Source organism: Xiphophorus maculatus, chromosome 16 (genome assembly GCF_002775205.1).
Source record: "Xiphophorus maculatus strain JP 163 A chromosome 16, X_maculatus-5.0-male, whole genome shotgun sequence".
In the NCBI taxonomy this organism is placed as follows: domain Eukaryota; kingdom Metazoa; phylum Chordata; class Actinopteri; order Cyprinodontiformes; family Poeciliidae; genus Xiphophorus; species Xiphophorus maculatus.
The window spans coordinates 17631351-17769797 of NC_036458.1; the positions used below are offsets into that span (position 1 = coordinate 17631351).

Sequence of the window (138447 nt, forward strand, 5' to 3'; positions counted from 1 at the left end):
AGAAACTAGTTGAGTTAGGAAAACGTCTTTGTTTGGTCACTATTACTTTCGATTTAATGCATAAGTGCACCTGGGATTCTGGGATTGTCTACATTGTCTCATTGAGACTTCTTTTTTTCAAATAGGACTGTAGGAAATTCCACTCAATGGTGTTATGGTCGCAATTATTACTGTAGCTGTAGGAGAATCTGACTGTGTGAAACAGAAATAAGCATTCTATTATTTGAGGGTGCCTTTCTAAAACTTAAGGTCACCTCACAAAAAAGTGCAAATAAAGGAATACAGGATCAAACAATTATTTATAATAATTATGAAATATAGAAACTTGTCATCAGCATTGGGTAATGGTAAGAGATGTTGTTACACTACTAAGTTTACAGATACAGAATAAAATAAGTCCAAGAACAGAGCCTTAAGGAACCCCACATGTGATCATTGTTTATTCAGATTGCTTATTGCCTAATGAAAAATTGTAATCCTGCCTCCATTTTCCCATTTTTGCTTGTAGTTTTAATGTAGGTCAGGTGTTCAAACCAAAGTCAGGAAAGCAGAGAACAACAAACATATCAATACGTAATATGAATTAATATTAACATTTATTAAAATTTATATTCAAAAGATGAAAGGGCAAATATCTGTATCCTTAAAAACAATGTTGCAGTTCCCAAACTGTCCACTGGGTGTCAGTAGAGTTTTATGTGATACATAAAAACACAACATGATGTCCAATAGAGAGATGTTGCAACTGAGGTCAAAAACAACCACATGACAAACAAACCGGAATAAAAACAGCAAACAGTGCTCTGCAGCACTACACATGTACAGGAAACAGAAAAAGAAAACTCTATACACCGACAATTGTGTTTAACATAAGCTCTTAAAAAGTTAAATATAACAATATGAAATGCAACGCAAGTTAATACTTCAAAAAGCTTTTTCTGGTGAACGAAATTGTGTGTTTTTATGGTGGTTCTAATGAGAGACAATTCATGGCAAAGGCAGGTCAAATTTGGTACCAGTAAGACATCTGATTAATTAAGGTTTATGATTTTTAGTTGAAAAATAAAAATAAAAATTTTGTTCAGTGTTGAGATTTGCTGTAATTTTAACAAATGTGTAGAAATGAAACAAAATGAATTCACATTCTTGCCCTACAACATATTGTTCCATCCATTTTCAAGTATCAGCTAGAGACAGCAGAGCATAATCATTTGCATGTCCATTCTCCCAGTCCTCTTTATTCTAGTCTTCCCTAGACTATGTGGTCTAAACTCCATCCAGTTTTTCTATTACAAATTAGCACAATAAATCACTGACGGCCAATTTGAACATTTTCAAGAAATTTCCAATTGCTTGCTTTGAATGTTCAAACATAAACATCAAGCCCAAGCTTGATACATTTATCGGTTAATAAGCATAAATGAAATATATTGTTCTGAAAGGGAAATAGCTTGACCAGAAGGGAAGAACCGACAAACGTTTCTTACTTCAAACATCTTCAGTATCTAAAAATACATGACAAACAGTGGTTTAGAACAACAAATAGCTTTTCAGAGAAGCTATGACAAAAGTCAGTAACAAAGAAAATCTTCATTCATATTTCAAGTTTGTCTGTTTCGTTCAATTATAATCCCAAATAACACATTACATCACTGGTCCATCTTTCTTTAAGAAATCACAAATTAGCATAAAAAGAATACAAACCAAGCGTCAAAATCCTACATGTGACACTTTCGCTATGACTTCACTACACTTCTTTTATGCTTTGAGTAATATATATTATTTATTTCTACTGCTAAAACCTAAACTGAATTAAACATACACTTCAAATATGTACACAAAAATGTTGCAATTTATTGGAAAATATGGGCCCTTTGGTAAATCCTTTCGTCACAGTCAAAGAAATTTTTACACTTTTCTTTTTGTGAAAATTGTTGGAATTGGTTGGCAAAAGAGCAAATAAAGAAAACAATGTGTTAGGAAAAGCTGCTGACATGGATTTAAGTTCCAGATGTAAATACTAAAAACCTGATGGAGAGAAAATGTGAAAATGCCCCTTTGTTGTTATGCATGAACATCCAAAAATCCTATCTATGTTGTTGCTTGCCTGTCACATCTATTTACGTTTCCTGAGCACTAGGTACATAAGGCCGCTGATGAGAGTCATGGGAAAGCTAACCCATGCCACGATGTAAGAGGAACCGTAGGAGCCAGATTTGAGACTGGCTGCATGGAAGTTCTCATGCTGAGCTGTGTAGATGGACGCAGAGGTCATCACACATAGAGCTGGAAGGAAGAGACAAAAAGTAAAAGTTACAAGTCAGCTAGCAGGGACTTCAGTGAATGTTCATGATGCATTTATGAGTGTACAGATTTACTGCAGGAAAATCAAGTATGTAGTTTCGAAGTGTAAAATAGTACTCAGATTGCTTTTTTAAGAATCTAATAACACATCGTGTTGCTTTTTATTTAAGATTAACAGCAAATGTCCGTTTTTTCCAGAATTATTCTATACATCTTAACATTTTGCACAACTGCATGTGCATTGATAAGGTATTCACACTGAATACTAAATAATACATTTCACACAAGTGGATTCCATTCTATAAATTTATCATGCATATTTACTGACTGTACTAGATTTCATTTAGTGGCAAGAAGTGGATCTTATCCCACTTCTGGTTTTATGTGGTAGCAATACCCAACAGTGGTAGCAAATTGCAGTCGACAACATCACATGGGTAAAGGGATAGCACGTGTGTTTTACGTACAGGCAAGCAACTGGATAATAGCTGTGAAAATGAATCTCTCTCCCTGTTTGATGCTGAACAGCTGAAGCATGAAGACAAAGAAGCTGACGCAGCACAAAATGGTTGCCAGGATGATCGCAGCCTGAACTGCCTGTAGATAAACTGAGGGGGAAAAAAAGTGAAAATGAGCTTTAAATTCAAACAGCTCAAACATGTGTTAGGAACACAGAGTTAGTATTTTATATTATCACCTTCGGTAGAGTGACTGTTCACCACGGGGTAGCAGGTGCTGTTACAGGAGTACCACAAGTCGGCATAGATTACTTCATGACTGGTAGATGGCCCCACCACCCACCATGCCTTTATCAGGGAGGGATAGGTTGACAAGATTAAAAAGCATATCTTGAAACGCTGCGTGTGGAAGACATATATAGATCATTAGACTGTGCTTACATTGTGAATTGTAGCAACAAACAGCAGGATGGCTGAAGCCAGGTGAAAGAGGATGATGAAGGCTAAGATGATCAACATGGCTCCCCTGTTAGTCTGACGCTCTAGTGCACAGTGTCCGTCTCCTTGGTTTCCAGCTGATTGTTGCAGGAGCTGGTTGGTTCTTCACTGGCTGGAAACTGTAAGATGTATGTTGATGCTTCGGGTAGGGCTACTTCTGAATGCTTGTGCTTTAGGGCACACAGGCTGGGCTGCTGGATGAGGGTGAAGACTGGATCAAAATCTGTCAGAGGTGAAAAAAACCCCTGTAAAGATACATTTCTGTAGTTATATGAACAATTACTGTGAAATATAGATTCTCACTGTAGACCACTTTCACAAAAATTCATGAGAAACTCCTGAAAGGAATTTAGATTTTTCTTACAGGCAACAGATAAGAATAAATTCAACCATTATGTCTTTTTATGTGTGCTAACTTTAAACTAAATGAGAGGTGAAGAAAGTAGCATTAATGTGCATAGCTTTCAACACATCTGGAGCCAATTCCCAACATTCAGCTTTTGCAAACTTCTGAGAAAAATGCTGTGGTACTAAAACAAAAAAAAACAAAAAAATTGTCGTCTCAAAGTCTCCCTTGAAATTACAGAGAAATGTTTGTGTTGTGTCTGCTTCTGAGCCTGTGTCTGAGATGCTAAGCTTGTTAGTATATACATCTGTAGAGTGGGAGTGTTTATTTCAAGGCTTTAATTCAGACAATGACTTGTTGACAGAAGCAAAAACTCTAGATACACAATTCTGTACTACGGTGGACAACAGTATGAAATGTATATGCAGAACAACTCTTAAACTCAGTCAAATTGAATCTACAAATTATAAATGAAGTGCAGACAACGTGTAGTTTCAAATCACAGATTATTCTTCCGTTTGTTCCTTGAAGAGTCCCCTCGGTATCTGTGTCATTATAACAAAAGTAAAAGACCACAGCATTTGGCTATAGAAATCAGCATAACACATGTGTCATCATCAGTCATTTGGATATAAATTCTCTACTTTTATTTCCTTTTAATCCATGCAAGAAGCTATAGCTGTACTGAAGCTTAAACTATCTTATTATATTCTTATAATATATTATAGTAATGTAGCATTAATACAATTTGTCACAGTGCAACCATTAAACTTCATATGTTTGTGAACCCTCCACAGGTATTACTCTTACATAAAAGTTACATAATGTCTTTTCCACATTTTCTGTGTCCCCTACATTGCTTGTGGTAAATTTTAAACAGCTCCTCCTTATAGTATAAGGAGTCCTGGGTTTTTGACCTGCCAATACCAATTTTTTTGTCTGAAATGTTGCTACTTATAGCAAGAAAATTGGCGAGTTGGCAACAGAGGCCTTAGTATTATTAGCTGCAAATGTGCAGACATGACCTGGTGGGTGGATCTGTCAGTCCACCCTCTCTGATGACGGAGCAAAAAAAACTCAGTGGATAATATTATCTTCACATGTAAGCATTGGCCAATCTCCCAAAATTAAAGAACTCGTGGCCAATTTATCAGTGCATCCCTACTTGAAAGCTATCTATCTATAACCTCTGGGAAAATGTGATACTGATCTGAACACCTTTTAGAAGTCCAGTGTTGAGCATTGACACAGGCCAAGTTGTACCAAGGATTTAAAAAGTTTCGGTTTCAAAACTGAAGAAGTGCTGTTTCTATAATTCCTATATAACACGTCACAGAAAGTGTCAGAGTGACAGGAGCCGTCTCTAGCTGTATGACTGACAGAATAAAGCTATGTTGCGAGGCAAAAAGCTGGTCAGCAATTATAAGAAGGCTTTGATTGCTGTAATGCTAATTAGATCATATTTTCCTCAGATTACTGAGTAGAGTATTAACTAAATCTGATTATGGTATGAACAATGCTGAGATTCACTGCATTTATTTAATCATGAACTGATTATGTAACCAAATAAGAGATCTGTCATTTATGTTGTTAAATTTGTGCCAGACAAGTGACCTTATAAATGAAGCTACTGAAAGGGGCTGAGCTCTGCAGAGGAGCTGTTTATGTTCATATCTGTTGGGAATAATATTTCATCCAGTCTTTCCTGTCCAGTGAGGACAGTTCCTCACTGGACAGTTCCTATTTTGGACAAGTATATTCACTAACTTTGGTCAATTTTATAGCATTCCTTTAAATCAAATCAAATCAAATCAAATTTTATCTGTATAGCACATTTCAGCAGCAAGGCATTTCAACGTGCTTTACCTCATATCAAACACAGAAACACAATGCAAGATAGAATCAACAATCAAAACATGACATTAAGTCAAGGTCCATCAATAAATTTGTAATTGATTACGTTTCAAATACAATCCTAAACAGGTGGGTTTTTAGTCGAGATTTTAAAAAAGTCAGTGTTCCAGCTGTTTTACAGTTTTCTGGAAGTTTGTTTCGAATTTGTGGTGCATAGATGCTGTAAGCTGCTTCTCCTCGTTTGGTTCTGGTTCTGGGGATGCAGAGCAGACCAGAACCGGAAGACCTGAGAGGTCTGGAAGGTTGATACAACAACAGCAGATCTTTAATGTATTGTGGTGCTAAGCCGTTCAGTGATTTATAAACTAACAACAGTATTTTAAAGTCTATTCTTTGGACTACAGGGAGCCAGTGTAGGGACTTTAAAACTGGTGTTATGTGCTCTATCTTCCTGGTTTTAGTGAGAACGCGAGCAGCAGCATTCTGGATCAGCTGCAGCTGTTTGATTGATTTGTTGGACAGACCTGTGAAGACGCTGTTGCAATAATCAATACGACTGAAGATGAATGCATGGATGAGTTTCTCTAGATCTGGCTGAGACATTAGTCCTTTAATCCTGGAAATGTTCTTCAGGTGATAGAAGGCCGACTTTGTAACTGTCTTTATGTGGCTCTGGAGGTTCAGGTCAGAGTCCATCACTACTCCCAGGTTTCGGGCTGATCACTGGTTTTTAGTTGTAATAACTGAAGCTGTTCTTTGACTCTAGATCGTTCCTCTTTAGGTCCAAAAATAATAACTTCAGTTTTGTTTCTGTTCAGCTGGAGAAAGTTTTGGCACATCCACACATTTATCTGTTCTAAGCATCTGTTCAGTGATTGGATGGGCTCTGAGTCACCTGGTGACTTCGTAATGTAGAGCTATGTGTCATCTGCATAGTTGTGGTAGCTAATATTATTTCCTGTTATAACCTGAGCTAGTGGGAGCACATAAATATTGAATAAGAGGGGTCCTAGGATTGAACCTTGGGGTACCCCACATGTGACCTTTGATCTCTTTGATGAGACGTTTCCAATTGAAACAAAGAAATCCCTGTTCTTTATGTAAGATTCAAACCAGTTTAGCACTAGACTGGAGAGTCCGACCCAACTCTCCAGTCGATTCAGCAAAATGTCCAACAGAACCAGCACTGTGGTTCTCCCACAGTCCGTATTTATATGGGTGTCATTGAACAAATTTACTAGGGCAGTTTCTGTGCTGTGGTGAGCATGAAAACCTTTCTTTCTTTCTTTATAGATGTCATAATAAACGTGAAGTTGAGTTTTACGCCATTTTCGTTCTGCCCTACGGCAGAGTTGTCTTGCAGATCTAACTGTTTGTGCATTCCTCCATGGAGATTTCTTTTTACCAGACAAAACCTTCATTTTAATTGGGGCAATGGAATCAATAATATCTGAGACTTTAGACTGAAAATCATTTACCAACTTATCTACGCCATTACAGCTTAAGGGTGAGGAAGAAGAGTAGATTTGATTAAAAGTTTCTGCTGTGTTTTCAGTGAGAGAACATTTTGTGATGGTTGCTGTTTGTCCAAGTGGGTTAAAGGATAAAGAACTTTCAAAGATAACAGCGAAGTGATCCGACAGGGCGACATCAGTTACAGAGAGATTGGAAATATTCACACCCTTACTGATAACCAGGTCCAGTGTGTGTCCTTTAGTGTGTGTTGCTTGTTTGACATGTTGTGTTAGACCAACATTCTCTAAAATATTAGAGAGCTTTCTTTGCCCCTCTGTCTTGGGAGTTGTCAACATGAATGTTGAAATTACCAACAATTATTAAACAATCATAATCAATACATATGAGAGATAGAAGCTCATTCAAGTTAGTAAAGAAATTGTCCACGTATGCTGGACTTTTGTATAAAGTTAGTGTCAAAGTTCGTTTGTGGCCTTTAACCTCAATTCCAAGGTACTCAAAAGAGGTGAAGTGACCCAAAGAAATTTTACTACTATTTATAGGATTCTTAAATATTGAAGCCACGCCTCCTCCTTTTTATGTTTTCTATTCTCACTTAAGAAATTGTAGTTAGGAGGCGCAGATTCTATTAGTACGATCGGTTCATTATTGTCATTCAACCATGTTTCTGTCAGAAACATAACATCAATATTATGCTCAGTGATGAAATCATTAATTAATAGAGCTTTAGCACAGAGAGATCTGGTATTTAAGAGAATTTGATTGATAAGACGGGTGTAAAGATAATATCTGGACCCCGGCCTCAGACCTCAGAAACGCAGAGTGATGGATCCTCTGGGAAGTCAGAGGCAGGTGGCTTAAATGAAGTGAGGTCTGCTACGTGAGCGCTAAGGAGAGATGTGCCAAGGCAAACCTGTTGATTCATTCCATCTGTAAATTTAAGAAACTCTGGTCCAGAAGACATTTCTTCATAGGTATTGTGTAAATCCTGTGAATGAGTGGGGGAGCAGAGAAGGAGGTGGGAAGGAGGAAGGGAACCAGTCGCTCCGTCTCCAGTCGATGTTGTATCAGCTTGTTTTGGAATAGCTTTAAGCGTATAGGTGGGTTAAAAACATTACATGGCTGTATATTAAGCACCTCATAAATATAACGATCACAACTACTGTCTGTCTTCTGTGTATTGTGTCTCACATCAAACTCTGTCAATTATGCCGGACAAGTTTACACAATCTGACGTCAGGAACAGCCTCCCAATAACACTTGGAAGCTGTGGAGGCAGCGACCCAAACAAAATTAAAGGCACATGTGTGAAACTCAGACACACACTCAAAAACACAGAGCCAGACAGTAGTGGAATTAGTCTCGTCTGCCAAAATAGAGCTACAATAAAAACAACCTCTCTCCGCCAACAGGAAGCCAACCGTCGTATTTGTGTGCCAGTCGTGCATGTGGCTGTGGGATGTGGCGTGGAATAGGACCTCCCACTTTGAATTGGGGGGAATCAACAGCATTGGTAATGAGCGATGGGCTATTTTATATGTGTGTTTTCATATGGGAATAATTCAAGAATAGAAGGCTACAAAGCTCTACATTTTATTAACTTAATTCTTTATCTCATTTCCTTTGTCTGGAGCCAGATGTTCCAGTTCTGTCATGAATAGCAAATGCCCCTCCTTCTGATGTCCCCAAACCAATTAAAAAAAGAGGAAAGCATTCCATTCTGGGTCAGGAAAAAGTGCATTGCACTTCAGCACAAAGCATGTAAAATCGTCGTTTTTTCCAGCAGCAGCAAGTATAAGGTGACAACTCCCAATTGGCAGCACAGGTATAAAAGCAATACAAAATGCAACTGAGAGATAAGTTATAGTTTTATCTTGAGTTTGCTTGCCCCCTGCCCTTTTCTAATGCTGCCTGGGCAACTGTCCTAATTCATAAACTACCACTCTGGGTACCACAAACTCTGGTTTGAGCCTAATTTCCTTAAAAGCCTGATGGCGTCACACGAATCTGACAAGCTAAAGAACAAACTAAATAACTACACCATTGGCCTCCAAAGCTTACCTAAGCAGCAGGTAAATTCTTTGGTGGAAAGCTTTTACACGAACACAGTTGCATCTGTAACAGCTATGTCATTGTCAGGGAACAGGGGAGGAAAAGAGAGGAGGCAGGAAGAGACGAAAACGATTTCCATTGGAGGGTAGGGAGAAGGACATTACAAGTGTAAACACACACACATTTTTGGTTTACCAAGAATCAAAATAAACGACCAAAAAAGAAGGAGTTTGGATGATTCAACAGCATAACCAACATAGAGTGGAGTGGACATCAAAGCCTGTCAATGACTTGGCATGATTATGTAAATGTTAAGAATGTAAACTTTAAATGCCAAGTCCTATTTGTATGACACAAAAACAAATGTCTGACCTCCCATTTTCAAGTGTCATGGTGATGCTGAGCAATTTTTGTATAGTTTGGTCATTAATTCAAAATTAATCACTTTGGACTGAAATGTACCATGTTAATCCTGAATTGCCACTGTCCTCCATGTTTTACATCACAGGCCAATCCCAGTGTTAATGAGCCACTGGAGTGGAACTTTAAATCAATTCCTAATCCAATGCACTTGAATCTAATGGCTGATAATGAGCCATTCATTTGATTCATGTGTGCTGATTTCTGCAGGCTAGTCTTTTCCCTGTAATAAAATTTTTTCGGGGGGCATATGGGGGGGCTTGATACCGAAGGGGGGCGTGGGTTACAAAAGTGGAATTATATCTTATTTAAAGAGCTTTTGAATTACAAAACCCACTCTACATTTAGCCAATAAAGTTGTGTAGCTGAAATAAGAAAGGGACAAACATAAATTATAAATTATAATGGAAGTCACTTTAACTTCAGCACAATTTCTGAGCTTATTTTGTACTGGATGAGACAGTGTTGCTGTATGTGATGTTTGGAAACTCTGACTTTTTGGAGCCAAATATAAAGAACCACAGAGACAGATAAACTTCAACCACCAACTGAACGCACTAACACATGCAACTACAAGCAGGCACACATGCAGCCATTCCTCCTCTCCACTCAGCCTTATAATAGGAGGCTGGGGGACTCAGTATTTGAGTACAAGTTGACGTGTGTGTGTGGGTGTGTGTGTGTGTGTGTGAGAGAGAGAGAGCATGTCGGCGGATTCTCTTGCCTGGTGGAAAATGCTGACTTTTAAAGTCCTTTTTTTTTTACTCCTTTCATAAAACACAAAGCCACAGACTTAACTGGGCTGCTGAGTCTCACTCCCCCATCTCTCTCAGTGTCCCACTCTTCCTGTCTCTGTCCTTCCTCTGTGTTCCTCTCACTCCTGCTATGTAAATGAGTGACTGGGGTATAAAAAGATCAAAAAAATATTTTTCTCTTTTAACTTTTTTTAAATTATTTTTTTTTAAAAACCCCACCACAACTGTTTTGCATATAGCCTTAAATACATTCAAGTTATTCTTTTGAATTTTTTTGCTTTATATTCAATGTTTGTGGATTTCAAACTTTTAGGTCAATTTAACATAAAGGGTTTTTTTTAAAAGGATATTTGTATTACTTTAAGGATTATTAGGTAGCAATAAATAATTTGGAAACTAAAAAATATCCAAGTTGTTTAATCCAAACTGTTGCCAAACAACGGAGTGTGAAAATTTCCATCAAGGGAAATATAAATCTAATTTAGATTTTTGTAAATTGTAGGGTAACTAAAAATTATATAACTTCATAAAATGCAGTTCAGCAGAGATACACTAGAGATTACTACTCTCCAACTAGAAAAAAACACATTTATATGTGTAGAAAAGGAAAATAACTCATAAACAGTGAACCGTTTAACGGAGTAGTTGACTACTTAACTGTGATTACGATTTAAAAACGTCAGTCTCGTTAAACACAACTAATCGGATCGCGTCTATCAACGGTAAGTTCTTTTGCTAAATGAGATTTGGCAGCATGCTTTATAGAAGGAGATGCAATTAATGTGTTATAAAAAAATACATTTAGTCTGAGCATTGCAACACATTAAAACTGAAACAATTATGTTGGAAGTAATCACTTACAGAATCAATCATTAATGGTAATATTATTATTATTATTATTATTATTATTATTATTATTATTATTATTATTATTATTATTAAAGAATAAAAGTAATGAAACAAACATGAGACTACTTGAAAGAAAATGACCATTCATTCACCGGCTCAAGAACCGGTCACTCATGTTTTTTGTTTTCTTTTTTAGTCTTTGCAGGTAAGGCATGCTCATTAGATATAAAAGTATTATTACTATTTAGCAATTTTATCGACAATAATAGCAGAATTGTTATTATGAGTAGAAACGTGACAATCTTCAGAGTTCTGAGGGCCATAACACACACAGTACCAGAGTTACAGTCAGCAACTACTACAACATCCAAAAGAGCAAGGCAGCGAGCTGTGACCGCAAGAATGTGACAGTACGCTATAATCTGTGGGCTGTGCTGAACCACACTTTCTGTTAAACACAAGTTTCTGAGATAATTAAGCTGCTTTGTTATTTACCTGCTGGGCTGACTTTGTCATCTGAACTCACTGGGACTATAACTGAGCTGTCAAGTCGTAGGTACAACTGATCAATCTCAGTTACTCCAAGTCAGCTCCAAGACTGCTCCACAGTGTTTCACCTTTATGCCACACAGAGATAATTCTAAACGTTAGAATCCACTGGCAGAGCAAAGAAGGGTGCAATGGCTATTATACAGCTAAAGTGGAAACATTATTAAAATTGAAAAATATTTCCCCAGATTAAGGTTACAATTTCAACAGTTTTTTTCTCAGACATAACCTGTGCAATTTTTCATCTTCATCAGTACATTTTTATAACATCAGCAGCCATGGTGCATTGTTAGATAAAATATAAAAGGCACTTCCCATCTCTGACAAGCTAATACAGATTAGATTGGAAGTACACACAAAAGCTCGCAAGAAAGCATACACACACACAGAGCTGCAGAGTTATAGATAAAAGCGGTTTAATGTGTGTAATTTCGAACACTTTTACATGGAATAGTCCACTATCGGAGAAGAAGAGGCATATAAGTGCTCTTATATTCCTCTTCTTCTTAGAGGAAAAGGTTTTCTGAACTGCATGACAGATGGTAAAACACGTACTTTTCTCTGGACAAAGATTTAACAGTCCGTCCAGAGGATGTGACCACAGGATAGGCCCAATTTCTAGACCAAATTTTCCGTAATATGTCAACTTGATTGTGCCATATTAAAAGAGAAGCTTAGTTAAGTGAAGAACCTTCTTTCAATTTGTTTAGGAATTGCAGATTTCACAACTCTAGGTTCTAGCACATCAGTGCTTCATATTTCTTCATATATGAAGTGTGATTGCAAAAGTTTATTGTAATGTATGAAGTCTAAATATCAAAATATTTTTCCAAATTCATTTTTATTTTTTACACATGTATCCAGACATAGAAAGTCATTATTTTCATACTTGCCTTGCCATACATATCCAGACTTCATTAGTACTATAAATGTAGAAAAAAGGAGTCTCCATGTTTAATTTTATGATTGAGATTACATATATAAATAAAATATGTGAAAACTTAGTGGTAAAAAATGCCTGTAATGCCTCTAGATGTACGATCTTTAATGGTATTTTACCACTTTTTAAGAAGTCCTAATGTGCAACAGAGCGATGGGAAAAACACTTTGGCTTTCCATTTATTTTCTTTTTCTGGATGTAGCCTCAACAGAAACCTCACTCCGCTCCTCGTTTATTTTCAGTAAGGACAACTGGTTTACTTCTTGATCTTTAATGTTTAATCTTCATACAATAAACCGTAAACAAGACCTTTAACCTTTAGGCTCCAGCTTCCAGACAGTACTGGACGAAGTATAAAAAATCGAGAAGTATAACCAATTAATACTTCAATTGATCAAGTATTAACAGAGAATTTTTAAGAACCAACCAAGCCATACAGGATTGATTATTAATCTAAAGGTTTCTCTTTGTTTTCATATTGTTAATTATTTCTTATTACAAAATTAGGGAAATTTAATCAAAGCTTATTTATTTACTAATACATTACAAAGAAATGAGCTATATGTAAATACTAACAGTCAGTGGCAATTTTTGATATAAACCATACAGGCCGTTGCTCAGGGTGGCATTTCAAAGAGGATGTAGATTTAAATGGCAATGCACCACATTTTATCCCAACCCAGAGCCTCAGATAAGTTCCTGCATTTGAATTGGTTGGAGGGCAGCAGAAGGAGTCACTGGCCTACGGCACCATGCATGCAAGAGCCAACGCCACAAACAGCTAGCATGCAGTGACTGAACAGATTAACAGCTGATTAAGAATCAACCGTGTCACTCTAAAAGACAAGTACAGCCAAAGTTCTTTTTTAATTTAGAATAGAATAGAATAGAATTCAACTTTATTGTCATTTCACTGTCACAAGTACAAGCAACGAGATGTTATGCAACAATAGCCAGCAATATGCGATGCGTCTGTATATGCACGTAAATAAAACAGTCTTTTTAAAGCGCTAAAATATTTTACATGGCGTAGATATGTAAATACTAGAGTAATGTAGCTGTTAGTCTTGATGGCTGCAAAGGTGCCTGAAAAACAATCCACACACATAAATACTCACAACTGTTTTCCTCCTCTGCTTAGACCTCCCTCTGACATAGGAATTCCTTCATGTCGATTGCCAACAAGACTTTTATGTGCCTGTGTCTTTTTCCCCTACATTCCTCATCTGACAGCCTTGAGTAATGACTTTCACATGGCATAGTGAGACAGAAAGAAGAACTCTACTTTCATCTCCATCTCCACCTGTTTATTATCCCCCCCGTTGTCTGCCTTTGTTCTTCCCCTAAATGCTCTACACTTGTTCAGAGGCTATATATCTGTCAGTCCAGGATACAACCTTCTACATACCTGGGTGTTTAATGTCCTATTTGTCACATTCACACCTTTCTCTTATCAGATGCACTCACATGCCAACACCCCCCACCACAATGGACGCCTTTGAGAGTAAGAATCTTGTTGAGAGCGATTATTCAGAGATGGAAGAAATATGCAATGTCTCGTCTTATGGGTGATGATGATAAAGGGACAGGTGATAGCTCTGTCCATAACTACAGAGGTGAAGCTTTAAATTATCTCACATAAGTTGGGATCACTAGGAGCACCAGTTACAGTACGATGAACTGGACTCATATTTTGAAGCTGTCTGGTTCAGAGGCTAAGGAGAAAGTGTTTAAGAAAAAACAAGTATGACCCACAGAATTGGGACTGAACACTTACTTAATTTAATAAGATGCAAATGCAATTAAACTGTTGGGTAAAGTGTTTTTTTCTGGATTTTGAGGTGATGTTCATTGGTTGCTTGAGTTATTCTTCCATCTAAGGAAAGCTTGAGTTGTTTATTTTAAAGGTAAACCAACACTGTTCAGTGTCAGTGTGAAACTGCACATCTGGAGTTAACAGGTCTAAATTGAGCAATCTTTTTTTCTACATAAGTTGCTGAAGTGCACACTGAAATTTCCAAAATATCTGCATGTATTTGCAACTGTACTTAAATTAAGGTACAAGTCAGGACAGTGAGCAATCAGAAGGTAAATAGTTTTGAATCAATCCAATTTTTAATCAAACCATTAGTTCACTTTAAAGTCTGTCTAATGATATACCGGAGAAGGTTTCAGAGGGACCAGAGTTTTGTCTCCCACCTGTTGCTCTGCACTGCAGGCCAACTGGCCAAAAGGCTCTTACACCTTTCAGAGTCTCACAAAAATGACAAAGTCGCCAGTTTGGAATATTTCCAGTCATAAAAAATAAAAACAACCACGGGAAGAAAACTAACGACTCATTTCTACTGGGTGGCACAACACGGATCGGCGCGGTTCAGTACACTACGATGTAGGAGAGCGTTACTTCCAGTTGAACTCTCACTGAACAGACAAGGTAAAACCCAGATGCTTAGAGATACGTCATTCTAGTGTGACGGAAAATGTAAGGCACTAGTAAGTCTCGTGTTGATCACAAGTAGCGATGTTTATCTGCCTCTAAGTCAATGTGACATCAGTACATCTTCCCTAACCATAAAGTTGATGTACAGCTCAGTGGAAAGGAGACATGAAGGACATCCCACCCATCTTTTTTACCTGCAGTTCATTGCAGGTACCCCATCAGTTACTCCTCTGCTTGTTAGATGAGTGTAGTCTGTGATTAGCAGAATAGTATAAAGGAATGACATTCTGCTACTAAATTCAGTTGTTCATTAAATTTTTCTGTTTCAAAATCCTATTAACAATAAAGAAATATTATAAATAATGTCATTATAACAGTAACAAACAATAAACTACTTTGTGTTAACAAAACAGAGGGAAAACTACTGTCTCACTGTCTCAAAAACTTGATTGGATTCGTGTAAATCATGCTCAATTTAGTCAATGTTATTGTATGAGAATTTCATCTTGGTTTATGTCAACAACATATAACAGAGCCTATCTCTCCAAATTAAATAAGTGTCCCCCCCCCCCTTTGTCTCAAATACATATTGGTAGTTTTATCCACAAGAGGGCGCCCTACGTAACGGGAGACTGCAATAGCGATGGACTGACACATACAAAGTGTAAGACTGCACTGTTATGCATTGGGGCACATTGCAAAAGCAACTCCATTATATATGGGTCTTTTATATAACTTTTTTTTGCTTGTGATAATTTCACTAGTCACTAGTCATGAGTAGGGCATTAACCGCCGGAGTTAAACTGGCATCTTACTTAACAAGCCCCTAAAATAATGAATGAAATTAATTCATATTTATTTTATTGTGCATCATCGTGTTGTTTTAAGAGTTATTGTATCCTGGTGTATTTTGCAGTTATTCTACTGTAGTTTATATTTTCTGATTGCGTTATTGATTATTTCAATTGTGGATACTTTGGGCAAAACAATGTTTTAAAAGTGTCATAAGAATAAACTTAGAAAGTTTGAAAATGAACTATTTTTGATTAAACTAAAAAAAAAAAAAAAGCGAAACGTCTGCCACTTTGAGTTGCTGTGGAACCTGCAAATTTCCTGCATCAACTTAAGAGAAAAAAAAAAGCTTTCCTTCCCAACGCACCAAACATTCATTCACTTTGAGCTACGTTTCCCTAAAAGACACACACTCACTGACAACGCCCCTTTCATCTTGAGCGCCTCAGTTACGAGCTAGGCAAAAATATCCGCGGGCGAAATGCGACAGAAAGGGACTTTTCAAGAGTCAAAACATGTCAATAAATCTTTCCAAAATAGATGGATCACTAAGTTTGGGGCGCAGGTTTCTCTCACAGAAATGGAAAAACTCAACTTTATATCTGAATAAACTGAGAATTGCACGCAAAAGTTGGCTCAACATTTCAGTGAACCAAACATAACCAATTTTAAGTTTACTCACCGAGTTTGGGACGTGCAGGAAGCAAATATGTGTGAAGTTTCCAGAAAAGAAGGAAATAGACGTGTTAGAGAAAGAAAACTACACACAGCAGGAATCTTCACTCGAAGCCCCCTCCTCAAAAACAGACCCCCCAAAAAAGTCCAATAGGCTCGCGCTCTCTGACCCCGGCTGTCGCGAGCGCGTGTGGGAGGGCTTGAGACCTAAAGCAGGGTGTGGTCTCTGGTTGGATCTGGGCTCGGGAGCTGTGCGTGAGTGCGTAACGGCGGTATACGAGGACACAATCCAATGATGGCTTAACCAAGCAGTAGTTCTGCTTTAACTGCGTGACTCTAGGAAATGAATTTGTGTGTGTGCGTGATTGTATTTGAGGTTTTGTGGGGAAAGTGTTTCCTCACATGTGGAAAGAGAAAGGGCTGGGACGGGAGGAAGAGAGACGTTCAGTTAGAGGCAGACAAGAGGAAATTAAAGAGATGAAAAGGGGATGGAAAGTCAGAAGCAGGGTAGGAAGGTTCAGAAAGAGTGCAGGATCTGGGGAAGGAGGAAATGGAATATGATAGTAATCCTGCACAGTGTGCCTTGCAGAAGGATTCATACCCTTGATGTTTTTTTCACATTTTGCCACGTTACACCCATAAAGCTATTATTTGACAGTGGATTTTATGATGTGGGTCACCACAAAGCAGTACTCTATTGTGAAGTGGATCAAAAAATATACATGGTTTTAAGTCTTTTTTTTTAAACTCTTTTTAAAACTAAATATATTGTCATCAGATTACCTGAACCACCTTTTTCTGCAGGGCAGGTCTTCCTCATGTCTTTTAAGATATTTTACAGATACAATCACAATTTTTTTACCCCAGTCTTTTTTGCAAAATACCTTGAGCTCAGTCACATCCAGCTCTGAGGTCAAAACAGAGACTCAAAGCGTTTGAGTCACCAACAGATAAGAGAAACGCAGTCATGATGGAGGATGCTTATTGAGGACAATATGGTTACTTGGGAGAGAGCACATACAGACACAGAACTTGGGAGAAATAACAGAGAACTGCCATGGCAATTGAAGGATCTGACAAGGTGTCGCTGAAGCTGAAGGCTTGAATGCCAGCGTCTGATTAAATACCAGGAAACAAGATCAGTCCATTTAACTGAATTTATCTGTTCCATGTGGGGAACAGGACTAAGTAAAGAAAGAGCAATACATTAATAATGAAAACACAGCAATTTAAAGCCTCCTATACACTTGAGCGTACTGCGCATACACCCAAGTAAATCAGTGAGCAATGCAGAATCTGCAAACACTATAATTTAATTTATGAAAAGTTAACCTCCATTGTAGTTTTAAGTCTCTTGCAGGCTCTAATAGCTTTCTTTCCTCAGTGTCAACCTAAATTTAGCTTTAGATTTTTCACATTAACCTTGGCCAGTTTTCCTTTATCTGCTAAAGAAAAAATGACAAGAAGTAAAATATAGTGGGGGAAAATTAGACATAGGTAGACTGCAACTTTTCCTTTTAGTTTATAAACATGCACCACCCTGTTTTGCTCTCTCGTCTAAGATTTTTAAAATGTTAATTGAATGTTTTGGTTTGACACTGTAATCTTAATATTTTGTAATCCTTTGCTTCTTCTGTCAATTCCTGATTCTGTGTTGGAAGCAGTTCACTTCACTGTGTTTGACTTCTTTGTTTGCATTTTTCTTTTATTCTTGTTTACCTGGGAAGGACTCCTTTCTATTGATGTGGTGTTTAAATTGCGCTCAGTGTTTCGTTTGAATAGAAACGCCGGCCCAATTCCCTGTGGGCGGGCTGCCATGGACATTTTAATAAAAGTTCTGTTGAGGCGCGTCATTTATAGGACAAAGGGTTGGCATTCTTTCAAAGTGCAATCACGATAAAGCAAAGCAACCAACATTTAAACATGGATTTGGTCTTTTTAAAATTGTTCATATCTGTTCTACGACATCAATCGCGGTCTGCTTTTTGCTGATACACATCACCAGCCAATGCACAAACATGTCTTCTGGCAGTTCCTTCGTCATTCTTGTTCATAGCAGAAATGGTTTGTTTACTAAACACAAAGCCACAATCAGCACCAGATGATCATAGCTGTGCATTCATAATAAAAGAGGGGAAAAGCTGGCAAATCTCTGTCCAGCGTTAACTATGTTGAATGATCAGAATGGGATTAGCAAGACTGAGGGATTTTAATGCTCAAAGCCAAGAGAAATTGAGCAGCTAAATGAAAGCACATAATATGCCAATCTATTGATATGTAGTGCAAACATTAAACATTGTTTGAAAAAAAAAGTTTGTTAAAGGAACAACTAACACAGAAATCACAAGAGCTGGAAAATCTCTTTGAATGTTTTATTGGCCAACAATAATTGAATATGTAATTAAACGTTCAAATTTTTTTCTTGTGGCATTGTGATGGAGTACTCCTGCCAACATATCAGCCTTCCACATAGTTGATGTTGAGACGATCAACATATGCCTAAAAATTCAGCAGCTCTCACATATATGAGGCATTTTTACCTCTGACCTGCTGCCATCAAATGACCAATTATCTGTTTGACATGGACCAAGACAGCCGTTGTGCTGAGAAAGGTATTCTATTCAGCTGGTCATAAGGAGATGGTTAGTTAGAACGGCCACAAGGCAATGAAGAGGGCATTGTCATAGCTCAATGCCCCACTCATAATTCCATGCATTTTTCCCGACCAGAGTCACAGTGAGCATGAGTGCAAATGGCTTGGCATGATGTAAACAATTTGAAATTGAAGGTTGTAGCAAAAATGAAGTGAGAACCACACAGTTGGCTGGGCAAATGTTGTTAAAAAACATTAGCTCAAGTGCTGCCCGGGCTTGCAAGTGTGAAGTCTTAACACGCAAAGAGTTTCTGCAGTAGTTATTTCTGAATTTACTGGCACTTTAAAAAACAGATGCAATATAGCTTGAACCTTTGGGTTAAGAATAAAACTGGAAAGGCCACAAGTTAAGATGCTGTCACACTGTTTCCCATTATTCTCAGGCGCCTGTGACTACAAAACAGTCATCCTCCATCCCAAAAAACAGGGAGGATTTTGTCCACATGCTCGCCCCAACGCAGACGCCTACACGGCACGCTGAACTTTGTGTAAGCAAGGGTCGCTTTCACATGCAACGCGGTGAAACGCACTCTGCAGCCATCATGTGTATCTGTGCCTAACAGGAAAGTATTTGCAGGCGTTGAGGCATGGGTGTTGAGACCACTTAGCTACAATTGCTAGACATATTGGGAACCCTCCTTCCTTTCTCTATTATTATGTAGGACCCATAGAAGAAAAAAATATATTTTCTTTCTTTTTCTTTAACTGTCTTTGCCAGTAAATGAAATGAACAGGTTTAATTTTTAGCTAGGCTACTCTTATTTTGGCATTACATTGCTATGCTAAACATGGAAGAGAAAGTTGCAGGTTGTTAGCAGGGTATAAACAAGTTCAAAGGTTTTCCTCAAAAGGTTTTCAGCTCAGGACCTATCGGACAGGAAAGTCATATGGAAGTCGCTTGCATGTCAGGTCAGTAAAAGTGGATAAAAGATCACATAAAGTACACCATTACCCAACTCAATGGAGAGGGAGGAGCCTCCCAAATAATCTCAATGGCTCAAGTTGGCATTGTGAGGTTACAATTCCTACAGTTGTGTACAAAGTTTACCAACAGAAAGAGGACACTGGTTACATGCATAACCTACATGTTCATATTTTATCATGAATATTGGTTGACATAAACAGATGTTTTGTGGATCTAAACATGAAGAAATGAAGAGGATTTTGAGAAACATGAAGTTATATTTTTCCAAGTGTTTTTATCACTTCCAATGTGAACCCGTTGCGTTTGGTGCATGTGTGTGTGTGTGTCAAGATCAAACATTGTAGAATTTTCAGCGAGAGTGCCATCTTGTTTCATACTAATTCTCATATTAACAGATCTACTGTCCATCTAGAGATGAAGATTGATGTTACGTGACTGTGCCTTGACGGTGAAATATTTTTTTCACAAAATTAAACATAAAGTGTATTAGATGCTGTGAGTCTCTTCAAGCATTAAGGATGCAGAATTTAGTGAATTTTCTCCAGCACAGATAGAGTGTATGCATCGCATAGCGTGAAAAAAAGTAATGCTATGATTGGATGAATGCTTCTGTAGTCATGGAAATTCAAAGCAGTGACTCAAATTTATCATACATCTGTATATAGTACGTCTCATATTTGTGGCATCTCAGAGTTATTTTTATTTATCTAGTACAATATTTTAACATGTCCAAGCAAATCTTCTCAATTTGAATTGTTTACGCCAAAGTATCAGAAGCCGAAGAAAGTACCGCTGGAAGATTTTTAGTGAAGCCGTCTACTGTCCTACACCAATGATGGCCAGGAGCGATAACTCAAACTAATCAGTTTTCATCCTTTATGCTAAGTGATGCGATGTTGTTGAGGCTGATGTGGAAAAATCAATAGACTCTTTATGTTTAGTAGATTATCAACAATGAATTCTCTTGTCTTCTTACTTCATTTGGATTTTTCCAAAATTGAGTTTAAAGCTTATTTTTCTTTTGTCATTATTTTTGTCTCTTTGTAAATATATTTGATCTCTGTCCCGTCTAAGCGTCCTGCTCACTTGTTGATCATTTCAACATTGCACAGACGCAACAAAAAGTCCACACATAAACAGACAAATACCTCCAAAGCTGGCACTTGTTTAGCCAACAAGGTGATCCCATTTTCTCCACTTACCCCCACAAACATATACACGTATTTGGGAGTGGTAGGAACTGGTTTAACTCTTATGCCTGGTGTAAGGTAACCTGCAGATAAAGGCGTGGCAAATATTAGACATTATACACTCGTGCAAATATATATATACGAAGGTTATATTTCTACATCACTGTGGACACATATCAGTTACCTGCTATTGTTGGAGACCTGGCCGAAACAATAAAGCAATTGTATATCCAGTAAAACTGCAGGAAAGGGGGTTTCTGAATACAGTGTCTCGTCTGGGGCAAAATGTAGATTGTTGTGTCTTTCTATATCAAAAGCCACCTTTGCAATTTCCTGACGTAAAATGCTTTGAACTGCTTTCAAGCATGAACACTGAGCTAACAGGACAACTAGCCCAGAAAATTTTAGGGCTAATTTATTCATATTTTAAAAATTGACATGAAAATATGGTCAAAACACACAGGCAGTGTGTTTTGAACACAGCTGTCTCAAGGTTTTGACATTACAGTGTATATAAGTTAAATATAGAGCTGAAAACCAAAATTGCTTACATGTTGACTTGTAGCAGATTGTTAAATCTGACATGTTTGGTACATTTCTAGTGACAAGCTTTCCTTTATGCGCTCTGTAAGTTTTGCTTGTTCCTGTTGACATGTGGCTGAGAATGTGCAGCATTCACCTGTGTTGTTTGTTAATACTGAGACTCTTTCATCATGTGGGAGCCATAAGGCTAAAGTCTCACAGCCACTGCATGTCTTCCACATGTATGCATACCAGGCCCACTCACTGAAATGCACACATAAAAATCCTACACAGAGATCAGAGATCTACAGCCAGACCGGAAGCAACCCCCACCTTCCCTGTTCCTGTTTCTCACTACATGTATGACCGCTTGTGTGCGTGTGTGTGTGTGTGTAGGGTATGCTGTGTATGCTCTTTTCGTAAGATCTTGCAACCGGCGTCAATCAGCAGGAGGCAGGCCGATCACTGCAGGAAAAACACTTCACAACGAAATGTGATAAAAACATAGCGGAGGATAGGAGAAATATTATTGGAGAGGAACGAATATGCAGAAGATTATATGGAGAGAGAGAGAGAAGCTGTGACGGAGGGATGTGATTGTGGAACAATGCTGGCAGTAAAACTGTTTTCTTCACCTCCCTCCCTTCCTCTCCTGGAGACCCGGGCTGTGTTCACACACACGCACAGGGATGCAAGACAAACATTTAGTATTTTGAAACACTGTTAAAAGCATATCCATGTGCATTCCCGTGTTTTTAAACCTGAAAAACTTAGGCCAGGTTAAGATAGGTGGACGTTTTCATCAGCACTCAAAACCTGCCATGTTTGCTGCTTTCTAAAAGTAGTTCCAATATGGTATAATTTTCAATTTAAGTGAATCCTTTAGGATTCACTTAAATGTAACAATTAACAAAGAACCCACTCTCGGAGAAAGAAGGATTCCAGTTTGTTTTTTTTAATCTGTGAATGAGTAGAAGGTCACAGAGAGAGAAAACAAGTCAAGAATTCATGCACCAAACCCCCTTTTCCCGTCCTGCCTTCACATCCACGCCCCGCCCTTGCAGACAGGATATGTGTGTAACTACCGCGGGCCACTCTGGACAAAACAAAAGATCAAGTACACACACTCACAGCCGTTGCATTTGCATCCCCAGATTTTCATTCATTTGCGTGAGCACCTGGCCAAATTCTGAACGGAAGCTCAGACACAGGAGGAATCAAAAGATGGATAAACCGAAATGAAAATGACTGGATGAGCGAAGATGGCAGGAAAGTGAAAACGATTTCAACGAGACCTCAAAACTACCTAAAGGAAGCCTAACTTTAAAAAGTGTTTGTAAAGCAGCCAATGGACACATTTAATTGACAGAACAGAAGCAGAACTTTTACAGACTGTTTGATCTCGCAGATATTCCCAAGCCATGCACACTTAAGTCTCCAGATACACAAAACTGGTAGAGACCTACCTTGCAATTGTTAGTGAATTATTTATATTTATTTCTTGTGAGATTTCAAAACTTTTAGGGGGGAGATAATGTTTGCGTAGTAAAAGATGCTTTTATTTTACGGCTTTCAGGAGCGTAGTGGGTGCTGAAATTTATGGTGAGAGAATACTGGAGAATGTTTAACTTATTCTCTAGCTATGCAAAAACAACACGTATGTATACTAGCAACTATCAATTTTTAGTCCTGTTTTCAAAGTTGATAACTGCTACATTATGTATGTTTACATCCTGAAAAAGACGCTCGCCGGCCTTATCTTCCTTCCTCTACACAAACACCAAGACACACAAGGACATATTTCACTGGCTTTCCTTCCTTGGAACAAAGATATTTTCATTATCATCAGCAGTCACCCCAAGTGCTGAATGCAGGCGCTCCACAAACAGACGGGGAGATAATGATGGTTATTTTTGGGGTTATTCTGCTCAGGCAGTCAGTCAGCATAGCTCACAGGGTGCGTGGGCACCACCCTGCTTCCCGTCGGTCAACACACAACCTCTCTGATGAGCCAAAACTATGTTCAAGGGTGTGTGCTAGTATTACTCATGTTATATTTAGTAACAGTGAAACAAAGCAGTCTGTTTGGAAAAAATTAAATATGTCACACCAGTATGTATCGTAATCACACTTAGCAGAATTTGCGTTTTGTCATATCACCATTTTGAGGTTGAACTTGTAAGGTTATTTTGCAGGTTTTGCTAGAATTCTTAATTTTATGTTTTTATCAGTGGTTCCAGTTGTAGCTTGGTGAGAACAAGGAGGAGGAAATAAAACAGAATAGTAAAGTTGATGCCGCTATATGTGGCATCGACTTGGGTTGGGTTATCCAGGAGTGCAATGATCCAAAGCGCACCGGCAAGGTCACCTCTGATTCTGGCTTAGCCTAGTCAAAGTTTGAAGTAATATTTGATTAATACCCTGTAACCTGGTTTTAAACATGCTTAAAAACCCTTACATGTGGTTGCAGCAGAGCTGCCTCTATCGAATTCACATGAACAGAGGCAGTTGGCAGCCTCAGGATTCTTGTTGCTCAGTTCATTCAAGTGATCAGACACAAAATTAGCACAAATATACAAAACGACGTGTTATTTTGACTTTGTACCTGTCTATACACTCCAAAGAGAGACATGAAGATTTAATCATGCCTGCGTTTGTACACAACGTGCTCATTGTGACAGTGTGATAGCTGTTTTGCATAGCACATATTTAATTCTTGTGAGTGGGTGGTGCTTTGCATTTTCTGCAAACAGAACTCATCGTTCCATGTGCTGAAGTGTGTGAAAAACCTGAAAACAAATTCACAATAAACAAGAGATGTAAAGGCCCCCCTTTACACTGACACATTGCAGAGATCCACAGCTCTCTGCTGTAGTGTTGATAAGTTGACTGTTGAGGTTGCACTGCACTTATTTAGCCTTTTTGAAAGAGAGTCAGAAAAAGTCCCATGTGCAGTGTGCAACAAACCAAGTATGTGGAAGAAGCTGGTTCACCTTTTAGCAAGACAGCAACTCTAAACATTCAGCAACATATAATGAAATGGTTTTGATAAAAGCATTTTCATAACTAAAGTGGCTCAATCAATGTACACATGCACTAAATTAGGAAAACCAAGTCTAGTTCTCGTTTCTCCCATAGTGAGGCACAGTAGTTATGTTGATGCCGGTTCTGTGTAATTAAATGGTTAAAATAGATTTGGAAGAGACGACTCATAATGAGCTTATCAGCTGATAATTTCTTGAGAAACAAGAACATGGGAGGTATAATTCTGCAGATTAGGACAGAGGGAGTCCAACCCCTGACAATGACTCAGAACCAAGTAGAAAAAAACTTTGATTTCAGATAAATGAATCACTCAACGCTGCTCTTTAAGGCAGGATATCTAGTGGGGATTCCAACTAATAAAGGTAGTCACCTTGAATGGACTTTTTGTTTGTGGCCGGAACTCAGTTTTAGCACAGGGCTTGTAAACTACATCTCCAAGTCACACCCCTCGGCTTCCATACAGGGCCTACTTCCTTTTTCCTCTTTATTTAGGGGATTCTCTTCACAACATGCACACACTCGTGCACGCGCGCATGCATACGCACACGCACACAGCTCATCTGCTGATCTGCTTATTCTTACAGAAAGTCAGTGGAATTAAAGCTGCTTGCTTTTGTGTTAGTGTGGAATAGATTAACTTTTTTGCTGAATAACTTGGAGCCCAGGCTCTCACCAGTCGGTCAGTTAGTGTGTGTGTGTGTGTGTGCAGGCGTGTGTGTGTGTGTTTCGTGCTGCTCTTGCTGAATAGGCAGAATGGGTTTGACTTCATGCATCAACTGAACTTGTCTTTCTAATCATCACTCTGCAGTCCTGTGCAGTAGTTCTACACAAGACGTTTTTCTGAAATCTAGTAAAGCAGATCTGAGATTCAAAGACTCATTTTGGACTTTAGCTCATTTTAAGCTCATTGTCATTCTGACCTTTTACTGGCAGCATCCTTCAGCTCGTATCCTACTCTGTGTCAAGTTTTCTACTCACAGCCCATTGAGTAGAACCCTTTTTTGGTGCTAAAATATAAGATTAGGTTCATCAAAATGCATTATGGTTGGAATTTTTACAACTATCTGGCTAAAGAAATTGGACCTGTTTGTGTACTGATTTGCCAATCTGTGCAATAGATTCAAAGCTTAAACGGTGAGGAACTATAATCTGAATAGCTTCTATAAAATCTCAAAATATATTTTTCTTCTAATTTATTAGGTTATATGCCAAGCTGGTGGATCATATCCCACCATGGGTGTAGCATGTCTAGTATGAATACATCTGGAGGGTTGGGTAAGCACAAAGAAAACATCTCATTAAACGGCTTCCACAGTGCAAACAGTAGAAGGGTTGGGGGAGGGTCAGACACATGAGAACAGAGAAAGTAGGCTTACAGGGGCATAGAGATCTACAGGCTTATTGAGATGTCAGAGATGTGCATTCATGAAACGTCTGTCTTTATTTTCAGACAAACAATTAAACCTATGATTGCATGTCTCAGAAGCAGGAAAAACAATAAATAAGTGCCTTGGTCTAGACGTTTCCGCACGTTTAAATTGGGACTTTTGTTACTGAAAGACACTCATGAAAAAGTTACTTTATGTTATTTCTTCATGTGTTGCATCAAAGCCATGTTGTCGAATTAACTGCCTTGTCCCTTTTTAGAAATTAAGATGATTGGTGTATTTATAGCTTTTATATGGATTTGTTAATTGATGCCTCTTGTCTCCTTGAGCTCAGCCTGTGCTTATCACAATTTGTATTAGTTTTAGTAAACGTTAAATTACAAATGTTTAATTATCATTGTATGAAAAGAAAAATTGAGAAGTTATTTTTTTAATTAACATTATTATTACAACAACAACAACAACAACAACAACAATAATAATAATAATAATAATAATAATAATAATAATTAACTTTTTTATTTTTTATGTATTTATTAGAACTGGTCATCTATGTAGGGCCATTCACAGTAAAAGAGTGTACAATGATACTAACTTCGCCTTCAAAATAGAACAGATGTGCAAAACATCTGCTCTGTTTTGCGCAGAGCACATGCCTTTTTTCTAGCCTGTGTGAACAATACCACCCCCTAGCGGACACAGCGTTGACTTTAAGTTTATAGCGATAAACAGGTTTTAAAGGAATGAAACGAGTTCGAACTATTGTTTTTTTTTTGTGTGTGTGTGTGTGTGTGTGTGTGTGTGTGTGTGTGTGTGTGTGTGTGTGTGTGTGTGTGTGTGTGTGTGTGTGTGTGTGTGTGTGTGTTTCTGTGTGTTTTACAAAAGGTCCAATAGGTATTAGCTTATCATCTGCTTATAAGAAACAATATAGATTTTTTTTAAGTATTATTTAATACTGTTTGAACAAACATAATATTTCATGGTTATTAGTGTCCAGTCTGTTCACGAATTAAGCACATTATTGATGCAGAAATAAAAAATAAAAAAACTCAACAAGTACATTTGCTTAATTGGTGCATTTTACAAAGATTATCTTACATGCACAGTATTATAAAACAATACTATTAGCATATTCTAACAACATATAATATGACAACATATCAGATGAACTATCATGCAAAAATACTGGACACTGTCCATTCTGTTCAACTGCACACTGTTTCTCTGAATTTAATATCTTTTAACCTACATCAGTAACAAGTAGCGACAAAGGCACCAAAAAAATTTAGTTGTCGTTTTTGGGGTGCCAAAAACGACACAATCCACATGGATTGTTTGACATTTTGAAAACGACCAAAGGAGCACAGAGAATCAACATCTGTATTTATTTTTCATTAAAATTAAAAGGAAAAAAGTTCCCGGCCGCGCGGAACCTTTGAAGGGGAAGAATGTGTCGGAAGGACACTCAGGCAAAGATGGCAGACGTACCAGAAAACGCTCCGGAACGTGAGAATTAATTTATTATATTTCATGTATTTCTTCTTTAAAATATTATGACAGGTTCTGGATGTGGTCCGGTTTAAAGTGTTGTTTTAACCTTTGTGCTTTGGAGAATATTTAGAGTAGTTTCAGCGTCGGTCTACTTCGATGTTTTCTCTGAATTACAAACGTCGCACTTGTAAATACTGCGCCAGCAGCCGTGACTCTGTCCCGTATCCTTGGAGAAAAAGTCTACTTGAAGCAGCCGGAACATTGAAATGAATGTTGTTTTTTAATAATCGAGTACATAACTCAATGAGAAGGACGTTGGTTATGAATATAATTGCTGGAAAACGTTGAAGCGATATAATAAAACATGTAGCCCCCCCTAGCGCTTCTTACAACTACTTCCATCTCGCAATAATGTTCGTTTATATTTAGCGCTAATTCACGTTTTTGGTGTATTTGATGGGAATATTTCTCCAAACTTACATTGTGACAAAAGTTAACACCCAGAATACGTGTGGGAAATATTGGGGTTTGGACTGTCAGTGCGTTTATGTTATTTTTACTTTGAAAGAAACATCTGGATTGTGTATTTTAAGTGAAACAGAAGCTGACGCATTTTTTTTGCCACCACTGGTAAATAATGGGTGAAAAGCCTTAAAATAAGTCCAGCTTTCTTGTAGCGGTGTCTTGGAAGTGTATAAACAAATGGAGCATTTGGGAAAAGTCCATGCTTTAATTTGAGTATATCTATCTTAATGTCAGAAGTACTGTTTCACATGTTTTGGGTGAAAATCTTTTTGAAAAACCCATGCATGTTCTATTTTCAACTTGATGAAAGAGTCAGATTTTTATTTAAAATGTCCTTTCTTGCCGGTCAGCAAGCATTTAGAAGAGAAACTTTCCAAAAGCATCCTGGATGCTGCAGTATACTTAGCCGGGGGCATGCTTTTTCTCATATTAATCCTTTGTTTCCTGTCAAAATCCACATGGAGAGTTTCCTGCTGATAAACTCTGTAATTCTCGTCTGACCAAAATGTAGTTACTGTTCAGGTCCACACAAAAGGGCATCCATTTTCTTCTAAACAGTGAAGTAAAACCTTTGTGACTCAGCTTATTTTTTTATCTCTATTATCTTCATTTGAGTTGTGACAAGATAACCAGAGATCTTCATTCAGCTGAGCAGATGGACTTGACATCATAAAAGCCATTATTTATTACACATGGGGTGAAAAAAGCTCAAGAATTACTAGTTTATGTTTCCATACACGCTTATCTACCTAGAATTGCTGATGCGAAGGGGTTCAGAAGTAAACCTACTTTACATTCACAGATTTTAATTCAACATAGAAAACATGTTTAGATTCTAAGCAAACTCTTTTTCTCTTTAGACTGCCCAGGCACGTCAAGCGAGGAAGCAGGAAAGTCTGCATCATGCCAGGGCTGCCCCAACCAGCAGCTGTGTGCCTCTGGCGCTACCAAGGCCCCAGACCCTGGTAAAGCTTTTCTCATCACTATATATATATAGATCTATATATATATGTATATATAGATCTATATATATATATGTATATATAGCTTCATGTGGCTAATCTCAGTCCTTCATCCTCTCCAGCTATTGAAGAAATAGGGGAAAAACTGTCAGTGGTCAAACACAAGATCCTGGTGTTGTCAGGAAAAGGAGGAGTTGGGAAAAGCACCTTCAGCGCTCACCTGGCTCACGCTCTGGCAAGTGACAGCACCAAGGAGGTAATGATGTATTATCAGCATAATGTGGTAAAGACAAATGTCAGACTTCTTAAATTAGGTACCTCTCCCACCTCTTACCTCTGTAAGAGTTACATTGTACAGAGCTGTACAATTTAGAACCGATTTTATTTTGGTCCTATATCTGCTAAAGAAACAGATGGAATAAGTTTGCACAATATTTGAAAATTTTGCTTTAATAGCAGTATGAGTGTGTGCAATATTAATGTTGCAAAGTTTGCAACCTCATTTTGGTTGGCTACTATTTTATAAAACAATAGAAAATAGTAGCTTAAGAAGCCACAGGTTACATACAGTGTTGGAAACATAACGAGCAAATTAATGAGAAATGGGGAGTGATAAAAATGTGGAATGTAATGTAGCAGTTGTCTAGTATAAAAACATATTAATGACTATGCTTCCTGGCCAAAGTCACATGACATGCAGCTGGGCTGCACCTCTTAAAGGGAAAGCCCCTACACATACACACCCACATAAATCCCCAACAACACAACTATCACAAAAAGAGAAAAACAATAATTTTGTTATTGCATAATTTTTGCAACCCTAATAAGGACCACTAGAGGTCACTGTAGTGTAGCTTTATGCATTATTTTTAGCTCTATGGTTTCTAGAAGAAAAGAGCCATGTAAATGTTTAGAAAAATTTAAATGATGATTGTATAATACTTCTGAGTATTTAAAAGAGTAAGTGTTTGAAACCACAGAGTAAGACTGTTGTGAAACCACAAAGAGGTTGCAAAGAAAATCAAAGACAAAACCCACTTAGAATACTTTTTGCATTTATTTTGACTTTTGTTTATTTAAATATAGAAGAAGTCCCTTTATTAGTTATATAAATTACATTCATCAATTTAATTAACAAGCCTTTATTTCAGGCTTACAGGTCATGTAAGGTGACCTGAAGTTGTTGATAGGACTCATTGCAGTTTAGTTTGTAGTTTGTTGTCTGTCAGGTCAGACGTGCTGCAAACAACACAGATTGTCCCAATTAAAAAAGGAAGGTTAGCATATGTTGGCTTATGTCTGATTTATAAATAATATGCATTCTGTAAGTGTTTTTTTTAACTGCTTTTAGTGCATATCCTCTTTGCTGCAAACTGGGTTCTATGAAACAAATACCGAAGAGAGGAAATAAGATCTCCTTGTTTCTGGTTTAAGAAGTTGAGGAACCGCAGGCACATGTCTTCCCATTGCACACAATATCTTTCTTGTTCTATTTACGGGAAACAATTTCATACAGAGCTTCACCTAAATAGGAAAACCGAAACCAAAAACTTTGGGGATATGAACATAACACCTGGAGACACAGCCTATTTAATAATTGCGGCGTTGCCAATGCCAACAGGATCAGCATACACACCCTTTTCTTTGGTGTCAGGTTACCAGAAATCACCTGATTTATTCGGAATGCTTATATAAGAGCTGGTGGAAAACAGATGTCACGGTTTTTGGCATGTGTTCCAAAAAATTTGCGTTTTAGTAACTCCTGGTATCCACAGTCTCATTCTCAGTCTTTTTAATCTGATAAAAAAAAAAAATCAATGTATTTTCTAAAGAAGTTCCTCATTCTACTTTCTATTCATTGTCTCAGGCACTCTGAGATGGAGTCCTGAATCATGTAACTCTGACCACTACTGCCACAAGTGGTCAGTAGTGGTCTGGCTGCTGTTGTGCTTTAATGACACTGAAGGTGGGAATGTAAATGATGCATGGTTTCAGTGTATTTCAATAGATTTAAATATGAAAATGTTCTGCTCAACAAAAGCACAGGTTGACATGCCTTATGAATAAGCTGATCAAAAAATCTTCCAAGCATTTTTATTTATGCATAAACACCCAAGCGGACAGTTTTCACTTCAGTCAGTTTTTCAGAGTAGAGATGAGAATACGAGCTTGGAGGCTGGTGTTTTAATACAAACTTATGGATGTATTTAAGGTCTGACATGCTCAGTCAGTTTATTTTCTATGGACCATAAACAAAGAAAGGTTGTGCTTTTTAATACTACAAATAATTAAGGAATTAATAGCATTTTTATTGTTATTTCTCTATCACATCATATGTCGAGAGTGTTTTATTTGGTTTTTACAAAACTTCAGAAAGGGCATTAGAGTACCTTTTGTTAGTTTGTGAATTTCTAGACTGAAAATTGAGCATTTTTCTGGTAAATATATTAAATAAGAAAAAGCAAAGCTTTTAGTAGTTGATCTGCTAATCAATTATCAAAGCCTTTCAAGTTAAAATTGACAAATTTTCTTTGCTTGATTGATTATTTTAGATGTGTCTCTCTACCGTCATACCCAATGCTTACAGTTTAAACAGGTCACCAGTTTTTTGTTTTTGTTTGTCCATTTGGTAGACACTTTTATTCAATGTTTCTTACAAATGAGGATATAACACTGCAGTTAATGACAAAACTAGTAATAAGTTGCATAGAAGGAAGACCACTGGTCAGATCTTTGTTGGAGGTGACAGTATAGAACTTGAGTGCAGGCATGGAGGAAAGTGGAAAATAATAGATAGACATGGCAAAGAGAAGAGTTCCCAGTACTGAGCCTTGGGGAACTCCTGTGGCAGGTGCTGTGCTGCAGAAGCAGATGAACTGGATTTACTGTATATAGCGCTCACTAGTCATACTGATAATTCAAAACTTTTTACACTTAAGCCATATACAACATGCAGACAGTAATGAATGTGGAGGAAGCTGGACTCCAACCAACAACCTTCCAATAGTTGGATTGGCCAGTTACCAAGACCTGCAGGATCTGTTTAGTTAATTATTTAAAACACGTTTTATCAAGGAGGAAAAAATGTACGTTATGCAGGACACCCACTCTGTGGAACTAGTATTGATCATTGCTTTTGTAGAGTTTTTCTTTTTAACTACAAACACTAAATCTAAACATATGGTAAGTTTAGATTTTTTCTTCACAGACTACTACACTTTGTCGTCTGTGTCACTGTTTGTAGGTTGCACTACTGGATGTGGATATCTGTGGTCCATCCATTCCCAGGATCATGGGCCTAGAAGGAGAACAAGTACGATTTACCATGTTATGTATGAATACGACTCCTGTTTTACTTTCGCTTGACTTATATTAACGAGTGGGTGTGTGATTTTTTTTTTTTTTTTTATGTGTGTAGGTTCATCAGAGTGGCTCTGGCTGGTCTCCGGTGGTGAGTTATAGCAATCCAGGCTTCAGTTTTATTGCTCTTATGAGGTAATCTCTGTGCTGTAAATGACTTGCTTTTCTTCTGTGTGCATGTTTGTCGCAGTACGTCGATGATAACTTGGCAGTTATGTCAATCGGCTTCCTTCTCAGCAGTCCTGATGATGCTGTGATCTGGAGAGGGCCAAAGAAAAATGGTGTGCTGTGAACTGCAGTAGATTTGTGAGTGGGGTGTTGATGGTTTTGTTTTGGCTTTCCAGATCTAACGCTCCAGTTTGTTCCCTGCTCCAATTCAGGAATGATCAAGCAGTTTTTACGGGACGTCGACTGGGGACAACTGGATTACCTAGTTGTAGATACTCCACCCGGCACCTCTGATGAGCACCTGTCAATAGTTCAGTATCTCAGCTCCACCAATGTGGATGGAGCAGTCATCATCACCACACCACAGGTACGCAAAGACATACCCAAGCTCCAGAGTTAGAGTTATATGGTTCTTTTAAAAAGTATATAGTCTCTGGCATTTTTCCTATCTCTTTGCTTTACAGCCTAGAATCCATTGTATTGTAGGTTATAAAAAGTTAATTTTAACTGGGTTTAATGGTTACTTTCATCCCGACAGATTTTCTAAATACACTGTCAGTCCATTATACAATGAACATTTTTGCCATCAGAAACATGTAGAAACTTTAAACAAAATAGTACTGGTAGAGAGTAACAATAAAAAAATGTAAACAAAAAAACACTCAAAATATGTAGCTAAAATGAATTCCGGAAGAGTTTAATGCTACATGTTCTGTGCTTTATTGAGTCCCAAAAAAGTGAAAGTTTGTGAAAAAGATAAGGAAGAGCAATAATTTTTTCATTGTTTCTAAAAATTGAGACCGGTGTAATGATTTGCAACATGGCTACCTTGATATTTGGATGTTTCATGCTTTAAAAAAAATTGTCAATTTGATTTACTTTACTGACTGGTGTATTTTTTTATTTTTTTTTTTATTTTAAAACAACACCTAGGATGAGAACTGTAACTATACACCAGAGAAGGTTATACATTTACTTCATCTGTTACAAGTGAATCCACAAAAATGATTGTTCATGAATACACAATGACTGGGAGTTTATGGCTGAAAAAGACATACTGTGGGTTACAATTTGATAGTGGAATTGGTAAGCAGGTAAAAACTGCTATATAAAAATGTATAAAGGTTAACAGCCGTAATATAAAACCAGTTTTGGTCTCAGCAAGAAGGAATCAAAGATAAAAAGTGGAACATATTTAGACAAATCAGTCAGAAAAATGTTTTGACACCATCCTGACTGCAGAGCATTGAAGCAGTTCAACATGAACTGCTTCAAGCTTCTTATCCACCCTTTTATGGATTAGAGAGTTTGTCACTTCATGCGAAATTGCATGTCCTGCAAAAGTAGAGCATTAATTTGGATCTGTAGAGGGAAATTTTCCTGTTTAATTATTAATGGGATCTGTATCCAGTCTCCCTGGATACAGAGAGACTGTCTGTCTGGAGACTGCCTTGTTTTACTTTTTTTAAAATCAGTGACTCATGTCCACATTTTTATCTGATGGTGAGTTTGACATGTAACCAAAGCAACAAACCCACAATGGAGAGCCAGTGCAATTTAGTTCTTTTTTTTATAGCTTTTATATCTCTCTTTCTTTGATTTCTTTTTGTTTTATTTTGCTACATTTAAATGTTTCAGATCAAATTTTGACATCTGACAAAGATATCCTAAATCAATTCATAAATAAGGACATAAAACCAATTTCATATTAAATTTCTGAATGGAAAAAGCTATCCAGATCAACAATGCTCTACATGAAAAAAGTAAAAGATCATTTAAATAGGACCTGTCTGACTGCATGAATTGGCTGAAAGATCTCAAAAAGCAACACATTCTGCTCCAATCTAGAGAAATTCTTTGATATTATTCTGGAAATGGCTAAAAAGTCATTTCTAAGGCTTTGAGATTCCAGCAAACCAGTGAGAGCCATTATCTACAAAAAGCACGGGTAGTGAAACTTAGCAGCAGCAGCACGCCTACCAAAATTACTCCAAATGCACATCAGCAAATCAGAACAACATCAACTTTATTATGAGCAATGACGTATTTTTGAATTTGAAAGGCATAGTGCCCTGTGAGGTCTGTAGTAAGCCTTACTTGTCTCAGTTTATGGTCTGTGCTCCTAACCAGGCAAAAATGGCCGTCGTAGAAGATTTTCCAAGCGAGAACCACTGCTGACCAAAAACATCTCAAAAGCAACAGAGATTTGCAACAAAATTTGATCGTTTTGGAAGATGTGGATAAAAACACCATGCTGTGTCTGCAGTGGTGGCTTTTCCTGGGTCTGGACTGGAGGGAACCATGAATTCAGCTTTGTAGCAAAAAATACCGAATGCCCAGTCACCACTGTGGAACCTTGATCTTGGCCAGACTTGGGTTACGCAGCTGGTTTGTGATCCATGTCTGAATGACTCAGAAGCACAAAATGAAGGGTTTTGGTGGGTTTGCCCAAAGTCCTGACTTAACTTGTGACCTTAAACATTCCCATCATGCAATTATCTACAAAAATGGTATGATGAGAAGTAGGTTCCCTACACCTAATAGTCCTCTGTTAGGTGTAGGTGTTGCATTCTCACATAAAGGAAATTGTCAAATTGCCTTAAAAATGAAATCCTTTTAATCAGCATTTTGTATTTAGTTATGTTATCTGTCATGCTGTTCATACAGGTGGAAAAAGTAAAGAAATCTGTGGGGGTGCACATACTTTTCCATTGCACTGTATGTCTTCTGTCTTACTTTATAGTATGTTTGTAAACATAAAATGTACTGAACGTGTAAATTAGCATTTAAAGTGCTTTATATGCCTCTATCTGTTGAATGAATATATCACGTATTTGTTTTTTATGCTGCAAGTAAAGCTACAGATTCACCATGAACCCAGAACAATCCTCCTATGGTGCAATCTAACGTATTTACACAGCTTGATTAGCTCATTGAGTAAATGTTGGCAGCGTCATGGTGCTGTCTGAAGTAACTCAGACAGCATTCGTTTAAAAGTATCACACATTGTTGAGGGACGAATGTGTGATACAGGCTGTAAATCAGCCTGGGCATTTCCTCTTGCAGCAGATCTGATAAGGGCTGCTGTAGATTTGGTTATTTGTTATTGGTTATTATTCAAAGTAGAACCAGACCTAAAAGAAAAGCAGACAGGGCAGCAGACTGGATTAAAGGTGCTTAAGTGGCTCATACTTGATCTCTGCTACTGAGACGAGAATTATTGTTCTCAGATTGTGTTTTGTTCCAGTCAGTGAACAAAATGGATATCAAATATTCCTGTTGCTCAGATAAGATTTCTCTTTCTGGCTATAAACACGCAGATGATGTTTGTGTTTCTTTTTTTGTTTTTTTCGGTGCGAAACTGTTGATCGGTGCTTGTTTCCTCATACCTAACTGGGCCTAAGCTGTGAGATCAGACCAAAAACAAAAACACTTCCTCATTCCTTATGTCTCTCCATTACCAGACAAATACTAGGCTGGAATGACTGTCGTTAAGAATGGTGGAAAAACTTGTTGCTTTGATGTGAATGTCTTTCAGTTCTTTATTAACTTATCTAGACATTTTTCCACATTAAAGTTTATCATTCCGTTAACCGCTGTAATTTCCTGAACTGCCATTCCCAACCTCAGTTTTTTTTTCCCCTTTATGCCTAATTATCTGTCTGTCTCTTTTTCCTTTTCATCGTAGGAGGTCTCGCTCCAGGACGTCCGAAAAGAGATCAGGTTCTGTCAGAAGGTTAAGCTGCCCATCATCGGAGTTGTGGAGAACATGAGCGGCTTTGTGTGTCCCAAATGCAAGGTTGCCGGCAAATTCGAATCACTGTCATGCAGTCGATGCTTTTCCAGGCTTCTGTTAAGAACTTTAATTGGTTAACTTTATGTTTTTCAAAAGTGTAATAAAAATATGGATACAGGAAGAAGATTAGATTTGGTGAGGAAATCTTTTGTTTGCAGACCAGGACAGCTGAGACAAATGAGAACAGGAATGAGGAAGTCTGTAAGTGGAACCTCCAGAGGACAGACCAAAAGGCCTGTGTGTCAGTGGTGGGTCTCTGAGCTCTGTCCCAGCTCAGTTTGATTAGAAGAACCCACTGCAAAGTTTTCACAACCAAATGTTCCTCTGTGTGCAAACGTGACAGTCATAAATTATGTCTATTTTTTCCTCTTTTTTTATGTCTTTTCTTTCTACATTTTTATTAGGTGTTTGAATAGAAACTAAACTTCAGGTTTTTCCATTAAGAGATTTTCTTCCAGTCTTGTTTTCTTCCTTGCTTTTTACATTATATTTAGAACTTTTAGCACAATCGGTAAGACAGAATAAGGATGTCAAAGGAATAAATATTAAAGGGATGGGACACAAATTAACATTTTATGCAGACAACGTATTAATTTATGTAGAACAATTAACCTACTGTTTACCAAACTTACTGCAGTTATTTAAACAGTTTGGTCAATTATCAGGATATATAATGGACTGATTAGATGGATGGATGGAGTCCTACTTGCAGTCGACACTAGGATTATTTGGCAAACTGCAAATATCACGGTCGGTTTTTATAATAATTATTAACGCCTGGACTCCAAATGTGTAATGTAGGACAGAAGCTTTGTGGTTTAAGATCCAGATTATGCTTTTGTTTTTCTTTTCCTCTCTTACAGAACACTTCTCAGATCTTTCCCCCCTCCAGCGGCGGTGCAGAAAAAATGTGCGCAGACCTTAATCTACCTCTGTTAGGCAAGGTGCCACTTGACCCAAGGATAGGACGGAGCTGCGATGAGGGCAAATCGTTCCTCCAAGAAGTCCCCGACTCTCCTGCAGCTGAAGTCTACCGCAGGATTGTGCAAAGTGAGATCATTTTTATTTCCCATATTCCATTTCTTTCATAATTCAGTGTCTTTTTCTATCCTTTGGAAGTGGGGAAGTATGACGTACACTTGGTCACATTCCCTTTTCTAGTGAAGTCCCTTTTTTTTTTTTTGATGACTTGTTTGTTAGGCTGGTCTAATTCCTGATTAGATCTGTTGAAAGAAGAAGTATTCACTTTAAAAAATGGGAAGCAGCCTACTAAAGAGGAAGGAAAATAAAAGTTTAATGAAAATTGAATAACTTTAGATTCAGCATAAAACCTATTCTGTGGAATTAACTGGGACTTGTGTACCTCAGCAGATTTATCTGAAGCATTTTCTGTTTCTTCTGCCAGGTATCCAGGACTACTGCTCCAATGCAACATGACCCCCAAGACCGAAGCAGATCACAAGAGCGTGGTAGAGACCTGGAGAACAAACACACAAGAACGCTTCTGACACTGACATTATAGCTGCGTTTTAGTCTTAACTATTCTCAATAACAGACTTTTTTCTTTTTTTTTTATTGTCAGAAACGTTGATTCGCGTTATAGATTTGATTCAACCTCATTGTGCTCTCTTTCCTCTAATTAAAACACAGATATGTCATGTAAAAGCACAAATCTGACAAACAACTTTGAATGAATACTAACTGAATGCATTTCCACCTTTTGATAATGAAATAAAGCTTGTCCCAAAAAGATAAATCTCAAAAGAATCTTTGCCTAACGATCATAGTAAGAAAGGAAATCTTTACAAAAAAGGTCACATGTTATTTTTGGGGTTTTTTTTGCTTATTAATATTTTAGATATTACTGTGATTTAAATAATCACATAATAATTGATTTAAGCACACACAATTGCTTAAATCACAACTAGCGTAAAAATTGGTCCTTTCACACTGGTTTGTAGATGCGTCTCATTCAGGTGAACCCGTAAAGAAGGTTACTTGGTTATGTAGGAATATCTGAAGTTCTTTGTGATTCTTAAAAAAGTCGTAATTCTGAAAGTTTAACCATTTCAGTTTTTTAACAAGTACAAATACACCCATATTTTCAGTACGTACAGATAGTTATTTACTTGTTGCTTCTTCCATAAATTCCTTTCTGTTTTGGAGAAATGTGCCCAGAGCCTCCAGTCTTGCATAATTTGTTGCTCTGGCTGGTTATTACACAGAACAAACGACGAAGCCCCTGACGCAAGTGAAACATTTCATTTGACTTGAGCTATTCAGACCACAAATCTGCTAAATAATTCTTTTTTTTTAAACAGACTATTTTATGATTGCATCATTAGCCACTTAACAGAGTTTGTACTTTATCATCTAGCATCTCGTTTCAGTAGTTGAATAAAACCAGAGTAATTGTTCTGAAACTTGCTGTGAGCTCCTCGGAAGTAAAATTTTGATTTAAATTGGTTAAGGTTAATTTTGTTGGAGTCTTCTTATGGTATTTGTCAGAATTGCTATAGGTCTTGCATATAAATACTAATGGCATAGAAACCCTGTGGCTCTTTATTCAAACTGCATAATACAAAATGGATTTAAAAAAAGATATCAGTCTGGCCTCATGGAAAATAACTGCCTTGTTACTGTTACTTTTTTAATCTCTGTATAGTCATTTAAAGATTGTTAGAGTTAATTCTTTATTTCTTTTGGTTGCCACTCTGAAACAGCCTATAAACCTGTTTCCTATGAAAGAGAAGATTAAGGACTATCTTGTTTGTTCTTGTCGACATTGTATGCAGTAAGTAGGTCATTTTAATGGCAGCAGAGCATGTGAGATCATGTTTGTTAAGGGTAAAGCCTTTAAATGTGGTTATAAATCATATTGAATCTACAGTTTCCATAATAAAGCAAATGGCAGACGTCTGAATTATATGAAAGGTGGTAGTGGAGATAAAATCGGTGCTAGGTTTGTTTTCAGACGGACTTTATAAAGAATACACTTTAAATGTCAGCATATTGTTGCATTTCACTTTTCTGAATGTTCCTCACCTCAGCTGACACAAGGTAATTTCATATCGGTGGCTCATTGTACTGAACACAGACACCTTCCTCATTTGGTTGCAATTACTCAGTGTTCTACTATTTACAGCGAATTTAAAAGAATAAAGCTCTTTTTTTGTCAATATTCGGCCATTTAAAAGGAGGCATCACATTTTTTAAACTGAACTGGTTTGGAAAATATAGGTCTAATCTTCCTATTTCTCAGTTTCACTTCTTACAAAGTCAAACTTTCTAGGTAAAAGAGATAGTTTCCCATTTCTTTTACACGTACTAAAAAATATATTTTCCATGCTAAAAGTCGACCCAAGCCTCATTTTAACACGCTCTTTTTGTGTGCGTATGTGTCAGTGTGAGGAGGAGACTACGTCCTCATTTGTACTTGCTGTGTAGATGTAGTTCCTCCAGGGTTCACTGAAAAACACATGTGAAACCTCCCCAGCTACAACACAAACAAAACAACTTGAGCCTTGGTCACAGTGACTTAACGCATACATTGACCTGTCTCCATAAGGACGCAATTGGTTTCCGACATGTTGGAACAAGTTTCCAATTAAATCTCGATGATGTAAAATTCGATCATTATCTCTGTTTCAGCAGCTTGTGCGCATTTATTTAAACATTTTCTCTTCTTTTATATTATTATTCTTTTGTAAACATCAGGCAACCAAGAATGCAGTAGAAAGTTGCAGTAAAGAAATGACTCAACTCCAAATTTTGGCATCATTACGTAATGCAAGGGTCACCCCAAAATATCATTGTGATTTCTGAATGTTCATCATCAGCTTGATCCCCAAAGTGAAGAATTGTGATGGTAAAAAAAAAAAAAATGTGTGGGAGCAGTAGCTTGGAGATCCAACAGACTAACACCCTACACAGGGATTTAAAAGCACTCTATGGTGAGGCCAGTCTCTCATTTCTCTAAAACATTGGTGAATGACTGTTTACAACAAGCGTTTTTACTCTAGAGACTAAAATTGGAGCACCATTGCGGTAGATGTTATGTTTTCTGCTATGGTTCTGACTAGGCATGTACCAAATACTGGTATGTATACCAAAGGTTTAAAAAGTTTTTAAAAGCATTGTTTTAAAACTTTGTGTAAATCTGATCCTGAGATTTGTACTCAGGTTTTTTTTTTAAATGTTTACTCACAGGTTGTTATTCTGTAAGAATCTCATGCTTGACCCATACCTGGTCCTAACCAGTATTTTTAGTCTGACTAAAAGCTTTGCCTTTTCTCCCAGAACCTGCAACCATAATATATGGTGTTTGTGGGCTAAACAATGTTGGTATATAACCTATCTGCAGTGAATGGAAGTAGCTGAAAGTCTCATTTTTGACATAAATTCCACTACTTGGCCTGGTTCTCTGTTAGAAAAGTAAATTTTTTTCTTCTTTTGTTTTTTTTTTTTGTTTTGTTTTTTTAATAATCGGTTTACATAGAGAACATGCCATCACTGAATTTCATCTCCTTCTAAATTTTCAAAGGACAGCATCCTTTAACATTGCTTATCCACTTTGAAAACCTTTAGAACGGATAATGGAGTACTTACGGTGATATTCAGAATCTACTTTATAAAGAGTCTTGAAAGAACGCATAAAGCAAGAGGTTTGTGGTGTAAAAAGCCTCTTGCTTTTTTTATTCCCTTAGGAGTTTAATAAGACTCCTGAGGGAATCTTATCAGTGACTCCTTCAGGAGATACTAATAAGTAAAAAATGCCAAAAACATTGGCATGTTGATCAAATATACTAAGCAGATTATCCCACTAAATTAAAGATTATGCTGTTAGGTTCTGTTTTGTATAGTCAAAGCAAAGTTTAATTTATTTGTCATCCGTAATATGCTAGCAGACAGGGTTTTTGTTTTATTTATGGGTACCAATTTTAAACCCCAACGCCACAGCAAATTAACTCTTTATGATTACGTCTCTAAATATACTAAACACATGGAGCGAAAGGTGTGGCTGGAGAGCTTTTTTTTTTTTATGAGTCATTATTGCCCGTAGCATTTAGCCAAACCAGTTCCAGTACCTCAAACAGATTATAGCAGTTGATTAGCATTCATTCTTTTGTTGACACTTTGTTTGCAAAACCTATTTTGTTGACCAGATCATGTAAGCGCGCTTGAGAGTACAGAAATGTCTACGTGGAATTATTGACAAATATGTGTATAAAATCCACAGCTTACATAGCAGGTTATATCTGGAGATTGAATATTTAAGGGAAGTGTTACCTCAGACTACATCCTCTTGCATTGTGTGAAAGTCCCTGGCTGGAAGAGATAGTATTGAATCAGCTGACTGTGTTTTCATGTTGCAACAATGCAAATAATAAACTACTGTGATGATTTCAGTATTTAGTATCCTTCTGCACCAAAGAATATGTTTTTGGTCTTTTATTTTTAAATGACAAAAAAAAAAAAAACAGTAAAATATCAGAAACATTTCTGAAACGAATTCCGATTTAAGACATTTAGATCTTTTTATAAAGCAAAAAATAAATAAACTTTACATGAAGTACATGAGAAATAGCTCCTGACTTCAGAGTTGTGCGAGCTTTACAAAATTTCACTTCCAACTACTAATAATACCGAGTATGATGTAGCCACCTCCAGTCTGGTGCATGCATTCCCGTCGGTTCTGAAGCAGACCTCCCACTCCAACCACGACGCACCATCCCACTCGATTTGAAACGCCTCCTGGACAAAAGCAGTGTCACTTTAAAAAAATACATATGAAATCTATCATCTTGATCAGATGGCATCTCATTAACTGGAGCTGGATGCCTTTGGCAGCCAGTTTTCCACATCATGGCTCAGTTCGCCGAGGTCCTGAACCAGGTGAGGTCGGTTCTTACCGTGGCCCTGCCCGGCGAGGTTCACGCTCTGCTGGAGGGTCTGGTGGAAGAGGGGATCATCTCGGAGGCATACAGGAACAGTTTGAATCTGCACTGGCTCAATGATGGGATTGTGCCTAAATTCGCGAGTAAACCAGGATGCGTTGAGCTGGATGAGGACTTAAATTCTTTAGGATCCATGGCTCAGTTGGACCTCAACCAAGAACCGACGAGCCAAGTGAGGACAGGCGGATCGAAATCTCTTGCTAGTGACCACAATGTGGAACAAACGGAATCGGTCTCATTAATAGAGGAACCAAACAACACAAGATTTAACCTGGAAAAAAACAAGTGGCTCCAACATGAAAATCTTCAGAGAAATCAGGAGGAAATGCAGGAATTATTGGAAGAAGTTCTAATGGACTTGTCCTACTTGAATCAAGACCCTCTTTCCTCACTGTCTGTGTATGACTGCACTCTCAGATCCAGTGATGAAAAAGCAGAACTGCTGAGTGGTGCAAGCAGCGAGCCTCCTAGTGATAACGAAAGCATAAACAAGGGGAATGAGGAAAGTCAGGAGGCGTGGTTACAGCAGGTAGAGGAATCGGCAAGGAGGATAGCTGTTCCTCTATGGCAGAACTGGGACCGAGGGCGAGGGATGTTGCAGACCTTGCTGCCCTGTGTGCCAAGCGGCTGTTCAATAAGCGACAGGATGATGCTAGAGGGTGAAGCCCAGAGTGTCGTTTTGGACATGGAGGAGGAAATGGAGCTTGCAGCCGCTTGCAGTACGCTTGACACCTGCGTTGGCGACTTTGAGTGCGAAGAGCTAAGCTTTGCGTGTGACACAGATGCAGGCAGGTCAGAACGAGAAGCGATCCACTTCTCTACCCTCAACAGAGTTGCTGTGTTCAACACGGACGATTTCAGGATCCTTGCAGCAGCGAGAAGTGCCTCACCTGTTGAAGCCTGCAAAGCAACAGAGGGGGGATACATCACCCAAATGCTGGAGGGCCAATTCGATGTTCTGTGTCCAATCGGCAAGATGGCAGACAAAGTGGATGACCTGTTCTGTTTTACGGCAGACGCACCATATCAACAATGTGGAACACAGTCAGGACTGTCTGAAACCACTTTTGGGGACCTGCTCCATTCAGATGTGCCTGAAGACAGCAGAACTGCCCTGCAAGATACCTCTCTTAATAGTCTCACAGAAATATTAACAGATTATCTAGAAGATGCAGACATGTATAATGTAGACCAAGATAGGGAATTCCAAGAAAAGACGGATTTACATTGTGGTAAGTTTGTTTATCATCATCATTTAAAGTATTTGGGCTAGTATAAGGGTAACTGGGTGAGCTGAGAGTTTCAAAGTTTCGAATCCTGAAAAAAGTGGTGTCGATTTTAACATTCCGGTATTTGTATGGCTAGATCCTGCAGTCCTCTATTCTCTGTCTTATTTATCTTATTTATGTGAAAAACCAAGAGTTTTATGTAAAAGCAACAATAATATTCTAGTACTAAGATAGTTGAAGAGCTTTTTTTTTCTCCTCTTGGATATGTAGGTGCTTTCCATTCCCCTCCCTCCCTGCCCTCCCTTTATCTGGAACCGAAAGTCTGCCTTCTGTTGACTTGTTAATCTGCCAGGCATTTTATTTTGGTGAACGCCTTGTGGGGATGGTAGGGCTTACTTTCAGTTTCATCTTGTGTCAGCAGGTGGTGGGCTATGATTTATTAGATCCCTTTCAGTTTTATTCAGCACTTAGATACTCTGATTCATAGCAAACTTTCTGAATGAAATGAGTGCAGAGACGTACTGCAAGGTTTTATCAAAGCCAACAGTATTTTAGGAAAGACCTTCTGAGGACAGTTAAAAAATAAAAAAAAAACCACAGGAAATCAACTCTTAGCCAGGTTTTGTAAAAAAACTATTTACACTTTTCACTAAACCAGGTTTTTGCAGTGGACCAAGTCCAAATAGTTTTGGCTCATCAAATATTTCTGCTATGCAACTCAGTAATGTGGAAACATTCAGCTTTCCCTTAAGTCTCCTGCTATGATTTTATGTATTCTCAATTGCACATTTTGTTGTACATAAATAAATGATAAAATGTTTACATCACTATTGTAAACATAAAGAGCTTTTACTGTAAAAAAGGCAAAAAGGACACCGCTAATGGTGGACTGGTGTTAGTTTGGGTTATGCAACACGATTTGTTATCATTGGTGATAGGGCAGGTAGTTTCCGCGTTTCACCTGCCCTTAGTGTTATTTTAGGTCAGATGAACAGTGAGTGTTGTTGCCTTGCACAGGGTTTCTTGCTAGAAATAGGATCTTAGGAGTTCAAACATTGGCACCTCTGTATCGAGGAGAAAGGAGAGAGTCATTTATGATTAATATTCGTTAAAACCTTTAGATGTCTCCCAGTTTTAAGCCATGTTTTTAAGCGTGTTGCCATGTAATGAAGCATTGTAATACAACTAGCAACTGAATAATCTCAGTCTTAGTCGGCCATATTTCTACACCGTCTGGATGATGGATTTAACTGAACTCCAGGGGATGTTCAGTGCTTTATAAGTTTGTTTTGGTATCCATACCCTGACTAATACTTTTCAATAACCTTTTTTCAGATTTCCTTGTTCTTTTGTCTTCATGCCATAATTGTAGCTAGGAATGCTGATTAACCAGTGAGTGGACAGGTGTCTTTAATGACGCGAGATAAAGTCACTGCATTTTGGTGATCTCCTTTACCCTATTAGCACTGACTGGTTGGACCTCTGTTAAGTTAGGTCAGTGACTGTCAATGGAGTGAATGTTTATGCAATTACATATTTCACATTACATATCTGTATGTTATTATTTTTGTAGAAATTAGTTTTCACTTTGACATTAAATGTGTTATTGTATTTTTGTCACCTAAGCCAAATTTGATAATGATTGTTTTTTAAAAGCAATAAAATGGGTAAAACGGCCAGGAGGCAGGGATATAGTTTTTATAGGCTTTGAAAATAACAGGTATTATCATAAAAATATTTAGCAACCCATTTCATAGCATTGGCTGCTGTGTGGTAGCTGACAGTGGATGTTTTACATAGTTGAGGAGTTTCTAGCCACTTCCTTTCAGAATTGTTTTCAGCCATGTTGGAGGGATTTTCAGCAGGAGCTGCCTTGTTCAAGGTCATTCCACATCATCTTAAGTGGATTTAAGTCAGACATTGACTAGGCCAATCCAAGCTCTTCATTATTTGAATTAACATTTCTTCAGCCATTTAGTGGTAGACTTCCTGGTTTGTTTTAGAACACTGTTCTACCGCAAAGTCGAGGTGTGTTTGACCATAACACTGAGGAGTGATGGCAATTGTATTATGCCTGATTTCCTGCTGTACTGCCCCCACACTTTTAGCTGCCAGTATAATGATGTCTTTGTTCTGGAATGCTGTGTCGCACTGTATTTTTGCCAGAGTCCCTTTAAGAAAGGGGTTGTAACTCTTTCCAGAATAAAGAACAGCAATGACTTGAGTTTCATTATAGATTTGGGGAATAATGTGAACCTTTAGCTTGATTTGAGCTTTTACAGTTCTACCGGTCGCACAGGTAATCAAGCCAGGCCACTGAAATTAAACCCAACATTTATTTACAGTAAATGTTCAGCAAAGGAGGGCAAATAATTAAGTTGCAGCTTTCATAAATAAAGACGATAATCTGAACGCTACCTGTTATTGTCCTCGGTCATCTTTGTCTGTTAAAGTTTGCTTGATGGGGTGAGAAAAAGTAAACAGATGAAACGTGTAAGAGGACAAATGTTTTCTCACAGCAATGTGTACAGTTTATCGACAGAGGGAGGTGTGGCAGCTGTGTTTGTTTTCCCCTCAGGTTTATTAGACTCAGTGCTGATTAAATCTGTTTTGAATGACAAATTAAAGTATAGCTGCACCATCTTTTTCTTTCTAGAGAGTCATTATTTATTCATTCATTTAATTCTGTTGCCTCTTGTCTGAGACATAAAAACGAAAGTATGGTTATGCATGTGCAAGAAGACGGCGCGGTCTTGGCCCACCGTGGTGCAAAACCAAGCCCCTAAGCTTGGCGTCCTGGCTAAAGTGAAAGCAAAAGCCATACAACTGCCAGATGCTGTTGCGCCTATGCGCAGTGGTGCTGCGGGTTATCCGAGGACAGGCTGTCTGGAGCGTTTGATGTGATGTGTGGCATTAAATATGCCACAATATAGAAGAAAATGCAGCAAAGTACAGCAGAGAGTTCAGAGGACCTGAGCGGCATCCAGAGAGACTCGACAGGTAAATTCTTTGTCCTTCGTATAACTGGGCAGGTTGGGTGCGCTTTTTCAACGTGCTTATGCAAGCTGACGGATATTTACACGTAAATATTTTTATCCTAATGTTTGGGGGTAATAAAGAGGAAAATATTTTTTGCGTAACTTGAATCACTTGGTGGTTATAATCAAATTATTTTAAGAAACGTTTTGGGTTTGTTTTTTTTTACCTTGAATAATCCTAAATGATCTGAACTAAATGCATTAGCCATCATTTTTATTGTTAAGCCTGTTTAACTTTAAATTCAGAACCACTGAAAGGCGGACTCTATTGCGCATGTATGTAATCAAACTCACTCTGGCATGCAAAGACGCAACAACAGTCTAATAGCTGAACCATAAAAGATGAGGGGAATTCACAGGTCACTTATGTGTTCTAGTTACAACATAGTCAAGGTCAAATTACAACATGGGGGTCGCAAACTTGCGCGTATCTAGTAAGTTGAAAGTGCACAGAAAGTTTTGCACTTTCCCTTTAAGAATTCAGCGCTTCTCTTTCTGAAGGCGCATGCCAAATAAGGGCAAATGGGGGCAACTTTTTGCCCTTTAACTATTAAGAGTTTCACTGTTCAACAATCTGTAAACCCACATTTGGAGTTAATGTGTAGCTCTTCACACACTGGCAGCGGGTTTTATTGCTACGCGAGTTTTAAAAGGTTTATGCGAGTCCCAAACTTGGATAAACATGCCCATATTCTTTGATTAAAAATAATATTTCACGCGAATCGATGGGAGGACTACCAGAAGTTAGAGGGAGATATAAATAAGGCGTGATTTTCACATCCCGCTTTTGACATTTATATGTCGTGTGAGTAAACAAACGTGATGCTAAATTCAGAGCCGCGCTGGGCTGCGCTGTCGGGTGAAACCCCTTGGTTTTTGACGAACAACATCTCTGCTAATGACGTCTCTGGGCTGCTGGACATGAAGACCAAATTTGGTTGAGATTTAATGGAAAAAGAAAAATGTGACCTGCCTGTACTCCCTATATTTCTTCAACGCCACAAATACTTTTCTCTGACCTCACTGCCACATTTTAATTTAGAAATGTGAGCAAAGTTAGAAGTTGTTGCCTTCATTGTGTCTCTCTGTTAGGCCATCATCGCATGTTTACGCCCATGCAATGCCATTTAATAGTTTAAGGGCAAAAGTAGCATCCAAATGTAGAGTTACACATTTATAACTAGAAATGTATAGTCGAGTATTTTCATGCATTTTTTGTATTCTACCATTTTCCCATTTCTTTCCTATTGTTTATGTTTTCTCTCATAAAAAAAACAAAAACAACTCTGATTGAACTTCATGTAGGATGTTATTTATTGGAGTCATATGAGCACATTTTCATACAGAAGAATGTGGGTAGAATTTTAAAAAGATTACTTTGAATGGTGTGTTGTTAAAGTGAATATGAAACGTTAGCCATGTCAGGTATGAGTTGGCTCAAGGATGCTCCAGTAGCTTGTCGCCGGTGGCAAAATTGATCACTAAATGACCTGCCCTCACTTTCAAACCCACTATTAAAAGCAGAAAAAAAAATAAAGAATGTCCAAAAGAATGCATTTCTGTATATGTTTAGTATTGACTTATTAGTTGTGAGAAATCAGATCAACATAAAGCTCCAAGGGTGCAAAGCGACTCTTTGGTGAAGTGGTTCCATATGTGGATGCTCCACCTTATAGTGGTTTTATTCCCAGTCCATTTTCATCCTCTGTTCTTGTTTAATGACTCATGACTGTTGAAACTGTTATAAATCATTCTTTAAAAAGAAGATGCAGCAAAGCTTTGCTTATTCCAATCAGGGGGAGTTTCTATGTTTTAGTTTTCAGGACGACTGCCGTCCATGAGCGGAGCAAAAATGTCTGTGATGGTTGGGAAGTTTAAGAGAGGACTTATTATGTTATTATGTCTGTTAACGAAATGTTTGTGCAGCTTTCAAATTACAGATTTAATGGAAGATAGGTCACGATTTCAGGATAATAGCTGTAACTTCGCGGTTCGGGTCCGAGTTCTATATCTACCAGTGAATTCTGGGTAACTGTATGTGCTGTCATGGAATTGTGTGTTGAAGAAAAGCACATTGCCTTACAAGACAACATCTTTTAGCCAACATTATAAGGTCAGTTATGCAGTTTGGTGAAGATGATGAGAACCTCAGACAGTTTGATGAAGCGTGTCCAAAGTTTCACTACAAAATTCAAGCTTGACCACTTGAATGTCGTCTTTGCATTCATTTAAAGAAGAATGATCATTTTCCGTCGCAGCTGTTCTTTTGTCGTTAAAAGGAGTCTCCTCTAGGGCGCCGTGTGGCACGGTGGTTAGAGGCTACGGACCTCAGCTCAACCGTACTCGTTTCCTTTGGCACATATCTTCACCTCAACCCACTTTCTCTGTCCTCTTCCTGCCTGATTGCTATTAAATAAAGGTGACTAGTGCAGAAAATATTCTTAAAACCAAACAAAATGACTCTCCTCTGATCAATCACTATGTATGTGAGGCCATTGTTTTGCCTCGGATTTCTTTTTTTCTATAATATGAGGGGGGTTTTGTTTCGGTATAGAAAAGGCACTGACTAGTTGAGACTGGCATTTTATATCTTACCTGTCCTGGCATGTTTTATAGTCTTTTATCCAAGTTTCAAAGATCACCTTGTGTGATTTTTTTATAACAAGTATGGGTGTGTTATGGAGGTGTACTGGCTCAATCAAAAGGCAAAGCTCAAGGTGAGATCGAGATAAACGGGAATGGAAAATAAAAACACCCTGGAGGCTGGATTTTGTTTCCGATAGGTGCATTTGGATATTTTCAAATAAGCGCCTATAAGGGCACAGTCGTGGCCGTAGATAATCAAGGTCTCTTGAAGTTTGGGTGAGTTTCTGCCTCCAAATAATTCTTGACCAGAGTTGGACATTATTTTCGCTTTTCATTTCCCAATAAAATCAAGAATTTGCCTTTCAAATTTCAGCTGGGTGGATCTTCGGCGCAGCTTTACCACAGTACAATTTTAGCCATGTAGGACACAATTGAAAATATATTGGTATTGAAAAATACTGCTGCATTTATTTTAACGTTGGTACTTTCCTGAATCCCGTCATTACTTGCAATTTCCTGCTTTGTGCTCCGGCCTCCTCTTTTGTTCCCAGCTGACTTTCCAAACATCCTGTCCAAACGGGGATTCAGAGTTTTTTTCCTTTTCAGTCTGTCCTTCATTGACCACTTCATTGCCAATGAAGTCATATTTAATGCTGTGAAAAAGCATTTGTTTCCCACTACACTCCCTAGGCTTTTGCTTTTCTGTCACATTTAAATGTTTCAGATCATCAAGCGGATTATTTATGAGACAAAGTTAAGATGATTTCAACTATTCGCTCTACCCCAATGGAAAAATATAAAAATGTCCGATGTGTAAAAGAAATGATTTAGCAATCTAGGGAGGTTCCACGGCAACTGCTGGGAAGGCCCACCATATTTTCTCCATATCTGGATAAAGACCCTCAGTATGGTTGCAAATCCTTAGAAATGGTTTTGTAAGGAATTAGGCCAAGTCGTGTCAATACATTAAAAAAATCTCACTGCGGTGTTCAGATTTGTCCGTATTGCGGATAATAAGCTGAGTTAATACATTTCCTTTGGAGGACTAAGGGACACTTTATCTAAAGGATGAGAAGATGCATAGATTGCATTGCACTGTTTTGTGAAGAGGCCTGAGTATGTCTTTGGTTATTTTCTTTTGGAAACATTTCTTTCTAATCAATATGGCCGTTATCAAAGACGGAAAGAAAGAGACCCGTTCCACTGGTTGGTGATGGCTAGCAGAACTGGTTTTCTGTGGTGTGCTGGGTTCTTCAAGCTGAAGAAAGTACAGAACCAATGAGTGAAGTGCTGAAAACAAAATAAAATGAGTAAATCATACAGAGAATTACATCTGACATAATGTCATCCAAAAATAGTTCATGTGAGAAAATGAGCTCAGCCAAACTTGTCTGTTAAAGCGTATTTTGTAATGTTTTTAATTGGTAGACTTACTCATCAGCCTTTCTGTTTTTATTACTTCTTGTGTGTTTTTGGTTGTTAGATGCCAAGATGCAAGAATACGACCAGGACTCCTCGGGCCTGTTGGATTTAGGTTTGTAGTTTTGATTTTTTTTTTCCCGCTGGTGCTTTGCAATAAGCCTCCTCCTTTATACATTAATACACTCATTATCAAAATTATAGTTTCAGGTTATATATCGGACCTTTTGTGGGACGATGACTATTTAGGTGAGTAGTAAACGTTGAAGCTTTGTGGCTTACATTATACATTTTGCCCAATTTTTGAAATTGATTCTATTAATTATTTATTTGCAGCTTCTCAGCTGGATCCAAATGTGCTCTTCAGTCATGATCTGGGGCCTGACTGCGTTGATGACATCATCCAAAAGAGTGAGCATCTATTTTGGTTATTTTGTTGTTTTATATATTTAAAAAATAAATAAATAAAAAGCCCCCCAAAAAGAATTAAGTCATTAACTTTTATGATGTGGTTGAGTCAATATATGATACTAACTCCTTATCACTATTTATAGTAATTTTGAGTTATTTGTGGACACTGCCATTGGGTCTTTTACTTCACTTATAAGGAATACAATTTGTTTTATTTATTATTATTTTTGTGTGTGTTATTGTCTTTCACTCGTGTTCCTGGCTACTGCTTAACCCAGGGGTGTCAAACTCCAGTCCTCAAGGGCCACTATCCTGCAGTTTTTAGATGTGCCACAGGTACAAAACACTGGAATGACATGGTTTAATTACCTCTTTCTTGTGTAGAGGCCTTGCTAATGACCTAATTATTCTATTCAGGTGTGGTGCAGCAGAGGCACATCCAAAGGTTGCAGGGCAGTGGCCCTCCAGGACTGGAGTTTGACACTTGTGGCTTAACCCTTTGTGCCAATTCTCGTTTTGAGTCTTCCTATTTCTCTAGAAACGATACCCTCCTTAGCCATTGTCTTCAGATCCCTACTGAAAAGGCATGACAAAAACAGCCGTTTCTGTCTACTGTGTCTGCTAGCTGCTTCAGTGACTTTTACACTTCCCCTTCTGTGCTCTGCAGGTGACACTGCTGTGGCACTGGAGGTCTCTGATGGCGCTAACCACAGCGAGCAGAGAGAGCAGCGGAAGCCAACGGGCAAAATAAAACCTGAGAGAAAAAGACAGAGAGGTTAAGGGAGCTTAAGTTTGGCTGTTCAGCATGCCCATCTGTAGTGTTTGCTCGTTTACATCTTAAATCTCTCTCTTCCAGATGCCCTGTCTACACAGTGCACAGATGGAAACTCCAGAGACTCCAGAGTGAAAAGGCGAAAAGCAACAGGTGACAGATTTTGTTGGCTCCTTGTGATTCTTTGTCTGTTGAGAAGTGTTCACTTAAACATGCACACAGTCAAATGAATCGACTCATTGCACATGGTGACCCCCTACCTCTATCTTAATGTTTTATTTCTAATCAGTTATCAGCTTTACATTCAGTTAGAACATTCCAAAAAACCATAAAATCACAGTCGCCTGGTAGAATGATGGCAACCATCTTTCTGTCTGGTCATAGTGAATGAAAATAACGTGCTTTTAGATACAGTGTGGCTAATTTAAATTCAGGCTGATTCATAGTTTTGAGCCTGAAATCGTTTTATGCAAAAATAATATACTTTTCCTGTTGACAGTTCACATGTACTTAATCTGTAATGTACACTAATCTGAAGGGGTTGCTACAGTGCTTAAAAAATTCAGCTTGCATCGTTAGTAGCAGCTGGCAAAGTTACCAAGCACACCAACTCCGCTATGTTTCAGATAAAACACTGTTAAAAATAAAATTCAGAATGTTTGAATTTGCATTGTATGACTTTAGTTTATCATCAGAAGTACTTTCCAATTTAGCAAACCTCATATCATAGTTTGCGAAGGGAATAAATTCTCGTGGTGAAAGCCTAACAGCTAGTAGTTAGCCAGCCTTCTTTAGCTGATTTTAGCCATTTCAAAACAAGTCAAACTTTAATATCTACTCTGTTTACAAGTATTCAACTCTTTCTCAGGAGGCTGCTTAGTTTTCTTAACCATAAAAAAATTAATGAAGTCATGCTAGTTCATCTTGTCAGCTGTATAAATACACCTCTTAGACTGAGACTCGTCAGTCCGCTCTAAAGGTAAACACAAAAGTTTGGATGTTATTTAACACCTGCAGCCTATCCCATGGATGTGAACATGTTAAATTCATTGGGTCGCACTCCTATGACATCTGGAATGATCTCATTTCCAGAATGACGTCATTCTGGAAATGACATCATTCCAGATGTCCAGATGAGTATTGTACTTGTTGCTGGTTTCATAGGGTTCATAAGGTTCTTCCAGTTATCTCTGCTGAACCTCTTTTTTGAGTAATTTCTGTCTTAAGCTAAAAATAATTTTCTTAAAAACCTATCACTTGATTTTGTGTAAATAAGTGATACCAAACTACTACTAAAGGCAATTCAGGAACCCCCACTTATTTACACAATTTATTTTGAAATTTACTTTGTTAGTCTGCAGCTGGCTAACACCCCTGTTTTTTTTTACAGAACCACCAAAAACCCAAGAGGAAACTGCTGAGCCACCTGCCATTCATGGTGAGGTTCTCATAGCAACTGAAATCTTTTTGAAGGGAACAACATGAATTTAAGCGAATGGATATAAGCTATGCAACACAGCCAAAAATCTAAAACTGTTTCTACCACAGCTTTTTTGGAATGTACATATGAAACCATCAAAGCTTGATGTGACCCGGATTTCACAGGTCACATCAGGACAATACTATTTTGCAAAGCAGGTGCATGTTGTTTATCTGAGATATTAAAGAGTTAAAGGACTTCTACTTGCCCATGTGTAACTTGGGTCCTGAAGACAAAGAAAAGGGAAGTTTATTTTGTGATCTTAGATGAGAACTCCTCCACTGCTCGACTTCCTCTATGTTATTTTGGTTGTACGTGTTAGCATGATGTCAACAGTTTTAGGTGGTAATGGACGTTTGCTTCTATAACCCTCAAGCTTATAAAGACGACTTTATCTGATCACAATGCACCTGTAGTACAGAGCTCTAACTATTTTTTTTCCTTTGTTTTGAAATTGGAATTTAAATTTCTTGTTCCTTCTCATAAGCATGCAGTCTGGGGATGCTTTCTGCCCTCCCACACTGAACAAAACCTGTTCATAGAAAGCAATAAAAATGTCACCTGGTGTTGTTTTGCAGATGCTGAAGCAGCGTCAGTTCCAGCAGAGCCTGTGGGATGCCTTCCCACCACTCCTCCAGGCAACCTCCTCGTGTTCCCACCTCAGTCAGCTAATTCCATTCCCATTCAGTTCATCACAATCCCAGACCCCTCTGCTTATAAGGTGGTCCAGCTTTCCTCCTCCCCTCCTCCACTTATTCGGCTCCCACTCCCGAACACAGCTGCTACGCCGACGTACATCTTCGGTGAGTAAATCTATGAAATAATCCTGCATGGAAGGTCCAATGGTGCTCAGTTTTAGTTGAAGCCAAACAACACTGACTGGCTGTAAAGAGTTTGCAGTGGATTTTGCTCACGTATCGCTGTGATCCTCCAACACAGAAGTAAACCAGTCAGCCAGAACATTATTGTCAACATCGTGGACTTATTTATAGGTCTCTAATTTGTAGCCAAAACACTTCTGCCCAGCTAGGATGTGGACGAAAAACATATGAAGATATCCTTGATTGCTGGGATTTTAACAATAGAGCCTCTGGATCAGTATTTCTGAAAGTTGGGTCAGAGAGCAACAGAGGGCTGCAAATATTAAGGCCTACAGATAATATTCATATATTTGCTGCAATTTTCACAACTGATTTAACAAATTAGTAGAACGCGTGCAACAAAAGTTGAGCATTTTATCCTTACAGATTGCTGTTTTTTTCATTTGTAATGTAATAAGAAGTCAGAAACAAAACAATTAGATCATGTTCCAATTGAATGCTTCATAATAACAAACCCACACCCTTTTATGATTTCCCAGCAAAACTTCATACAAGTAGAGCAACATTATTCAATTCACCTGCCAGGCACGGCCCAAGCATTCATGCCATTCAAACTTTTTTTCACACTTTGTCACGTGACAACAATACATAAAAATCTTATGTAATTCGGGTTTTGTGTAATACACCAGAACAAAGCCGTGCACAGTTGTGAAGTGGAAGAAAATGCATAAATGGAAAACTGTGGCATACACATATACCTATTAGCTCTTCGTACTTCTATACCCTTAAATAAAATCCTTTCCAAACATTTACTTTCAGAAGTTACCTGCTCAGTAGCAAGTGTAATTTAATTTCATTATAAATACAGTTCATCTGTAAAAGGCGTCAGACGTTTGCTAGAGAACATTAGAGGGCAAACAGCATCACGCAGGCCCAGAAACACAGCAGACAGGTCAGGGTTAAAGCTTTGGAGAAGTTTAAAGCAGCGATATCTCACAGAATACAGAAAGAGTACTACTACCAAGACACGCTCCAGCCTCTTTTGATAGGCAGTAGAACATTGATCAGAGAAGCGGCGATTGATCCGAGATCCTCAGAATGTTGACAAGACACATATTCATGCAGCACTCCAACAAATCTGAGAAAAAGAGTCCAACAATGAACTTTGTGGGCTAAATGCAAATTACTATGTGGTGGAACGATTGTAATGCACATCAACCTAAACACACTATAAACAATGGTGATGGAAGCAGCATGCGTCGGGAAACTTGTCAGTAGGACTATAAGTTTCCCAACTTGGGCTAAATACACGGCAGTCATGGCAGAAAATCATGAAGACCCTAAATACACAGCTAGAGCTGGAAGTCAATTTATTTCAAAGCATACCTGTGTACTAAAATGGCTAAATCAAATGTTTATGTTTTTAATATACTTTTGTCTTTAGCTGTCTCAAATTCATTAGATGAATGTTAGGCAGCCGTTCGCAGTGAATAACCGCTGCCTTCTCTAATCCTGTTTCCTATTAGTTCCTAATCCCTCTCCGACCCGCAAACGCCAGGTTCCACCGCTCTCTCCAGGTGAGCGTCGCTTTTTCTTAATCTTGGGGTATCGAGACATACATGTGCCTTTGTGTAGATATTCATCTGTCTGTGTGATTTTTCTCTTGTGTTTGTAGCGGACGGTGCAGTGGCGCCCTTTCTGATGAGTTCATTTCAGCCAGGTTCCATGTCGGACACAGCCAGCAAAGTCACGTCCCCCACCGCAGCTCCTCCGTCCCCCACAAACGGTAAATTTGAGTGTGTTTCTCAGGCCACAGTTCATGCTGGGTACATTTTTGCCTTTCTACAATGTGAACAACATAACTTATCTCATTTCAGAGGTATCCCCATGTAAGGAGTCGCCAAAGTCCCCTGTGGTTGTGGAAATCCCCCGTAAGTCTGCTTTTGCAACTTCCTCTCATTGCTCCCCACAATTATTATGCCTTATTGAATAAGCTGGCATTGGCTTCACTTGTTTTTCCTCTACAGAGGCTGTGAGGGACTACATCCAGCAGTCAAAAATACACATGAGTCAGACTTGCCAGTATATGGAGGCAGGCCTGAGTCTGAACGCCCATTACGTGAACGTGAGTGTGAGCCGGAGAGAGATCGCTCGCTCTGGGAAAAACACGAATAGATGTCTGGACAAGGAGCTCATCATAACTGGAGATATAGACCGTCAAAAGAGCTCCATGGGGCAGAGTCAGGTAAGCGTGTTTCTTTTATAGACTAGTAATTAAAAAAAAAAAAATATTTCATTAAGGAGATGGACGTTATGACTTAAAAAAATGAAGTAAGTGTAGTGGGATCCAGCCTACTCTCATAGATGTGCCTTATTTTACTGTGGAACATAATTCCAAATGATTGGAAAATTTGCCTATTTGTGTATTTTTTCATTGAGCATATTTTAAATATTCTAAAGAAAATACATCTTACAGTGCTGGAATACCTAGGTGCAATGCTACTTGAGACGCCAATGGCTGGTGTTTACAAAGCATCCAATCCAGGAGTGCCATTCATTGGCTGTACCCTCAAGAGTGGCAATAAGTAGGAGTAGGTCTTCTGCTAAGATGGTGCGCATTTATGCATATTGAGGTATATTTGATAAAGTATGAGTAATAGTTGTACACTCTGCAAGTATTAGCAGAAAAATAAATACCTACCATTAACTAAAAATGATAAGTAAGCCTTCAAGAGAGAGCTCGGAAACCTGAATGAGCAGGCTGACTTGCAAGAAACATGATTTAAGATGCAGCAGAAATAAATTCATTATATCAAAACCGTGGCAAAATGCAATACATTTTTCAAGTGTAATACTTCTAGGGCAAGGAGTAGGTGTAAGCAAAATGAAAAACGTAGAGATGGCGCAAGAAAGAGATCACCCTTACGGGCTCAGAATGGTCAGGCTGACGTCAAACAGTCGACGAATGCTCACATAGTTATGGGACATTTGTTTTCGCACACACCCTTCCCGGTCCACAAAACACACTGAGTCAAACTCCTGGGAAACCCCTTTTAGCAGTATGTCATGGTGTTTTGGTGTGGTTTACAGCAGCATTGAAATACATTGACGGATACATTACAGAAAGGAAAGACTGTGTACAAGTTTACAAGTTTGGAGGACGAGGAAATAAGAACTGACGAGCTGCAACATCTCATTTTTACTTTTCCACACCCTCTGGCAATTCCTCCTTAAAACTATCCATTCTGCTCTCTGGTCAAAAACTCTGTTCCTGGCAGTTGAGTTGTCGGAATGTTTTTCACATAAACAAACACAACTATCAAATTCTGACCAATCACACAACAGCTTTGCATCCAGGGAGGGACGAAAAGTTGTGCAACTCATGCAATTGTGACAATTAGAACCGACCGCGGCACTTCGACACCCGACCACGCAGAGCCCTTTAGGGGAGCCATCATCAACAACTGAAATGGAAGGAAACAAGGACTAAATAGTTGTTGGCTGTATGTGGACCAAATGATAAATTCAGTGATGATTGAGGCACTCTCAATGTCCAAGAAAACTTCCATCAACACCGTCTGATGTAACAAGGGGGCCTGAATCTAGATTTTAAGACCAATGGAGCATGAAGCAACAAAACAACTCGCTAGAGTTGCATGTATACCTCTACCTTTTTGTGAGCTTTGTGTTGCTCCCTATAAAATACAGACCATGCGATGAGCCATGTGGCCAGCTGCAGCTGAATACTGGTTTGTTCCTTTGACTAAGTGAATGTATGTTTGTCTTTTTCAGATCTTTGACAGCCTGAATGGGAAACGTTACAACGTGCTGTTTGGCAATGCTGGCATGGGGAAAACAACTGTGATCAAGAAGCTGTGTCTCGACTGGTCCAGAGACTGCATCCCTCAGTTTGACTTTGTCTTTCTATTAGACGGCAAACAGCTCGCCTTAACAGAGCCTGTCCACAGCCTCCAGACGCTGCTGCTCAGTCAGTCCTCCTTCGCTCCACACTGCGCGGATCCTGAAGGAGTTTACGCTCAGATCCTCGCAGCTCCTAAAAGGGTGCTTATTGTTTTTGATGGATTTGATGAGCTGCGGCACTACGAAATTCTGCTCCAGACTCAGAAGAAGGAGTTGGTGGCCTCACTGCAAAAAGACAGCAAAGCCCAGGCCTTCACAGTGAAGCAGCTGTTCTCCAGCATTCTTCAGAGGGTCCTGCTTCCAGGCTGCACGCTCCTCCTCGCCACCCGCCCAAGAGGCACGGCAAGCCAGTTGCTCCGCCGCGCGGACAGCTTTCTGGAAGTCTGCGGCTTCACTCCGGCGAACGTGGAGACGTACGTTTCCCAGTACTTCTCCGATCCTGAACTTAGGGAATCTGCTTTGGACTCCTTAAAAAGCAGCAGCTACCTGAATCTCCTCTGCTGGAACCCGGGTCTCTGCCACTTGGTGTGCACAGCGTTAGAACAGTGTAAAAGTGAGGATGCCTTACCAAGAACTTTAACTGCACTCTGCCATAAGGTCCTCTGCTTGAAAATGGAAAAAGACAGAGGAAGCACAGAGTCACTTCTTGAGGCTGAGAAAATAAACACGGCTGGACCCGTGGAAAATACAGACATTTCTAACAATTCTCCAGGGAGAAGAGCACAGAAAAATAATCGCACAAGGCCCAGAGCGGTAGCGTGTGCTGCTTCTGGTAACCAAAGAGCAAGGAAGACGAAGGGACAGAAGAAACTGGATGAGGAGAATGTTTGCCAGGACACCAACAGAACAGAGTTGCTGTCCCAGCTTTGCTCTATAGCCTGGGAGGGGGTGAAATCCAACTCATCTGCTGTTCCCAAAGGACGAACTGTCTCCACCAAACTCAGAGCCTTCAGCTTGAGGACGGGCCTGCTACTTTCTCAGTCCCTCATGAAAAGGACACCTTCCAGAAGAGAGGAGATGGAGGGAGGAGGAGAAGTTAACAATGGGATAGAAGAAGTGGAGGACAAAGAGAACAAAGAAAAGGGAGGGAACCCACAAACGTCTGATGAATGGGAAGATAGGATCCTGTTGTGGGCTAACCCTTTCCTTCAGAGTTACATGGCTGCTGTCCATTTGTCTTTGTCAAGGTAACAAGGAACTCTGGTATTCAGCTGGTCATAAAAATGAAAAATTTGTTACCCACAGGCCTCAACTATTATTTTTGTCTCCTTATTTTCCTTTTACTTTCAGTTCTGTTTCTTCATTTCCCTCACCCAGTTCAATGTTTGTCTCTACCCAGGACTGTGACAGAGCACTCCTTTCTCCAGACCCTGCCTTTCCAGATGGGTGCCAAAGGCCGACGGAAACCTCAGCGGGAGGAGCTGGAGCTGACGCAGAGGATCGCTGCAGGCCTCCTGTTCCACAACAGGACAGAGCTACAGAGTCTTCATTCATACTCGGAAGCAGTCTTCAGAGACATGGTTGCCAGTAAGCAGGCTTTGGTGATGAAACACCTAGAAGGTCTGTGCTTTGGGGATTTGAATTCAACTCAGATCCTGGAGGCGTGCAACTACGTCTACGAAGCAAGTTTCACGCACCAAGAGAGTGGGAAGGACACCAGTGCCAAAATGCTGACCCGATTGGCATTAAATCTCCCTGAACTCCTAACATTCCGGGGCGTTCCCCTCAACCCGCCGGATGTGTTCACAGTACAAAACGCTCTCAGGATGGGTGGAGCTGAGGGCAGGAGTTTCTGTTTGGATGTGGAAGACACTGGGATACAGATCTGTGGACTTAGATCGCTAGTGGCCCTCAACAACATCAATACCTACAGGTAAAACTAACTTCTTCCCAAAATGATTCAAAATGACCAATTCAAGAACTGAAATCATTATAATTTATGTTTTCCCACGCTTTTCAAATTGCAATGTTTTCAAACTTGGTGTTTCTCAGTGAAACCTTTGGAATTGGTTATTTGTGAGCTTCATAAGCGAAGGTCTGAAAATCGGTCACTGTCCTCTTCATTTATGGTTCAAAAAAGGGTGAAGATGCAGCAAACCTTTGCCACAGCTGTGTGGTTGCCGTACACAGGAGGAATGTGCAAGCATTTTCTGCCTGCGACTGAAGCTGAAAAATCCACAAACGGCATGTTAAAAGAAACGTGCTTCTGGATCTGTACAGATATAAAACCACATCCTGTGCTTTTGCTCTTTCAGTATAGATAGATGCTTAAATGGGGCCATATTTGAAACTGTCAGACATTCGCAGGAGAAAGGAGAAAAATTAAAGTTGTCTCATTTTTCTCTTGCTTTCGTACGCCGATCTGTCACAATCCAAGGATGCATGCAGAGCTGAAAAACTGTGTGATGGTGCAGAAAGCTGCTGCGACCTGTATTAGGAATTGAAAAAGGCTTTGTACAATCTTTGTATGTCTCTAGATGCAACATACAGAGCAATAAAAAAAATAGAATAAACCTTTTGGTAGCTAAAAAGGCTCTAAACTAAACATCTTAAACATCTGACCAATTTAGACATTTGGACTCAAGAAGGCCTCAGTAAGTTGAGGACACTGTAAATCTGCATTTTTGATATAACAAGAGATTTGTGTTGAATTCAGATTGTATTGTATTATGGTTGTGTAAAAATCTGTCGGTATGGTATTTATTCTAGCTGGAGTTGACAGCTATATTTAATCCTTGAAACGTATATCTGCACACCGATATATGTTTACCACAGTCTGACACATTTTGTCCAAAGCCACAAAACTACTTATCACCTAACAACATCTGACTTGGAGGGTTATGGTGCTCTGATTCTCTAGGAGGCCAAAGAAAGGTTCGAATAAAGAGCTACGGTTGTCACTGATATGTCTTTGATATTGTTCAAGACATAGACAGCTCTATTTGAGTAAAATCCACATGAATATTGGGATCCTATGTTTCTAATTTGACCACCGCAGCAGAGGGAAATTCTGGATGTTTGTGTGTTTGCGCACTCGCATGCAGCAACTGTATCTAGGACATTGTGAGTTTGCAAGCTATTGCATACATGGTCTGGTACATCCCTGTGGAGCCTCCAAAATTGTTGCAACATAAATTCCAGTAATGATGCAGAAAACCCAAACTGGTTGATGTTAATAATCTAAGAGGAAATGAAGAAGAACTTTGGGACAAAGTATGTCAGAGTGCAATTATATTATATCTACCTGTTTATGTTTCAATTTTTAGATGATTTTCTCTGCCTGGATAATTTTATACTTTGCTTTATTCGGGGAAATAATTACTTTTGACTCGGACGATAGCTTGTCCAGTTTATGTTTTTGTTTTGCTGTCAAGTTAAATCAAGCATATTATGTACATATATAAAATGGAGCCTGCGCGTTCCTTAGGGCCTGCATAGCAGACGTCGTCACCCTGTGGGAGGAGCTGGAGAAGAGGAGCGACGAAGGTCTCCTGCAAGGAGCGGTGTCCAAGTTCAAGATCCATCCTCTGAAAGCCACTCAGGTCTGTCACATAGAGCACCTGGAAAGGCTCGTCAGCATACACACCAGCAAGAGGCTCTCGGACAGGTAGGGTGCAAAAGATACACACAGAGATCAATGCACATTTGAAATGTTCAGTGTTTGTTTGATTGATTGATTGATTTTTATATTTAACTGCAGCTCCGACCAATCAAATTCCCTCCTGGCAGAAGGGGTGCCAGCAGTCAAAGAGCTGTACAAGCTGGAATTTGAGTGAGTAACTTGGAAATGAAAATCCTGCGATGTAATTGGAACAGGATTGGAGAAAACAGTGAAAGCAATACAAATAAAAGTCATATTGATGTCATTCTGATGGTAACAGTTGCTCTTCTTTAAGGCTTGGCCTAGAAAACAGTCCCTTGGCTCTTCCCAAACTGTGGGACCTTCTCCCTGGGCTCCATAACCTGCAGCACTTGGAGTAAGTACACATACTGTATCTCTCCATTTCAAGTCGCCTCCTCACACAAAACACTCTTCTAATGATCCCTTCGTCAAACTTCCTACAGCGTGGAAAACAGTAAGATCGGAGACAAAGGAGCAGAGAAACTGGCAAATGCATTAGTCTCTCTTCGCTCACTGGAAGTACTAAAGTGAGTCTATGCTTTTCCTTTTTCTCTTTCCTCTTCCCCATTTTCTTTTTAATATTTTAAGCTAAACAAGCTCGTTGTTTTCAGTTTGTCCGAGAACTGCATAGGTGACCAGGGTGTGAAGAAGCTAGCTCTCGCCTTGAAGGACCTGCCCAAACTGCACTGTTTAAGGTCGGAACTGTGCATCATGCATATTAACGAGTGCCTACACAACCGTCTATAAATGGCATCTTGTTTTTGCGCCACAAAATTTCACTTCCATCTTTGTGGTCTCCAGTCTGTACAGTAACGTGATTTCTGACGAAGGGGCAGAGAGTTTAGCAGCTGTCCTCCCACACATGGCTTCGCTTACAGACCTCGAGTAAGTTTTCCGTTCCTTTCTGATGTCGGAAATATTAACGCACAGGACAACTTATGAAAGTTTGCTACATGTGAAATGCAAAGCGTAGAGAGCTGTGTAGCCAGCTTATATTTTTAGACGGTTTGTTTGATGAATAAAGAAGGAACGAAATCCAGTGACTTCTGCACTCTAACCGAATGTAATTTGCACCTGAAGCACTTGCATCGGTTTTGAAAGATAAAAGACATTATTTTCAGATATTATGCAAATAAAAAAATCTGAAAAGCAGCAGTGATCTTTCCCTATTTGTTATTTAATTAGTGAGACAATTTATGCTTTGGCCGACACATAGAACACTAAATTTGTTTGAGATTTAGCTGTTTTGCTAAGAAGACTGGCCAAATTTATATTTCAATATCTCAATGGCAGCATATATGCCCCTACAACGTTAAGATTGATGATTTGGTGAGGCTGAATACAAATGCATGCCACACTTTTCAGATTTTTTGTTGTAAAAAAAAAACAAACAAACTTGAAAACAATTCTTCGCCATTCTTCCTCCACTTCAATAGTTTGCACAACTTTTTGCTTGCTTATCCCATAGAACAGCAATAAGTGAAAATGACGTTTGAATATGTAAGCAACTTTTACCTGAATGATTTTGAGAATCATTGCAGGTATAAAGTATTTTTGCATAGGTCATATGTTCCCTGTTGATTAACAGCTTTGTGTTTCCCTGTTTCCCTGTTTGTTTTCATTTGACAGCATTAAATATAACAAGATGACGGATATTGGAGCACAAAGCTTGGGAGCCAGTTTGAGAAAGTGCTCTAAAGTTAAGACTTTGAGGTGAGTCATGTTACTAAACAGCACAAGTTGGGTTTTTTTTTTTTTTTTTTTTTTTCATGTCCTTAACTCAGTTTGTCTGATCTCATCCCAGGATGTGGAACCAGTGTATCCCATATGGAGTTTTTGAGAGACTGAAGCAGCAGGACAGCCGCATCCTCTGGCAATAATATGGTCCTTAAAAAAAAAAAAAAAAAAGTTCTACCTTGCACTGAATTAATCTGTCTTGTGTATTCATGTGAACACTACCCTTTAAGTGTTCTAAAGCCTTTAAATCATAACATGAAGAGCATGTGAAGTTTTGCACTACAATAATTTGCTGCTGTTCAGCTCATCAGGTAACGATTCTAGTTATTCTTTAAAGGAGAATTAACACTTCCACACCACTCGGGATCACCTGTGTGGAATGCTTTTTATAAACTTTGCACAATTTTATATCATCTACATTGAAAAGCAGTTGTTTTTTTTACTATCATCAATTTAAACTTTTGTTTGTGTTTTTTGTGTTTGTTTTTCTGGTTTTGAGCTACAACTCATAGCCTGGTTACCTTTATACATATATATATATATATACGTATTTTAATTGTGTGTCACATGTTTATTTTTTCTACTAAATGCTTGAGGTTATTAAAAGCCTCCCTTTATACTTCCTCTCCTACAAGTTTCTGTTCCCTATTTGTACACAGACTGACCTTTCTGTAGGCAGTGTTGCCTGCAGCTCTGTGTGTTTCTACGCGTTACACTGTCTCTTGTTGAAGGACAACGCCTATCGCATTAGTAGTTGAACAGAGTTGTGTTTGGATGAAATGTTACAAATGTGGCGCGAAATCTCAACGTCGGCCTGTGTGAATGGTGCTAACCTCTCCTGGAATGACCTTCCAACTACAGCAAACTGCAGCACAAATCAAATAAATGGATTTGAAAACTGGAGCAAGTTGTGCTTTAATTTTTACACATGTAAACACATGTACACATTTATTCCTTCTCGGTACGTGAATGTGTGTCATTATAGACCCATAATGATTTATTTCTACAGGGGAGCGAATTTCTGCTGCCCTGTGGCGCGCTCTTGTGGCTAAAATATGACAGAGCAGAAGCGTGTACAGTCCTGGTTAAAAGTATGTTTCCGGTATAATTATGGCTGGCTATTTGACTTATATTTTTGGCAAAGTTGTTAGAGTTCATTTAAAATGGCTGGTTTATTTGCACAAACTCAGCTTTGAAGCACAGCTTTGGGTCATTCCATTATTGTTCTCACTCAAGTTATTTCTAAGTTTCAATATCAACAAGCTCTACTAGTTCTGATAAAAAGAGAGAGGCAAAAGAACAAGACAGAACCACGCTTGAACTGTTTTATGGCACAAAAAAAATGTACTAAGGGGCAATCGTCCATCTTTAGTGAAAGTTTATATTTGTGTTTTTATGATGAAAACCATTTTGAAATGCCTTGTTGCTGAAAGGTGCTATGCAAATAAAATGTGTGATGTATTTATAAGTTCATATGTTTATTTTTAGAAAAAGCCACAGTAAATTCATATTTGTGCACCCAATTCTTATTTTTACTATTGCAGGAGCATTTTTGAGTAATTATTCTAACCTACAAATATATATATATATATATATATATATATATATATACATATATACACAAGTGGGTGTTTGTGTAAGAGAGAGGGTATTATTCATTAGGGCAAAATTTCTTTAACACGTAATCTGAAAATAAAACCTACAATCTGCTCGATAGGAAATGTTCCTAACCACCGGAGTAAAGGCTGTCTGAATCGGTGTTTCAGCAAAGTGAAAACGCAATGCAATCATTTGCAAATCATTTTTATTTCAGAGTGAAGTGTGGCTGACTCCAACCATATGACAACAGTATAGCACATATTTAGGAGTTAAGTCATATATAAAGTTCTTGTTCGTTTACCGGGTCTGATAACATTGCTGCACTGTAATGCTGATGATTACAGGCTACGGGTGTTTTGAAACATTTCTCTTTTTTTTTTCCGACACTCCACTACCAGTGTCTGTGAGTCATTTGAATCTCTGATGTAGCCATCGGATTCGAAACAGCGATGCTGCGAATAGCATCAGGTAGATTTTACAATCAAAGCTAGAAAAGCAGCATCTCCTTTGATTTCAGTGAAGTTGGCATTGATTCAAATCAATCTTGTACAATTTTTAATCATTCAAACTAAATAATCACATTTTCTACAATTGAACAAAAATGGCTACAATTTTTTTTTTTGTCGTGGGCAGTACCTGTGAGTTCACCATCAGGTGCTGGTTGTTTTATTTTGATTTTAATATTTGCTTGCTTTAATCTGGTCAAATTCTGTACAAACTTAGCTTACAATAATGAATGAAAAGCAATTTCCTGAGTTCTAGTTGTGAGCGATCAAACCGAGATGAAGTTTTAAATTTGGTCAGAAAGTAATAAAATAACAAAAATACTCACGGTAACACTGGGTTACACACAAATTGAAAGGTTCATATTTACATATTGCTTTTCGGCTGTGTGAATCCCAACTGGTCACGGAACCTGGCTTCAATGATCCACACTGGTTTGAGTCTAACAAAGCTTTAGAAAAACAGTCTTGCATTACGGTGGAATCTACAGCTCAGTTTGAGAGTGGTCAGGCTATACACGGTTAGGTCACCAGAAGTTTAGGTTTCCATGCCAGCAGACCAGGCAGTGTTATTGAAATTAAAATCAGGGCAGTCTGACGGACTGAAGGTTAGCTGGCAGAAAAGAGATCTGGATTAAAACTTCAGAGTGGAACATGCAGGTGCAATACGACGACGACCGTACGATGTCGGGTTGACAACGTCAAAGACATTCTTTATACTCTGCAAATCAGCATTATCAGGAGAAAAATACCATTTTCTTTTTATTGTCAAGAGATTATTTAGCTAAATGCTTTAGATTACTCCTTCCAGATCTGCAGCATGGGTGGTACATTCAGAGATCAATTACCAACAAACAGTCTTACAGTCGGCCCTGATAACAGGGTGTTCTCTTCCGTTCACCTCTTCACTAAATTAGGCAAATCATCTCACTACCGTCTAATTGACACTGCGGTACTCTACTTTATTATTGCTGTTGAGGACATACACTTTATGAAAGGAGTTTTAGATTTACGATCATTTAAACGAAGTAAGAACGAGGAAAACGTGTTCAGTTCAATCAACTCATGACACAAAAAAAAAATCATGCAAAGTTCAATCATCCTAAATCACCTCCCTGTTGAACACAGAATAAAAATGTCCCTATGAGGGTTTTCAGTCGTCATATTAAAAAAAAACCATTTAAGCCAAAATAAAATCTACGTGAACAAAACTGTAAAAATACAAAACAAAATCATTCCTTTCTACTTTTCAGTGAAAGAGCATAAAAAGCAAGACTTTGAAACATTTTTGCTTTACCATCTTGAAGCTTCACAGCATATTTCTAGTAAAACAAGTACTGTCAGTGCACCCAGAGGTGCTAACTTTCCTCCTGAGACAGTGCCTGCCCCTGGCGATGCTGGAATACAGTGTGAGGAAGCTCAAAATAACCCATTCTGACTCAGTCAACCAGCAGCAGCAGCGGGGTCTGACGTGCTTTAGAGTGATTATATACTAACCGTGCCACGACGGAACAGTTCTCAAATGTTTCACTGTGTAGAGTATGACACTGAAATGGACACGGCCGCTTTTTTGATTCATTTTGAAGACTGTTCGTTCAAAGAACAACCGGATCCCAAATAAGCCTGGAACGTTTTTGGGAGTGCATGCCAGGCCGCTGGATCTCCATGCACGTCATCAGAGCCATACTCTTTCGTAAAGGAAGTAGCTTTTTGTTTTTACTGGAACTCAGCCGCACGTGCTGGACCTCAACAGAGTCCCAGAAGAGTCCTGAATCTCTGCAAAAGGCTACCTTCCTTTGAGCCGAGACAACCTGGAGGGGAAGGGGTGAAAAGGTCAGCTTTTAAAAAGTCCACTGAGTAAAACAAAAATATTAATTTTGATCATGTGTATTGTTTTTGGTTTAGAAACTTACTTTTTCAACAAGACATCTCTGTAGGAGGCAGCCTCCACTAGCATCCACTGGGAGGCCCGTTTCCCCATATCTTTGCTTTCTGGTCACACCGCCTCATTCCAGGTATCCCTCAAACACGTCCAGCTCCGGATCTGTGTCATAAGGTACGGAGGCCGGGTCGGACAGCACTCCAAGGTCCACCAGCGCCTGGTCCATGTCCTCGGGCAGGAACACTATTCCCACATTTAGGACAATGTACTCCATCAGAAAAGCATAGTAGAGTATGAGGACGTTCACAAAAAACAGGCCCAAATAAAACATATATGGGAGCTCGTCCAAAAGCAATACCACCGAATCTAGCTGGGCGTAAACCGAGCGTGTCATAGAAAACACAGACAGCCGCGGTCTGGTGTGAGCAGGGCTTGATTCGGGCTCGGTCGGTGGTGACTATCGTGGACAATCGGTCTGAGTTAATGGGACAGGCGCATCCATTTCGGCTCGGCCCGACTTGCAGTGGCAACCGAGGAAGCTTTGCGGTTTTCAGCTGTTTATCTGTACGGGCCTGAAGAAAATAAGAAGAAAGCGGGCAAAGTGAACGGCGATACGCTCATTGCTAATAATAACTCAAGGACGGTGTTCAAATGTCGTTCTAGCTTGCTCGACGCATTCTCCACATTGGTTTCCTGGGGGTTGCCGAATTCACGCCATGCCAGCTGGCCACGGCTAAAAACAGTTGCATCCAAGGTTAGCCAAAACAAACTCGAACATTTGTATTTGTGACGGTCTTGGTGTGCTCCTGCACAGCGAGGAAAAAGACACGGGTAATCAAGAACAGCTCATTTTCACGATGTTCCCAAAGCTAGATGTCCCGGAACGTTTATGCCAACTATATCAAAACACAGACTACCACGAAGCGAAGTCGAAGCCCTGGCCGTTTGATTGGCTCGCTAATTAGCTTTCTTTACAGTGATTGGCTAATAGAGATGTCAATCAGGGCAGAAGGTCGAAATGAGGAATAATCGTCGCATGAAATAAGCGTCACTACCAACAGGAGAACTTGTAGTTCCTTCCAGAGAGACGCCGCATTGGCCCGTAGAAACGACACGTGAACAAGTCCGTCATATTGGGAGTGGCGAGTTCGCATGGAAACCAACACAGGTTTGACTGGGAACTGGTTTTTTTTGTTTTTTTATGTAGGAGAGAGAATGCTTTTGTAATTTAATACAAAAATGGGGAAAATTTAGAATAACTTACATTATAAAAATGTATTAGAATTGTTGGAACTCTATTCTTATCCTCATTCTTTCTAACATTTAAGTAAATACATACATATTCAGATGTAAACTCGGGCACACGTTTTATTTGTTTTTATTTTCACTTTTGTTGTGTACAAAAATGAACGTAAACTTTTGTATTTCGCTCGGATTTCAGCCATACTTTAATTGGTTTCCAAGGCGACCTGCCACGCACAATATGACAGACCGCCCTGATTCGTCGATGAGAACTCCAACTCCCAGAATACCCCATATTGTAAACCCGTTACGCAGTTCCCCCTGCCGCTGCCGTCTCCGCCCATCTCCCTCTGTTTGCTACTGAGGCATCGGTACAGGGGAAAGTGGGTGCTATGGGTAAACGCAGTCCCTAACATTCGCAAATTAGCGTAACTATCAGGACAGCAGCTCTACTAAAAACCGCAACCATGTTCGGCCGGTCACGGAGTTGGGTTGGAGGACAGAGTAAAACGAAAAATATCCACTCCTTGGACCATTTGAAGTGAGTAGACAACGCAACGTAGGCTAACGCTAGCTCATAGTCACACCTTTGAAATAACGTTAATATCGCTTTATTCATCAGCTGTTTGAATAATAGAAGTACCATTAACAGTTCTGTATCGAGTTGGATAGCAGTAAAGCTAGCTGTGACTGCTTTATCGCTTGTGTAATAAAATTGTAAAGTAACGTGCTAGCTAGCACGCCGTTAACCTTATCTGATGCTTGTGGTTGTAGTCAATAAACCAGTTTTAACACAATTTTAGACTGTAGCAAAACATGCACCTGCAGACCTATGACGTTCAAACAGGTGGTCTTGAGAATCAGTCCACGGAACAGATTGACCTGGCAGGAGAGTGCAGCAAATCACTGGGGTTACCAGTGTATGTTCTGAACAGGTGTGCTAAACTTCACATCATAGTTTTTTTTCAACAGGTGCCTCAAATTAGGAGGAAGATTGGATGTTGATTGAGGGTGGACGCAACCAGGAGTTTTAATACGTTAGTGTTCCCTTGGAGGCCATAAATATTGCGTTTTACTGAAGCATAATATCTAATGGACAAATTCATCTCATTCCAATAAAGGAAGTGTTTGTTAAAATGATTTATTAGTATTTTTTTTCACAGGTATCTCAGCGTTCCTGATGCACTGTGCTTTTCTATTTCATGGAGCATTGTACACTGAGAAAATAAAGGTGTTTACCAAAAAAAATATGTAGTATATTCAAATCTCTTATAAATTATTAAAAGTACCAAATTGTCCAACTGCTGTTAAATTAATATTGTGTGATCAATTTATTGATCATTAAAGTTATGTTTATCTAGCACCATTATCAGACTTGAAGCACAAATATAGACTGTTTAGTAGCAATGTTCAAGTTGGGTTTTTTTTACCTTAACAGTATTATCTTAACAGTAACACTATAGATGGTGACATGGTGATTATCCATTACCCTATATATTTCTGTTGACCAGTACTGGTCACATTTGTTGTTGTTGTTTTTTTTAAGTGACGGCAAACTCTTAACTGGCCGGTTGTGCACATCAACAGGTGAGGGAGGGACAGAGTTGCTTTAGTGTAGCTCCACATTCCAAACTCTGTTCACTCTGGTGTTTATCTGCTGAAATTTCACCGAAAGGACTTAAAAATGTATTTATTCTTTGCTTCTGTCATTTGTTCACATCTCTGTCAGATACATGTACCATATTCTCACCAAAAACACTACTGTAACGGATCACAACCGAAACCTGCTCGTCGAGACCATCCGCTCCATCACAGAGATCCTCATTTGGGGGGATCAGAATGACAGCTCTGTGTTTGAGTAAGTCCCGGACAAAGTCCTTATTTTATCTCTGTTGAATATGCAGTGATGAATGGTTTTCCTGAGTAGCATTGTTTTGAAGGTCTTTGTGGCACTTCTTAACTTAAGATGTTGGAAAAATTGTAAATGTAAGCCGTAATCATTTTAACCAAAATGGTGTATTCAAAATGACATGAAAAAAGGAAAATGATTGCCATTATGATAGAGTTCAAGGAAAAAAGTTTAACCTCAACTGTTTTAAAACCCGACTAGTGAATCGTGTCGGTGATTTCCTGGCAGCTAATGTTGCTACACCGAAAGCCTGTTGTGTTAACAAGAACAGGCTTTCAGACAAGGACAGTTAGTAGGTTGTTGCAAGGCCATGTAGTTGAAAGCAGCAGTTTACACACACAACATAGACATCTTTTTTTCTTAGTTTCTGAAGTTAAATCAGACAAAAGTTAAGTTACTAAGTTACTTAGAAATAATTTTGGTAATTCTGTTTGCTAAATACCACAATAAGGAGAGGAATAATATGTTACTTTGTTTGGCACCTCCATACTCCACTGTTGGGAGGCTTAAAAGCGAACGATGGTCTTTATGCCCAAACGGTTCCACTTTAGTGGAGCTGCTAGAATGCTTCAACAGTTTTATTCTTCTGACTGATAACTTGTAGTCAGAAACTTGCATGAGTTACTTTGTTTCTCTTCTCTCATTTATGTGAGCAGCTTTTTCTTGGAGAAGAACATGTTTGTCTTCTTCTTGAACATCCTGCGTCAGAAGTCTGGTCGCTACGTCTGTGTCCAACTACTTCAGACCCTCAACATACTGTTTGAAAACATCAGCCACGAGACTTCATTGTGTAAGTACTAACACTAAATACATGACATTTACGTTGCTATTACAGGTCTCTTGCTAAGCAACAGAGTACGAGCTGTAGCCTATTAATCTTCGCGGGGAGGTTTGGTAGTTTTTAGGTTTGTAAAGAGAAACTACTGGTTATGCAATTGTTAGCTCTTAATCTAATTATCTAACTGATTTTAAGTTCTCTTCTGTGTGCAGATTATCTGTTGTCGAACAACCATGTCAACTCTATCATCGTCCACAAGTTCGACTTTTCAGATGAAGAGATAATGGCTTACTATATTTCCTTCCTCAAGACTCTGTCTCTCAAGCTGAACAACCACACTGTGCACTTCTTCTACAATGAGGTGAGGCCTCACTGGGGTGGGTGCATGTGAGAATATGAAGCTGGACGGAATAGTGAAATGTTTGCTCAGTGGCAACCATTTCTGACATGCCGTTTGCATTAGAGTCAAGAAGAAAGAGAGTTTGAAGAGGATTTTAATGAGGGAGAAAATAACAGAACTTCATTAGTTATTTCAGTAGTTTTATACTAGTAGCTCATTTGATGAATGCTTATTTTACTATCTCTAAACTGCAAGAAATTTATTGTAAAGACACGTTTTTCAAATGTAACAAGAACTCCACAACAAGCCCGTTTTCTTTCCTTTAAAACAAATCTTTCTCTAGAACTTATTTAATGAATTTGGTTCTTATTTGCCTGTATGGATGTAATGGATGTTAACTCTTAAACATAAATTCAACACCTGAACTGTTAGTGATGATGTCACCTTTTCCACAGTACCTTTCTATTTGTGTACACTGGGGAAAGTTGTTGGTGTACTGTCAATGGTAGCCGTGCTCCTGAAACCAAAACCATTTTGAAGCTTTTGTAATGTTAGTGAAAGCTACTTTATATTACTTCTTTTTCTACGTTTCTTTGTATTTTTTATGTTGCTTTTTGGCTTACTTTGTGTCATTCACAACCACAGTAAAACAAGTTCTTTAGAAATGCATAAAATGTGGTTATAGAAAGTTTAGGTTTTACACATTGCTGCTGTTTTGTAATTTTGCCTGTTCCTGCAGTGGTAAGATGACCTACAGCAGTCATGTTTTGAGGTTGTTATGTTTTTCACCTCCAGGTGGCACCATTGGACAGCTCCTTTCAGCTTGAGTCAGATAAATGAGTTAGGTTTTTGCAGCTAGATTACAAGCTGCTGGTTTGGTTTCAGGATCCGTTTGCTTCATTTGCTGAAGCCTCTGAGTGACTGCTGAAGTTTCTGCTTTAGTTACACAGAGGCCTCAGGAAGTGAGGAACAGGAGAGTGGAGGAGCAGGCACGGACACAGAGAGATGGCATTAAGAGTCAATACTATGTTTATAGAGTATAAAAACATTATAGAGGAAGTAAGATTATGTGTGTGTCCTTAATTTAAGTCATGAAATAGTGTTTGAGTTCATCTAACACCTTAAACACCAGACGATCTTACATCAGTTTCACTTTAATTTATCCACTTGCTTTTCTGTTGAAAGTATTGTCTGAATTTTTAACAACCTTTCTAGAATACTTTCCTAGTTACATCAGTCACAGAGCTAAACTTCTTTTCTTAATAGTCAATTAAGTACAAGAGAGGTTAGCATTTTTGCCCAGCTGCCTTCTTAATCTCTCTGCTGTCATGTACAGCCTGAGTGTGGCTGTGTGAAGCCTTGCTCACCGGCGCCTCCTCTCTGTCTCCCACACACAGCACACTAATGACTTTGCCCTGTACACCGAAGCCATTAAGTTTTTCAACCACCCAGAAAGCATGGTTCGCATCGCAGTTCGCACCATCACACTCAACGTCTACAAAGGTGAGTGCCGGGCTCATGCATGCCAACACGCAGTCAGAAATGTCCTCAAACGCAGAGGATTCTGGGACAGCCGACAGCCTTTCCTATGTGCTTCCTCCTCCTTTCTGCCGTTTCTTTCTGTGCATGAGCATGAGTAGCAGGTAGCATTAACGTGTGCGCTCTGCTGGGTTTTTTACTAGAATTTTAAACAAAAGTTAACTGTCGTATTTTAGGTTAAGTCCTAATTTTCTAATCATTTGGCAATCACAAAATCACTGCTTCCATGACCTACTTGTTAGTTCTGAGGAAAAAAAAACTCAGCTCTTGTGAATCTGATGAAATGCTGGACATTGCGCTGCAGCTCATTTAATTGGACACTGTGCAACTCAACATCAGCTTTGCTCAAGAGCTTTCCAGAAACTTCCTTCAACTTTGTGTATTTCTCTGAGCTCCTCAGGGGACTGACGTGCCGTTATCATTCTGAAGGGCAAAACCTTTTCCTGTCATGCTCAACTTCCTGTTTACTCCAGATGAAGTTTGTGCAACAGCGTTTGTTTCAATTACTGTCATGGGATACGTTTGTTGGATGTGACACTTTGTACCCTGCCACTTTTTCAACTCTCTCTTCCTTCAGATAATCGGAAGTCATATTTCATGTAACTTTATAGTCTGTTGAATTTATTGCTTGTCTAGTTAAAAGCTATGACATAACAAGGAATCTCAAGTGGAAGAATCAATTTTTTGCAACAACTGCGCTGCAGTATTTTTGGTTGACATGGCATCACGCCAAGAGTTAGTGACACGAAGTCTAGCAAGTCAAAGAGAAGCTATAAAATTCTTAGCCTCGCCCTACTTTGTAAATGGACAAAATAAGGATGAAGACAATTACATCTTTGTGCTGTAGTTAACTGTAACTAATTGACCCTTCCTGATGATTCCTTGTCCATGCACTGCAACAACTGACCACCTGGAGAAACAAGTTTGCCACCAACCTCATTACAACAGCATAAAATGCAATTTATTAGGAGTTTATGTGATAGACCAACACGTGCGCCAAATGGAACGATGCATGGTTTTCAAAATCCGAAAAGTGTGGCATGTGATTGTAGTCCCTAGCTTCACTATGAAACTCCTAAATAAAGTTTACTGCCGACAATTACCATCAGAAGTTGCCCAATTCTTAAGCAAAAGAATCTGTGAAAGAATTAAATCTGTACAACTCATTCACAGGAAAACAATTTACTCCTTTTGCCTTTTAGAGAACTGTGAAAAGAAGAAAGCCAATTATAGTAAACAGTTTGACGCAAATCACCTATGAAAAAGCTGTCAAGAGGCAGAAAATAAATTTCATTAGTCTGAGCATTTGGTCTGTAACATTTAAACACAGTTGTGGCAGCTTCATACTGAGGGAATACTTTTCTGCAGGAAAGTTGGTCAAAGTAGATGCAGGATAAGCTCCAAGAAACTCTCTGCAGGCTGGAAGAAAAGAAAACATATTTTGGAGACTTGATGAGTTTACTGTCCTGCAGGACAAGAATTGGTAACATACAGCCAGAATTACAGTGAAGCATTTTAAATCAAATCATTTGTGTTTTTGAACGGTTAGGTAAGTCAGAGTCCAGACTATTTAATTTACTCCACAGTGAAGCACCACTTTATGCTTATCTGTCACATAAACACAAAAAAAATACATTGAAGTTTGTTGTAACGAGAAGTGGCCATGACACTAACTGATCAAATTGAGGTTTTATTGGTGAAATATTATCAGTAAAAATAAAAAAACGATTCAAAGAAGGTTTAACAGCTATTATTAAAAATGAATGCTACTTTTCCATGTGTGGCGTTGTTTGCAGTTTGTCAGAATGACTGTGGGATCACTTCCCTGCCTCCACCCGTCCACAGCCGCCCCTTTACTCACATTAACCCTGTGTCTGTTTCCCCCCCCCTCTCCAATCACTCCTGCTCTTCCTCTCCTTGTCTCTCCTCCTCCTCTTTCTTCTACGCGTCCCATCTGCCTAACTGCAGTGTCATGTAAGTTGGTTCCATTCATTCAGTCTTTTTTAGAACTGGGTACCAGCACCTACTTGAGCTGATTTAGCACAGTTAATCTGACTCTGCTACAAACACAGAGCAGTTCTACATTAAAAATTCTACTTATTCTTAGTGGAAATCTGTACATGCAATATCCTTTTTCATGGTCAAATGTGAAGTATTTTTTACAGCTACATCAGCTCTAGGTGCTCTTACCAAGTCCTGCTTCTTCTTAATGGCGTATTTGTTTCTAATAAATGGGTAGATTTGCCTAGAAATCATTATTCATGTATCACTCACCTGCATAAACACAGAAAACCCTGCATGCCACTTTAATTGTTCTTCTTGGCCTTATTTGCTCAAAAACCTGAAATTTTCTAGAGGGTCACTTATCTTAATGGTGGTGGATGTTGGAGCTTTAAAAAATATTTTCCCATTTGGATTTCAGATGGTTCAGAGAACTTTATAAAACGTTAATGTTTAAGTTTTCAGAGTTACTCCAGTCAGTCAAGGGGAAAATTATGTTTTCTCATTCCATGAACTGTTGAGGCATACAAGGTTTTGTACCTGGGATGCACAGTGTTGTCTTCATGAACATGGTGTCATCCCACAAAATCTTAAAAAATAATGACAATAGTTAACATGTGCACATAAATTTAAATTTGGCCTGGTTATGGCTAATGTTAGGTTTGTGAGAGGGTTCACTATCAAAGTGGGATTTAGTTAGCTGTAGGAATGGGCTGGTGTGAGATTCATTATGAAGTGTAAATACCACAAATTGTAGTATCAATGTTACAAAAATTTAAAAAAATATATATGTTATATTTAATTCAAAGCAAACAAATGTTGTGCTAAAATACCATGTTTTTTATTAGTTCTATATTACTTTGATACATAGACTTTATCAAAATTGTAGTACAAATATTTGCCAAATTCAAGAAAAGTTTGCAGTCCTTTTGGTCATTCTGCTCTTTGTAGAGTGTAAGAAGTAGATATTGGCTTGCTAATTAGTTAAGCTATCTGCTCAGGTAGCCTGACATACATGCCGCTCGTGACTAGACACTTGTAGTTAGTGATGGGTGGCACTTCTTTTCAAAATTTGTTCATATTTTTTCATGAATGAAAATATTTCCAAGCAGCTGATTTTTGTATACCTTAGTGAGGGAAATGTATAAAAACTTTCATTCAGCCAGCTGACTAGCAGATACAGCAGTAGGTGGGGGAAGGGCAGTGCGTTGTTACTTTATTCTACAGATACTCCAAAAAAGATCTTGGTGGTACTCTTTTTTTGAAGGTGAAACCCGACTTTTTAAACGCTTTGTGTAATTTTATGCTCATTTATATTTGACATGCTTGTTTTGTGGGAATTAAGTTTTACTGCGATAGAACAAAATGCAAAGTGTATCCTAACAAAGCAGTAGTGAATATGGCCGACTCCAATCAGACAAAAAATCAATTCTTCTCAACTCCGTTACTGTTAATTTATGGGAATGTTTTAATTAATTCTAATATTTGTATTGCATTCATAATCACCTCCAGCTTCAATTGTCAATTTTGGGTATTCTCAATTCAGGGCACACACACTGTTCTATTGACAAGTGTGTTATGTGTATGAATGATGTCCTTGAGCATCTTTGGTACTAACTGTCCTTTTTGCTCCCGCGCTCTGCAGTGGACAACCAGCACATGCTGCACTACATTCGAGATAAGACAGCGGTTCCATATTTCAGTAACTTGGTCTGGTTTATCGGCAGCCATGTCATCGAACTGGACAAGTGTGTGCAGACAGATGAAGAGTAAGTGTCTCCCTCTCTTTGCCTCTAGGGGGCATTATTGTCTCAGGATTATACGGTTTATTCGTACTCCTCAATGGAGAAACAGCATTTGCTTTGGCATTATGTATGTAGTGCATGTACAATTAGATTTGCTTTGTAATTTGTATTTTTTTAAACAGATTAAGAGTTAATTCTGAGTTTAGCTGATGTCTGTTTTTTCCTGTTGTGTTACAGGCATAAGAACAGAGGGAAGTTAAGTGACCTGGTAGCAGAGCACCTGGACCACCTCCACTACCTGAATGACATCCTCATCATCAATTGTGAATTTCTCAACGACGTGCTAACCGACCACCTCCTTAATCGTCTCTTCCTGCCCCTCTATGTCTACTCTTTGGTCAGTCCTGAGACGGTATGTTCACCGTCACAAACACTTTGAGACCCAGATACTCTTATCTCCACAGGGTCAGATTGTGTTTTACTCAAGGATGTTTCATGTACTATATTTTGTTTATTAGCTTTACGTTTAGAAGAATTGGTATAAATGCTTTGTTAAAAATGCGTTTCTCTTGTTTTTAGAGATGATATTAACAGATTAAAATCTACCTACACACGTTTTCAGTTTCTTCATCATAAATAATACTTCAGTATGAAACAGACATCTTACGTAAAGTAACTTAGTCATAGATACCTGAAAGTGGTGGAATCTAAAGTAGTGCTGTCAAGATAGGAATATCTGACACAGTAATGCTTTTGTTTAATATACAACTTTAGATTGACATTTTTAAAAAATTGAGTCACCGATGTAGTCATCTTTAAAGGTGGTTTATTATCTTGACATTTTCATTTGATTTTCAGCAGATCTCTTTTTCTGGAAGGAGTGTGTTTATAGAGGGAGTTTTATTTGAGCATGCAGATGTTTCCAAACCATTATCAGAATTTTTCTCATATTTAATCTTATTGTGTAACCTAATGATATTCTTCTTGTGTTCTCAGTCTGAAGAGCGGAAGATTAATCCCCAGGTGTCGCTCTACCTGCTATCTCAAGTAAGCTACAATAGATATTGCAGAACGGGCGGCAAGTCTCAGCTCTGGACTTGAGTTACAGTTAAATTGCAAAACCAAATATCTGAGACTCAACTTGGAGTCTATCTTTAGTTCTAGGATCTCATTCTAATGTGGTATAATGTTCAGTGCACAGAGATATGCATGTACATAAAAATCAAATCAAAGATAACTCAGACTGATCTGTAATGAATCTCTGTGGACTGTTTTCAGGCAAAATAAACAAGTAAGTGTTTAGCAAAAACTCAAATTACACATCCCCTAATGCTCTCAAAATGTAATCAACGATGGCTGCAAAACGTCCTGCAACCTTTAACTCGTCCCTGGTCTGTCATAGCTGAATCCAAGGCATTAATTAGATCCTTAGCTACCAAGCAAGTTCAATAATGTCTAGCATTTGATATAATTAATTGATTCAGGTGTGTTGAAGCAGAAACTGACCTAAATACCAAAGGACACCCACCCTGGAGGACTTTAATTTTAGATCCTGGCTTAACATAAAAATATAGTGACAGCATCGTGTGGTGGGGGTGTTTTTCTTCAATATCTACATGTCTTATTCTTATAAAAGAATTCTTGCAAAAGAAAGAAAAGTAAGTATTCTTATGAAATAAATTTTTTTATTTCAAAATAAAAACATTTTCTCTTCTTTTCTGTTCATTTAAAAAAAATAATTAAATTCCCTCCAATTCAAAAGATGTGTAGCAAATGTATATGTAGTCTTGCATAGCCTTTTTTCTAATGTTTTATACATTTTTTGTTGTGTCTTTTTTTTTTCTTTCTTCCAGGTGTTTCTAATCATCCACTATCAGCCCCTGGTCAACGCCCTTGCAGACGTTATTCTCAATGGAGACCTCTCTGTTTTCAGTTGCCAGCCAGATGTTCACAGCACACACAAAAACATGGTATTATATACATACACCCACACACAACACATCCACTCCGAAAAGTCCCTAGTGTGTACCAGATTCTGTCGTATAAACACAACATAAATGCAAACTAGACTCCCAAAGTTTAAAATAGCCAAAAACCAGAGTCTGACTCACTAAGTAGTGTACAAAGTGACATAAACGTCAACTAGCAAGTGAAGCAAACCCATTGGCTCAAACAATTAATGCACACCTACGCACACAATCACACAAACACAGAGAGTTCCAGAAGTGCATGTAGGTGGTTATGAGATCGCAGGGTCATTTGGTTTTCTCCCATTGGTCACCCACATCAAGACAACAAAATGCTAATGATTTTTACCTTCTTTTTTTTTTTTCTTTTTACTTGTTGCCATATTTTTCTGTCCGACTTTTTGGGATTTGTGATAACGTGATGGCTCCTGTCTGCCTGTTAGTCATTTCACCTCTCTTCTTTTTACCCTCCCACTTCAGGATCCCCTTCTGTTCCCCGTCTTATTCCCTTCACCTTTCATTTTCTAAAGCACCCAGCCCCCTCTTTTTTTTCTTCTTGATTTTTAGTTTCTCTTCCCCCTGTGCTCCTCCCTCCCCTCCTAATTTTGACCATCTGTTTGTAGCGGGGGGTGGGTGTGCAGCAGTAGTGAGCGTTTCTCAGAACCCTTGTGGTTATTCTCTGTGCTCTGGGTGTATTTCTGTGTGCTCAGTCTGCCGCTGTTGTAAGAAGCTGCCTACCTTTTCAGTGAATGTGACTTAAGGCATAATGGCTTCACAGTTCTGGTAGACCACAATAGGAGAGAGCCATCCCCAAGCAAGGGTTTACATTTCTGAACTGTGGAAATAGTTTTGGACTTGTTCAAATGCAAACAAACAAAAAAAACTTCAAGTTTATATCACATTTTCTATCCAATCATTCATGTTAGTTGCTGATTTTTAGTAGCAATAATTGAATCTACATCCATTTAGTTTGCTATCAGATATTTTTCCTTCCCATTTTCATTCGCTTGAACACCTGTGCTATTTCAGGGCAGTTTAGAAAGTACATTTTATTTTTTCTAATTTTTAATCGGCTTGAGATGTGGATGTTAATTATTTCCGCCTCATCAGATATCTTTTGTTTGATTTCTGGTAGATGAAAAGGAGGCAGATCAGGAATGAGCCTCGTTTTTTCGCAGGTGGTAAAATGGCACTTCCTGTTTGTCTGTGATGTGGCAGGAAATTAGGTCACATGGTGGAACACTGACAGAGCTGGCTCACCTAACCCAGATCTCTTTCCTGGAAGCAGTGTGTTTTTCCTCTCTCTGTTGCTTTTGTAGATGTGTTTTCTTGCAAGTGCACCAGTTAGATACATAATGTCAGTATTTGCATACGTTTAGCAGCATGTAGTTTTTTTTTCCCCCAAAAGCGAGATCGACTGTTTTTAGTTTACACTGATATGTAGCCGCTGATGTTCTACCTGCACAGCGTGCTCTCTTTTTAAGTGTCTGTTTTGGTTTAGGGTGTTTTTATGTGTGTCTCTCTGCGCAGGGCATGCTCCCTGACCTCCATTAATTTCTCAGCAGTGGCTGAGACTGTGAGCGGTTTACCAGAACATTGTCAGCTAGCAGGTGCAACACACACACAGATACTAGTTTGTGGTTTTTGTCAGACAGCATGCTCAGTGTGTTTGGCTGCAGCTACAATACAATCCTCCTTAACATATTCATAGGAGGTGTTGTTTTAGGCCTTTCTTGTAAATTATGTAAAACAAATGCAGTTAAAGACATCTTAATATTGATAAGCACATAAACATTAAAGGATATTTATACATTTTTTTTATCAAGCTGTAATAAACCAGTAGTTGTAGAAAATTATTAGAAGATTTGCTTTCATGAGAACCCAGTAGATCAAGAAAAAAATTTTATTGGGGAATTTTTTTCTATTACTTCCCAATCAATTAAACTGCAGCTAAACCAACCATGGTTTAATCAGTGCTCTCCCTTGGCTGGGGAAGGTTGCTGTGAAACTGTCAGAGGTTTATGTCAGTCTTCAAAGCAGTTTGTGTCCATAGCCGGTGTGTTGCTATCTGCTCATGTTCATGCTTTATGGTTTGTTTGCATAGATGGTGACGTTGTCTAGTTTCGGTACTTTTTAAAGAAACTTAATCACTTACATAGAATTTTTGTAGATTTCAGTGAGGTTTTTTTTTAACCTTGTTTTTTTTTTTTTAGCAGTATCCTTAGCTGTGTGTGAATAAGTAAAAATAATAACTCAATCTTGTTTTGTTGGGTTTTTTTTACTTTGGGGAATTTTTTTTTCCAATTAACAATTGAGTTGACAAACCCTTGTTGGAAACCTAAGTTAAGAGTTAGCATTGCTAACTTCAAATATTGGTATCTTTGTGTTTTATTTTATGTGCCCAGAGCCCCTTAGGCTGCTTGGAGATCTCCAACTTTCTAAGTTGTATCAGGCTGGGAACATAATAATTTTTTGTAAAGCATCTTACAGCTTTTCTGCTTCTTTTGACATCGCCTGTCAATGCCTTACTGATTGCACCCAAGTCTTCCATTGCTAATCACTTTCTCACTGAAGAATGTTGTTGCTGGTGTGACCTGAAGGCACTTATTTATTGAGGGATAATTGATTGGAGAAAGATTTTTGAGGGATAAAACTGAAAATCATAAAATTTTGGTTATTTACCTCTATCTCTGTATATCCTTATGTGCCACTATTTTTGTTATGATAAAGTTTTTTTTTTATTTTTTTGCTTTTGTGAAATAAATTTTTGAGTAAGTTTTTCCATTTTCAGAGAAATTATCCATTATCTTTACTGTTTTAAGAACCGGCAGCCTTCAGAATTATAGATTGATTAATTACCGGTATTGTACCATTTTGTTGGTCATCTCTTAGGGGGAAATGCATATCCTGGACATGTATGTATATATGCATGCATTTAATTCTGCAGGTTCTGGGAATACTGAGTTGGAACAAGTTTTCAGCTGACGTCGGGTTTTCAGCAGTTGATGATGTTTGCGCTTCTCACAGATTAGCCTGGCTGCATTGTAAAATTGTTGACCTTGCTCCCACAGATTGCAGCTCTCGCTGTATCTGGGGTGTTGTGGTTCCGTGTCAGCTCAACTCTCTGCTTTACGGTCAGACGTCTGATTGACTTCAATTTAACCAGAATCCTGCCTCAGTCCAGCAAGTCGAAAGGCTTGACACGGAAAAGGAATGTCAGAAAAATCAAAGTGAAAAGTGCTGACATCCGACTGACTGCGTGGAAGTCTGAGCAAGCTGCGTTTAGTATGATTCAAGCCATAGTTCGCCTTTGTGCTCAGGACTATTTCATTATATGTTTTGTATATCTTACTGGGTACCAGCTGCTCCAAAACTAAAAGTTTAAACTCGATTCATCCCTGTGTCATCATGCATGTTTTCAGTCATTTTTTTCTACCTCTCTATATCCAACTGGATCTCTTGTCCTCACAATGACTGTTTATTCAGATTTGTGTTAATATGTTTTTTTTTTAATTGGTGTGATGTTCCGAGTCATTTATATCATTTTATCAGCTGTTCTTTTTATTAGATTTTTTTTCAGCTGTGCTAACGTTTTCACACGTTTTTCAGTCTTTCCTGTAAGTCACTGGATTAACATCACTGTGCGGCTTCTTTTTTATTTACCAGCTGTTTCCTGTTCGGTTCATAACGTGTGGTTTGAAACTTTAAGCCTTGCAACTGAATATCTGAAGAATGCCAGGTTTAGTTGGTGTTTTTTTTGCTGCACTCTTTCTTCACTGCAGCGACAAACAAGCCAATGATTTAATGCATTGGTGTAATAGGTGTAGTTTGTGTCTGTGGGTCATTTTCTCGAATGTTGTGCCTATCTGCATCTTGGAGGAAATGGTTTATAGATATTTTTTTTAAGTGACCTTGATGAGCACTGATAACTCAATAAGCATTTATGGTAACTGTGTGTGTTTGTGTGTGCAGAGAGGTTTTGATTGTGGTACTTTTTCCCGTTACATGATTATTTATGAGCATCTGGGTTTCTTTTTGTTATTGTTGTTTTTGTTTGTTTTGTTTTTTTCTTTCTTTTTGCATGCACATTTGATAAAGTTGCGCTATAGAAGCCCAAGGGTTATACTCTTCCAAGTACAAAAGGCCTTGGTATGTTTCATTCAGAGAATAATTATGATTAGTATCTTTATTCTGTATCCAGCACAGACATTCATCTCTTTCCTGGAAGATTGTATCACAGCAAACTGGATTTATAGTTTCTATCGAATAGTTTCCCAGTAATATAATAATCTGTTTAGTCTTGCTTCTAGGAAGGTATGAAATGGCAATCGTTATCAAAGTTTTCAAAAGTTGGAGTCCCTAAATCACTGAAATTTAGGGTTGATTAACTGAAAATATTCTCCAGTTTGCAGTTTTCAAATGACTTTGTTTAAAATAGGTCACTCCACAACTCTATTGTTTCTGGCCTCACATTAACTTTTAAGATGTTTCTTCTTGAGACAAGAAGTCATGGCTCCATCATGCTCCAACCACCACCATCTTGTTCGACTGTTTGTAGTATTTTTTATTATCTTAAATGCATTTATTTTACTAAATGCTGGAATTAATTGAACAATTTTTCTTTGGTTCCACAAAACAAAAATGTATTATTTTTTTGTTTTGTTGAAATGGTCCTTTTTCACAAAAAATATGCCCAACTTTTAAAAATATAATTCAATTCAAAAATGCTTTATTTGTCCCAAAGTAAATTAAATGTTGTATCTCGTATCATCTGAGTGCCTTCAATCAGTTGTCGTGGATAGTGATGCTGTGGGCAAGAAAGGTTCCCTGTAGCAGTCAGTCTAGAAACAAATCTGAAGAGGCCTCTGACTGAAGACTGTTGCTCTATGACAGTCAAATGACATGTCATGACATGCTAGCAGCTCAATATCTTGTCAGCGGTTATGAGATTACAAAGTACCATTGTGGATGGCACCATTACTTGTTGGAGACCACTGCTAATCCTCTTTAGCTGCTTTTGCTACACCTCTTTTTATCTTTGTTTGTCCCTATGGTTAGAAAGCTGTATGCACAAAGTCTTTTCTGTCTAGAATATTTCTCCAGGCATTTTGGGGATCCTCAAGATGTGATAGAAGCCTTTCTGTTCTTTTTGTTTAAAAGGGATTTTCAAGGATTTTCCATGTTTTCTCTGGATAAAGATGGTCCCAGCTGTCCCCAAGCATTCGAAATGGTTGTGTAACCATTTTGCAGATGTTACAATAGTTGGAATAATGTGTTCTGAACATTTAGGGAGGAAGCCAAAAGCAGAAAAAACTCATATTAGTAGCACTGTTTGATCAGTTTGTTTAAATAAAAAAAAAAGACTTCCAGGTATTTTATGAATTCCCTGTTTCCTCACCTTTTTCCTCTTTGTCCCTCTGCTGCTGTTTCCCTCCAGCATGCCACCTCAGCAGGTGTGCGCCGCTTCGTCAAACCCCCAGAGTCTCTGGAGCGGTCCTTGGAAATGTCTCGCCACCGGGGCCGCAAAAGAACTCAGAAAAGACCAAATTACAAAAACCTGGGCGAGGAGGATGACGACAGAGCAGGGGGAGGCGGCAGCAGTTGTGCAGGAGAGGTGGAGGAAGGCTGGGATGACGACGGCAGCAGAGGAGGAGAGAGGGAGAAGGGAAAAGGTACAGAGGGATTAGGAGGAGGAGGAGGAAGTGGGAGCTCTAAGGGAGGCAGAGCGAGTGGGGAGATGGCGGAAGGTGAGTTTGTGTCTCATTGGACACAGCAGTACAGGACTGTGTTTGTGTGTGTTTTCTCCCATCAATCAGACTTCTTGTTCCCCAGGAGTCCTCCAAACAGAAAGAGAAGAGCTAAAAGGACAACAAGGCTGCATTTTAGTCGATGTTTTAATTGCTCTCTGCTTTGATTTTCCTTTGGGTGATGATGAAAACATTTCCAAACCTTGTTTTTTCTAAACCGTTTAACCTCTTTCATCTGTGACCTCATTGGATAAAAACAAATTAAGAAACACGAAAACAGAAAATTGAGGATTATGGTGCAGGCTTTGCTCTTTCCACTGTTTGGGATATTTTTTTATTTATCCATAAATAACCCCATTAAACACAATGTCCATTAAAGCAAAACTGTCCATTCCTGCGATGATACACCATCCATCCTGTGCTCCTCACCTCTGCCTTTCTCCCACTGCTTCTCTTACCTTGTTTGTGTGTTTTATATACAGCTTCCACATTGTTTGTGACCATTTCAATCATCTGAAATTATTTTTTTGTTTATTGTGGTGGAATAGTTCCTTTTCACAAGAGAGTTTGCAAGGAGACGTTTTTAACAACTCTTTAGACACAGAGGAAAAAAAATTGACTGTGTGAATTTTTGCAAATGTGATGTGGTGGGCAGATTAGCAAGAAGTAGTTTCAAAATAAGATGTGTACTAAATGGGTAGGAAAAAACGACGCCTACACTACTTAGCAGGTTGGTAAACCATGCAGTAAAATTAGAAACTTAAATAGCACATGGACTGTCTAAGATGTTCATCCTATTTTTAAATTCAAATTATATTTTACCTATCTTCCTACATGTACAACATTTCTTTGCTGTTTGGTTGCATTTCATTTGACCTAATTAAACTGGAACATGTTTTAGACCTGCATATGGCCTAGAGATGCAAGTTATCAGTTAATGAGTTAAAGTTGACTGATCTTCTCTCTCCACTAATAGAATAGAATAGAATTACTTTATTCATCCCAGCAGGGAAATTATTTCGCAGTAACAGCAGCATAATGGCAATTTTCTTAAAAACCTGATCATTTTGATTTTATCGAGGGCTGACCAAAAGGTAATTTTTTTGTCAGCTGTATTAAATACACAAAATTGTGGTTATGTTACATTGTTAACGTAGACATATTTATGCAATGATACTAAACAGGACCCTCTGAGATTACTGAATAGTTTTGACTTTAATCATTTAACTTGATGGTGAATCAGAAAAAGTTATAGAACTTGGCAGTGATAAACTGGAGTTTAAATGTTTTCACACAGTATAACACTGCAGCGCTGCTGTGATGTGTCAGATAAGTCTGATCAAATATAGTATCCAGCCATTATTTAAAACTGTTGAAAAACTTTGTGTGTGTTTTAATATGTGAATGGACCGCTGTATTTCTTAAACCTACTTAACACAAAGTTCACATCATCCAGCTTTGAGGGTGGAGAGAAGAAAGAGAGGACAGGCAGGGGAAGGCAACAGGTTGATCTTGGGTAAAAGCTCAGGAAAAGCTACTTAATCCCAAGTGATAAAATTTAAAATGTATAGTGTATGAAATTAGTGTGTACACTAATGCCATTAGTGTATCAATTATACACTAATGGCAATACAAAGTGAAAAAAGTATCGACTTAATTATAAAACTAATCAATTAAATGGATACAATGATCCAACAGATTAATACTTTCATAGTATTACGTTAAACTGGGTTTAATTAGGCGTATTGACATGAAAAGGGGTAAATGCAAATGTACCCTTTTTTTCATGTTTTTATTTGCAAACTATTGGGTAAAGATGCGATTTTCCTACCAATTGATAGCTATACAATGCTTTGTGTTGGTGTATCACAAATTTCCAATAAAATACACTGAAGTTTGGTTGAAATGTGAAAAAAGTTAAGTTAAAATTTTTATTTTTATGATCTATGCTGATAGTGTGGTATACGATTAGAAACTGAAGTTTGTGGGGAGTGCACCTTAAACTACAAAGTGTGTGTGTGTGTGTGTGTGTGTGTGTGTGTGTGTGTGTGTGTGTGTGTGTTTGTCTGCACACAGAAATTGAAATGGTGGTGATGGAAAAGTGTAGAGCATCAGAACTGACTGAACAGAACATCACCGATGAAGAGAAGACCGCTGCTGCCACTCGAACACACACAGAAAGAAGCAGGTACAGGTTTACACACTCCTTCACACAGCGATAGATGAGGACGTAGTGTCAGTGGGCTGACATCTTGTCACCTTCTTGCCCTTGCAGGCCGTTCCTGGACATGGTGTACAGCGCCCTGGAGTGCACCAATGATGACTACCACGCTCTGTTTGTGCTCTGTCTACTTTATGCTGTCTCACACAGCAAAGGTTTGTTAATTTGCAGCAGTCAGTGTTAACGTCACACAGTCCAGTCCTCTCCAAATATTCTATAAATAGTCCTCGGGTGCGGATTGTTTGATGTTTCCATGTAATGAATCTTGTGAACAAATTGTGTCCCCGACTGTGACGGATGCAACCTTGGAAATGTTTTGTTGTCGTTTTTGTTTTCTTTTCTTTTCTCACATAAATGACATTGACAGCTTCCTTTTCCCGTTTCATGCCTCATTGCCCTATATGATGTTGTAATGAGTTATAGTTCTTTACCTGTGGAGTATTTGTCAGCTCGGTTCCTGATGGCCTGCATTTTTCTTCATGGCGCCATGAGTCATCCTCTGATTATTGAAGTCTGGTCTAGAGCTTGACATAACTACATGAAATAATATTCCTACTTTTTTCTCTATTCCTAAGTACCTGGCAGATGGGTAATTTACTTTATCATTAAAAAAAAATTGTTTTAAATTGTAATAGTCTTCCTAATAAAGTTATAATTATATAGCTATCAGTGAAAACAAATTGTAAACGAATAAATCTGAATCACCAAATTATTGTTAAAAATTACTTCACTGTTTTGGCACAAGGAACATTTAAAATGGCATCTTACTGGTAAACGTTTTGACATCCCTTAAGAACCAGAAGGACAATCATTTAATAAAATGCATTTTGATAAATCAGCTTATCCTGCTTGAGTGCAATGATGTTAAAATTTCTAATTTTGTTAAAGGTGTGAACCGTGATCTTCTGGAGCGTCTGCAGTTGCCGGTTCCCGACCAGGAGAGAGGTTCTTACAGCGTGGTGCTTGTGGAAAAACTGATCAGAATAATGAACCAGGCAGCGTTGCCAGGTAACAAAACATTCAGCTTTAAATGCTGATTACCAGACCAAACAGTAGGGCATGGAGTCACCAAGAATCAATATCTTTCAAGAAGATTCACTTTGAAAATACAAATATTACCAATCTGTTGCCTAGAAACCACCAGTACATGACATGAACGAGCACATCCTATCTGTTCGTTGTGAATTAGAAATGACTTCACCATTCATGTAAATTGTTTCTTAACTGGGCACTTAATGTGATAAACTCCATTGCCATATTTTTTTTTTCCCCCAGATGGGAAAGTTCGCCTCGCAACACTTGAGCTGTGCTGCCTTCTGTTGAAGCAGTCGGTTTTGTCGGGAAGCCACTGTATAATCAAAGATGTCCATCTAGCCTGCCTCGAGGTAACCCACATACTCTACATGCACATAATAGCTTCTGAGTGATGTGTTGTGTAAAAAAAAAAAAAAGAAAAGAAGTGTCATGTTTCTTTATCTCTCCTGACAACGAATTCCAGATAACAGGAGCCAGAGGTTTTCTTGTCATGTTGCTTTTTCTAGAATCTGGGTTTCTAGTAAAGTGCTTACTTCTTGTTAAGACTTATTATGAGGCTGTCCTTAGAAAGTGAACAGACCTCCCTCCTTTGTCCAAGAGTCCAATAATTCATAATTCATTTTGTTTACTGTCTGTGGTTTCTGTTCCTGTTTCATCAATGTTGCTGAATTCCAGGATATGCTAAACAACAGATAAAGATTTCAAAGGAAATTCCACCCTGCGGTTCCAATATTTGAAGCAATAATTGATTAGGTCTCCTCTCGGAGTGTAACAACTCTTACAGCTGTTTTTATTTTTGTATTAATTAATATAAAGTACCAGAAAACGGATTGTATATAAATCATAACTGCATCAAGCTTTTCCTGTTGGATAGTGACGCAGATATTTTTAACTGAACAGTCAGTCTGGACTTCTTACAGGCAACAACTCTCAGGTGTTGTATTATCGAAGGCAAAGGCCGTTACCGGCAATGTATAGATTCTCTGATTGTTAAGAATCATTTGTCAGTCATAAAGCCATACAAATAGACATCATTAGATTGACTTGTTAATATTTAAACCTAATGAGCTTTAAGTAGATTGTATCTGATTTCTATTTGTTTTCCTTTTGTAAAGTTCCCTTTGTAGGTAACTGTTGTTCCTATAAATAAGCTGCAGTGACTCACTAGTTGATTCACAAGATTGTTGTTCATAAGCCAGTGTTTCTTAGGAACTGCATCGGAAACGCACAATAGGCTTTCCCACTGAAGCTTCACTTACCAGTTCTACGGACAGTGCATCTAGATTTCTACAGTATGTGTTGATTTCCCTGAGACTGTGTCATGTTACACTGTTTGGAATTGCAGGGAAACCCTAATATGCTAGGGAACATTGTTCTGTGAATGTTTGAGTTCACAGAAAAAAAAGCAAGTAAAAACAGAGTACCATGTTTGTGTTTGCAGGGTGCCAGAGAAGAAAGTCTGCATTTACTGCGGACCTTTTACAAGGTAATTACACAAATTGCAAATCTCAACAGCACACTTTTGAACTGTGTGAATATACACATGCTACATGAAGTTTTATTATACGCCTTTCTAATCTTATACCTGCACATGCGTTTACAGTGCATTCAATTAAAGACGGGTATCATCTGAAATGCTTTGGATTCCAAAAGTATTATTTTCATTCTTTCATTTTTGATTTGTGTTGCACAGTAGGACTTCAGGTCGCTGAGACAAGAAGCATTTAGTATTTGGCAACCAGTATTTCAGAGAAATTGATCTTGGAAGAAAAAGGAACAACAAAATTTCTTGTGTTGCATCCAGATTAATCCGAGAACAGCCTCATAACAGAAACTAAGTGAAAACCTCCCAGTTTCTATCTGACTAGTCGGTTGGTTATAATTGAAAATAACCCCCTCCTAAGAAGAAGCTTTGTCTCCGCCTGCAGATTAGAGTTAAAGTGTTGGCATTTTGTTTGTTCTTTACAATTAAATGTAAAGTTTCATTTTTACTTTCACTTTTGATTTGATTCAGTCTGGATACTGTTTTAGAATCAGTTAGATGATTTGCTTTTCTTTTTAAAATGAAATTTTTCTTTTGGTTTGCTTCTCTTTAAAAAAAAGAAAAACATACTAATTGCTGTAAGCCTGAGTTTTTAATCATCAAGTCTTTGCACCAATTTGTGTTGAATGTTACTAAAGCCAGAGAACCTTATTTGATGTAATCTGGGATATTTTTGGAGAACAATGGCTTTCATTGTTGCGCGCTATCAACATTGCTCATCTTTGTGCAATATTCCAGTCATAAATGCTTCAATTATGACACTATCGCTGTCTCCAGATCTGCAGATGGTCTGGCCTCGACTGACTTTGATTTGTCTATGCACAATTAAGTTACTGATTTAAAGAGTATATATCATATCTTGTTAATTTTCAGTGCCAGAAATCTTTAAAGTCTTGCAAGAATAACATGTAAATAAATCACTTTTGGCCTTTTTATAGTTTTTCAAAGCCGATTTTAAAAAAATGCATGACTATTAAATCAGAAAGGAATGAAGGTAAATGGGGAGATGTCGCTTTACCACCTGGAGACTTCATAGCAATCACAGAACAGATTATCTTCTAGACAAAAACACCATTCTGATAGTAATATGTGAAATGGGTGTGTGTCAGCTTATTGATAAGTCATTGAAAGAGTACATGGAGCACTTGTCCTAAGAAGATTATTCATGCAGGAAATGCAATAAGTTCTGTGAAAATTGTTAGAAAAATTATCTACGTTAGACCCAACAAAAATGTTCAAATTCAGAGCGAGAAGGAACAAGCAAAGCCTGTGAAAAGAGGACAAAAGAGAGTTGTTGTTACAGATAGTACAGATTGTAAACAACTGGAGCTGAAGGCTGCTGCAGTTATTTGAGAGCATGTAGCTTATTAGTATGTGGGGGACTTTTTCTCAGGAGATGTATCTTTTTAGGTAGTGGTAGTCATTACATCTGTTCTTGTCCACAGATTCCACTAAATCAGTGATTGCTGTCCCATCATGCTCCTTATGTTTGGCTATGTGAAGTTTTAGCTGCAGGTTATTTTCCAATTGTATTTTAACCAAATGAATGAGGGACTGTATGGCTGCAGTCTGATTTTATCTGTATTTTAACTTCCCTTTCATCCACCATATGTGTAGCTTTAGTTTAGGGACTTTTTAGGGCCAACCACCATGCTGTTGTGGGGATTTATAGAATTATAGTGATGTAATGGATGATGTTTGATGTTAGATAGCCACTATAAGCTTTTAAATTCCTGAGTAGGGTTCTCGTTCGCTTGATCTCCAAGCTTCTGAACTAGACAACTCTACACCTGCCCTCCTTTTGGATAAATAACCATAACAGTCTTCACTGTATGATGTCAATTTGTACCTGGTGGCTATGCTACCAGTTGTTTTGTCTTTGATGCACATTGCGTCATGCACCCATATCACATTTACGCAATCTAATCATAATATCATTCTTCAACAAACTTTCAGCTGTGTTCTTGGTGGTCATGTGATCAGTTTTTGTCTTTCACGCTTTTCTACATTTTAGTTTTCATCACATAAGATATGTAGCTATTGTGACTTAAAAGCTAGCCCACTTGCAAAAAGAAAATCTTTAACAGTTATGTTATAGTTTTTACGTTATTCTTTTAAAAAGGGGAATGTGTCTAATGTTCAACAATTGGTTGAAAGAAATCTGTATAAGGTACTTTCTTGTTTCTCTGTAGTATTTGAAAGGCATAAATTTAATTTAGAAAATACTTTGACATTATCCATCCATTGTCTGTACCTACTTATCCTTGTAGGGTTCTAAATAGGAGGTGGAATATATTGCTGCTGATGTAACATGGTGATTAGATGAACATATACTTCTCAGTGTACATATAAACAAGCAACTTGGCATTCCTTGGCTGCCCAGAGGTTCTTCTTGAAACAATTTGTCTCTGGTCCATAATGTTCAGTTTTGACTTATGGCGCCTTTTATTCAAATGAGTCATTGAAAGTTGTTTTCCAGCTGTCATGGTTAATTGAAGTGATGAAACTTATAGATTAGCATCATGTTTTGTCGGCGGAGGAGGCTTTTTTTTTAGTTTTGGTTTGACATTCTCTAGGTCTGACTTGTAGTTACCCTTACGATACAGAAATCTCACCTTGTTGAGCTGTTAACTAATTTTAAAGCAGATAAGGACCAGCAGAAAGTGATCTGTATGAGGTGTTTACTTGCTTGACTGCATTAATTTTCTATTTAATTTTCTATTGCTACAAAAAATCGACTAGATTTGTTAAACATTTTTGGAAAAAAAATAAAAATCTATGTCACCAAATGTTTTCTGGTCTGCAAAACCATAATGCAGTCCAGCCTTCAAAGTTTTGGGTTGCATAAAAAAAGGTGGAAATAGCTCATTATGTTGAAGTTGTGCATTCCATCTCAATTTGTGACCAAGTGGTAAAAATAAGGACAAAAGTAAAAATGAATTATGGGCAGAATCTCATTTTAACAAATGCCCATCTTTCCTCATTCCAACGTATGGAAGAAGTACGGCATCTCAGTGTTTTCTTTCAGGTTCTTCAAAACAGATTTTTTATGGGAAACCATCAATAAACATTTGCTTTCATCTCTAGATAGTCTAATTGGTGTTTTTGATGCATTACATTTGATAAAAATGTTGTTTAAAAAAGGCATTTTTAAAAAAAATTATTAATTTAAAAATGTATGAGACGAACACATTGTGTAGTTCAAACACAAATCACTGTATAGCTGTCAGTTCAAGATATATAGTCATAAGTACAAAAACACTTATCTTCAGTCGATGTATTTAGATCTGAAGCTACATAAATATGGTTGCATGCTTGGCGTTTTAACATATTGATGGCTTAATATAATTTATAAATGTCTTATGACTTGTGTTTTAACATAGTTTCTGAAGCAGCTTTTATGTTTGTTTGTTTTTTTGTCACAGGGTGAAGAAATCTTTCTGGACATGTTTGAAGATGAATACAGAAGCATGACGGTAGGTTAACCGTAGTTACTCTGCTAATAATACATTTGAAAAGCAACATCTGTAAATTAAACTTTAGTTTGGAGGTGTTTATGTTTCTTGTCACTCATCGTGGTGTATTTGTTGCAGAGTAAACCTCTGAATGTGGAGTACCTAATGATGGATGCCTCCATACTGCTGCCGCCCACCGGCACCCCTCTGACGGGTATCGACTTTGTAAAGAGACTACCTTGTGGAGACGTAGAGAAGACCCGCAAGGTTTGTCAACACATACAGGAGCTCAGAGCACTGGTTGTAACATTCCCGGCAAAACAAATCTTAGATTTTCTCATAAAAAGGTTCTTGTTTTCAGTTCGTTGATAATGTCAGTGCGTTAATGTCCTTTCGCATTCTGGAATTTTCTTTTTCAAACACCTGCTGTGATTGCTCCTTAAATACATTCATCGTAGGTTTTGTCTGGCACCTCTTTGTTCCTCTTTCAGGCTATTCGAGTATTCTTCATGTTGAGGTCATTGTCACTTCAGCTTCAGGGAGAACCAGAAACTCAGCTCCCTTTGACCAGACCCGAAGACCTAATCAAGACAGATGATGTCTTAGACCTCAGTAAGAGTCTCACACTCAGGCTTAGTTTTAGGTATGATGTCATTAATAAGTTGAAATAAGTGAAATCTGACCTCAGAGTTACTCAAACAAAAATAAATTGGTTTTCCTGTTGAGAGGGGGCTTTTTAGAGTTTCCTGCACTCCACAGTTAAAACGCTCCAATCTGACAAAGCTGTTGCTGATTTTCTCTGCTAAGGAAAGCAGCCATTCTAAAACACAGTGCAGAGTTTACAGATGCAGCATGCAAAGATCAACAACCACAGCGATGCAGAGCTGAGCACACACACATACCCTCAGCAATACAGCTTCCCACACACTGATAACCTGAGCAGTTTTCTTTCACATTTCACAGGTGTGTTTTGGAAACTCGTACGCGGTTAGCTCTACAGCTGCACAGTAATGTGAATCAGTCCTGATACTCTATCATTTATTCAGTTCACAAACTTTGCAACCAGACATATAACATTCTTATATTTTGGCATTTGCATTTTTTTGTTTTGTTAACGTTGAACATAATTGAACGATAACCGTAGATTATAAAAAAATGTTTATCTGTATTAACTGTAAAGTTGGTGGTTTTCTTGTGATCATTTACTTTAGAAGGCCTAATTACCCTGAGTGACCATTTACTATAGAAACAATTTTCAGGGTCAAAGCTCATGTTTAGCTACATTTTGATTTTCTAACCTAATTTTATGGATTATAAAAACACAAATATCATTTAGATTTCTCCATTTATACGTTATGTTATGTATTAAAGTTAAAAAAGTAACGAGTTTAAACTTAATTCCTCAGGTTTATCAGTGTAGTAAAGCAAACTATTACAGACATTTGCAAAGTCGATGCTAAACTTTCAGCTTCTTTTTATGTTTTTATTGGTGTATTAAAACGACTGCTCTGAGGACGCTGCTACGTACTGTGAAGGAGAAGTTATCTCTGTCATCAGTTTCCTAAGCTCAGTCTCAACATGACCATAATGCCAAAAGTATTTACATCACCTAGACATTTCCGTGTTTTTTATGTTTAAACAAACTTTATTGTATGGTTTTTGTGGGCGGAAGCATTTTATTAAACAGACCAACACAAAAGTAAAAATTTTGAAGTTGAAAATGTACTTTTCTTGTTCTTTCCAAAATATCTAAACACTTTGCTGCACGTTTGTATTCAACCTTTTATGTCAACACTTTGCAGCTCTTCCATAGCTACCATGGCCCTCTTGCCTGCCTTTTTTATTTGTAACTTCTACCTAAGAAATGTCCAAAGGTTTGCAGTTCTGCTATACTATATATATTGAACACTGTTTTTAAAATGGCTAAACGTTGAAAGCTTTGTTGACTGTGAATGCTTTTACTAGGTGTTGCTTTGCAAGAGTTTTCAACAACATTGGGATTGTCTGTACCTTTTAAACGGATGAGAAACCAGATTAAACCACAGAGGAAGTTCTGTCCCTTGACTTATATCAGCTTGCACATGTCCATAGATTTGATGAAAATTATAAAAAGCATACAGATTTCTGCTTTGAGGATCCGTTTTGAAGATGTGTGTTTTTTTTTATAGATCTCATGGGTTTTCTTTGGTATTGGTGACTGTGCAATCTGTGTCATATGTAGGTAGCGGTGGCCTTTAAATGTTATGTTATCTGTGGTGAGTCAACTAGAAAAACATGTCTGGTTGCAAATTGTGGTGTCAAGCTGTTGTCTGATAGTTCTAACAAACCAGTGACACAGCAGTGCATTGTCTGTCGCCACCATCTGCTTTATCTTTGTCCGTTGGCAGTTAGACTATTTTGTAGGTTTTATATTTCTGACTGGACATGATTAATAGATAGCATCTTAGGACTTTCCTTATTTCATTTTTGGAAAAGGAAATAAGATAAAAGGAAAGACTTTTGACAGAGAGATAAAACATAGCCCAAACATCTCACTTCTGTTTTACTTTCATCTCTAACTCAGTGGCTGAAACTCTTGTGTTCTGATTTTTCCAAATGCCAGTCGAAAGAGGCTGTGGCAGATCTGGGTTTTGACAAACCTGTGAGGTGTCATGTGGTTTGACTTCCTGGAATTGATGTCACTGAAAAGATGATCTTCAACCAAGTGTGTAGTAATAATGACTCCGAGTTGCTAACAGTTGATGAAAAAAAATTTGCTTTCCTTGTTTGACTGTATTTGTAAGCTGGGTGATTATCTAAGAACACATTCTTAGTAATTGCAGGCGGAGGGGGAGGGTTTTTTCCTGGTGAGTGGGAAGAATAACCTCTTCATCTCCCACCCATCTCCCATGTGTGTTGTTTTTTTTTTTCTGACCATTAGGTTGCCACCACCTACATTCCACCTCCTCTTCTAATAACTTTTGAATCATGGAGCATTTCTTTGTCTCGACAAGTTTGGGGAGTTTTGGAGGTGAAAGGTGCTGTTTCATTTTGGATATTACCAAATTTCAACAGGTTCAGATCAGTGCGCTGTTTGAGCAAATTTGTTTCTCTTATCAGACGACTTTAATGTAACGCTCTCAAACATGAACAATCTGCTTAAAAGATAAGTGGAGATTATTTCAGATTAATATAAAGTTTGAGGACTTTAACCCTTTTATAAAGAATCACTTATGACATTTAAATTGAGGGTGTGTTACTGCATCAAAATAATACCTGAAATGTTGCTCTGATTCTTTCATGCATGTTGAGGCATCCTTGAATCTCCCATGGCAACCATTCGGGGTTGCCTAACTGCTTGCTTTCACAAAGCACCACCTAGTTACCTAACGCTCCTCCTGGGAGCTGCAGTCCCCTTCTACTTCCCCACACAGATCCTCCAGACTAGGAGCATTAGAAAACACCTCTTGGAACTGTGCAGCTACAGACTACTTCTCATTTTAAAGTCTCTAAGGATGACTGTAAACAGCATAATGAAGGAGCATTGTTGTGATGATATACTGAAGGCAGTTTGTTAAAGAGACAAAAGCCAATTTCAAGGCGTCAAATTACAAAGTTAAATTTCTTTTGAGCTATTTTTCATTTAAACAGCTTTTTTACAACAACTATAGCAATAAAGTAACAGTTACTTATGGCATTATGTGCCTGCAAATACAATATATCTCACTGTAGATTTGTTGGTCACTCTGTTATGATTAACACGCCCAAGCTGATCCCACAAGTTTTTAGTAGCGGTGAGAACGGCGGGCAGGCTGTTCCATCCTCTCCACTACCAGATTTTGGAGGTAGTCTGATAAGCCTTGCTCTGTGGGGACTGAGAAACGAATTTATTCCTAAAAGTTAAGATGTGAAATCTCCACTAGTTGAAGAATCTCTTTTCAATGCATCTAAAGTGGCTCCAATTATGAGGGCTTGGTTTTGCCTTCGAGGAAGATGCTGCACCACTCCACTCTCTTTGGCAGTGAAGATTTTCTAACCATTACTGTCAGTAAGCGTTATCGGTTCATTTTGTTGTTTTAACAAGTTCCCTTATTTTCTGTGCCAAGTATTTATTGAAAGTGGATTACCCTTACTTAGTAGGACCAACACAACTTGTTTCCACAGCAAAGTTGTTGTAATGTATTCACAACAAAGTTGTGATCACATTACAACTTTGTGATGAGTTGCTTTGATTGCTCAAGAAAGGGTGAGCTGTACAGATACTATGTTTGTGTGAACTTTTGTTGTAAAAGCTCCTGATGTCATATCGACCTTTTGTTTCTCAGAAAAAGATTTTGTATATTTCTAAACCACTTCCTCCTTTTTGGAGAGTGAAGATATCAAATCATCTGCCAATGCATGGAATTGTATGTTTTACTTTATAGTAGCCAAGTTGGTCATGGGGTTGCTTCCTTGCCAACTTTTTGTGGCAATAAAAAGACTCAAGGAAATAAAGATACAATCAGTTAGCCTAAAAGATGGCGCTAGATTGTAATCGGAGCAAGCAGACCACTTTCTGTCAAAGCTAAAATAAGACACTGGGGGTGGTATGGTTTTTCCCATTTTGTCAAGGGACTGAATCTATTGAACTTCCCCTAATTTCTTTGACCATTTAAATATTAGTATACCCTTGTTACCCTTGGAAACCAAGGTCTACCTCTCCTGGTGAAGGTACTTTTCACTGGTTTCTGCTTCACTAGGTGGCATTCAGTTCCTGGCAGTCCCCTTTGATCTTTAATCACACCACACATTTTACAAGCTCATGCATGTCTGTACTCCACACCCCACTGGTCTACTTGGAAACAATAAAACAGTAATAAAAGTTTTTCTTGCTTCCTGTGTTTGTACACTAGCAAGATAAAATCTGATTTCCAACGACTTTTTCTGGCCTTGTATGGTAAAACAATTGAATACATTGGAGGAGAGTGGATCAAAAAAATGAGGGAAAAAATGAGAAGGAAGAGAGAATTTAATCATGGAGTTGTACATCTGGTTTAGCCGGTTTACATTTGGAGAAAGTTGAGCGTCGGCGATATGTCAACCAAAACCAGTGGAGTCAGATCAGGTCATTTGCAGCTTTACTTTGCTGGTTTTGTGGTGCACTGCAGTAAATAATGCACATATGTGGGCTTATCAGTTCTTGTTGAACCTCAGCATGTGGGAGGAAAGCATCTTCTCTGTCCTTTTAAGTGCATCAAGCCGTCTGGCTGCATTGGCCCACTATGCTTCTGTCTGGGGTTTGCGTACACAAATTAGCACAGCATCGTAAAGTCACAATACAAAAAAATATATATTCCACCGGGCTTTAAGTAACTTATTTAGCTCTGCTTATTTTGCCCAAAGTTGTTCCAAAGAACAGGATTGTGTTCCGGTTGAAGAATTAAACAGAAGTAGGCTTTGTCAAGATTGTTTTTACATGAGATGTTGTGTTTCTTCCTCAGAATACCACTGAAGTGTTGACTTTTCAGTCTAACTTGCTTGAAGATTTACAACTCGGTTTTAAATGGGAATTTGGAAAAGTTAGTGTTGTAGCTGAGAAGTAGGTTTATTGTCCCTTAGTTTATATTTTACTCAGCCTTTTTCAAATGTCTTGGTTTTTTTTTTATGCAAATGCATAGGACTCCTATTTTCCCCCCAAGTTTTAAAAATATTTTTATTGTTATATTAAAGATTTGCTTGTAAAAATATGATCAGATCTCTAGAACAAGTTAACTTGTGTCATAGATGTGTTGCACACTGAATTTCTACCCAGTAGCTAATTTGGGACATTCCAGATTAGCTTTTTCTACTCTGAACATAATACGACAGTGTTGAGAACACAGCATTATAAATTGTCTTAACTAATTCTAAATAAAACTTCAAAACAGAAAAAAATGACAAGAAAAACAATGTTGGTTATCTTTATCTTTCAATCATTTAACAGGTGATTTTAAGAATCACTTTGACTGTGCATCGCTGTCTGTTTCAGATAACAGTGACTTGATAGCATGTATGGTAGTCAGCAAAGATGGCAGCCAAGCCCAGAGGTTCCTCGCTGTAGATGTGTACCAGATGAGTCTAGTTGAACCAGAAACCAAACGTCTCGGTTGGGGAGTAGTCAAGTTTGCCGGCCTTTTGCAGGTAAGAGAAAAGTAGTTGTTGTTTTACTTTACATTTTTTTGCATCTGTATACCAAAGTCATTGAAGTTCATTACATATTTTAATTTACCAGAGTTTGTAGGAAAATTGCAATCATGGACAATCCCATAAATATTAGTCATTTATCATTTCACCTCACAAATGAGTAAACTGATTTGAATAATGAGGCTCTATTTTTTGGAGTAGGTGGATTCAGAGTTGAGTTTATTACACATCTATTAATATTGAAGGCTAAAACTAGCCTTTAGGATTTTTTTTCTTCAGAAAAGGAGAAACCCTGATTTTTAAAGCTTAACATTTGCAAATATCTGTCAACTCAGACGTCACACCGAAGTCAAACAAAAAATGTAAAAGGGGGGGCGGGGGGGGGGGGTCTTGGATCTATAAAAGTTCTTCAAATTACCCATTTTGCAGTTTGAAATTGAACCTTCATCATGGTCTATCTTCCTCCTCCTTTTTAAAGGACATGCAGGTGTCTGGTGTTGAGGACGACAGCCGAGCTCTGAATATTGTTATTCATAAACCGAGCTCCAACCCTCACGCCAAGCCCCTGCCAATTCTGCAGGCCAACTTCATCTTCGCCGATCACATCCGCTGCATCATCGCCAAGCAGAGACTCGCCAAGGGTCGCATTCAGGCTCGACGCATGAAGATGCAAAGGATTGCAGGTGAGGACAGAAGCCAGATGAAGCTGAGAAGAGAGTCATTATCCACAGTGAAACAAGTCCTCTGCCAACATGGGCTGGAGGGCCACTCACAGGACAAGTAGTCAGTAATCCTGAAGCAGCATAAAAAGCCAGAGAACACCATCCAAATCGTGAGGTATGGGGGCGGCAGCATCTGCTTGTACAGGTGTTTCGCTGCAAAAGGGATTGGTGCACTTTGTAAAAGAGAGCATGATGAGGGAAGAAGATATTGAAGCAAAACCCAGATTTTAACAACAAAAATAAACAACTAAAACTGAAGTGCAGAAAAGAGAACATATCTTGGTTTATAGGGGGAAAAAACAATGGACAGATTATGTTAAGTCAGAATAAACAACTATATTATTAATAATCTTGACATATGGGGCAGATGTGTGAAAGGGGAGAAATCGACAGTCTTTTTAAGGAAACAAGAAAATCCAATTGCAATATAATGAAGCTATATTATATTAAAATGTACTCGATGTATAATGATCAGACTGCTTTGCTGTTTGTGTCTCTTTTTTCTTGTTGTTTTGGATGCTTTTACTAATGATAAACCAAATAAAAGGGGGATATAAGAAAGTACATTAAATAAAAGAATCTCAAACTTTTAAACATCCATAACAGAAGGATGAAATATTGTTATATATTCAAAACATGTGTTATTTATCTGGTAGTACAGTTTCACATCGTATAAAAAGCTAATCATTAGGTGTGTTCTCATTAAATTCATTTAATATAAAGCAACTTTCTGTTAAACTATAAAAGGGTTTTTTTCTGGACTTCCAACATTCATGATGATTATCAAACACGATAAAAGCAAAGTTTTGCTGTAGGAAGAATGTTCTTGTCTTTAAAGCAACTAAAAATATATATTTTAATCTCTGTAGTTCAAATATTGCACTTTAGAGCGTTATTCCCTCCTCTCTGTCATAATTTGCTTTTATTGGCTCCAGTGTCCCTGCCTGTTAATATCATATCTATTTGTACTGTAAACACAAATCTCTTTACCCAGAAGTGATTTGTACTTCCCCTTACTATGGTCAAATTCTTTAGAAATCCACTCAAGCCCAACAAAACAAATAGAAAATCTAGCTTAGTTCAGCAAATTGAGGAGGATGTGACGCCTACAAGAACAACCACATCTTTAAGCAACAGTTTTGTATTTTGTTTTTCCAGCATAGTTGCATAGAAACAGCTGTGCATTTCTTGCAGTCTAATGAAAAATAAAAACATGTCCTTTTTCCGACGTAGGAATTGGCTCCTTTGCCGTGCCGCAGTACCATATGTTTATACTGTTCTGTCTTTATTCCTCTCCCCGTGCATTCAGCTCTGCTGGACCTGCCGGTGCAGCCCAGTGCTACGGAGGTGATGGGTTTCAGTCAGTCTGCCAGCCCCTCTCCCAGCGGCCTGCCGTTCCGATTCTACGAGCAGTCCAGACGAGCGCCCAATGATCCCACTGCAAACAGATCAGTATTTGCTTCTGTCGACAAAGTACCAGGTGACCCACAGATGCTTCCATCCTAGAGTGCTGAGAATGAGAAGGATTGTTTTAAAATGTTTAATTCTGATTTGCTCTGAACTCCAAATAAGTGGAAATCAGTTTGTGATTTGATCTGCAGCATCAAAGTAGAGTGATAATGTTCCGTCCTGCAGGCATGAATTAGAGGTTTTATGCAGAAACACTGTTCTGCAAATTAGAGCTGGAAAGTCCCCCGTTCTGGGCTTCATTTGATGCAGTACAATGTAAATGGTATTCGAGCCCCTTGAACATTTGCACGTTTTATCACATTACAACCACAAACTTCAGCCTGAGATAAAGCACAAAGTACAACATAACTGAAGTGGAAAAGAAACGAAACAAGATTGCTTGTTTTCTTTTAAGTTTTATGCAAATAAAAATCTGAAAAGTGAGTGATACATATTTATTAGGCTCCTCTAGTTAGTTCTATGTTCGTAAAGTGGAGATTGTAGAAAACATAAGAAATACCTCCAACAGGTGGCCAGTAAAATAAAGACTATAAATCATCCTTAGAGACAGAAAACCTAAAAATCTGTTTGAGAACTAAGGGAAGGGCATATATGATTTCAGTTCAGTTTTTCTTATAAAAACATATTTTCTGGGGAAAATTTTGAAACCCTTTTCTGAAACAGAGAACCTTTTCAGTCATGCCCATGAAGAAAAAGGTATTAAACTGTATTGATAATGACTTTTAACCTCATGTGTAACCTCATTTTCTTGAAGCCTGTCACTCAGATTATTTTTGTTGTATGTCTGTTTTCTTCTTCTCATCTCTGACAACTATACTTTGTGACATTTAGCATACTGAGTAATGCCATTTGTGTCCACTGTGATCATGTCCTACTGAGACTCTGTCCAATTTGCTAAATATTACATTAACATGAAAGCTGCTTGTTCATATTACCTGAAATATGAAACAGTCCTTTGCAATATGATGATTACACACAGATATTGTGATATTATATTGTGCAGCTTTTTAATGGAGTAAATAAGTCAGATGAATTAAGGTGAGTCTTTAAAGTTAGAAGATGTTTTTTTTTCACAGAAAGTTTAACTACAACAGTATTTTTGTCTTTGTCTGAGCTTAATGAAGGACCAAATATTATACTGCAGATGTTGCCCCAGTATTTTAACTTCCCCTCCACCCACATGTATGACATGTTGGTGAGTTCTTTGGCTCAACATGTTGTAAGAGCTAATTTTAGACAGACTGGATAACATCCTTGTGAGAGAAAAAAAAACTCACCAATTGTGTAAGAAAAGTGAGTAAATCAACAGAATTTTAAATAATACCGTCTTACTCATAGTGACAACTCAAAAGAGCCTCACACTACAGGATTTGTCTAGTGCCAGGGTGGCTTAAAGGTTCAAAGGCTGGTCAGATTTGGAACACAATTGATAATCAAAATGTATTTCAAGTTTTAGGTTTTTTTTTAATTCTTTCACAAGGTTTTCTTCTTAATGCAGTAAGATACTCTAGGCTCACCAGAGAGCACTTTGAAATCTCTCATTATATTGCTGGTTTGTTAGATCTCTACTAGTATCACACTGCTCCTGACTTCCTCCTTCTCAAGTTGGATCTGGAGGTTTTTGGTAAAGCTACTGTTGTCTCTTGATGATTTTGTGTTGTGAACCGGCTTCACTTTTTTTTTTTTTTTTGTAGGCTTTCCACAGTAAGAAAAACTAATAGAACTGTTATGTACTACAACTATGAACATAAAGGAAAAAGTTGTAAAAATGAGAATATAGGCACCCTTGAAAGGCTTCAAAAGTCTGAACAAGTGGTAACACACAAAATGTAAACATGTCTATATGTCGCACCCATTGCAGGTTTTGCAGTGGCCCACTGTGTGCCCCAGCACAGTCCCTCACCGCTCTCCTCCCCATCGCCTCCCTCCAGTGGGAGTGGAAGCACAGGGAGATGCGACTCTGTTACTGCAAGCACTACGTCTGTTCAGAGCCCGTCAGGTAGCACACACACACACAACCGGATCTCTCATTTCATAAGCATGCAGACAAGCTGTGAAATACACAGATTTTAGGAAAATCAATTTTACAGTCAACGTTGTGCAGAGATGATTGAAGCGACTCGCTTGGAAAGAGTATTTCTACTTCACTGCGCATCATTTATACATAGTGTACTCATGTCATGTCTCTGGTGTTTCTATGGTGACTGTGCAACCCACCAAAACCACAATAGTTCTTGGTGGTGTGACATTGTGAAAACATTTCTGTTCCCTTGTCATATATATGCCTATATGTGGTGTATGTGGGGGTGTACACACATACACACCCAGTGCTGCTTTTTGTACTCTATAAGCTGGTTGGTTTACAATGCAAACAAACAATAAGGCTGGTAGAGGGAGAGGATATGGATTAACCAACTGTATGTGCCTTTCAAACAATAAGTTTATTTACAACCTGAGACAACATAAGAGATTTTTTAAGCTGTTAAATTACTCCAACTATGAACTTGAAGGCAGTATTTTCAGAAGTCTACACCACCCAGTCATGAGTCCCTGTATCATCAGACCTCAAGCTCTGGACTCGCACACCATTTATTGGCTGTTGGATCACCTGATGGATATTTATCAGGTCTCTTTGCATGTTGAGCTTGGTCCACACAAGGACTTTTCTGTGTAATAATATGACAGCACAAACCTGCGTTGCTGGTTCCCTCTGGGTGTACAGAGGCAGTGAGGGGTAGCTGTGTGTTCTTAGGAACTGGATGGAATCAAAGAGATTCTTTACCTTTTTATATCTGTCTCTGATCAGGTGGTTTACTTTTATTAAGTCCTTACATTGAGGCCAGAAGTTGTTTTGTTTTAAGTTTTAGATTTTTCTTCAGACAGTTGCATATTAAATTTAAGGAAATATTTAATGTGTTGGTACTAAATGTTGTATGTTGCACCAAAAACATTCTTCCTACAGTTTCTATAGATAATTACTAGTTTCTTCCCTTATGACAGACATGAGGGGAAGAAAAAGTCTCAGTTCAGCTGTCTATCTTTTGTCGTTCTCTAGACGATGGTGCATATTTGGAGCACACTCCATCCTCATCCTCAGGCGGTGAAGGTGAAGGAGGAGGCGGAGAAGCTCCTTCTACTCCTTCAAACCCGGTCCCAGCCCTGGCGCCGAGCCTCACCCCGGCCTCCCAGCCCACCATCTCCCTGCTGACGGACAGCAACGCTGACACGTTGAGCGTGGAGTCGCTCACGCTGCTGCCCCCCGCAGACTCCCCGCACCTGCATCCGTATGCTGTGACCCACTCCCTACAGAGACCTGAAGCCTCCATAATGGAGGAGGAAGAGGAGAGAGAGGCTTGTAGGGAAAGAGAAGAGGAGCTGCAGGAAGAGGATGGGTCGCTGATGGACGAGACGGAGACGGATGCTACGGTTAAAGACGAAACTACTGAAACAACTGACTTGATCACACCTACTGATGAAGGACCTGACGGAGCAGACCAGCAAGGTGAGGATGCATCTCTAGAGGTAGAAGGAGAGAGCACAACAGCAACAGAGTCTGTGGAGACGATGCACACCGAAACAGCAGAGTCACCTGAACTGGATTAAACAGCCTCACATTTCTATGTTCACACATACGGAATGCTGTCCAGCATGGTGGGTGGACTGTCCAGTCCTCGCTGCAGTGTGTTTTCATCTCAGCATCTATGGGGATGTTTGGGTGTGATTGTAAATATTCCCAGGATGCATCAGGAGGAACCTCCTAATTTGTGTTTGCACATGAAGAAAGACACTTTTTCCCCTCTCAGAGAACAAAGACAGACACTGGTCAAAGCCCAGAAAGGCTCAAGCACATTGTTTTCTGAGCACTCGAGTGTGTCTGCTCAAGATTTATCAAGCGTGTGTCGAGACGCGCAACCAGCAACCGTTTTTTTATTTATTCTGATAGTTCATCACTCATACAGCACATGCTGATAATCAGACCAGGTTTCCCTCTTTTTTCTGACATATTTCAGTTCACATAAAAGGGCAGCAGTGTTCACTACTGTACGCACGCACGCACACACACACACACACACCCTTGCCTTTTCACAGCAGCATGTCAGAGCTGTTTGTGCCACCCTGACCCAGACTTGATTTTTCTTTTCTGTATGGAAAATAGTGTGAAGGAAGATGATCAGGAGCAGCCACTTGTTCTCAAATTAATATAAGTTAACATGGTGTTCAACTTTCACTCCATTCATTTGTAAATGGTCTAGTTTTAGAGGCGAATCACAGAGTATTCTAGACATACATAGTTGAATAAAAACAGTATCTCAGATCACCCTGTGATTTATTAATTTACTGTATCAGTTTAATTAAAGCTAAGTCTGTAATTAAAAAGATAGGATTGTACGTTTTTATCCTTTAAATATCTGGACGAATGCTCTGTAACATCCCTAAGACTTTTTCTAAGTGTGATTGTTTAGAGAGATTTTTCTTGTCTCGGCTGGGTGATTGGTTAACCCTGTATTCTTTTTCTTCCTCAGAACCCAAACTGCTTCTTAGCTTCCTGCTTTAATCAGATGACTGAAGCTGTACTACTGCAATAACCTTAAAACTAACCAACATAAGGAGAGATGAATGTAACGTTTCACTTTTCTCTCGATTAATGTTCGTTTTCAACTTCAGTTTCCATTTCTTTAGAACAAAGCACACTTAGATTGTTTAATTTCCAATTAATCCCTTTTACCTTCTGTTGATTCCCATGCTTTCTATTCTTCAGCTCTCTTTTTTTTTTTTAGTATTTTCTGTGCCATCAGAACACAATGTAGGTCTTAATGCTTTACTATTCTTATTTTTTTTTGACTAAATTCAGAGCAATACTGTCTTTTATGGGTCTGTCTCTTAATCTTTTCATCCTACTCAGCAGAATAATGGTGATGATGATGATGATGATGACCATGATCATCACTGGCACGCTGAAGAGGCATGCCGTGGTTGAAGGGAGGGTGGGTTTTAGGAGCATGTCATCACGTGCCTAAAACCAATACCACAACATGCCGTTAGGACCCTCCATTGCCGTCTGATTGTAGAGTGTGAGTGTATATGATATGTTTGTGCGCCCTGTAAATGCTCTGTGCTTTAAAACTTGTAAGTATTGTAAGTTAATGAATTAAAACAGAGGAATTAAAGAACTGCAATAAATTATTCTACTTAACAACAGTCATGAGATTCTTTGCAGACGCGATCTGTGTGGGTAGACTCTAAACCTCAGTGTTGGTAAAAAAAAAAATTTTTTTAAATCATAAAGCTTAACATTTTTATCTCACAATGTACAACTTTGATTTGTTTGTGGACCTTTGGCCTTTTAAACTGCCACCTGCTTCCATCTCATTTCTCTACAGCTAGATGTAGACCCTGTGCGTTACTTCCTGTGTGAGATGGATAGCCTGTCTGAAGCTAAGATCATGACGTGGCCTCTGTGACTGTTGGGGCCCTCAGTCATCTTGTGGTCTGTACGTGTCAGTTTTTATCGTGGTTCCTCTCTTCAGGGAAGTCTGGTCGTGTGTGCGTAAACGTGAACAGGTTCCTGGTACTGAAGCGATACCGTGTGTGTCTTCTCTGTACTGAACCGCAGTCACAGCATGAATTGAAGTTGTTTTTTTTTTTTCTGTTTTTTTTTTTTTTTTAACTGTGGAGATCACAGACAGATTTGACTTTTTTTTCCTCCTGCACTGTTGTGCTTTTGAAGTCTTCATGTACGTCACTGTCTTCACATGTGGCAACTGGGGGTATGAGCTGTTGACCGAAGATTTCTTTTGTTTTGTTCGCGAGGTTTTTATACCTCGTGAAAACGTCCTTGTTTGTGAGACATTTAAATTTTAAGAATATATAACTTCTCTTTACACATAAATCAGTGTAAAATAAATTAATAGTAATATTTCTAAAGCTTTATCAGGCTACGATGCTTTTGCACAAAGCATGGGGATCTATTTATACATTTTACTTTGGTAAACTGAAAATATTTTTAAATAGGGGGTAATGGGGATAGTGTTTACCTTTCAGCCAGCTAGGTAGCAGTGTGCAGCAACAGGTCAGGGAGGGGCAGCACTGCTACTCTTTGCTCCATAGTGACATTTCTAACAGATTTAAAACCTTTAGAAGATCTAAGGTTCTCTATGCACCTTTTGGCTGGAAACGCCTCTCATCACTCTGGCGTCTCAATTTAATGACTTCGAACCATAAAAGCATGATAAATAAAATTTGCAGTGTTGAAAACATTCATTTCCATAATCAGTCATGCTTCCTGTTTCCAGCCTCTGTTAGCCATTATGCTAAGCTAAGATGTCAAGGATTGTTTTGCTCATGCTGTACTATTGTTTTCAAGCGGACTTCCCATAATGTCAAACTGAGCCCATAAAAAGAAGTATGTTGGTTTTGTCGCATCCTGTCGTGGTAAAAATTTAGAAAACTCTTAGAGGAAAAACCTTTTTGCTATTTGTAGTCTTCTTAGCTTTTTAAGAAAGCAGAACTTGTTTTTCCTCCACGTAACATATTTATGTTAGGAATCGAACAGAGTGAGTCACTAGAATTTCTTGGTCTAAATTAGAGTGCAGTTTAATATATAATGTGTTTTATCAAGAGCTGAGCGATTTTGAGTACCAAACTTACCCCGACTTTGGCAAGTCTTAGTCGGAATCACTCATTTTCTGCAGACTGTTTCCTTTAACTCTGTAATCACACTGGGAATTTTAGGAGGCTGCACTAAAAGGAAGTGAGGGAAATGTGGGAAGATCATGACTAAGGAGTCTTCAGGGAATTTCTAAAACGTTTCTCAATACAAAGAAGACAGTTCTGTTGCCTCTTAGAGCAGGGCTGATAACCTCTGGATAGCGACTAATGAATAATCACTAAAGAAGAAGTCAAGAAGTTTCATTCCTCTCAAAATGTTGTAAGATTGTCAGCAATCCAAACTCGACTCATCTCACCGGTTTGGAATGTCAAAGTACGTCTTGCTGTTCCTCACAATGCCTGCTTTCTCTTCATGTTTTTAGAGACCCATTGGGGTTTTTTTTAGGTTTTTTTTATTTTTTGTGTTTTTTGAATGGCTACTGCGAGTTACAGAACAGAAAATATAATTCCTTAGAAGTCAGCTGATGACACCGAGTCGTAGAACACCTCACGTCGCCTTTCACTTCTCAAAATAATCTGGAATGTCCTGAAAACAGAAGAGCTGAGTTAAACCGATACACATAATTCAGTTGTCACCAGAGCGGCAAGGTGAACTCTCACCTTGACATACTTTTTTACTGGTATATTTTATTTCAGTTATAAGGAAGCAGGAGAGAATTGACACTGATTAAATTTAGGATATAACATTAACTGCTGACTTGTGCGCTGTGCTGTGTTGTCTTCCCTAATTGAAGATTATATCCTCTAAATAGTCTGGATTTACTTGAAAGAAACTGACTATTATATTCGGTATGACTCACCTGAGTGTGTTTGGCGACATTAGTCTAGAACCAAAAGAGTTTGTAAAAATCCCCAGAAGGTCACAAAGCCTCTTGGTTTAGATTTGGTTTCAGCGTTGGAGGCCTGGTTTGGTATGACTGAGAGTCTGACAGTTTGGCAAGGTCAACGCTAAAGATTAGAAATTTGAAGTTTACTTCACTACACATGAGACATACTCTCACAAATGTCATGGGTGTGAAAGAAATTAATATTTGAGGTCTAATCTTACAAACCTCAGCGTCTGTGTGACTGACCAAATCAAAAATGAAAGGGCGCTTTGACCTTTCCAAAACTGCCTAATGGAGACAAGACACGCCTACTTTCAACTACATGGATTTTTTTTTTCTCTGTATTTACCTTTAAATCACACACAAAAACACTGAACTCTACAGATAAATGCATTTCCTTTCAAACCCTGAATGCCAAAAGTGAAATTGTCAAGTGTGTGAGGTGATGTCATCTTTTTCTAGTGTGCCTGGTACTTACCAGGAGGTGTTGGAAATGACATTACATGAAAGTTCAGCTGCTGTCAACATTCTGCTTAAATTCTCTAGAAATGTTATTTCTACTATTTTAAATTTGCATCTGCTCTCAAGCTGGGTGCAACTACTTATTAACAGTTGCATATTAACATAGTAAATGAGGTCATGATTCCTGTTGGGAACAACAGTCTCAACATCAAAAATGTAGTTGCGAACCTTGGTTTTGATGCCCAAATCCTTGTTATCTATGACCTAAAAGGGGCCTTGAGAAAGGAAACTTCTCCTTAGAAGGAAGAATGAAAGGACAAGGTTCAAATAACGTTTTGCTGTACGCAGCAACTTTTCTGCCGCATGATCCTCTGCTGCTGATAACAAATGAGTTGACGGTAAGGAATCAGTAGACATCTATACATGGTACTACTGCAGTAACTTGCTGTTGGCAGTCGGAATAGGTTGAAATCTAGTCCATTCAGGTATTAGCAGAAGCGTTGTAGTCTTGATAATTGGACATAACATTACTGGAAAAGGAGTGTTTGTGCTGGCAACCAGAAACTTCACCAAAAAAAATGGACTCTAGTGAGATAGATCACTAAATGACCAAGGAAGAGTGAGCCTCACGTCCAGTATTGTTGGTATTAGTCTTTTGGTTTGTTTAATGAGGACATTCTCAGAAGTTTGGTCATTACCGTGAGTTTGAAGCTTACCGGGTGATTACACAGAAAAGAAAACTTTGACTCCATTCGTCATAAAACTGACAACATTAAACAATGGCTGTTATACTGCTTCTATTCAAACAAGGAGCAAGCTTCCTGAAAGTCTACAGGAAGCTTTCAGTTTGAGCTCAGGAACACAATGACGCTGAGTAAGAGTGAGTAAAGCTTCTGGTAAGTCTTCGACCTAAAAGGGTAACCAGTCGCACCCACTGATGAACATTTATTTTGAATGAAACACTGTTGAATCGAGCCTGAAGAAGGACTCTGTTTAATTCAACAGGCAAAGTGAAAGCATTGAGTAATCCCCTGTTCTAACGTATTCATACGTTCTTTGAATGGACGAGTCTGTCATTCCGGTTTAAAACCAAGTCATCCTTTTAAATATGACACCTCATGTTTACACTAGTGTCCTTGTACAAAATCGTTTCACTTTGTTTTTACTTCACGGCTTTGTGATCCACACTCTGGTGGGTTTTATTTAAAATTCTGACGTAGAACTTGAATTCTGCCTCTGAAAGGGACCTCGATCTACATGTCAGTCTAACCAATAAGCCTCAAAAATATCCCACTTCCTCTTGAGGAAATGTTAACCTGTCCACACACATTTATAGATTTACTATCACAGACGTCGATATGTGTCATCTCGTCCCTTGGTTCTGGTAAGTGTGTTTATATATGTGTAACACTCCATTTACTACCAAAGTAACCCCACCCACTTGTCACTTTGCCCTACTGAGATGAGTCAGTGCGGTGGCAATGCTGTACACTGCCTTCCACATTTTCTGTCTGTCCTGTGATCCGTCACTTCCCACCTGACCCTGACAAAAACTTCCATTACAAGACTAAAACGGCAGAAAGTCGTTGAAAGAGGAAGGAAAAGCAGTAGAGGTTCACTTAAATATACTTTATTTAAAACATTATAGAAAACAGTGCACAAGTATACAAAATACTAAATAAATTCTAGAAAACAAACTGAATCAGAAATCTGCTTGGCAGAGATGTGTAAATAAGAGGCGGACAAGCCTCTTTGTACAGTACAAAGAATTATCATGTCTCCAGCTCTGAGTGACAAGATTTCATTCACATCAGATTTTACCAAGACACTAAGTGGTGTTCAAGCCTTCGGCGCTGACAGTCGAGGCCGATGTAAACGTTTTGATATTAGAGTATTTAAATCTGCTACAAATCTGCATGTGATGCTTCAAGCGCACCCTCCACCGAGACTCGAAATATTTCGAAGTCCGTTCCCTTAAAGTCCTCCGGCAACACGACAGAGCTCTTTGAGTTTCAGCCCCAGTTATCCTCGCCGGTACTTTCGTCTCAGTAAAAGCTCCTACGCATGTGTTGTTTTCTTTTAATGCACCACTTTTCAACTTTTTGTACGTCCTCGTCACCAAAGGATGCTCCGTCCATGTGCCACTGGGTGTCAAGTCTCTAGAGGTAGATGCTGAAATGTCGTGAAAGTTTAATGTCCAACTGCAACCTCCCTGTGCTCGCCTTTGGCTGTTGTTTTTTGTGAGCATTTCACAGTTTTTCATCCAAAAAGAGTTTGCCGATGTCGTTTGTAACCATATCGTTTCTCTCCTGGATCTGTGACGCAAAGGCTTCGTGAACCCGATTGCAGTACCGTTACTTGGTAAAAGCTGCCATCTTGCCATCAAGAACAATGCAGCCAAGAAGTTACATGGCAGACTGTTTACAGTTTGTAAGGGAAGTCCAGCAGGAAATCTTGGACCACATGTGTGACCGGCAGCTCCGGGATCTTTCCTCCGCACAACTCTACGATGCGTCTCCTGCACAGCTCCTGCAGCGTGGGCTCCCATTTCCTGTATGGGACCTTCAGGCTCCTCTTGGGTGTGTTCATGTAATACTCCAAGAGGGCAAAGAGCGTTGGGAAGGAGCGCTGGTTGCCGGCCAGAGAGAACTTCTGCTGCTTGTAGTCGATGCGCACACTGACAGGTCCTTTCCTGTCGTGATAGGACAGGGTGAAGAAGACGTCCTTCTGCCGGCTGTCGCGGATAAGGTAGCTGCCCAGCGGGGCGCTGCGGAGCATGCGGTGGGCCTCCTCCACTCCCAACGGGCCCCAGTAGAAGCCGCTGCGCTCAAGCTTGGCGGCTGTGTCAGTGATGACGGTGCAGTCCTCCTTGGAGGCGAACGTCGGGAAATGAGTTAGGTACACAGAGCGGGCAGACGCGGACTTCAGGCCTGGATTTGGTCCGGCCTGACGCTGAAGCTGCTCCGATTGTGTAGGGGTTGCTGCTGCTGCTGATGATGATGAAGTTACAGAAGAAGATGGTGCTGGTGAAGCGCTTGGCAAGGCGGTCCGCTCATGGCCTTCCACTGTGCTGTCGGCTACCATCCTACAGTGGAGAGAGGCCCTGAAACCTCTCCCATCTCTAACCACCACACTGACATCCTGAAGGAAACAAGAAAGAAGACGCACGTTAGTTATTCAGCAATTCCAAAAACTTCCAAAAGCCTCAAATAACATCTCAAACCTAAACATAGTAATCCCCAAAACATTTAGCTTTTTTCTTCTTCTTTTGGGCATAGCAAAATTTTATAAGCATAAAAACGCATCTGCATGATTATTTTTGCATTTAGTTTTATTTCTAATGAGGATCCCAAAACCTCAGTCTTGATGATTTGCATCTCCAATTCTGGAAATCACTGTCCAAACACTTCAAAGACTGTGTGTGCATTATGTTATTCATGTAATCTTTCCACAGAGCGGTGCTGTTCTTCGTATGACTGGAATTTGTGGTTTGGCTGGTAAACCCACATCCAATTTACTGTATCCCGTCTCTATCCACAAACACGCATCTGAATTAAATGTTAAAAAAAAAATCTTTTGTTGATGATTTTGTTATTTGAGGATATAAAAAAAAAACACAACATGACATTAATGACCCTAAGGGGAATGAATATGTACAGGGTTCAGTCAGGATCTGGTATTTGAGATGAGACAATAAGCCTCTATTCTTGTCTACAGGCTGGGCAGCTTGTGATTCATCTGTCCCCTGTCCTTCTCTGAATTCATGTTCCAAGTTAAAGGAAAGTGGTGCAAAAAAAAAAAAAATTCCAGGAAAATACAATGATTAACCAGAGGAGGTGTGGATGTATTACTAATGCTTTGGTGATGTGGATCGTTCAGCTAGACTTCAGGTTTCAGAAATTGTTTAAATGTCACGCAACTTCTGGATACTCCATGTCCCGATAAGTTCTTTGTGTCCATTTACAATAAGAATGCAGACAGAATACAGGCCTGCGCAGAAAAATCCCTAAAAACGGCCATTTTTAAATCCACTTCATGGTCGTTTTAAAGAAACAGTCCATCATAAATCCCTCATTTAAAAATAAATAAATACTAATTTTGAAAAAAAAAAAAAGTCTCACCGGTTTTTTTTTGTTTGTTTGTTTTTTTTTTCAACCGCAGCTGCCTGTTATGGATCCGTCAGTCAGTAATCCCATAGAGCCAACGATGGTTAAACAAGGAGATAATCCTGCAGGGTCCTGACGGGGACAGTGGTTGTTGCATGGGACCGTTTCTGCCTCAGACTCGGCGTCTGTCTGTCCTCCTCTAGCTGTGATCCTCAGCCGCCAGCTCGTCTGACTGCGTGTACGTGCGTGTGAATGCTGGTAAATAGTTTGAGTTTTTATAACGCCGCGACGCTCCTCCCACACGTCGAATTTAGCGGTAGCTCTGCCATTTCTCAGAAACGAAAGCGAAACTCTGCGCTCCGGCTCGCATCCCCGAGTCTCTTTCAATTCTTTTGAACTCGCTCCTGTTTGGAGAATCTCGATTTTCACCGCAAAGCCACATGACAGTGGGACGTTTACAGAAACACAGGTGACAGATTAGAGTAATTGGAGCATTTCCTAAACACTCCTAACTTTGCTGTTTGGGCATCGGAGCCTCAAATGTGCTGTTCATGTTATTGCATTTGTGCATTTATGCATTTATTGTTCGGGATGCAGGCCTCCCAAATAACACGAGTGGGTTTATTTTCACATTTATCTTTATTTTTTTTTATTATTTATTTATCATGCATAACATTATGACAGCCCGGTCATTTAAGGTGGAATAGTTCATTTATTTTAGAGATTTATTCAAAAAGAGAAAAATTGCTGAAAAGACTCATATTCACAGTGTGTGTGTGTGTGTGTGTTTTTTTTTTTTTTTATAAACAACAATTTTCTTTGAAAATTGCAATATTGCAAAAGACTTGTAAGAAAAATGATTTGCAATACACAAGTACAGGGCTGATGATAGGAGGACGTGGGCCCCAGGGCTGAAGCCAGCTTTGGATCCCCCTACTCACAAAAGCTTTTCTTACACAAACATTTGAATGCTGTTATAATGTACATTTGCAGGAAAACTCTTTAAATATGTTGCTGTGCTACATCAGATAGCACACATGGTTGATAAGGTGTGGAAATATGACTTTTGTACCTCACTTATATAACTTTATTGGGATCATTTTCTCACTTGAGCAGCCATATAATGCCATATAATTTTTGTTTAACTAAACAGGAATGAAATGCAAGTTTCATAAAGAAAGAAAAAAAAGAACTACAGATAAATCAGTTGACTTAGGGCATGAAAATTAAGTCATACATGAGGCCACTTCTGTTTTTCAGAAACTGGAAGCTCTCTTCTGCAGAACACGACAGAAAGAACACAATCTACCGAAAATATGCTGCGGTGATTCATATCTTGCACTGCTTACTCAGAATTTTTTTTTTTTTTTGAAATACATATTTGAGCTTTTTTTAGTGATTCTTGAGAAGTGGGACAAAATGGGTTTAAATTCCCCCCCCCCCCCCCCCCCCCCCCACACACACACACACACACACACACACAATTTAATTATTCCTCAAGCTTATGTATACAAATATGACAAATAATGTTTTGGAAATGTAAAGATGCTAAGGTGCAGGCTCCCAGTTGCAACATTTCTTTGAAAATTACAGTTTTAAAGGACCCAACGCAGAACTCTGTCAACATCATCTGACAAAAATAAATGTCAAATATATTAATTTTTTAATGACCCTATTAGTGATATTTTACTCAGTTTTACAGACGTATGCTTCTCAAGAAACAAAAGAAATATTATTTAAAACAAAAAACAACATAAAGTCCATCTGACGGAGTTGATGCAGAACTGAAAGTGACAAACTAGTGAGTAAATACATGTGAAGTAATGAATGCCATTTATGTAAAATACATTACAAAGAATTAAGTGCACATTTAAGTGAGACTTGTCAACACTGAGTCACACTGTCAGTTAAAAACGAATGGAGTTGACATCTGACGGAGTTGACAAAATTCCAAACTACCTCAATTTATATGACGTTATTCTGAAGGAGGCCATGTCGTAGCTCATCAGGTCCATGAAATCTTTACAATATACTAAAATTAAGCATTTATTTCACAAGATTTCATCAAAGTTTTGTAAATTGTCAGTTATGGTGTTGACATATCATAGTTGGGACGAACAACTTAGGAATAAAAGAGAAGAAAAAACTAAAGAATAACATAAGCTAACCAGAGCTGCTTAGCCGTCTTAGCAAAGGAAGAGAAAGGAAGAGGTCATGGGGTCCTCAGAAGTTCTGATGCCTCCAATAATGCCTGATATTTTTTTTTTTTACATTCTTTTTATGTCTGACGGTGTTGACAAAAACTTGGGACAAATTTCAACTGAGTTGGAAAATGTATAAAAATGATTTTTAATTCGATTTATTGATACTTTTATAATTATTTTTCTGACTACTTATACTTAATTGTCATAATATATCATCTCAGTATTCCTATATTTGTTTAAAACTATTATAATCTATTGAGTTCTGCTCCAGGACAAGGGATTTTAAAGACACCATCCACCTACTACAAAGTTTAAAATAAAAAAATATTCAGCAAACACCAGGAAAACATACATTGTTGTGCTCACATGGCCCAGGTCAGTTTAGTCAGATATTTTTAAAAAAATTATATTTTGTGTATATTTTATTCAAATTTTGTGCTTTATCCATAGGACCTGTTTTGTCACTCTTCTCAAGAATCGTCAAGCTTTCGCAAAGCACCGGTTGGCTGGTTTTATTGCACATCCTATCAACTTTCTAATCAGTTATTAGTACAGAGTCATGGAGACATGTTGTCGTCGCCAGGTCTGGCTTTATGACAGCTGTTGTCAGAGTTCCAGCAAAACAAAGAAGACAAACCTGTGTCATTAAAGTCAACTACTTTCCTTTTAATACGATTCCCCTTTCCTGATTGCCTCTTTGTTTGCAACAGTCTGATGGTTGCAAACAATCAGACTGCCATCCCTGGAGAATACGCCTCACATTAAAAAAAAGCGACTTAATAATTAGTGGAGAAGAAGCATGATGCTACTTTTGAGCGATAGCCACCCATAATTTAAATTTTCGTTGATTTATTTTCTTTGTGCTTCTGTGGTTGGATCCTGGCTGATCAGGTAAGTACGGCCTACAGGAAGGCTGGTTCCACGTTCTGTTTCTTTTGTACATTGTGATCCACCTTTTAAATTTCCTGCTCTGGTCGCTCGTGTTGTTGTCGGATTCAGCTGAACGGTCAGGACTAAGCGTACTCCTCAGAGGGGAAACTCCATATCATGTTTCAAGAAAACAAAAATTGTGAACCCCTGGCGGCCTGGCTCTTCTCGGGTTTCCAGCAATGTAAATGGAAACTTAAGGAAACACATGGGGTCGGTTAAAGAGGCAGCTCTAGATTTTATTGCTCGAGCTTCCAAATAGCTCAGGATAGTTCTGTTTCACTTTAGGATTCAGATATAGTCCTTGCTAATGGTCTATGCATGTCACAGATCTGCATTTGCAGCTCTTACAGTAAAAACAAAAAACAAGGCTTGCAACACATTCCGCCCAAGCTTGCACAATTTGGCCAACTTTTGCAGTGTGCGTGCATATATTTATGGATATTCAGTCTTCTTCGTCATCTTGGTTTTATTATTATGGTTATCACTGAATCAACGCTAGCCACTGCCAATAAGGGGAGAAAAAGAAACTCAAAGCCAGACAGAGGGAGGGATTTAACAAGAGACTGGGTACAACTCTGCACGTGTCAGAGGCAGCTTTAATGAGAAACATCCCAACTGTTTCCCTGCACCGATTCGACTCCTGCTGCACGTCTTTCTCGGTTGTCCTGCATACTCCAGGGATTTTTGTATTATTAAGTTTGCTTGCCGTGAAGTTTGGTGACGGAACAAAACTTGTGACTTGTTGATGTTGATCACGTAATAATCTGTGTTTATCTGGACACATGTGCCTGCGCCATAAGTTTCATTTCTGTCAAAAGGGAAGAGACCGAGCGGCAGACAGTGGTGTTGTGTCTAAAGACAGGTGTGTGCAAACTACAGCGACCGTAGCCAGGCAGATTGCGCCACACGCTTGGTCTCAGCCATGTTTAATGATAATTAAAAACCATACATCTGTCTCCTTGGCTCACTGAGTCATTACTGCTGACTGTCAACTGTGGCAGCTGAACCTTAGCAATGACTCAGCATAAGCAAGGCATGACAAGTTTTTTTTTTTTTTTGTACAGATAAACTGCCTTGGAAAAGGATTGATACTTTTTTTCAATTTTCTTACATTTTGTTATATTTGAACTAAAAACAACAATGCAATTTGTTGGTATTGTATAAACGTACAGTGTACAGTTATGAAGCAAAAGGATGATACATTTCTTACAGATTAAAATTTGAATGGTGCGGTGTACAGTTGTATTCTGCCCCTCCATCAATACTTTGCACGATCACCTTTTGCGGCTGCATGTTTTTGGGGATATGTCTCTTCCGATTAAAGTAGCAATTAAAATCATTGCAAGTTTTCAAAAGCCTCAAACTCAGTCAAATCGGATGGAGACTTGTCACGGGTTGCAAATTGGATTTAAGAACAGATTTTGACTAAACCACTCTGTTGTAGCTCTGGCTGTATGTTAAGGGTTGTTGCATGAAAACTAGGAAACCGCCACTCTGGTCTCAAGTCTTTTGCAGACTGTTTGTTTTTTTTCCCCAGGATTCCTCTGTATTTAACTCCATCCTTCATCCTTTTACCTCTGACCTTGTTTCTGCCGAAGAAAAACATTTCCTCGGCAGGATGCTGTCAGCACCATGTTTATTTTCATTGCCTCTGTTAATCTTGGAAGTGTAATGGCTTAGTGAGTTATGTTTTTATGTACAGTACGTTGAATTGCCTCGTTACTGAAATGTGCGACGCACATTTCAAGTTAACCTGACTTGACCACAGATGGGGGGCACTGTGTTTTTAAGTTTTCTCCCATGAAAAAGTATTCCCAGTGTAGGCTGAACATTACAATTTTTGATGCTGTTTGTTTTCTAAGGGTGTCTAATAAAGTTTTGAGCACTTCGCAGAACAGCCGTTGTACACAGACCGTTTCTATTTAGCAAACTGAGCGAGTTATCAAGATTGCATTACATTTTTTAAGGGGTATTACATTAAAGAGAACAAATTTTAAATGGAGGTTTCTGTGATTATTATTTGTAGCACCATGAATTGTTTTCATGTCAGTAAAACAGTTTGGGGTTGTTACATGGCAAAATGTAAAATAACAGGGTTATTCGAGCCATTGTTTCTGAAAGGCCGGCAGTCACCAGAAGGTCGTAAGCCGTCACATGCAGGGACACAACGCGATTGCGTCACGTGTATGTCTGTCAAAAGAAATAGTAAAATCTTTGTTTGATCGAGGCGCGGCCATTTTCACCCAGCAGCGTCACTCTAGTCGCTCTTTCAGAAAAGCTTCCGTCAGTCTCGAATGCATGTGGGGAATTTTTTTTCTCTCTCCCAAAACCCGTACCAATTTCCTTGTTTAACTTCTGCGATGACCTCCGCACAAGGAAAAGCGGCGTTACTATCAGGAAATAACTGCACTATCTCTTCAGGTGCAACTTGTCGGTCCGTAAACATTAGTAAAGAAACAGCTGTGAGTGTTCCAGTAAAAGGGAACACACCTCCCTTCTTCCAGTATTGCTACACAACAGTGCTTTCATTATGAAGATGGCACATATGTTTTGTATCACTTGGATTATTCACTGTCTTGTATGGAACACTTGAGTTTTCCAGCTTCCTTGTCATATTCTTAACTTCCAGCAAAAAAACACGTACGATTCATACTTACGATCTGTGTGTTTTTGACACTTTGGCACGGTTTTGATTACGTATATCATAAAGAGTGCTGTATAACTTTACTGTCACTTTTTGATTTTTGTTGCAGTTTCATTTTTACTGAGCTGAGTAATCACCCAACAGTTCATCACCTGAAATTATACGACTTCATAAAAGACATGATAATATTTTAAAAGGTTAAACTAAAAAAAAAAAGACACAGATTACAATATCTGTACAAGTACAAGACAATAATAAGACATTTCGTTCAGGCGTTAATTAGCTTCTTGGCAAGCAAACAGAAATTTTTCCAGTCAAAGCATATCAACATCAAACTCAGCTGCCTGGAGTTAAAACAATGGCCTAATTTTTTTAATGCTCATTTTTAAAGCTGCTGACTGTAGCATTTGTGAAGACAGGTACTAAGATGCCTTGAACTTGGCTTCAGTTCCAGGTTGATGACTTTGATTGAGTAGTTCCTGTATTTATTTTGTCCAAACATAATTTTAGTTTGAAGGAAAGAGGAAGGGTTGCTGCAGCTCCAGTTCGCTGAATCTCTGAGGATTATTGTAAGGCCCATGGGGGAAATGTATTATCTCGATCTGACAAAAGAGAAAATACCGAGCAAACCGAGCTGACAAACTTGTTGTGCAGTCTGTGAAATGAGGGCAATCGCCCTGTTGTGGACTCTGATCTGAAAGCGAAGCTGTCTGTCTTAACTGTCTTAAATGTAATCAGAGAATCCACAATGTTTCTGGGAAACACAAGATACTTTGAAGCATTTCACATAGACATTAAATCTCCGCAGAAAGTCGTGATCTGATGTTATCCTGAAATTCAGCTTTCCAGAATCAGGTAATCTATAAGCCATTCAGGATGCAATTCATCTCTGACTCATTTCTAGAGTAGATCATGTGTCGTCTGGCTTGCCGGCCTATGAGTCTTTTCCTCTTTTCTAATCTTCCTGTCTTTTCCAAGAACTGATGCTAAAATAGATCCTCATTCTGTAAATGGTATCAGCTAATGCCTTTAAGCAAAGGACGTCCTGATCTCGTCCCAAGTGGATGAAGTCCCAGTTATGTCATTTTACTAAACGATCAACATTGAAGACCTCGGTCTGGCCAAACCCAACACCGAATAAGTGTTGGGTTTGATTCTTCAGCTACAAAGCCAGAGAAGCGTGCTGATGCTATTTGTGCCACCATTTGCACGGTTTGCAAAACTGCTGTGATCTCTCCATATTACAATTTTTTTTTTTTTTGTCACCATTAATGATCTCTTTTTTTTAGGTTACTGCTCATGCAACCTTCTCTGCTGAGACATCCGACAAATAAGATTCTACTTTTTAGGGTTATTTATGACAAAGTGGTAATTTTTGGAACCTGTTGTGGAAGTGTTGTCTACATACAATGTATAGAAACCACACTGACACATGTTACAAGTTGGAATATCAACGTAAATATCAAAATAGAGATGAAACAAAAGAGAGTTTGCACTGACTGCTGCGGTTTGGTATTTCTGTATCATTTGACCTGCTCTTAGATACCTGTGCTTAGCAACTGCTCTGTTGAAATACCTGTTATTATGTTTTTCATCTCATCATCTGTAAGATTTTTTAGTACGCGACTAACTGGAGCCGCACTGCAATGTGTTTTGAGCTGAATTTTGAGCTGTGTTTTGTTTCCCTTCAAAACACAGAGTAAAGATGCTAAGATTAGCACGTTAGCTAACTGGAAAACACCACTAGCAAGAGTAAGACACAAGTGTACTGAAGACAAGCTATACTTTTCTTGAAAATTGGTTCCAGAGAAACAAAATATGTTTTTGAACAGACACCAAAACCTAATTGTTTGATCACAATAATCAAACAATTAGGTTTGATCATGGAAGCATTACCCGCAGAGCTGGCATGTCAGCTATTGTGTTTTGTCGTTGTCCATAGTGCTGGAAGGGTTGAAGAAATTCAAGGAAACTCCTTTCTTGTTTTTTTTTTTCTTTCCAGTAACTGAAACAGTTTAGTGTAATGCACCTGCAGCAAATGAAACAGAGTGACTCGAAGAAACCAGCATTACTTCCACTATCACTATAGAAAGGTTCAGATAGCATTTCTGAGGAACAACCAGTCCACTGAGAAACGCTTTGTTGCATGGGGAGGATTCACTGTTCCAGAAAATGCTTCAGATGACTCTTTTGCTTTCAATTGTATATTTGGTGTTTTTACAGTCACATGATTTCAGCCTCCTAGCTTCAGATTATCATGATATAATGACAGATGTTTATTAATAGCAGCAGTTAGATGAATTTGGGGTGTGTGTGGGGGGTTTGCTGAGGTACAATCTACATTGCAACATGTTTTAGTTAGCTTTTATTTAGATAGGTAATAATATAGAAATAAATAGTATCATGGTAGTAACACGGAGGGTTTCATTATAAATCCGTACGGCGACTTCATCCTGTTGCCTCCTTGTGTGGGAGTTCAAATTCAAACTTCTGCAGAATTGATTTACACTCATCACCTACTTGGAAATTTCTCAGGGGGGGGGAAAATACAAGGAAAGATTAAAACATCACACTGTTCTGAAATTTTCGGGAGATTAATTTCTGGTTGGTGAGGCCATTTTTAGCCTCACACAATTAACCCTAGCTGCATTATAATATGAGCTGAATAATCATTAAGCCATATCAAAACAGAAGAGAAACATGGTATTAGCAGCCTGACACATAAGCTAACTAGCAGCAGATGGAAAAGGGGAGGCTTTTGAAAATTGTTGCTCTGTTGAGTCACATAGACACTATCCTGCAGAAATGTTATGACTGAACAACGTGTATGTCCCGGTAAAAAAAACAAAACCTTCATACTGAAACTTCTGGAATGTGATTGGTGAACGTGTTGAAGTGGAGCATAAACACGGTACTAATCTAGATAAGCTACTTTTACTGACTTTGTAAGTAGTGGATGCTCTGGGCCTCAGTATCATCTGCTTATCATTCTGTAATTACTTTTGGTTTGAGTCTGGGACATAAAACTCTATTCAGGACACACAAAATGGTTTTACTCCCAATCTTGAGTGACATTCACTTGTGGCTCCATAAACAGACTCAGTACTCAGTATTCTCCTCCAGTATGACCGGAGTATGACCGTGTCTTTCACCAATGGGTGACTACACATTGAAACTTATAGTTCTGCTGCAGCATGACCACAAGTGTGTTCATAATATCAGTGAGTGGCTACAACAGGACTTTTACTGGATGAGGTCGGTGACCGACCATGCAAGAAACCAAGTAACTCACTGAACGACTATTAAGAAATCGGCCTTCCACTACTTAGAAAAAAACAATATGAAAACAAGACACAGAAGAACCAGTGTATGGTTTTATTTTGTAAAGGTGTTTTTATTATTCTGACCAATACCAAAAATATTAGTCACATCTAAACAGTCCTTAAATCACTGCTTCTTCTCCCTACTAATCAAAGGATGGAGTTTAAAATCTTGCTCATGCTCTAGGAAGCACTGAAAGATCAGTTTGGAGTTGGTTGTCATGTGGTCTCCTAGGTAACTGGGAAAGATTACTTTCCCAGGATCACCACAGTAAACAATGAGACGGTAAGGTATTTAGTTTCCTCGGGTTGCCTGGGACCGATTTCCTGAAACTTGAGATAATAAGAAACAGTTGGCTTCTTTAAGCAGAAAGCATTACTGTTTAATCCATCCATCCATCCATCCATCCATCCATCCATCCATCCATTTTCTTCCGCTTTATCCGGGGTCGGGTCGCGGGGGGTAGCAATTTAAGATGGGAGGCCCAGACTTCCCTCTCCCCAGCCACTTGTTCCAGCTCCTTCGGGGGAATCCCAAGGCGTTCCCAGGCCAGCCGAGAAATATAGTCCCTCCAGCGTGTCCTGGGTCTTCCCTGGGCCTCCTCCCGGTGGAACCTGAACACTTCACCAGGGAGGCGTCCAGGAGGCATCCTGGCCAGATGCCCAAGCCACCTCAACTGGCTCCTCTCGATGTGAAGGAGTCTCTGAGTCCCTTGCAAATGACTGAACTTCTCACCCTACCTCTATCCCAGACAACCTACAGAGAAAACCCGTTTCGGTCGCTTGTATCCCCTGTTTACTCCAACTTATAAAAAACAAAGTATTTTATTATCAGTACAATTTCTACATTCTACATTGTAAATCACTAACTTGATTTAATTTTTTGCTTCATATTTTTCTCTGTAGATAATATTTACATTTTGAATTCATTCTTTGAATGTTTTTTTTATTCTAATTGTCTTGCACCTCTGACTCTTTGTATTCCTGTTAGTCTCTAGGAACTACTTTGTATATGATCGTTACTTTGCATGGCTGCATTCTGTGTGTGCGTTGACTCTTTAACAGTGTACACCTCCCCACCGCTCTGCCGTCCTGAATGGAAAAATCTGTTCATGTGAAATGATGACGTTTCTTCAGTTCCCTCCGCAGCCATTGCAGAAATAGAGTTTGTAATTTAAAAGTACAAAGACAGCCAAATCTGTAGTAAGTTAAATAAAAACAAGCTACTCCTCTGCTTAGGTACACCAAATGTCATTTTTGAAAACATTTCTTGAATTTTCTCCTCGTTCCTTGTTTTGTAGTATTTATTTATTCATGCACACATTTAGATCTTGTTCAAAATAGAAATTCAGTGTGTTTGAAATGTAGGAAAATGCACAGAACATAAGCTTTGACTCTTGGCTGCCTTTACCATCAAATGACACGAATCCACAATGAACCCAAATGTGATCCACCAGGATAGGCTTTAATTTAGAAAGCAGTGACACACACCATGAGGAAACTGTTTACAGCTGCAGTAAGTTACGTTACAAACAGCCACAATTCCCTTGCTTGTTCCCTTCAATCTTTCTGGATCTGTATGTGGAAACAAGGTTGCATCACATAAGTACAAGGTTAATCAATGTGGAAAGTAATATGAAGTGATCGCTTAATATAATGGCCAGTGAAGTCATGGACCCAATGCTGCTGAGTCTTTGAAAGAAAGAAAAAATGTACTAGTAGTTGGCATCTGTGGCCTCCAGTGGTGTAAACAAATCACTACATGCCCATGAGATCAACTGTTACATTTAGAGAACCTCACATTGCAACAGAAAATCAAGTCACTTATCATGCCATGTTGAATTTTTTTTTTTTTTTTGTTAGTTTGCTGTTATCCTTATCTCAGCTTGGAAAAAAGCAAATAAGGGCTCTTACAGAGCACCAGACCCTTGGTAAGTATATGTTTAAAAAAGCTGTGATATAAAATAATCCCTTGTTGCAGAAGCACATCCTGCCAACACGCCTCAGAAGAAAGCCACACAATTTATACCTGCCTCAGATTATTTTACTTATGTCCATAATTTTCATGAAATATGTCTTGCATTCAATAGCTAGTGTTTGGTTGAGCTCCACGACTGCGTTGACAATCCACAAAGCCTACAACCTTCCCAGGCGTTCACAGAAGTGGCTCGAAGTTAAAGGAACAAACTATGAATCGAAAGAAAAAGATTTGTGAAAGAAACTGAAGGTCAGGACAAATATTAAAAGCAACTCGACTCCCATTAGACGGATTCATTTGAGGAATAGTTGCTGTGATGAGTTAAAGCAGTTTTTTTTACTCTTTAGATTTAAAAACAAAACGCATGAAATCATTTGCTTACTAAATACAAAGTATGATTATGATTGTTTTCTTTTAAGAGTTTACCTACAGACAGCAAGAGTTTCTTGTAGATATGTTTTAAGAAAATATGTAGGATAGACTCAGGTGTTTTGACTTTCATAACGCATATAATGACAGTGCGTATGATGTCCAAAATGTACTATACTGAAATGCATGTTAAGGTATATTTGGGGTTTGAACTATTAAAATCTTCAGTCACAACTGTATTTAAAGCGGGTCTCAAATAGTCCCAGATTTCACCTAATCCCGAAATCTAGAATCCCGCGAATACCGAGGGTCCACTGTATACAATAATAATAACGACAAAATTAACTTAAGTGTTTTTAAGGAATATCCAACTGGGGGGAAACCACTGGAGTACAAAAGTATTTCTGTGGTAAAGATGCTTAGACGATGCATTTGCTGTAAAGTCTTGTAAATCTGTGAAAAAGGTTGCAACGTCTCCAGGTTCTATATTGTTGTATGGTTGGTGATTCACGTGTTGTGCAGAGTGAGATGTCAGAATGAAACTGAAATCTCAAGCCCTGTCCAGTGTTTGTGTTTTATTGAAACAAAAGGTTAGGTCAATTCCCAGTTTCTTTGAGGAAAAGAATGGATTTCCAAAAAAAGGGGGGACCTCGTGTACGTAGAGCGAACTAAAGCAAACCTTTCCTTTAGTTCACTGCAAGCAGAAAAACAGAAAATTTCAAGTCTAAAAAGCCAAATAGGCAAACATCCCACGCCCAATCATCAGTCAACAACACAGTGACAGATAACTGCAGACAATGCCTGGGTTTTTGTTTTTGTTGTTGTTGCTTTCTGCTAACTTACTTTGAATACTTTTATCTCTATAGACCAGCACTGCATAACGTGTCTCTGCATGATGAAAAGAAGTTTATAATGCAAATGTTTATTTGGGTAATCTCGCATTTCTGCCTGCAGAAAAATTCAAACGAGGATCCTGCGCGGCTGCACTGCTGAGCCTGAAATGATAGGTTTTCTCGTAAGAAGAAAGTGAAAGTAACCATCTGAGCTGTGCTCACACCCTAGCAACGGATGACGCAATATACCCCTTAGAGTGACCCATTAAAATTTAAAATACACCTACTTTCTCAACAGATATATATTTTTTGTTGTTGTTACCGTTGTTAACTTGTGCGTTTTTAACGTTTGTGTTAACCACCAAGCTTCTTTTTTTTCTTTTTTAAATGCAGCACTTCCTACAAGACACAACATGGAGCACTGCGACCAAAAGGTTCCACGAAACCATCCACACATGTCCTCCTCATAGTCCTGCATCCGCTAATAGCTCACTACCTGTATGTGACAATAAAATGTAATGCCAGCTCAAAGCAAATATGTTTAACTACCTGTTTCTCTTCAATGCCGCATTTTTGCATGACTCAGAAAAGACAAAGAAATCTTAGCTACACCCTTTTTAGGCAGTTTGTCAAACCCCTTTGAGCTCACGCGCAGTTAAGCAACAATGGCAATTTCTTCAGTAGAAGTTGACGCGTTCAGTTGCCTCTCATAGCAAGCATGCCTGGAGAATGTAAACATATTGAGGTTTTTTTTGTTAAAATATATTTTTAAACTGTTGATTTTATGCACGTGGCACACCCGGCCCTCTGTATAACTTTCCAAGTTTGATGTTCTGACTGCTGCTTCTGTTTCCGCTTATCCACCCAGAACAGGACAACTGACACAACCGAAGCATTTGTCATGCAGCAATATGTCTTTTTTGTGTAACTCGCAGAGAATGGGTTTCAACAAGGTTTCCTGTAAAAAATTAACTTTGAATTATTTTTTTTTCAGTTAAAATAAATTGGACTCTAATGTTGTGCAAACCCTCCAAACATACAAACGTAAGTGAAAAAATACATCTCCCCCAGAAGAATAAGTTGTTAAAACAAAATAAAAAAAATTTTTGTCACAAAAGTAAGCCATACAGTAAATCAGTTTATTCAACAGTTTATTAGTGTGGTTTGTTCGTCTAAAAGAAAAGGTTAACACACTTAGGCTCAATAATCATGACTGTAACACGTTACTCGTACATAATATGCAATGACACAAAATGCAAAGCACTCCACTTATTGGCATCCCTGCTGGAGATTTTTAGAAGGTAGAAGAATAAAAATAGGAAAATGTTTAATCTCTAAATTGAGAATGAGTTGTTTTTTTTCAGTGGGTAAAATCATCTCTATAAGAAAAACAATCTGGTATTTGTAAGCGTTCATCATGGCATACACGCTAGCCTGTTTGAGTTTCCCCAAAAGTCAGTGTTTGGAGCGGGGAAATGATGTCATACCCCAGACCTTCATGGTGGCAGGTCAGAAAAACCGATGGCGTTTGTTTTGGTGACGACTGCTATTATCAGTGCAAGCTGATAAAATACACTTCTCTCCATTTTATGTGTTTAAATTGTCTTTTTTTTATGGCCTACTTCTCGAAAGCGCAGGTGGGTAGATAGCATTTCATAGCAGTTACAGCCATTTGGTGACCAAATCCAAACTTTTTTTTTCTCCCTCACCTTCCTGTTTACTCTCTGTGATAGCTAAATAAACCAGGATCCTTATCCATGTTGTCACAGCTCTGTTTGTTTTAAATGTTTTACATGTTGCTCTGACTGAAATATGTCAGGAGGGGGGCAAATGCAAACAAGTAGTTACTTCCTGATGAATAAAGATCAAGGATTAAACTTTAACAGAAAATGGATGGAAGGACGGATGATTGGATCTCAACACACATCTGAAACTGAAAGAAGGTTCTCTTTTCTTTCCTATGGAGGGCATCTGTGTAACGTCATGAAGTACACTCGCTCCATTCGATCTGAAATGTACATTTTCAAATTTAAGATGGGATTTTTGTAAAATTTCTAGTGTAAACTCTTTTTTTTTTCTTACAGTTCTCCCACATCTTTACAAGAGAGGCCAGTAATTGTGCAAGAAGCTGCATATAAATAATTATCAAATTTTGAAAAAAAGCTACACATTTGCAAGCAAACTCGTATTTGACCGACACCAGTACATGACTGCATTGTTGTTTTACTATAACAATTACTTTCTGCAATAATTTCAACTCGTCACTGATATAATGCATTTTCCCCAGAAGCCCAGTAAATGATTAATGTAATCATCTTGGTTTTATAAGCTTAGACAAGCCTTATATTGTATGCTAACGATTAGCCCTGTAATTCTTTAAAATTGAGCAAGAACTCAACATTGGTACAGACAGTTGGAAAGTTACTTAAAATAAAAGAAAGTCAATGTCTATTTTTGCCTTGCAGTAATAAAATACCAACGCCTTAATGAACCTCATTCCTCCACTCAAAGTCCACTTCTGCTACCTCGGTTAACGGGGCGGTTTCTGTCGATTTATCAAACGTACCACAACAATCCGTATTTACGAGGCAAAGATGCGTGATGCAACAGAAAACTCTTGGCTCCACCTCTTCCTTCTCTCTTACAGTAATGCATACTCACACACGGTAGCATGCTTATCTTTACCGGTGCTAATCGTAAGCTCAGGCTTTCCACTAAACCCTAGGAGTTTATCAGCGATAAATGAACAAGCAGGCCTCACCACAATGACTTGAACCCTGCAGCTCATGGCACTTAACCTACTGTGTTCACTTGGTGGCACTTATTTCGTGAATAACACTCAAGTCTGATAAAACATGCTGTGAACTGAAGGTACTGCAGAAAAAAAATATATGAAAACATGTTTTCAGACAGCTCTTGTTCCATATACAGCAACGTAATTATGCTATAGATTCAATAATCACAATGTTTTTGTATTTTTCTCTTCATTTAGATATTTGTGGGTTTTAAAAAAATCAGCTTCTCGTGCAATTTAAATGTTAAAAAAGCTCAATAAGGACAGGATTTTTAATGCATAAACGCTGGCTTCAGCAAAGTGTGTCCATGTACAGTAATTTGTGCTTGAATGTGATCAGACTGTGGCCTTTAACTTGCCTGTAGAGATTTATTATGGCGTTTGACCAGATGTTTGGTGGTCAAACTTTCATAGTGATACTTGTGGTGATTGAAGTAAATATTGGTAGTTCTGGCATTTTCCCCCACACGTTTTTCTTCCACTGAAACATCCAGCAATGTCCTAACACAGCCTTTTGTGATCAGCCAGCTGTATCTTTGTCCATTCATTTCTACTTCACATCTGTCATAAGAGTGGTATCACCAGTTACGCATGTTACTTTATTAGACTCTGTTGTTTTTTGTTCTGAAAGCAAAGTCTTTTTAGAGGAAGACATGTGATGATCCTGAACTTACGCTTCTCACTTTCAAAGAAATCAAATGACGAAATGAAAGTGACATAAGTGCCAGGTTGTCAATAAATATATTAAGCTGTTGCTAAAAGTGTGATGGTTATGACACCAAGAGACTTTTGGCCTCTGCTTGTTCACATCCAGCGTCCTCTTCTCATAAGGTATCCAAAACTGAAAAAAAAAAGGAAATGAAACTTTTCTGATCATTTAGAACTTCTGAAGAAGAGGATGTCATCAAAACATTTACAGTAATTACCAAAACACACACACACACACAATATAAATAGACGTTTCGCTAGCAAAATTCGCCCGCTGACAGTCGGGTCAGTTAAGGCCAAACCATAAACACGACAACTTTACCAGCACAGTTCTTTGCAGGTTTTGGATGAGTACGCTGAGATAAACGTTGCCTCAGACACTGTCGGGTTTGTCTGACTGATACCGACGTTACTGTTGGATTACTAAGCACAATGACGATGATCTGGAAAGAGCTATTGCATGCCAGAAAAAATGAAAGTGGAGACGTTCCCTCCGCTTGTCTCTGACTGGGCAGTATGTTCTCACGACACATTACGGGTTTCAACCGGAGCGTGTTGACATTTGGCATGGTGGCACCAGACACGAGCAAGCTCATACAAGCCATGGTTTTGAATCATGAGTAACGTTGACTAACCACTGGATCCAATTCAGCTGCTCTGACTCTGTTGTGATTTCTGCCACACTCAATGGGGTGCAGCTGGAAAGAGCCATTCTCTAAATCACACGTGGATACAGCTAAAAAACAAAAGGAAAAAAGCCAGGGGTGTTTCTTGAATGACTAGTTTTACAATCCGGACCTAACCACACTTTTAATTTGGGCTTGACGTGACAAGAGATGATCCAAAGTGGTCAAGAGGACCTCAAATTGGGTGATATATCCCTTTAATTTAGCACTGAATAGGAATCTCCGGTTAGGATCAACTATCGTAATCTGGTTCCTCTCAAACTTGCTCAAATATTGTTCACCCACAATCAAGTAGCATGACAAAACTGTGTCTGCTCGGTGTATTTTATATATATTTTAAGAAGTCATTCCTTTACTTCTTAAAGTATGAAACAATGAAACAAGTCAGTGGTGAACAATCGATATAGACACGATGGCGTTTGTCAGCATTAAGCTCATTTGGATGACACACTTCTTCCTTCTCCTACAAGCTTCGCTTCCAGTTTCTCAGTAACTTTAACGTCAAAACCGGTGACCTTAAAGACGAGGATAGAGATCAGCCTTCTTGCTTGTCGCGTCCAGCAAAGTACGTCCCAGTTAGTTTGGACAAAAGCATCATCTCTGCCTCTGGTTAAACTTGAAGCAATGCAAAAAATCTCATTGGGACAGAATGTATTTCCTCCAAAGTCTACAATTATGCTCTTTACCAAAAGTTTTATATGAACCGAAATGCACTACATTAATAAAGAGTAATGCTGTTTTGTTAAATGTACAACTTCGGGAAACTGGTCAGACAGTAAGCAAAGACGCTTCTCAGAATACCACTCATATAGGGTCAGTTTCTGGGATTTGCTTTTAGGTTTTCGTTTCAAAGAATGAATGTTCTCACTGAAACCACCAGACCAGAAACAGGAACTAAGTAGTTTATTTAAAAAAATTATTTATGCTTCTTGTGAAGGTTCTTTGTGTTTTGCCTTTATTCCATGAGTTAGTTGATACTCAGAACACTTTGGAAAATGTAAATCTACGAATATACATCCTTACTTTGAAAACAATTAACATCATATCGGCTGTTCTAATTCAGACTTTTGAAAAGTGCTGGGACCCTTTTTAATCTGAAATGCTGGCTTTGAGCTGTTAGGTACTGCCAACAAAACACCAGTTTGTTGGGTTACACTACAAACGAACCTGTAGACAAACACACAGATAACTCACTTTGTAGCCCATGTGGTTCCCACGCTGGACCCACAAAGAACTTGAAAGATGGGGTCCGGGTATGTTTTTTTGTTTTGTTTTGTTTCTTTTTTTGGGCTTTATATGTGGTGCACAGATTTTTCAGTAGAAAACAAATGTGCTCCCTTAAGATAGCATTAACAGTTAGCACTAACTAGCCCTAGCTATATAAAAGTAAAACAGTAAATAACAAATGGCCTATAGGGTTGCTATATGTTTGGCACACAGTGCGCCCCCGCCTATTTGCAAATTCAGCTATTCACAGATTTATCCTGTGGAATGCATCTCTAAACTATTTGCAGAAATTCATAACTGCAAGTATTGAGTGAGTATGCAGCTTTTTTCCACTGCATTTGAAGTGGAAAAAGCTTCAGAGGCATCATCCAAGCTCAATGCTACATGACAGGCTTGTTGGCTGTGGTTTTCAACGTGGCCAACCCAGGAGCCAGATTTATTTTCTTGTAACTGATTGAGCCGAGCTGAGGAAGTGTGTGAATGTTGACTTCTGCTGTAGTGCTAAGACAGTTTCCACTGTGCATATTAATGCATATCGAGGTGTATTGGGTGTTTGAAGATATAGAGGGGTTTCACATATTCTTGTTTAACCACAAGAGGATGGGAGTACTGCCAGCCAAAGAGACATGCGCAGACATCATGAGCGAGTGTTGGGTTGCCAGGGAAACAGACATACCAGCATGTGGTCATAAGACCAAAGTGAACCATTCAGAAATGTGATAATGAGATCTGGAGGAATCATCACCAGGTGCAGAGACCCAAATGCTGCCTTGAACTTCATCCCAGCACCCTTTTTTGATAAATTGTGTTTGCTTTTGAGGTTTTATGCCTGTCCTCTTTTCCAAAAGAAACAAACAAACCAAAAAGAAACATTAGTCAGCTGTGTTGTGAAACACTATGAGATTGTTCTTTTTGTTTTCAACATTGAATGTTGTCAGGTTTTGAAATTCTGTACTTATGTTAGGAATCTCACACAAGTTGGCAAACTAACTGATAAAAACAATAAAACGACCAGCTGAGCAAAACAATGAGTATTTAGAGTTAGTGTTGCACTTTGGGTGTTTCTTTATTCTTGAATATGATGGGAGTGGTGCAACATGGAGAGGGTTATTAAACATGCATAATTAATAACTGCGGGAGTGTCTTTTTATTATCTTTCCAGATTCCACCTTTCTGTTTGTTGTTACATTAAAACAAATAAAGATTAAAATTAATTGCATTAAGGGTGTTAGTGTTTTTAATATGATGGACATATTTAATTATAGCTGTCTGGTCTAACATTAAAAAGCTATTAAGTTGGAGTCAGCATTCTGAGATAGTTATTAACTGACTGCCTACAACTTCTAAACAAACCACCGAACAACATGAACTATCACTTTATCTTACAGAGGGATACAATATCTGCTCCCAGATTATGCATGGCTGAAATGGGCAACCTTACAACTAATGTAACAAGTGAACCGAATGTGAATTTCTTGATCACTTCATCGTGCATCACCATCGGCTGTGGCGTTAACAGCCCTAGGGAGAACATAAAAACTCTCAACAAAGACGTTCAAATCAGAAATTGGCTTACCGCCAATGATATAAGCTTAAAAATCCCTGAGGCCCATCATACTTTCATTATAACCCTGAATATAAGAGATTAGTTCTACTGTTTACTTTGTGTGGGGCAGATCACGGCCAGGCCTCGTAGGATTTACATGCTGCTTTATCGCCCTCTAGCGCCCGTTTGTGGTAGTTTCTCGGCTGAGAATGTGTTTTTATGGTTGAAACATTATTATTATTATTATTATTATTATTATTATTATTATTATTATTATTATTATTATTATTATTATTATTATTATTAATAATAATTTAGTTTATTATTATTATTATTATTATTATTATTATTATTATTATTATTATTATTATTGAAGGTTGCAAAGATACTTTTGCGCCACACTTATATTTACAGAGCTGAGGGTGAAAAATGAGAAGAAAAACCGGATAACAATGATAAAAACAGAAATAAAAAAACAATGTGCAAATCAAAAAGATTACTCTAAGTTGATTCTGTGAGTTTCCTTGAACGGAGCTGCACGCTAGAGCTCATGGCCACTAGAGGGGGCTGTTCAGTAATTTAAACGGGAAAGCATGGGAGGCGTCGCATTTGAGTGAAGGAGCGAGAGCCAGGTCATAATGAGGTGCTGCGTGGGTGTGTTTTGCCAGATGAGAGATAGAAATCCTCATCAGGCTGGAGGTAAAATGTCCTTTCACTCTTTTCTCCCTCTGATCTCATTTCTGTTCCCATGAGATCCAGTCTTTCCTTATGAAACTGCAAACAGGCTAATGCAGAAACCAGTTCTGTTGAATTAAAACCAAAACTAGGTCCTGCAAAGATTTCAGTGGTGCCTTTTCACATGTTCTGCTCTTACAACCACGACATTTGTATATTTTATTAGGATTTCCTTTTTTTTTTTTTTTTGTGACAGACAAATAAATCTTTGCCACAGATTCAAAATTAAATTGACTCAAACGTTTCCATGTTTTTGTTGTAGCAGGCTGCTGTCCTGTTAGAAGACAAAGCTGGACACTAGTCTCGAGTCTTTTTTACAGATTTTTAAAATTTTTATTTAAACACAATTTAAGTTGGTCCATTTTCCACCCGACATACATATGACTATGTAATATGGAGGCCAAGAGATGCCGAAAAGTTTCCATTGTTTTACTTGGAAAATGCAGAATATCATTTTTGCGATAAAAGCCCTTTTGTGATTCCTATTGAGAATTCTAATGTAAAAATCCTGGAACCGGATCAGCTTCCCTTCGGGGTATTTACATACCGTCAACTGCCTCCAGTTGCCAAACGGTGAGTGTGCATCTCATAAACACCAAACAAAGGTCTGAATCCTCCCACAGGTGCATCCAGTGTCTCATTCTGAGAGAACAAGAATGCACTTCCACCCCACCACCTGCCCTGTCAGGAGTTCCAGTCTGACAGGTAAAATAATAAAAAAGGCTGCAGGCGTGAGAAGCAGAACACTGTTTTCACCCTCCTCTTGACAACAGTGGGAGTTAGATGCAGCGAGAACGACGGTGTGTGGGGTTTTTTTGTTTGTTTTTTGTTGGGGTTTTTTGCTGTTCCAGTGCAGGGGAGTATAATTCTGAGATGCCTTTAAGGAACGCATTGATTTTGCTTGTTGGTACCTTTCTGTGCCAAACACACCTGTATTTGGCGTGTCCTTCTTGCACTACATGCACGTGCATTCACAAAAACTGCTGGTTTGATGCGTTGTCCATTTAAAGCGTACAAATTTGCAGCAGCACGTGCATCTTTTGTTGTGTTTTGAACCGTGATCAGTAAACTTTAAATGTGAGGACAATTTATGTTGTTTTACTGAATCATGAACATCCAGAATGTGCTACATCTTTGATCTTGATAAGACTGCGAAATTCCCAGAAACTCTCACCTGAGCTGCTGCTGTTTTTACTTCAGTGTTTATTTTTGTACATATAAATATTGATGATAAAAAAAAAGTCACACTGCAAATAAGAGACTGCATAAACTACTGTAATGTTTTTGCGAGGTGCCAACAGCCTTTCTGTCTACAAAAGGTGATACATTTTATATTAAGTAAACAAGCCAGATCCTGTCGCTTCTAAATCTAAGCCTTGTCCTATCTGTGAGGATTTGGTTTTCTGTGTTTTAATTTAGTTCCATGTCATGGACCATGGTCCATGTCAACATGGATTGCTCTGTTTTTGCCCTGTCTTTTTCTATATTTTTGGAGCCTTTCTTTGCACATCCTCCAAATCTACAAATTATGGATCTGGTCAACCGGTCTCTCAATGCAATTGATCAAATTTTCTCCACGAGAAGATTGGGAACAGGAGAGCCTTCTTGTCCTGCGGGGACACGCCGGGCAGGACACACCCTGGATTTATTCATGATAACAGGATTTCTGCTGTTTGGAGCTTGTGGATACCTGGCTTATCGACAAATTTGTAACGGACTTGGCCGAACTAGCAAACACTCAGACTGTTGGTGTGGTCAGAGACGCAAGTTGGATGTGAGTCTTGTTGAGACTTTCAGCCCAGCTGAGGACTCAAAACTCACTAACGGGATGGAATCGATCTTAGAGAAGTTGCTAGTTTCAGCTCAGTGGAACGACCAAACTAATTTGGATAATTGGGATGAACTGAGATGTATCGGACAGACTTTAGGGAAGATTGAAATTCATAATCTACCCGACCTAAAACATTATGTATCTGAATTGGCTTTCCCCATGTTGACTTGGAAGGGCTGCATATTTCCAATCTCCTTGAAGATACAGTATGTAAACATAACGCTCCTTCCCACCTCAACTCCTCCTGTTATCCATGCAGCTGTGGAGCTGAGCGCTCCCAAGGCCACGCCTTGATAACAACATCTTATCGGACTTCTGCCTGGAGGCTGAGCAACGTGGTTTTGTGGCCCTGTGATGTCACCGCCTTCACTCATGACTTTGTTTTGTCCTTTGTTTTGTCTGAATGTTGCCACGTGCCCTAATGGGTCATTTCCTCTTTTTTATTTTATTTTGTTAGAAACTGTGGAGTACTCACTTTTAACCCAGAAAAGGAATTAGAACAAACTTGGAATCCAGAGACTCTAGTTTATTAGTCCCTCTTTAGCTCATATTTTAGAAACTGTAGAGTACTCACTATCTAGATGCAGAGAGACTCCTATTATTGCAACCCAGAAAAGGAATTAGAACGAACTTAGAATTCAGAAAAAAATTCTTCCAGAACAGAAACATTTAGTTTTTATTATTACTTAGAAACTGTGGAGTGCTCATTACTTTTACAAATATAGAGCACACTTAGAAAGTCCAGAGAATACTTATACTTATCTAGCATCCCAGAAGTCCAGAGGATACTTACTTACTTACTTACTTACTTACTTACTTACTTACTTACTTACTTACTTACTTACTTACTTACTTACTTACTTACTTACTTACTTACTTACTTACTTACTTACTTACTTACTTACTTACACTGATTTAGCAACACAGAACAGGGATTAGAACTTGTAACCCAGAAAAACTACCTTAGCAACTACTTTTTAGACTCCTATTCTCCCAACCCAGAAAAGGAATTAGACCAGAGGATATTTACTTATACTTATCTACCAACCCTGAATAGGAGTATCTGGTTTATTTACTTTGGAACAACATTATTAGCTTTTTCTTCTTTTGCTCTTTCCTTTGGTTTGTTATTTTGTTTGTATTTCCTTTTAAATCCTGTAAAGCACTTTGTATTGCCTTGTTGCTGAAAATGTGCTATATAAATAAAATTACCTTTACCTTTTACCTTTTAAACTATCTAGGTGGCCAATTCTCCATATCACTTTTTAGTATTGACTGAGGGATTTGTTTTTACTGACCATGCCTGCAGTGCTACAACAGTAGCAAAAGAAGATTTTTGTGCCTAACACAGATTTGTAACTCTTCAGAATATTGATCGCAAATCCTGAAAGTAAAATGTACTTAAAGGGCCAGTATTATGTAAAATGAACTTTTTTGAGCTTTACATCATGCTATAATGTTGTTCCTTCACTAAAAACATACACAGAGTGCTGCCTTGATTCTTTCACCCATGTTTGAGAAGCTTCAGAGCAAGACTTTTTAAAGAGACTAATTTCAAGGTGTTAAATAAAGAAGTAATGTCTTTTAAGCTGCAGGATTTTGGAAACAACTGACGGTAACGTAAATACTTGATTATGCTATAAAATGGCACTTTGTGCCTGGAAAACACATCGTACTGCCTCTTTAAAACTTGCATACAAACTTTGGATGAAACAGTAAGTGAAATAAAACATCCTCACCATAAGATGCCAAATTCTTTCTCACCATCACCCTTCTAAATCGCTGGAGTTTAGATTGAAAAATTATTTGGATTACTGTACACATGTGAATACATAGGCATGACGACTACCACCATAAACATTATGAAACATTTATGAAAGAATGTGTCGCACTCAGGAATGCAGAGGTCGGCAACTTTCCTACAGACTCAGTAACTGCAGACCTCCAAACTTCATGTTGCGTCCATGTTAGCGCAATAACAATGCACAAAAAGCATCACACAATGGGTTTCCATGATGAACTGAACTACACTGCAGTTGCATTAGTCTTTTTGAAGTAATAAATCAAGCCTGTCTGTCTGGCAGTGAGGGGTCTGGGTTAGCAGCTGCCAGGAGAAAAGCAGCAACCAAAGCATACTGCCAAGGCAACAATGAAGTTCTGTTGACTGTTCTAGCCAACCTCCAGGAAACATCAATGATTCCCAAAATTTCTGAGTGGCAGATGTATGGAGCAAAGTTCAACCCAAGACTTGGAGTCCAGCTACAAGAAAAAACCTTACTGAGATCTTTCCAACAAAGTTTTTCCATCAGGTTCTAATGCAAGTTTTCTCATCTTTTCATTGAATACCTTTTGTTTTTGTTAGGTATTTGGTTAATATTCTGTCTTTCTGCAGTAAAACGAATCCGCCTTAAAAATTAGACTGTTGTAAGTGAGCAAACATGCAAAATCAGCAGGGGATCAAATAATTATTTCCTCCACTCAAGCCACAGTCTCTTTAGAAAAAGCACTCAGTTTGAAAAGCCAATTACACTGCCGACTTTTACACAGATTTACATGTAAAAAGAAAAAAGAAAAAACCATCTGCCCGAGAGCTTTGAGTGCTGCCGCTGCAGCCGTCAATCAAGGACCCAAACTAGCATTGCACTCATGCCGAGGCACAATAACAATTTCAGGCACAACAATGTGCAAAATACATGTTCAACCTCACACGCATGCACACAGTCGTTCACGAAGCCAAAAAGAAAGTGTGAGAGAAGTGCTGTTATGCAAATACGACGTGAAAGCAGAAGAATGAGCTTGCTGTGGTTTCAGATCAATGATGTTTGAGCTCTGTTTTTAATAGCGCTCGAAATAAGAGACGCACAAAAAGGGGATTCAACATGGAGATCCACTGAGAGATAGGGAAGGGGAAATAAGCATCTTCAGAGACATGGAGGAGTTAGTACATTATGGGGAGATAAATGTATAATGTTCTGAGCAGTAAATGGAGATAATACGGCCGTGTGGTTGTTGTGCGTGTGTGTGTGTGTGTGCTTGCGTTTGCGAGAACCCGGCTTTGCTGTAGTCACTGAAGGTTTATGTAACAAACCAGTTCAGTGGTGAAAGGAAATCACAAGAAAATAAATAGCGTTGCTTCGGCGTGGACAAGCAAAACGAATGGGACGCATTTTAAGCATTGCACACATAAGTAGGAAAGGGAAAGAAGTGAGAAGAAAAGAGACATTAAAACACAGCGTGATCACTGCAAGTGTAAGAAATGCAGCTGAGCATCGCATTGCCTTGAGGTGCAATGTATCTAGTGCCCTCCAGATGT

The 138447-nt window shown here is 38.6% G+C and overlaps 6 protein-coding genes and 1 long non-coding RNA gene across 13 annotated transcripts; 3 read left to right on the forward strand and 4 right to left on the reverse strand.

Annotated features, from left to right (window-relative positions):
• Positions 1-766: 766 nt before the first annotated feature.
• Positions 767-16706, reverse strand: emp2 (epithelial membrane protein 2). 2 transcript variants are annotated; one of them, XM_005809158.2, is made up of 5 exons: positions 16416-16706; positions 3204-3483; positions 3002-3110; positions 2772-2912; positions 767-2286 (listed from the first exon to the last, which is right to left on the reverse strand). In XM_005809158.2, the coding sequence occupies exons 2-5, from the start codon at positions 3279-3281 to the stop codon at positions 2117-2119; spliced, it is 498 nt and encodes a 165-aa protein (XP_005809215.1). In that variant the 5' UTR covers positions 3282-3483; positions 16416-16706; the 3' UTR covers positions 767-2116. The 2 variants fall into 2 exon arrangements, with proteins under 2 accessions (XP_005809215.1, XP_023204197.1); XM_023348429.1 differs by having other exon boundaries at positions 3204-3505.
• A 10876-nt stretch (positions 16707-27582) lies between these two features.
• nubp1 (nucleotide binding protein 1) lies at positions 27583-38238 on the forward strand. The gene is made up of 10 exons (XM_005809157.3): positions 27583-27637; positions 29008-29112; positions 29232-29365; positions 32354-32422; positions 32528-32560; positions 32660-32750; positions 32850-33004; positions 36326-36436; positions 37297-37483; positions 37839-38238. The coding sequence occupies exons 1-10, from the start codon at positions 27607-27609 to the stop codon at positions 37868-37870; spliced, it is 948 nt and encodes a 315-aa protein (XP_005809214.1). The 5' UTR covers positions 27583-27606; the 3' UTR covers positions 37871-38238.
• LOC111611612 lies at positions 37598-37970 on the reverse strand. The gene is made up of 2 exons (XR_002754121.1): positions 37797-37970; positions 37598-37656 (listed from the first exon to the last, which is right to left on the reverse strand). It is a non-coding gene; the product is annotated as an uncharacterized LOC111611612 (long non-coding RNA).
• Positions 38239-42268: 4030 nt separating the features above from the next.
• Positions 42269-64329, forward strand: ciita (class II major histocompatibility complex transactivator). 2 transcript variants are annotated; one of them, XM_023348706.1, is made up of 22 exons: positions 42269-43622; positions 50727-50777; positions 50867-50911; positions 50999-51073; positions 51741-51848; positions 51930-51998; positions 53236-53283; positions 53904-54128; positions 55673-55723; positions 55822-55932; positions 56024-56077; positions 56174-56391; positions 57939-59254; positions 59407-59940; positions 61495-61674; positions 61768-61839; positions 61964-62044; positions 62133-62216; positions 62301-62384; positions 62491-62574; positions 63319-63402; positions 63494-64329. In XM_023348706.1, exons 1-22 carry the CDS (start codon positions 42299-42301, stop codon positions 63567-63569), a joined length of 4974 nt encoding a protein of 1657 aa, XP_023204474.1. In that variant the 5' UTR covers positions 42269-42298; the 3' UTR covers positions 63570-64329. The 2 variants fall into 2 exon arrangements, with proteins under 2 accessions (XP_023204474.1, XP_023204475.1); XM_023348707.1 differs by lacking the exon at positions 42269-43622 and adding an exon at positions 45642-46619.
• An 883-nt stretch (positions 64330-65212) lies between these two features.
• Positions 65213-68351, reverse strand: dexi (Dexi homolog). The gene is made up of 2 exons (XM_005809156.2): positions 67442-68351; positions 65213-67339 (listed from the first exon to the last, which is right to left on the reverse strand). Exon 1 carries the CDS (start codon positions 67802-67804, stop codon positions 67535-67537), a length of 270 nt encoding a protein of 89 aa, XP_005809213.1. The 5' UTR covers positions 67805-68351; the 3' UTR covers positions 65213-67339; positions 67442-67534.
• A 637-nt stretch (positions 68352-68988) lies between these two features.
• Positions 68989-106464, forward strand: clec16a (C-type lectin domain containing 16A). Of its 5 annotated transcripts, none has more exons than XM_005809162.2 (24): positions 68989-69193; positions 70382-70510; positions 71218-71351; positions 71552-71700; positions 73077-73182; positions 75187-75192; positions 76865-76988; positions 77202-77376; positions 77961-78011; positions 78818-78934; positions 84369-84678; positions 86755-86866; positions 86954-87054; positions 87788-87907; positions 88175-88284; positions 89376-89420; positions 92903-92953; positions 93071-93199; positions 93424-93544; positions 98919-99070; positions 99552-99756; positions 101105-101275; positions 103127-103264; positions 104321-106464. In XM_005809162.2, the coding sequence occupies exons 1-24, from the start codon at positions 69120-69122 to the stop codon at positions 104866-104868; spliced, it is 3378 nt and encodes a 1125-aa protein (XP_005809219.1). In that variant the 5' UTR covers positions 68989-69119; the 3' UTR covers positions 104869-106464. The 5 variants fall into 5 exon arrangements, with proteins under 5 accessions (XP_005809219.1, XP_023204677.1, XP_023204676.1 ...); XM_023348909.1 differs by having other exon boundaries at positions 84369-84603; XM_023348908.1 differs by having other exon boundaries at positions 77202-77361.
• A 4987-nt stretch (positions 106465-111451) lies between these two features.
• Positions 111452-113622, reverse strand: socs1 (suppressor of cytokine signaling 1). The gene is made up of 2 exons (XM_005809155.2): positions 113345-113622; positions 111452-112364 (listed from the first exon to the last, which is right to left on the reverse strand). Exon 2 carries the CDS (start codon positions 112305-112307, stop codon positions 111645-111647), a length of 663 nt encoding a protein of 220 aa, XP_005809212.1. The 5' UTR covers positions 112308-112364; positions 113345-113622; the 3' UTR covers positions 111452-111644.
• Between the last annotated feature and the right edge of the window lie 24825 nt (positions 113623-138447).

Excerpts from the sequence above, each read along its gene's own strand:
- emp2 (XM_005809158.2), bottom strand. The coding sequence starts at position 3,281 with ATGTTGATCATCTTAGCCTTCATCATCCTCTTTCACCTGGCTTCAGCC. Across the intron at positions 2,913-3,001 it reads GAACAGTCACTCTACCGAAG|TTTATCTACAGGCAGTTCAG; the intron begins GTGATAATATAA and ends TTTCCCCCTCAG. Across the intron at positions 2,287-2,771 it reads TATTATCCAGTTGCTTGCCT|CTCTATGTGTGATGACCTCT; the intron begins GTACGTAAAACA and ends TCTTCCTTCCAG.
- nubp1 (XM_005809157.3), top strand. The coding sequence starts at position 27,607 with ATGGCAGACGTACCAGAAAACGCTCCGGAAC. Across the intron at positions 29,113-29,231 it reads TACCAAGGCCCCAGACCCTG|CTATTGAAGAAATAGGGGAA; the intron begins GTAAAGCTTTTC and ends CATCCTCTCCAG. Across the intron at positions 32,751-32,849 it reads GAGAGGGCCAAAGAAAAATG|GAATGATCAAGCAGTTTTTA; the intron begins GTGTGCTGTGAA and ends GCTCCAATTCAG.
- ciita (XM_023348706.1), top strand. The coding sequence starts at position 42,299 with ATGGCTCAGTTCGCCGAGGTCCTGAACCAGGTGAGGTCGGTTCTTACC. Across the intron at positions 51,999-53,235 it reads GAAAAGGCGAAAAGCAACAG|AACCACCAAAAACCCAAGAG; the intron begins GTGACAGATTTT and ends TTTTTTTTACAG. Across the intron at positions 59,941-61,494 it reads AACAACATCAATACCTACAG|GGCCTGCATAGCAGACGTCG; the intron begins GTAAAACTAACT and ends CGCGTTCCTTAG.
- dexi (XM_005809156.2), bottom strand. The coding sequence starts at position 67,804 with ATGACACGCTCGGTTTACGCCCAGCTAGATTCGGTGGTATTGCTTTTG.
- clec16a (XM_005809162.2), top strand. The coding sequence starts at position 69,120 with ATGTTCGGCCGGTCACGGAGTTGGGTTGGAGGACAGAGTAAAACGAAA. Across the intron at positions 99,757-101,104 it reads GAAGATGCAAAGGATTGCAG|CTCTGCTGGACCTGCCGGTG; the intron begins GTGAGGACAGAA and ends CCGTGCATTCAG. Across the intron at positions 101,276-103,126 it reads TTCTGTCGACAAAGTACCAG|GTTTTGCAGTGGCCCACTGT; the intron begins GTGACCCACAGA and ends CACCCATTGCAG.
- socs1 (XM_005809155.2), bottom strand. The coding sequence starts at position 112,307 with ATGGTAGCCGACAGCACAGTGGAAGGCCATGAGCGGACCGCCTTGCCA.